Source organism: Lissotriton helveticus, chromosome 11, assembly GCF_964261635.1.
Source record: "Lissotriton helveticus chromosome 11, aLisHel1.1, whole genome shotgun sequence".
NCBI lineage: Eukaryota > Metazoa > Chordata > Amphibia > Caudata > Salamandridae > Lissotriton > Lissotriton helveticus.
In genome coordinates, this window is record NC_136072.1 from 208,336,920 (window position 1) to 208,460,667 (window position 123,748).

The following is a 123,748-nucleotide window of genomic DNA, read 5'->3' on the forward strand; positions in this document are numbered from 1 at the left end:
ATGGAGGCACATCAGAGGCCCTATCTCTGGAAAGAGGCACCAGACAAGGCTGCCCACTTTCGCAGGCACTGTTCCTACTGACCCTTGAACCCCTACTGACAATGATCGGAAACATCTCCAAGATTAAGGGGGTGGAGGTCCAAGGGAACACAGTCAAACTAGCAGCGTATGCCGATGACATACTCATGACAGAAAACCCTGAGCCCTCAATAGAGGCACTAATGAACACCATTGACGTGTATGCCAATGTAGCAGGGTACAAGCTTAACAGAAGCAAGTCCGAATGCAAACCACTCAACGTCCATACAACCATGGATGTGATAGGATCTTCCGGCCTACACTGGCAAAAAGGGGCCCTAAAATACCTAGGTATCTACTTTGACAGGGGCCTCAAGCCAACACTTGAGCATAACGAAAAATCTATACTAAAAAAAATAAAAGACAGGCTAGACACGTGGTCTCCCAAGTACGTCAGCTGGTGGGGCAGGGTGGAAACAATTAAAATAATGATAACCCCCATGGTCAACTACCTGCTGAGTATGTTGCCACTGATAGTCATGGAAGAATTTCATAAAAAACTGAACGCTTTGATAAACTCGTTCCTTTGGAGGGGTAAAAAAGCCAGGATCAGCCTCCAGAAACTTAGGCTCAGTAAGGATCTAGGGGGGGCTCAACGTCACAAACTTTAAGACGTTTCAGACAGCCTGCCTCGCCAGACAAGGCATATACTGGCTCACGCAAGAACAGGGATACACACCAGCTTGGCTGGAACTAGAAAAAGCGCTGCTAGGAGGCTTAAACCCGGCGGCCCTCCTCACAGCTAACAAACACCCGGAAGCTAACACAATCCTCAGGAACACCAAAAACGCCCTACTGCAAGTAGACAAAAGAACGGAAAAAGGCATAAAAAACACAAAACACGAATCCATTTGGTTCAACACAAAAATAAAATACAAGAACAGCATACTTATCATAACCTCCTGGATCCAGCAAGGTATCCACATCCCATCCCAACTGGAAGTACGAGGGGCTCCTGCCACCTTCTCTGGCCTACAAAAGGCGCACGACCTCCCAGACATAGAATGATACAACTTTCTCAAAATCAAGGCGGCAATCACTAAAGCAAGACTGAGCAAAGAGGTACCAACAATACACCAATATCTGACAAATCTCAACAAACTGGGGCACCAAACATCACACCTTTATAAATTACTAAGGGCAAAAACAACCAGCGTAAACAGGAAGGTCATACACTACTGGGAAACACTACACGCAGGGCGGTTTAGTGAAAGAGAAAAAACCCACCTCTGGACCTCGGCAAGTAGGAACAAGGTCACCTCCACACTAGCACAAACAAAATTCTGGCTCCTACACAGAGCGTACTGGACCCTGGCACGTCTAGCAGCGGTCGGGCTCATAGACAGCGACTTATGCTGGAACTGTCAGAAACAGAAAGGAGACCTAGAACACATGATTGTCCATTGCCCTAAAGTTAAAAATTTCTGGGGGAAAGTAATAGATTTAATCTACAATGTAACGGGTTACACTCCACAACTAGACCTTCTCAGCATAACAAACGCCTTCATGGCGCCGGAGATTCACTCTGCCAACGACAGAGCTCCTCACGGCAGCAACCAAGACAATCCTTTCCAACTGGAAGGACACAGGGAAGGCCACCTTCAAAGTATGGTTCAACTGGGTCACCTTCCTAAGGGGGGCAGATAACATAACGAAAAATCGAACACCACAAGTTGGACGCAGCAATGAGATGTGGCTCTCCCTGGACAAATATCTTGCCTCGCAAAAACCGCCATGAACGCATCACCTTCCCAAACACTATTACGGCTCCACTGTACTCCACACCTTCCCCCCCCCCCCCTCCCCTTGGCGTAACCTGTCTGCAAACTCTCTGCCATACAAACCTCAACCTACCGCACCTGTGTCCGTCCCTTCCCTCTCTTCTCCTTGTCTTTCCATCCTACTTACCTATAAACATGATCTCTTCCGACCATAGAGGGCAATGCTTATGACCGGTATGTAACGACAAGGACTCAAGCCGCCCATGTATAACCAACACACAGGTGCCTCAATAAGCCCGTATGTACCATTACCTATGCGTATGTCTACATCTAACCAGTGTTGTCTTCTTTCGGCTTACTCAGTACTGTTTTGTAAAATTCTTCTAATAAAATCTACTGAAATAAAAAAATAAAAAAGAGAAGTTCCCAGTTTCATTAAAAGGTATTGTCGGAGTGAGGGTTGGAAGGTAAACAAAAATGTTCAGATTGATATGGTTTATATTGAAGTCAGTATTGGTTGGAAGAAAACCATTTGGGAAATTAACTTTAGAGGTGGCCTGTTTAAAAAAAAAAATCAAAAAACATGAGACAATGGGGGAGGGGAGTAGCAGAACAGAAGTGATTTATATTCTGTAGCAGGAAACTCTTGAAACTATGTATTAAGTCAGTATCCTTTAGAATGACTTTTAGTCCTTGAATTTATGACGAGCAGTCATATTTGGGGGGGATATTCTTTCCAATTAAGGTTGTGGTGATGAACAAGAGTGGAGGTGGTATATAGATTATATATTTTTTTTGTCCGTCGATCATGTGTGAAGTGGGCACAGCTACACCAAGGTCAGGTAGAGGGAATGAGAAGAGGAAGAGAGGTCCGAAATAGAAGAGGGGGGCAATGAAATGGAACTGCGAGGCCTAGGGCGCAGGAGAGAGACTAGAATAGGGTTGATTATTAAGGAAAACACAGGAGGTGTTTGGCGGTGTAAGAAAAAAGGATGACCAGGTGAGAAGAGGAGGAGGTGGCAGCCAAAAGAAGATCGGCATGCGACAGTCCGAGATGAGGTTGAGAGAGGCAGAAATCTTCATTCCTTACCAGGGGGACTATTCAAATTATTGAAGGGAACACTAATGAGCAGCACCAGTGCAAGTCCAGAACATCTATGGACACCATGCCAGAGTCTACCAAGACCACAAGGTAAATGGAAACAATGTGGACTACCAAAGGAGGCATAAGCGCAACACCGGCAGCTTCCAAAACACAAAGTGATGCAAGAGTTTGTTGATGACATTGGGTGGCAAACTCATATTACAGGTTAAGAATATAAAAGGCTGACCTAGAAACAGGGCAGGTGCAAACCACAGGAAATCCCAGCTTCCCTTTAACCACAGGATATTTTAAGAATCAATCATTTTTTTCACTTGTGCTTTGTTCTACATAGCTAAGCCCCCCTCCCTACACTCATCACCCTTCTCTCTTATTCTTTGCGCCTGAGGCCGAGGACATTTCAGATGTAACTGCACCACTTCTACCACATTAAGAAGGGATTTCTGCTATACTAAAAAAAATTGACACTCCATCCGGATTCATATGGTTTTGTTATTTATACATTTCATGTTTAGTACTAATCTGCCTTCTGAGGATTGTGCCTCTATTTGGAGTGGAAATTTGCATTGCTCTCAATAATGCGCCAGTGACAAAAAACAAGTTTGATGGAGTTTATTAAAAAACTATATTGAATATGGCAACAGTCTTTAAATAGCACACGATTTACAATGTAATTTCTTTCAATATATGAATATTTTATGGTATTAAATAAGTACGCTGGATTTCAGGAGTAACTGTATCTGATACAGGGCAGACACAATAACGTTAAGGTGCATATCTCATGACCTCCTTAGGTCACACCAAGATCCCATTTCTTTTAAGGAGTGACTAAACAAAGAGGTCACAGTGGTATATTTTCATTGTAAACAGAGAGGCACTCAAACTTCTCTGCTACACTGATGCTCAGCACTAAGTGAGCTAAAAGTTTAGTAGCCTCATATGGATTTCACTCCATCTCAAATGACACCACTTCATCTTCTGTACCTGATCACTAGGTATTAAGTTGCTTAAGACTTGTAAACAAAACCAAAAACGGACTTGCTTATTTCTCTTTTAACACCCATGAGGACAAAGTGCAATAAGAAAGACAATAAAATACAAAGACAATTTCAGAGCCATACAGACATGTATATCTCACGAGCAACATGTAGAAATTGTCACGTTGATTCCAAGGTTACCGTTATCTGCAAAAAGATGTGCAATGGCAGTATCAAAAACTAGACAGTCGCTGTTCATAATTGCAGCAGCTACCCCATCATGAATGGAACGGGGCGTGGCCTCCCATGTCAGTCTGCGGCGACTGCCGTTAAGTTCAAGTCTGTAGGCGAAATTCTCAGCTTGTTTACGTGTGCCAATTAGTAGGACAACTGCAAAAAACTGCTGATGACCTTCATATTTCTCTTGTTTCTCCAACACTAGCATGAAATGATGATCAAAGCAAGACTGCATCATCACCCAGTCCACAGCACCTGGAAGGTTAATGTCCGTAGCAAGAAAGACAATATCTTCTCCCTGGAGGGTGGTGATGCTCTTGTGGGCATGCATGAGATGTGACATGACTGCTTCCAATGCCCCTTGCCATTTACAGGAAGCACCAGGGCAAGGACACGAGTAGGGACGGTATTCACACGTATCTTCATGGTCTGGTTTTTCTGTATGGTGAAGAGTTATGGAACATCCGGTTGAGGAAAACTAAGTAGAAAGGGACAGAATGACACAAGCATTAGACAAGATACAGTGACACATGAAATATACCTTTAGCCCTGTTCACACCCATCATCATTATTGCAACACAGTTGATGCAGGCAAATAGTTTGTGTAACACACAGGGGGATGCTAGCAGAAGCCTACACTATTCCTGAAATGGGATAAAAAGGCATGTGCAGGGGTAGACAATACATGTGCACATTATTTGGAGAAGGTATATTAATTGCTGCTCAAAGATCAGTATGTGAATACAATGTAATGCACTCAAAGCAAATAGAGACAAGGGATGCAATTAAATTGATCTCAAACCCTACCTGACAAAAATAACAACTTCTAGGATACACAATAAAGGTTCCTAGAAGGAAGAAGGAGAAGGTAAGGACAAAAGGGTCCTCACATAAAAGTTGTTCTGAATGAAAATGTTTGAATCAATCTGAACCACTGGTAACATCATTACTTTAAGGTTGACTGTGCCATTACATATTAAGACCAAGTGTTTGCAAATCAGTATTGCCTCCCCCTTCCCTCTTAAAAGAAACAGTCAAAGCCTGAATTGCGTAGAACAGGTCCTGTTTGAATTTGCATAAAAGTAGGATCATAAAAGAGTTCAACATGGTGGTCTCAGTCAGAGAAAACAAACACAAAATACTGGAATGCAACCAGAGGGAAAAAAACAAACCTGAAAACTGCAACTACATAACAGTTTCTCAACCGAATCCCTCGGTGCCCTCACACTCAACTAACCAACAAGAACATTCTGCATTTAGATTACAGCTATTTACTGGACCCAATTATCTTGGGACTTATTCTAAGGCCTTTTTTATCTTCTCAGTGAACCTTGCTCTGCAGTGCGGCATTAAAAGATTAACATGTGAACAAACAACAATTTTTATTTAGAGCAAGCCATATAATGGATGCAAAGAATCAAAAATACTGCCTTCAACTTGCTTTACTTCACCAGGATAATTACTTTTACTGTATAGAAGTTCTTAGCTGTACCTTGAGAAATGTCCATACTACTCACCAGAAGCAATTACTGCTAAGGAACGGAAAGCCTAATACCACCTCCACTACACTCAATTTACCTGCCCAATTGCTTGACCTTCATCAGCACTGATTAGAGGAATCTACAGTGGACTGTCCTACAAACCTACCTACACACACTGGCCAATCTTGGTAAATCTCAACATCAGTCTTCTTGCTGCTACAGTTGAGCAATTGGCAGCAGACCAAAATCAGATTTCTCAATCGTTCCCAATGAGAACAATAGTCATGTATGGTCATCAATGCAAGTTCACCCTAAAAAAACAGAAGTCACATCAATGACCTACCAGTAGTCCAGAAACCATACCTACTTTTCATTACTAAAACCTGGCTATACAGCGATGTGGCACCAGTTACATAAAAAGAAATCCCAGAATATATCCAACCCTCTTCACATATAGAACAAATGGGAATAATGGAGGAGGGTTAGCTGGGCTGCATAACAATACAATATCCACATCCTACATTAAAAGTTCACTGTGTCAGAACAAGAGAAAATGCTTTTTCGAAACTCAACATTAACTTTCTCAGCCACATTGCTCCTTCTATGTGGCCTTCCCCCACACAAATCTGCTACTGTAGGTAGATTCAATACAACCATTGCTAACAGGCCTTTGAAGAAGTTTTACCTAAACGTATTATTAGAAACACTCTGCTTCCTTCCAATCAGACCCTGAAAAGTCAGTAAAACTGTTCCACCAATGGCTAACTGGGACCTTCAAACTGGTGATCTTTCAAAACAAAATGGCTGTAACCTCATTAAAAGAAGGATAACATAGATATCATTTTGCACAAAAGAACATGGTGGAAGACATACAACCCCAATAAAAAAACCATGAGCTACATTCCCGGCCAGAGAGCTCTTAAAAATAGTCGAAATCTTTGACATGCCAGTAAAATAAAATGCTGAAAAAGCTACTAACCTAGAAACTTACTTCCACACAAAGCCAAGCAAAGACAGCATAACACTGCTTTCCCTGTCAAAGTGGATACAATGACCACCCAACCATATCTATGCCTATTCAACCTTCTGACTGAAAACCAAGGGTCTAATCAACAGCAAAAACATAGAAGGCTCATAGAAAGATCATCAACTCTTCCATATCAGCTGGTACATTTAAAGACATTCTTCATTAAATCAGTAATGAAGACCCATCAAACTCAAGACCAGTCTCAGTAGATGCCTACCTAGGTTCACTATCAAAAGGGTATCTTATACCCAGATCTATTCCTTAATAAACACCACAGACTACCATTTAAAAGACCGAAGGGTTTGAGTCCTGGAAGAGATATGGAATCAATAGTAATCTCCATAAAGGACAACCTCAAGAACTCTGTTGACTCTAATGACGTGGTTGCTAGACCCATTAACCCCCTAACTCAGTCAGCCACCAACTAGCATCCCAAAGACTTTAGGACTATGGCATCAGGACACAGTGCTAAAACGGTCTTAAGGATAGATTTTAGAATACCTCACTTTCTCCTTTTTAACTCTGTACCTATACCTGTCAAGTAGACATTTCACAGGGTTCAACAGTCACAGCACAGGGTTCAACAGTCGCAGCACAGCTTTTTCATTAACAACCTTCCGAAGTCATGGCCTCCATTTTCGGGGATCGTCAAATGGCTTTGGAATTGGACTGTAGAGAAGTATCTCTTACTTAACTCCTCAAAACAAACTGATATACCCTCGGGAAAATCCTGGCAACATCAACATCCTTTATCCTTATGGTCTCTAGAAATGAGACAGCCTTCACCTCTTTCAGGTTAAGCTAAAAAACAAAACCCTTGGTATGATCATAACCCCTCACCTAAATCACAAATTAACAAAGCTACAGGAGACTTGCTGTATATGGTAGAATACTTTAGCTTCTTTAATTTCCTCTGCCTAGGCTTTTCACATAAGATACTGGGTCACTGGCACTAGTAATATGCCATCTAGTCTATGAAAATAGGTTCTACATTGAAGTCTAGGGAAAGAAAATTGCAAGCTACAAAGAATGCAGTAGCCAGACACATAATTAATCTACAGATGGGATCACATTACGCATTTCCGCTCGCAGAGGTAAGAAAAAATCCTCTAAAGTGCTTTACATTGGACAATGGGTGATCCATGGTAGGGGCCAGCCTTCTTACCATACAAGCCATCTTCAGATGAAAGTTAGCTCCACAATGGATTATTCTAAAGAAAAAAAGCTTATTTTAAAAATGAGTTCTCAGTACATACAAAAAAGTCTCAGAACATACTCGCAAAGAGAATAAAGCCCATTAACAACTATCACAAATTAAAAACAGAAATAAAGGCTCGATTTTTCCCCCGCAACGGACTTTGAGACCACTAGGAGTGTCTTTTTATATATATGCTCCTCACGATTCTACCCTTACTTTCCTGTGTTTACAACCACTTATATAAGACTCACATCCATGCTGCCACTCCAAGTGTGTTTAAGGTCCAAGTTTATTAAGTTTGGTATTCATGCTGATTTGGCAAAACAAACTTTTCCTTTGAAAAATATATATATATATATATATAAGCGTACAGGTACATTTATTAAAAAAGTGGACAATAACCATAAAAAGACAAATACTCAACAGTAAAATAAAGAACTGACCATACATTAGGAGCGAATTGCAATTGGCCAATCTTGCTGCTAAATTAAACTTAAGAAAACAACTACATATCATGTTAATTCACTGCAATTAGCCCCCTAAAGAAATATTCAATTAATGAATACACTGTTAACACCAGAACTCCATATATTATTTAATCAGTAACACATTCTTTAATTATACTCCGGAATTAAGCTTCAGAAAACAATCACCTAACATGTTAGTTCAACTATTAGTGCGAGATCAGCAGTATAAAGTGCAAAAATAGTATACCTACCTGGGATAATGTAGGCCAATTCTAAATACATGAATATCCCCTACTACCCCTTGTATGCATATTGTAAGAAAACTGGCTTTTTGCAGCCCCCCATGCTTTTTGTCCCTATTCATACTACTAGCAGCCAGGTTTTCAACTGTGAGTGCACAGAGGCCTGCTAACTAGATCGCAATGCCAGTGTTCTTACCGTTACAAAGAATGTCGAGTTGGCTATCCCCAACAGGCAAGTGCAGACTTACTTATAAGATATGAATATGATAAGAATATGGCACAAATGGCATGTAAGGCAGAGTGTCCACCCAGGGCTTATCTTATCTATAAGTAAAATGAGATTAGGTATAACTGAACAACTATATATATATATATATATATATATATATATATATATATATTAATGCTCCTGGGTCCGCCACCAAATGAAGGAGCACTCAAGCAAGAGAGAAGGTTTGACCCGTAACCTTTATTGTTAGGTACAAACTGCACACGCAGGTGGGCGGGATATGCAGAAACTTCGAATCACCTGACGCGTTTCAATTGCTATCTTCCTCAGAGGCTTCCACCGAAGTTTGCGTGCCACACCCCCAACTGCTCTCTGATTGGGCATTCCACGCCCCTGAGCATTGTGGATGTTGAAGTCATTAAAGTCCATAGATGAATGCGCGGTCTTAACTGCTGCTCTGTATGAGCCCCTAGACTCTGGATGAGCCTCCACTAGCGCTGAAGTTTTAATCCAGCTCTGTTGCTCCACAACACTCCGACACCAGCGTTGAAGGTAAAACCTTTATTAGGTATGGGCAAAGTCTTGTTAGCTGCATCCATACAGCCCTTAATCACCATCTGCCTGACGCATTTCGAAATAAATCTTCTTCCTCAGAGGCGTGGCAAAGGAAGTGCATCACTCACAGTTCTCTTATCGATATTTTATGCCAACGAGACATGAGAAGCTGCAGACTGGGGTGCGGTGATGTCTTTTTACCCGCTTGAAACAAGGGCTGCTGGATGAGTGCATCCTTACCTGTGGGTACCTTGGAGCTTTCATTTACACGCGTCAGCCCAGCCGCGAAGATGTGCACCCCCCCACGCTGAAGAACCATGGGGGTCACGGGTCGGAAATTGCCGAGCCTGTTGTGAAGCAGCAGCCGAGGGATCTATGGACATCTGCATCCTGGGGCCCATCCAGGGCTGTGAAATGGCAGAATACGCACCCATACAGGGAAGAGACACGGACTATAAATCCCACAAGGCAGTGCGTTCCAACTCACACGAGTTTGCTCATCTGAGGGCGGTTAATTAGTGGGAGTGTCAAAGCGTCAGAAACTCAAGTCGAGCCTCTGAAGACGAGCGTAGGCTCAGAAACGGGTCAGGCTTTCAAACGAGACATGAGAAGCTGCAGACTGGGGTGCGGTGATGTCTTTACCCGCTTGAAACAAGGGCTGCTGGATGAGTGTAAACTTACCTGTGGGTACCTTGGAGCTTTCATTTCAACGCGGCAGCCCAGCCGCGAAGGTGTGCACCCCCCACACTGAAGAACCATAGGGGTCACGGGTCGGAAGTTGCCGAGCCTGTTGTGAAGCAGCAGCCGAGGGATCTATGGACATCTGCATCCCGGGGCCCATCCAGGGCTGTGAAATGGCAGAATACGCACCCATACAGGGAAGAGACACGGACTATAAATCCCACAAGGCAGTGCATTCCAACTCACACGAGTTCGCTCATCTGAGGGCGGTTAATTAGTGAGAGTGTCAAAGCGTCAGAAACTCAAGTTGAGCCTCTGAAGACGAGCGTAGGCTCAGAAACGCGTCAGGCTTTCAAACGAGACATGAGAAGCTGCAGACTGGGGTGCGGTGAGGTCTTTACCCGCTTGAAACAAGGGCTGCTGGATGAGTGCATCCTTACCTGTGGGTACCTTGGAGCTTTCATTTACACGCGGCAGCCCAGCCGCGAAGGTGTGCACCCCCCCACGCTGAAGAACCATGGGGGTCACGGATCGGAAGTTGCCGAGCCTGTTGTGAAGCAGCAGCCGAGGGATCTATGGACATCTGCATCCCGGGGCCAACCCAGGGCTGTGAAATGGCAGAATACGCACCCATACAGGGAAGAGACACGGACTATAAATCCCACAAGGCAGTGCGTTCCAACTCATACGAGTTCGCTCATCTGAGGGCGGTTAATTAGTGGGAGTGTCAAAGCGTCAGAAACTCAAGTCGAGCCTCTGAAGACGAGCGTAGGCTCAGAAACGCGTCAGGCTTTCAAACGAGACATGAGAAGCTGCAGACTGGGGTGCGGTGATGTCTTTACCCGCTTGAAACAAGGGCTGCTGGATGAGTGCATCCTTACCTGTGGGTACCTTGGAGATATATATATATATATATATATATATATATATATGTTTAGTGCTTATTTTTAGAATGTTGGCAACTTTTCCCTGCCTGTTCTAATGGTTGGTATAGGTTTTTTTTTTTGGAGTGGATGGGAATATAAACAACGGAAGGGTAGAGGTTGGGAAATAGTATGTGAATTATAATTTGAGTAAAGGATGGATATTAGGGGAGTATTAACAGATGCCGGATTTTAAGGGTACAATGGCGCTATAGCAATGGCTGAAGTATGGAATAGACAATTAAATAACATAGCACTTAGTGTCCTTTGTCTTACACGTGGTGCTTTGAAAAGGGTCACGAGTTATCCAAGCACTAATCGACCAATACAAAATAACATCTGTATAAAACAAGAGGCAGAAGTTAATAGAGCTACAAAGCCATAACAGTCACAGAAGGTGGTTATGCAAAAACTGAGTACCATAGCAAGCAGTGCACTTTCACCAATTCTTTACTCCCTTAGTACCATCATAAATAAGCGACCTAGTTTTTTTACCCAGACATACTTAATGTGCTATAACCTACTAGTAACTTGGTGCTTAAAGATGGCGTACCGTACACTTCGGCCACCTGCACAAGCCAGAGGACCAAGAGATACAGGAATAGTCTTTTTGGGCAGGATAATAAGATAATAAAATCAATAATTCTACTTATTTTTAAGTACACAAAACCGTAATCACAAAAAGCACTGGTAATAATGTTTTGGTACGTACTGAGTGCACAATAATAGTAATTCATATAAGAAGCATCTTACATGTTTCGTTCATCAAGGCTAAAGATTAGTAAGGTATAAAAGTCCCGCTATACTCGTTTTGTATAAAGCCTCATTGAGCATCTCATGGCAAAAAGCTGCCATTCATAAAGAATCAACAGTTGCTTCCAGACAGAAAGGAGAAGATAGCTTCTTCCATTAAGAAGTAGCAGTGGGAGGTAAGCAAGTGTACCAGAAGGTCTGTGGTTCTCGTCAAGCAATGTAGAAAGTTGAATTTGACGAGAACACCATCTCTGTGTTGTATCCAAATTAAAAGACACTTTGTGTCAATGGTCCAGACAATCGGAAGCACAACAAGCATTGGCAAAGCATGCTTTGTCTTTGCGTGATTTATTGGTTTTGTCAATTTTTTTTAGACATGTTGCACAGCAGTGCAAACTACTGTGCAACACTGCTTAAAGTAAAAATAAAAAATAAAAAAAACACTATAATGCAATCAACGCTGGCCTAGTCATAGCACTTTTTTCTGTTAAGCCATGTTTCACAGCAGCTCTTGCTCGACTGGAGGGAAACATTTTTTTAAAAAAAATTGACCACTCCGATAGCTCTTGCAAAGGCAAAATCTATTGGCTTTACCAATGCTGGTTTGTTTAAGGAGTGTGGATTTGACAGATTGTAAATTATGCAGAATTAATGTAGAGGAACATTAAATAGAAGTCACAATTTAGACGTAAAATAAGTAGCTGAACTCTACACATTTTTTGTGCATTTTCTTTACAATAAAAAACACTGCACAGTCATTTTGTGAGTTAGAACGCTTTGGTTTTCTGACAGCTACCAAATAGTGTTTTTTCTAATGTTTACCATAGCCGTGGGCAGAACCGCAAGCGGCTCGACTATATTTTGCTGCCATGGGGTTTAAAGTGCAAGCAAATAATTTATTTTCTTTAAAGTGTTCCTCTTTTTTGATGATAATGTAGCCTTTTAGGAGGTAGGGGTAAAACTGAAGAGGGTGGCGAAAGAAAACAGATGAGGGAGGTGGAAGAAAACGGACGAGGTTTGGGAGAAACGGACAAACAGCATGTGGTGGTGGGTAAACAGTCAGCAGGGAGGAGGGGGTAAAAAAGACCGCAGGGTTAGGGAAGAGACCGTTCAGTGCCATGCACTCTGTAAGAAAATATGGGCAAAAGAAGAAAAAAAAAAAAAAAGGAGTACCTAGAGCAACACACGGCTAGTAGAAGGACACTGGCAGCAAACAGGAAGCTGTGCTGGGTTGATGCTCCACAGCATGGACAGGCGCACAGAGAAGACTGCAGGAGGCGTGACCATTAAGAAGAATGAAGTCTAAGCCAATTAATGGTAAGCATCAGTAAGTAATGGGCAGGTTCTAAGCATGGTTTTAAGATTTTTTTAGATTTGGCTTGAAGACTGCTTTAACTGTCTTGTCAACCTCATGTTTTCCAAAACATATCATACAGAAAATACATACATATATAGTGTCTCTCGCTAAACACCCTTTCACCATTGCTCTGTTGATATATGACTCAAATTATACTACCTCCCACATCAACAAAAGGTATAGTTTAACAGACCGGCAAACCTATACATTTTTGAAAACTAGACACTCGGGGAATACAGGTTGGGGTGACTTGTGTGGCTCTCACTAAGTTCTGTTACCCAGAATTCTTTACAAACCTCAAACATTGTGGGGGGAAAAAACAAATTTCTCACATTTCTGTGATGGAAAGTTCTGGAGTCTGTGCAGATCCACAAACTTCCACCCTCCCAGCATTCCCCCAAAGTCAACTGCTAAAAATGGCACCTCATTTGCTTGGGCAGGCCTACTACCCGCAACAGGAAATGGCACAAAATGCAACGTGGACACCACATTTTTACAGTGATAACTGACCCTTTTTTTGCAAAGTGCCGAGCTGTAGGTTTTGAACATTAGCTCTGCCGGCACCTAGGGAAACCTGGGAAACCTAGCAAACCTCTACATTTTTGAAAACTACACACCCAAGGGTGTACAGGATGGGGTGACCTGTGTGGCACTCACCAGGTACTGTTACCCAGAATTCCTTGCAAACCTCAAACTTTGTAATAAACATTTAAAAAAAAAATTGTTTCCCCACATTTCTGTGATGGAAAGTTCTGGAATCTGCGTGGGCCCACAAACTTCCACCCCACACATTCTCTAAAGTCTCCCGATAAAAATGGTACCTCAATCGTGTGGGTGGGTAACCACAACAAGCAAGGGCCCAAAATGTATTGTGCAGACAACAAAATGACCTATCACAAAACGGCATAGTTTTGCAAAGGGGGGGGGGAGGGGGGGAGAGGACTCTGTATTTTTGTCCCTGGACTCAGCAGCCATCTAGGGACACCTACCAAACCCACACATTCTGAAAACTAGACACCCTGGGGAGTCCAGGGAGGTAAGGCTAGTGTGGATCCCCCTATGTTTTCCTAATTTGAATCCCGTGCAAACCTCAAATTTAGCCGGAAAAATAAATCTAAATTTCATCACGTTTGTGTAGGAAAGTTGTAGGATCACCAGGCTGATACAAATTTCCTACCACCTAGCATTCTCCCAGGTCTCCCGATAAAAATGGTACCTCACTTGTGTGGGTAGGCATCGTGGCTGCAACAGGAAATTGCCCAAATCGGTTTGGGGGGGGCTCCTGGTTTTTTGGCCCCGGGTTCGCGGCCATCTAGGGAAACCTAACAAACCCAAGCATTTTTGAAAACTAGATAACGCTGGGGAGTCCAGTGAGATAAGGCTTGCATGGATGCCACAACGTTTACCTACCCAGAATCCCCTGCAAACCTCAAATTTAACTGAAAAAGGCACTTTTTTCAAACATTTTTATGTGGGATCAATATGCCGGGACAAATATCCTACCACCTAGCATCCCCTTGGTCTCCAGAGTAAAATGATACCTCACTTGTGTGGCTGTCCAATGCAGAATCATCTAAAAATGTTTTTTTTGGTTTTTTTGTGTTTTTTTTAAATGAAGGGCTTAGAATTTGTGGTGCTATACTCTTAATCCATATGTTCATGGCCTTTCCCAATCACAGGCCTTTGGCCCACTCACACAAGTGAGGCATCATTTTTATCGGGAGATGAAGGGGAACACTTGGTGGTAGGACATTTTTGCAGGGTGGGTGGAAGGTTGTGGATCCACGCAGATACCAGAACTTTACATCATAGAAATGTGAGGAAATGTGTTTTTTTGACAAAGTTTGAGGTTTACAAGGAATTCTGGGTAACAGAACCTGTTGAGTGCAACTCAAGTCACCCCATCCTAGATTCTTCTGGGTGTCTAGTTTTCAAAAGTGTATAGGTTTGCTATGTTTCCCCTAGGTGCCGCCTGAGCTAGGGTTCAAAATCTACAGTTAGGCACTTTGCAAAAAAAGGGTCAGTTTTCACTGGACAAATGTGGCGTGTACACATTGTGTTTTGGGCTGTTTCCTATCATGGGCACTAGGCCTACACACACACACACACACACACACACACACACACACACACACACACACACACACACACACACAAGTGAGGTACCTTTTTTATCACGAGACTTAAAGAAACACAGATTTGTAGAGCAACTGTTATTACCTATAGTATTTTGATGCATCTCTGCCTTCCAAATGTTAGACAATGTGTAAAAAAGAAGTCACTTTGAAAAATTTCCTATAATTCACATGCTAGTATGGGTACTCACAATTTGAGATGTGCAAATAGCTACTGTTTCTAAACTCTATATTATCTTCCTATTTCAGAAATACATAGGTGTCTTTCATACCGATGTTTTACTATTTATAGTTTCCCAAATTAAATGCTATATACTCTGTACACAATAAAAAACCATTGCAAGTCGCTGCTCAGTTACTGGCTTTTGGTTCGTCTGGTTCTTGGCGAACCTACAAGTCCTATATATAACCACAACCTGAAGGGTCCAGTGAATGTAACGGTATATTGCTTTAAAAAATCTGTCGTACTTAGAAGATATTGGTAAAAATGTTGCCACAAATGGCTGTTTTCTTCAACTCATTTTCAATTTGTCCTACGTTTTAACTGTTGGTTTCCATTAAAAAAAAAACCTAGAAGGATCTACACAAACGACCCCTTGCTGAATTCAGAATTTGGTTTACTTTTCTGAAATGTATAGCTTTCCAGGATCCATTATTGCTTTCATACCCATTTCTACCATTAACAAGGAGGTTGAAAGCATGTAAATTAGCAAAAATAGACTATTTACCAGTAAAATGGCAAAGCTGTGTAAAAAATGTTGGTTTTCTGACAAAGGTCTGTCAGTCCATTAAAGCTGGGAAGATGGTGATTTCAGCATCATAAACTCTCCCATTTGCAAGGGGAAAAAACAGACAATTTCATCTGAAGCACTTCTTTCCAATTTCTTAAAAGAATGTAGCAGTATTTTAGCTAATTCCTGGGTCCCCTCCAGTGGAACCAACAAACCATGGGTACCTTTCTAACGGGCACACGAGGGACTCCATAGGTATAATGCCATGCTAGACCTGCGAGAACTAATATGTTTTCAACCACAGGCCTCTCCTCCCTCCTAATCCCGTGCTGCCTTATGACTCTTCACTAGGAGTCTTTTTATTGTTAGGATAACCACCACCGGGTTATACCTTTGTTGTTTTTTCTGCCTAGTGTCACGATTTGGTTACCTAGGCACAAAGGAATGACGGCACGGCAGGGTGTTAGTGTACCCTGACCACCCATTTCTTTGCTTTGGTCCTGAAGAATAACCGGTAACTCCCAATACGGTTTAAAACATGTAGACCCACCACATATAATCCAGATACACTTGGTCATAATTAAACCTATTACTGTATCTACACATAGATTTTAATATTGTCCAGTAGTCTTAAAGAATAAAGTTTTTTCCAAAATAAGTCATACCAGGACAATTTTTAACACACCCACTCTTTTCTCTACATTCATCACTCACATACCAGCTCCACTGTATTTCAGGTGTTGTAGCACACCATGATGGCACTCGGCCATCGAGGTGGCCCCGATGATGAAGCATGTCACCGACCAGGTCGGTGAGTGAGGGGTTACTAAAAAACAAAGAAGGACTCTCTTCTTTTTGAAACCGAATCATCCCACCGAAATCGCTCTGCTGAGCATTTTTTCTGGTGGTACTCCTTCTTTTTGTTAATTTAGATACCTTTCCAATCCCCATGATGTTGAATGAAAAGGACGCAAATTTGGTCTGGATATCTTATGTGGTCAAAAAGTTACAGGGGTCTAATCGCAAACTAACCCAAATAGCCCGCCTCACCCCTAGAAAAAGCTTCAAAATGCTGCCTTGCTTGCCCCGAGAGGGAGTTCACAAAAATAATCACAAAATCCCACCTGGAGTGTGCGAGACGTTCCGGTCACAAAAACATACAATCAAAATAAACTATTTCATAGTGTTGTACTTACCAGTGAATAAAAGTTGCAATAATTAGTAGGGTTTGATCACAAACACACAAAAAAAAAGAAATTTATTGAACTCTATACTTTGAACTCGTTATTATGAACTAACCTTGGAAAATATTAATTCCTATGGAAACTTAAGCACAACTGGTTAAAATAGTAAAGGTTTGTATGAAAATGTATGCCATAAAGGTACACCCTGGAGCTTATTGTAGGTAATTTGAAGCAGTTGCTTCTGACTGGAGTCTCTATTAATAAGTGAAACCGCAGCTTTATGAAAATATTTAAATGTTTTTGCATTTGGCTATGAAGGTACCACCTAGGAACAACTTGTGGAACCGCAGCTTCATGAAAGGATTGCAATGCATTCCCATTCCACTTAGGAGAGACACCTAGTGGCGACTAGTAGAACTGCGGGTGGGTGTAAGAATTTCAATGCTTTTCAATTTGACGTGAGAGACACCTAGTAACAACTTGTGGTACTGCAGCTTCACAAAAGAATATCAATGCATTTACATTTGATTTGAGGGACACTTCGTTACAACTCGTGGAAATGCAGCTTCAAGTAAAAATTTCACAAGCTTTTGCATTTGGCTTTCAGCGGCACATCTTCTAAAGACTTGTGGAACGGCAGCGTAAAGTTGTTCAATGCTTTTGCAGTTGACTTGTGATCAACACCTAGTAACGACTAGTGGCACTGCAGCTTTGTGTAAGAATTGTAATGCTTTTGCATATTATTTACTATGGACACCTAGTAATCACAAGTGGAACAGCAGTCTCATTTAAGAATTTCAATTCTTTTGCATCTGACTCGATAAAGACACCTAGTAATGACTAGTGGAACTGTAGATTCATGTAAAAAGTTTAATACTTTTCGCATTGGACGTGAGAGACACCTTAGAATGCCTTGCATAACAGCACCTTCATGAAAGAATATCAAAGTTTCATTAGAGTACCAAAAGTGGATTTGTACATTTTTATATGTTGAAGCATCTTTGTGAAGGATATTTTAAGCAGTTGCATCTTACTCAAGAACGACATTTAGTAACAACGCAAGTTATTGCAGCATTGCGACAGACTTGTTAAGCAGTTGCTTCGGACTTGAGGTACATCCAGTAAAGTTCTGAAGGGCTGCAGTCTTGTTAACTTCACACAGTTTCTTCTGCCTCAAAGGACATCTAGTAATTACATGAGGTAACTGTAGTTACATGAAATGGCAGAACAATTGGCTTAGCCAAGGCCAGGTTTCTTTTTTTATTTTTTTTTTTATTAATATCCGTACTGAAGGTGAACCCTAAAAACTGCCACAGCCAGTAAGTCACATCAATGGCCACAGGAACGAGTGAGCCTCAAAGTCTCAACGAAAACAACCATTACTGTAAAATATGCCCCTTCAACTAAGAGCAGTTCTTACTAACAGCCTTTTGTTCATGTTGAAAAATATGCATCTACCAAGGTTTAACATTGGTTTCTCACCTACAAAAATCGTAATCACAAAACAGGAATCATGTCTGCAACTAGCCTGGCGTCATGTTACAAAAGACGAGGGCAATAGTATCAATTCACAACACATCGCAAACAATCAAATCAAAGCTCTGTCAAAGTGGAAGGTTGTTGTTTTTCTTTCTGAAAAAAAATACCATTAGAAAGATCACTCTTTATGCAACTTGTCAAAGTGTACTCCTAAAAAAAAAAATACTTTAAAATATTTTTTTATTTGACTTTTAAGTAACAAAGTGGAAAAACGAGACATAGGACAAGGAAAGGGAAAACTTGCCTTAGGAGCAAAAACAGTATTAAAGTACATCGCAAGTAGGAAAAAATAAAAAAGCAGTACACAAAGGAGCAGTACAAATTAATGTAGCACAATCAAAGTATTGAAGAGACAATAGTGAGCAGGTTCAGTACGAGGAAAATTCCTCCAAGCCCACCATGGGCGCAGAAGGTGACACATCAATGTGAAGTGGTTGCCAAGATTTGTTGGTCAAAATCAGTTGCATAGCTAAACCTATGCATTTGCCACCCCAAGTGTGTGTAAGAGATGGGGGGTATAAAGAGCTGGGGGGCTATTGGGGGGTTCGGGAGGGTGCTGGTGTTTTCCACGACAGCCACCACCCCCAAAACTCATGTCTCATCCCCTTGCTACGCCACTGGTAAGAGTTGTGTTGCAGAGAGTCCACTTAATCACTCAGTTGCAAGTACTCAGTCAGTAGGCCCTAGATGTTTTTGGGTCATGCCCGGACCGGCATAAGGTACAAATAGTTAGTCAGCTGTTCCCGACAATATGCAGCATCTTGCAGCCAGTCTGACTGGTGGCACAGGACGCAGACCCCAATGGAATGTCACTCTACGCTTAGTCAAGAGGAACAACATAGCCATGAGTCTCTGCGCCTCAGAGGGGACATTTCTTACAGAACCTAGCAGTGAAAGCTGCGTCGCCCGCCAAGTAATCTGAGCCACATCTACCCAGTAGCAAGCTGCAGCGGACATTCCCAAGCCAAATGGAAAAACTGTGGCAGTTGTAGCAGCACACCAAAGACAGTGGGTATCCTCCAGTAGACCCAATCTATGGAGTTGGGTAGGAGTACTATACAATCTGTAGAGAAATTGAAAAGGGAGGAGGCGAAGCCTGTAATTAGGGGAGAGGGCCATGGATGGAGAGCAACAGGAATTCCAGTGGGCTTATGTAATGGGAGGTATAGTATCGGACTCCCTCACCACTCGAGCCCGAGGCAGGAGCATGGGATTCTGCTCCTGCAACATATTGTACAGTTGAGGAATAAGCTTCTTAGGGAAAAGGTTTGATATTATGTAGTTGAGAGCATGGCACGCAGGGGGGCAGGAAATGTGTTGTGCACGACGTGACAGGCAGCACAGAGCTGTTGGCAGAGGAGGAGGTCAAGCATAGAAGGTGGGGTGCATCCCCAGGCATGGTACTGAAATAAAATGGTCATCAGGATAGAGATAGCCCAGAGTCCCAAGCCCCAAGCAGCATGCCCTCAGGCATGTGCCCTCATCGGTCATCGCAGGAAGCGAGGGGGTGCTTAGCTACTGGAATTGTGGGTGCGTAATGACAAGGAAGACTAGCTCGCCTCAGCAGGCCGTGCCAAGCCCACCTAGTGCAGGCCACCATATCCATCTTGTCCCGGCATAATCTGTTTGTCTGATAGAGGGCAGTCACCAGGTGACAGAAAGCGACTGAGCTAGGGGCCAAGGGTAAATGTACCTTACTCCCAATGAATTACTAGTGGAAATGCAAAAAAACTGAGCCAGGGGCCAAGGGTAAATGTACCTTACTCCCAATGAATTACTAGTGGAAATGCAAAAAAACTGAGCCAGTGGCCAAGGGTAAATGTACCTTACTCCCAATGAATTACTAGTGGAAATGCAAAAAAAAAATAAAAAAAAAAAAAAAAAAAATCCCCACTTAAATTTAACTTCAAGGAAACATTAAATAAAATGTACTGCTGTTAAAAGGTTACCAACTTCTAATCCGCACAGCATGAGTAAATGTATGGGTTATCTCTAAAATGACTACACAAAATAAATACTCATGTTAGACCACTCATTTGTATAGATTTCAATTAAAAGTATTCCTTGCTAATGAGAAGCGAGTTGCAATTCTATTATGGGCTCGTAGGCAAGGATTACACTAAAACTAACTTTACTTCTGTATTGCCAGCAGCTTCATAGCATAGGTTTTCAAGCTACAGTAATCAGAAGTAGTCTAAACAAAATTACATGTCAAGCACCAATAAACTCCAAGGCACCCTACTAATTCTTGCAGCATTTCCGTTTCTCAGCGTCGACAGACTTCCACTAAAATCTACAAAGAACTCCACTTAATCCTCCGTTAATTCTGCAATGCCCAAAATCTAGAAAAATAAAAGTACATACCACATCAGATACAGCACTATCAATATGAACAACAGATTAACCAACATTTGAAGTTCTGAGAACGTCACAATATAACCAAATTAACAATCCATTTAAATTATTAAATGAAATATGAAATGAATTACCAGTATTTGTAAAACGCACAGCTACCTCTGAAGTGGTGTCCCGGCGCTGGGGGCCCTCGGGAAGATTAAGCGAGCTATTGCCCAGAGTCACATGGTGCTGGGCTGACCTGCCGCCGGCGAACGAACCGTGAGCCCGAGATTCCAGCGTCAGTCACCCTGGCTGCTGCGCCACACCTCTTCCACCAATCATAACCCAAATGAATGGAGGAGGACCAGCTTGTACTTAATAAAATTCTTAACACCAATATTCATAATAGAATGGACACTTTCAATGGTGTTACCAACAAAATGTACTTCCTGTTAGGACCAGAGGTCAGGAGTAAATTCTTAATCCTTGCACACCACTAAGCTTCATCCACCAGTGTATAAGTAACAGCTCTTCAGTGTTGACTCGCTCTAACAGCCTAAAAATATCCTTAAACAACCTCCCAGTGGGAAAACATTTAAGGCTGCGTCACCTCTTGGTGGGTGAAGCAGGCTGCTTGATGTGGAGCTCAACCATTTGGCCAAGGTAGAGGAGGAAAATGGTGCAAAAGGCTTCCTCAGAGATAAGTTATATGGCCTTGTGTGACACCTTCAAGGCACTGGAACATGCAAAGCTTTGGATGGTGTGAAACACACAACACGGATGTATGACGTTACAACGCATGCTTTTACATCGCATGCCTTTACAACGCGGTTTTTACATCGCATACCATTACAACGCATAGCGCTTTTGGGTGTTGGATAGTGAATAGTTTAATTTACTATTCCAACTACAGTCCCCGTGGACACTAGGGAAGGTTATTGGATAGTAAATTAACCTATTCCCTATCCTAGAGCGCCCCCCAGCGCAATGCGTTGTAATGGTTTGCGTTGTAATGACCGCGTTGTAATGGTAGTGCGTTGTAAAAGTTTCGTTGTAAGTGATGTTTCCCCACAACACTGAGTCCTCGCGGAGGGAGCACTTGACATTGAGCCAGTCGAAGATATTTCAAAATCGGACCCACACTGCGATTGGGATTCATGGTTTTGGCAGTCGGTTGGTCTAAATGAGAGACCTGCAGAGGTGGAGACAAGTAATATATATTACATCAGATTTATGGATTCCTAGATTCTGGGCCAGAGACGTTATTTGGGAATCTTATGCATTAATTTCGGACACTAGATGGGATTATCGGCATTCGGTTTGGAATTATCACTGACATCAAAGTCAATTGGTCCACTGTGACAATAGCCCTGAAGAAGTCGCATTAATTGTGACGAAACACGGGTTGGCTGAGAACAGAATTAATTGAGAAGAGGAACAATAAAGCAGTGGATACTAACCAAATACTGGAAGCGGCCTTGAACCTATTGATATTAGCTTGTGCTGGGGAATGTAATAAAGAGTTCAGTTGGTTCTTGCCACATTTTGGAGAGAGGTGTGGTGCGCTCTACCCTTGGGCACAGCTTATAAGTGTTTATGTTACATAATAATATTGTGAACTTCCCGTTATGGTGCCAATACCCTATTAAAGTCCACCCACAAGTGCAATACTTAAATAAGAAACCATCTGATCAATTCAATTTCCTTACATCCTACACCCAGGAGCAACAAATCAGACAGTGTGGCTAGCTTCACAGAGGTGAACTTTGAGAAAAGTGGCCACAGGGAGGCCAATTCTGGAGCAATGCCCTATCCAAGCCAACCAATGAAAAAAAGGGATTCCCTTGAACGTGACTAAATAAACTGAGCCAGAGGGTCAAAAACAAATACAGAATGCGCGTATGTAACAAGAATTCTTACAATTTATTGAGAATACAAGTATTAAAAAAAAGGAAGTGGACCAATGGGAATCCACTTGACATTATTAAAACAAATGGTAAAAGAATTATATAATCAACATTCAATTTTGGCCAGCATGATTGAAACACAAGGACAGAAACGACTGTAAGACATTAAAATTATACAATACAAGATGTATAATCAGACTCTGTTATTGACACCTGAGTTATGTACACCACAATAGAGTATATCAACAGAAATGTCGAAGTCAGGAATTATACTACGTGGTGCGTCGACGCGTTTCGGTGGTTTTTCCACAGTTTTGTCCACCTTTATCAAGACTACGTTTATATTCTGTCGTGGTATAGGGGTCAATGTAATTACCCTCGGGAGATGAACATACAATAAAGTTTGATAAGTACATGATAAAATACAATAGTCATCTACAACATGTTTGTCTATGTGACCTGTAAAAAGTGGTAAGATTACATGACAGTGCATCTCTGCAAATCTTTCAAGGAAAAAAACCAGTTAGGTATAGGTTTCTAATTGACAGTAATGGTGACTGAAATCGATATATTCCTAAGTTGACTACGAAAGAGATATACGTTCCCTGTTCCGCTTGTTACATTGCATCTTGAGATATGTTAAAAAGCCTGCAGTTCAAATACATGCAAAAATAGAGATATCCCTTGTTTTCTGGTATCTACGAATTAAGTAATCATAATAGTATCGATTGCTCGTTTCATGTATAGCTATACATTCCAGGGGAGCTGATTTACTTAGCAGAAAATAGCCAGGGTTTGTACAAAAAGTAGGGATATCAAGAAATGCGGCTAATTTTATAATTCCAACTGGATTAGTGGACGCATACCAGATTAAGTAACCAAGGACATTATATTGGTCCTATATTGTTGCATGGTATTGTAGATACTAAGTTGGAGATGATGATCATATTTTCTGTCTATTTTAGAAAAAGTATTTTATTTCTCTAGGGAACAAATAGATTTGGATTTCATTCATTTTTTGTGAGGTTTTTATAAAAGTTTCTGTTATTAGAATTTTTTTTTTCTTTACCTTATAATCCCGCTACGAGATTAATTTTATTGTTCCATATCTGTATATGAGTTGTTAAAAGTGCCTGGATAGATCTGGGTACCAATGAGGTGTATCTACAAATCAAAGCGATAAGGAATATAATTAAAACGGGGCCTCTACACTAACACCTTTCTGGCGTGATTAATAAAAGGCTGGACATACCTGATAATAAAAACTCATGGGCATGGAATGAGGACAATCCGAAATTATTGTGTCCAATAATGTATTAAAATTAATATCCTTTGTAGATTATGAGACCAAGCCAACTACACCATTCCACTAGCTAGTTTGGTATATCTATTGGTGCCAAGAGTTTTTCCATCATTCAGAGAAATCCTTCTGCCCATTGGTTTTAGACGTCTCTACCTTCACCAGGGGATATGTTCTCCTCTGGGATTCAGCATATTTAAAAATTGATTTGTGTGTGAGGCAGGTCTGGCAGAGACAGTTGGAATTTCCCAAGAATACGCCTGAGGAATTTGAAACAGAGATTGGGACTTCCATAGTAGAGCCACTTGAATTACATCTACAGTTAGCCTCTCTGTTTGGGTTGCCACTACTGCAGTCCTAACAAGAGAGAACGGGTAGTTTGTCCTCTCTGATCTATCCTTCAGGAACACAAAGAGAACAGTTTTCAAATGTAGACCCAAACTGGATTTTTTTTCCCCACAACCAGTCTTTGAAACTGACACTCAGAAACCCTAATCACCTAAGCCCCATTTTCCAGCCATCAGTTTGAAGAAGCAGTCCAACATCAAATTCCTGGAGTCAGTCAGGAAACCGGAATTTCAATTGGAAATGGTGCTCAAGATACCCTGAAGGTATTCTGTTTTCATTGATAGTTTGCATCACAGGTTGAAATACCAGAATTCTCAAACCAGGACCACCAGGAATTATGTATCCAACTGCTAACACACTGGAGAATGCAACACTGGAACACTGGACCCTGTCACACACTTATTTATGGGCAGCTTATCTATTGACAACTTATCGGATGCCGTGGAAGAATCACAGCTGGTGACCTCAAAACCAGAATGCAGGAAATCCTCTCAAAGGAGCACTGGCTTGGCAACTGGCTGCAGCACTATAAGAATCAAGGTCTTTTGAAATGTCAGTTTCTGTCAACAGGAATGCCTCCTTTTACACCAATTCACTAAATAGTCATTTTTTCCTGTGAGAACTTTGATTCATACCCAAATATACTTAATGGTATTTCATCAGTAGTTATCTACTCTGATTTGAACATTCCTCCATGAATTCCTTCCAGGCAGAGAATGCTTTGTACAGCAGATTACTTGTTTGCCCAATGCCAAGTGAAAATGTGACAGCACCAGGTGTATTAATCGGGCAATATTCTCAGGCAAGAAAAAGTAAGTGACTGCTGAAAAAAAAAATTATCTACCCCTTGAAAAAATGTTTTTCAATCCCTACAATAAAGCCATGTGCCAGCCCATAGGTGTAATGCAGGCCCCTGCAGCGTAGGTGGACTGCCAATCAAGCAGGATTTCTAAAGCATGGCTAATTACTAAGCATGGGCGTAAAATCCGTTACGCTCGCGGATTTTTCGTATTTTCGGAGAATCCGCAATCCGCGAACTCTCGCGGATGTGGCGAGAATACGCAAATCCGCGCGAAGCGGATTTTTTGTTTGTGTTCGCACTGCTCGCGGTCAATCTCGCACTCGCGAAAGTACAAAAATTACAAGGGGAGGGGTAAAGGAAGTGGCCCAGTCTCCAACTTCCTGTTCCTGTCCAGCAAGCTCCTCCCATAGGGGTGGGGTGAAGGAAGTGCCCCAGTCTCCAACTTCCTGTTCCTGTCCAGCAAGCTCCTCCATTTCCTGGCCACTTTGATTTCGATCTTGACTGGGAAGAATTACTTTTTGTGGTTGCTGCTGGATATTTGGATTTGAGGCCTTTTGGATTACTTTTGGATTCGAAATTTGATTTCACAAACAAGTAAGTTGATGTTGTTTGTTTGTGGTGATTTTTGTGTGTGTTGCTTTTTTTTCGACTTTTTTGGGAGGAAAATCTGCAAGTTCGCGAGCTGAGGATGTTTTTGCTTGTGTTCGCACTGCTCGTGTCCCGCGCAGCAACAATCTCGCACTCGCGAAATTGTAAAAATTACAATTCTGCACATGAATTGAAAACCACCAGGCTTAGTTATGGGTGCATGCATGATACAACTGTTTTGTTGAATTTTTTTTTAACATGATTCTGGCCAGGGCATGGATGGCATTGGATTGTGGTGATCTTTGTGTGTTTTACGACTTTTTGGGGTGGTGTTGGGGGCTTGCTATGTGGGTGGGGGCCATTTTATTGCCTGGTCCCGTGTGGGTGGGGGTCTAGGGGCCATTTTTAAGCCAGTTTGTGTGCTTTGTGCCATAGGCCTGCACCCAGTGTGCTCTGATGTCATCCATTATGCCCAGGGGGCCCAGAATCGGTCTGTTCGTGGATTTTGCTGGTTTTTCGCTACGTTCGCGCCGTGAAGCAACAATCTCGCACTCGCGAAATTGTAAAAATTGCAATTTTGCACCGGAAAACCACCAGCAGGCAGCATAAGCCTTCTGAAACTTGATGGATGGCATTGGATTGTGGTGATTTGATTAGTGTTGTGTTTTTTCACTTTTTGGAGTAGGGGTTGGGGGCTGGCTATGTTGGTGGTGGCCATTTTGAGGCATGGTCCTGGCCATGTGGATGGGGGGGTCAAGCGGCCATTTTGAAGGCAGGCAGTGAGCTTTGAGACATAGGCCTGCACCCATTGTGCCTTGCTTTCACCCATTGTGCCCAGGCGGAGTCAGGGGTACATGAAAGTACAACCCTCTCTGTGTGTGCTCTCTTGGATCAATGTTAAATTCCTGTTTCCCAAAAATTTAGCAAATCCTAATTTTGAAATTTCCATATTGTGTGGTGTGCACGTGTGTATTCATAAATGCCTACTTGCAAACTGTTTATTGAAGCGCTACATATGCAACATATATTTACTGATGTTCCTCTGTCTTCGTTTGCTTTTAGGTGCACAAAACTCCGCATCATCGTTGAGCATCAGTGCCAGCAAGAAGTCCTGCTGCGGCCTGTTGTTCCGACATCTGAAGAAGATGGCTCCAAAAAGAGGTGCCCGTAGGTCCTCTTGCAAGAAAGATGTCTCTACTAAGGAGAAGAAGAAGCAAGTGGCACCACTTACCAAGGAGACTGGTGGCTCAACCAATACATTTTTTGGGGAAAAACAACAAAAAAAACAAATGCCCACCATGAGTGCTGCACAGGTAGCCTGTTTAGTTGTTGAATCACCAACGACCAGTGATGTTGGTTCATCGCAAGAAAGTAGCAGCACACCATCAACACAGGTTGTAACTCATCTCACAAGTACTATTCAACAACCAAAGCCGCAACAACAACTGCATGGGCTACTAGTACAAGCAGAAGTACATGCGCAAGGAGCTGTCCGAGAAGGAGCTGTCCGAGAAGGAGCTGGCCGTGAAGGAGCTGGCTGTGAAGGAGCTGGCCGTGAAGGAGCTGGCCGAGAAGGAGCTGGCCGAGAAGGAGCTGGCCGAGAAGGAGAAGGAGAAGGCCGAGAAGGAGAAGGCCGAGAAGGAGAAGGCCGAGAAGGAGAAGGCCGAGAAGGAGAAGACCGAGAAGGAGAGGTCCATGGAGACTTGCAAGTAGAGGTCAGTGAAGATGCCCATGTAGCGGCGCATGGAGCGGTGCAAGTGCCCACAATGGTTGTTCTTCCAGAAGTAGGGGCACAGGAGGAAATTGACTTTGGAGCCGGGGTATCATGTCAGGAAGACGAAGCCACTCCTCCTGATGATTCATTTTCTCCCAGCTCCCCAGCAAGGAAAAGATCAAGGAGGGTGTGTAGAAGTTCCTCTTCAAGCCCCGCTCCATCAGATGATGATCTGGATCTAGATTGGCAACCATCTCTGACGTCTGAGAGGGAGGCACACCATGAGCTGCGAAAGGTATCAAATGTTAAAAGGAAGGGCCCCGGAAAGCTCATACTTATGGATCCGAACATCGGACTTGATGAAGTGGTGCATTCTGATGTTGTTGAACAGGATGACAGCAATGACCTAGTCATCACACATGTCAGTCCAGCCACACCGGCCATGCAGCAGACAGACATTTATACCCTATCCCGACGTCATGCTGAGCGTGACCCTGGCGACGTGCCACTGGTAGCACCACCAACGCAGTCAAGTAGTACAACAAGTTCAACAAAACCTACAGCTCCCATATTTTCTCCCCAGAGGGGGACTCCATCCAGCTCGACTCCCTCAAGTAAGGTTGCTGCAATAATTGCACAACCCAGTAGATGTCTGCAAGGCTCATCCACCACTGCTTCATCTGGCATTGGCAGCAGTATCACCTCGTGCGGCAAAACCAGAAGTTTCCTGTCCCCAGTTTGGAACTTTTTTAGTGTCCATGAAAAGTATGATAACATAGCCGTTTGTTGCATTTGTAAGACTAGCGTTAGCCGTGGTAAGACTGGTACCAACTATGGAACCGGAGGCCAGATAGGTCATCTTGAAAGAAAGCACGCTGTCGAATGGTTTCCGCACCTAGCAAACGTCAAGGGAAAGCGATCCCAAAGGGCAAGTGGCCAAAATATACCCATACTAGGTGTTTCATCTGAAGATGACGGGGAGGTAGAAGAAGCGTCAGACATGTGTCCGGTTGCACCCAGTACCCCTGGCAGCACCACACCCTCCGGAACACATAGAAGGCACACTGAGAGTCTGGGAGACACACCAATGCGGAAAATGTCAACACTGATCAGAAGTGGGTCGAAGAAGGCATCAGCATCATCCCGTAAATTTGTCCAGCGCACCATTTCAGCCATGTTCTCCTCAGATGTGCAATTTCAACGCAACCACCCAACTGTACGCCTGTATAACACTAAGCTGGCTAAAATGCTAGCGGTGGACTTTCTCCCTTTTTCGTTTGTCGAAGGTGTGGGTTTCCTTGAACTCGTGGCAACACTGGCCCCTAAATGGAAGGTTCCTAGCCGGTTCTATTTTGCCAGGGTTGCTGTTCCAGCACTACATAAAGAGGTGCTTGAGTTGGTGGGGGAAGCTTTGCAGAAGAGTGCTGTTCACACTATACACCTGACAACAGACATGTGGACCAGTTGCCAAGCCCTTGATTACATGTGCATCACTGCACACTGGGTCTCTTTTTCGGGGTTTATAAAAACAGATAAATGCAGGTGGTGACTTGGTCGAGATTTTTAAGGGTGCTCATAAACATGCAACATTAGCCATGTTTGGCATGGAGAAAAGTCATACTGCAGTCAACATTTTGGCTGACTTCAACAAAAAGGTCTCGCAATGGCTGCCCCCAAGAAATTGCAAGGTTGGTTATGTTTCTACAGATAATGGCAGCAATGTAGTTAGGGCCATGGAGGACGGTTTCTATTTCAGAGTGCCGTGTTTGGCGCACTGTATCAACCTTGTTATGCAAAAAATTTTGAAAAAAGAACTTGCAGTCGACAAAACACTGACCATCTGCAGAAGAATATGCACACATTTCAACCATTCTTTTAAGGCCCGGAAGGAGCTGAGGCGCAAGCAAAATGAACGTAGAATGCCAGTGAAAGCACTTATCCAGGAGATGGCAACACGTTGGAACTCAACCTTCTACATGCTTGAGCGTCTGCCTGAGCTGTTTCCAGTAGTCAATGAGTATTTCTACAACCTGGGTGGTGATACAACAGAACTGATGCTAGCGGTGGAGCAATGGCAGCTAGTTAAAAGCCTGACAGACATGCTTCGTCCTTTTGAGGTCTTCACGCGTGACGTCAGCAGGGAGGACTGTTCTTTGAGCAAAGCTATCCCATTGTTGCTGAAGCTCGAGCACTAAGTCAAGGTGGTGTCTTCACAATTAAAGGACGTTGGAAAGAACGAAGCACATGAGTTGGCGCAGAGATTATTACAACGCCTAGTTAGCAATGAACGGCTTGTAAAAATCAAGAAACAACAGCACTACATTTGTGCTACTATTCTGGATCCACGTTACAAAAAGCCATTGTTTGGCAAAGTAATAATTCCTTTTGAAACATCGGATGTTACAGAGTACAAAGGTTGGCTAGCTCAGTCAGCCATTCGTTTTGAAAGAGAGCAGAAGGAAACTGTAGGAGAAGACAGTACTACTAGTGAATCAGCAGGCCATCAGGCGTCCCAAAAAAGCACTTCTGCATCTGTGCCTGTGGCAGAAGTGAGTGTCTTTTCCTCTGAGCCGTTAACCACACCAGCAACCGTATCATCTGCACCAGGCCCAGGCGATATGTCTGAAGCGGGTTGGCTAACTCAGCTAGGGTTTCCTTGTCCTAGAAAGGACACAGAAGTGCAAAGTACAGGAATCCGGGAGGACATTCTTTCAATGGTGCAGGCCTATCTGGATGACTCAACAGAGGTCAATATTACTGAGGACCCATTGGCGTATTGGCATGGGAAAAGAAAAATATGACGAGAACTCACCAACCTGGCTATCAATTACTTGTCTTGCCCACTCGCAAGCGTGTCCTCAGAACGTGTTTTTAGTTCTGCTGGTGGCATTGTGACTTCCAAAAGGTCCCGCCTCTTGCCCGCAAATGTGGAGCGGCTCACCTTGATAAAGATGAACCAGCACTTCATACCACCAGATTACAGAGTACGAGAATCCACGCAGGAAGAAGAGGACACCGACCTACCTGAGGAAAGTTCTCCTCAGTTACTAGAAGTAACCCCGACTGATGATTTAGCAGAGTATGAGGACGAGTTCTGCTTCCCTGACAGCGAGTTCTGAAAACGAGTCAATCATTCATTAATTGTAAATGTAGTCCTCCTTATTCACTTTTATTCCTGTGTGTCTGTCTTTCTTTAGCAAGTGCTTCATCACATTCCCAACAAAACTGTAATCAACCAATAAAACAACAAGCCCATCAACAGAACTGTCTTGATTTTGATGCCGCAGCATTCCTCAGGTTCACAACAGTTAGTTGACAAGAACTCAGTCCTGGTCGTCTATCCTGAGTCCTCCTCCTCCAGACTCACCCTATCCATTACCCATAATGCTGATGCCTGGATTCTGCACAATGAAGAAACTTACGTTGACGAGTCCCCTAACGCCTTAGGACACTGAGTTCCAGGTGGAGCCAGCCCTCAAACACAAATTACAGGTAAGATAAGAGTTTGGATGGGAGGTAGTATAATGGAGTATTCGAGAGGCGAGAGAGTGACAGTGGTACTAGCAGTAAAGTCCTAGGGCTCTTGAATTAACAAACTCTGTGACAGGCATTTACTTCGGAAAACATTTGGCCTATTACACGTGAACCAACACGATGACAGTGTTCAGTAAAACGAACTTACTGCAAAACCACCACCCACCAGGCTCAAAAGTAGTAAAAAAACAGGTATGCTCAGATAAAGTTTGAAAAAGTATATTTATATCCCTAACAAAATAATCTCCCGCAAGACCCTCCCTAACCCCAAATAAATAGTCCATCATAAGTCCCCAAAAAACCCAACTCCCAATTCCCACCCCCCAAAAGTCTCTAAAAAAGGGGCAAGGGACACTCTACGGATGCAGGTTGTTCACTTTGGCCTCCAGGGCATCATGCCTTAGGGCCAGGGCATCGTACTCCTCCCGGAGCATGCCGTGATCTAAGCGGAGGCCCTCCATCACCTTTTTGTACTCCTCCCATTTCTTGACCTCCGCCTCCAGGTTGGACACTCTGCGGAGTGCACGGCGCAAGCGAGCCTTTACAGTACTGTGAGGAGGTGCAGCCTTTGCTGCTCGGCGGTGGCGTCTTCCAGCACGGCTCTGGTTGGCTGGAGCACTGCGCTTACCGGCAGAACGTGGGGTCACGGAGGAGGATGCAGAAGATATAACATTTGATGCACTTGAGTGCGTGTCGTCCCCCTCCATTTCCACCAGCCGGCGATATTGCGCAACAGTGGCATCCAGCCTCCGTTGCCGGGCCAGTACAGCCAGCATACTCCTGCTCGGTTTTGCAGTTTTAGTATTACCAACTATATGAAGAAAGAAAGACATAATCTGTAACGAATGCTCTTTAAAAATATGATTAACACAAAATGATTCAGCAGGAAGTTGTGTCACAGTACAACTAGCAACTAGCCAGCGCAGTACAAATCTATTCAGGCCAGTATCATGGGCGTCTGCATGGAGGGGCAAGGTGGGGCGCTTATGGTTTGGTGCTCTTTCATATGAAAGAGATCTGGCAGAAGTGAGTGACTTTTCCTCTGAGCCGTTAACCACACCAGCAACCGTATCATCTGCACCAGGCCCAGGCGATATGTCTGTTTCCCTCTCTCTCTCGCTCTCTCTGTCTCCCTCTTTCTGTTTCCCTGTGTCTCCCTCTACCTCGCTGTCTCTCTCTCTCTGTCTCCCTTCCTCACCCTCCCTCTGGCTCCCTCCCTCTCTCTCTCTCTCCTTCTGTCTTCCTCTCTCTCTGCCTCTATCTGTCTGTCGGTCCCAGCCTGCTGTAATTACCATATTGTAATTTGTCACTGGGCCAGCACTGGATACACATCATATGCTATCTAAGAGTCAGATAGTACCATGATCCAGCTTACCTGTACTCGCCACCACCACTGCCTGCTTCCTCACAGTCTGATTGTCCGCTGGCGCCGCATCCTCCACAGAGTACTCCTCAGACTCGGAGTCGATCACGATCACGTCCGAGCTGGCCCCGCCACCAGATGTTCCACCTAAAAAATATATTTAAGATTGTTAGATTACACCACTCACTAGTATTTGGTTTAGGAAGGAAGAAATTTGAAAACAGAAAAAATAATTGACTGTCTACTCTAGTCTAAAGTAAAAATGTCCCTCCTTCCAGGGAAGGCTGTTGTCTTGCTGCTTTTTTTTGTCACAATTGATGAATGCTTGCTTAATTTTAACACACACCATTTTTCTCTGAACAGACAGACGCTGGACTTCTACGGACAAGAGCAACATCAACTAAAACAGGTGAAAGCTCGGCTCGACCACAAGAAATGTGTTCCATTACTCATCAACTCAGCACCAAGCACTTTTCCTTTTCCAGCTAACTTTATTTTAATATATGTGTTTACTTTTAATAAAGCTTTTAAACTTGAATAGACTCTGTGGTTTTTGGTCCTCCAGACTAGAGTGACTGAGCGAAAGGTTTTGTAATTTTTGCAAGGAGGAGTCCATGCCGCGGACACTACCAGGTTTATACAGTGTGCCAAACACACCACTCTGAAATATTATGACTCTGGTCTTTGGTGTCCATAGTTTGGTTTGTGGAGAATTGTCCCTGCAACAGTAGTATTATTGATTTTGCTCCTATCTAAACACTGTTTCGAAAAAATTAAATTAGGAACGCTTGGACAACAATAGGTCCTCTATATTTAAATGAAAACTTACTGGGGCCAGCAAAAGAGCACTCGCCGCCCTGGCCTGCATCCTCCTCCTCCTTTGGAGCCACTGCATCCACTGTTTCTGTCCGCTTGCCCCTGGGCGGACCTGACGTACAACATGAAAGAAAGAACAGAAAAAATTGATGATTGCTGCGTGTCGATGTCCTTGTCAACCAAATCAAACATTTAGAAAGAACAAGAACCAACTATTTCAGCCAAAAAGAGGGCTACAAAGGAAGGACTGCACCTGAGCCTCTACTCTAGGGGCAGATTTACAAGCCCCATGCAGCTCTTTTGCTCCGTTCTTGCGTCACTTTTGTGACGCAGTGCCACAACAAGAGAGGCGCCATGGTGTGGCGTATATTAACAACGTGACGCATATGGGAGATGCATCCCATTCTAAAGCCCTGCGCCATAAGGGAGCGTTCCAGCGCAAGGGAGGGCGTTCCTGCGCAGGAACGCATGCTAAAAGTGGCTATGGGGAATATATAAAATTTCAATCAGTCATTTAGGACAATGATGCGTCACTGAAACCCTGCGCCTGCATGAAGCAGACTTACGGCTTGACGCAGCATTTCTGGAGCTGCGCCATCGTTGGTAGGGTAGGCAGATGCGTGACGCATCTCGTGACGAAAGAGGGGTGCATCTCTAGAGTCGCGTCGCAGGCTATATATGTTTATGCAACTATAGCAATGCTCAGGGCTGCCCAATACTCAACATACCGCATCAGTCCTTACGCCTGCTTCAAGCAAGCAGGCATAAAGAATTGACGTAGCAGCGTCGCGGAAGTGCCTGCGTTAAATCTTGTAGATTTCACGCAGGCACTTTTGCGAGGCACACATCTGCCTGACCGCCACCCCCCCCCTCTCCCCCCGCGTGGGAACGCTCCCATTGTGGCGCAGGCCCAGGTCTTAACGTGGCGCATCTCCCTAGATGCATCACGTACATGACTCGCAGGGATGCGCCACGTTTACGTCGCTGTGCGTCAGGTAAGGCAGCGTAAACGTGGCGCAAGGGGCTTGTAAATCTGCCCCTTTGTGTCTAGCATTACGCAGTTCTGTAAAGTACACTCATACATTACTCAGCCCAAATAAATGAACACAAAATAGAAAACAAATAAGCAGTGGCACCGCCACAGAGAAGGAGAGCAGTGCACCTGAAATGCACAGAAGATTTTGAAATATTAATTTACCTCTCCTATCAATGTAATCAGCAGCATTATTGCTCTTTGTAAAAAAGTTAAAGCAAACATTTGCAATATTATATAACACACAGAGCAGGAGAAAAAACAGAGTAGTGACGAGTGATGAAACAATTGCTACTACTACTCACCAAGCCCGGGGACCTCCACTCCCAGCAGGTCGAGCAGGTCGTGCTCCCGGTCCAGGATATCGGTCCAGCGGTGGGTCACCTGATTATAGGTGCGCTGGACACCCGTGATGTTAAAAAGGGCCCGGCCCACCTGCCCCCACCGCTTCCGTCGCTCCTGGCTGTTGGTGTAACCGGCAGCGATCCTGCCGCCTGCCGCGATGGTCCTGGGGAGACGGCGCTGCACATAATAAACCAGTGAGCCCACCTCCTCAGGACTGAAGATCTCCCGGGGCACCACCATTTCCACCCTCAAGCGGCCACACGGGAGCCGGGCACGGACTGCGGCGCCCGTCTTGGGCAGCTTGACTGCTGTCTTCACCATGTTCTGGGCAGGTAAGGAGACAAAATGAAAAAGAATAAGAGTAGAAAAGAAGGAAATAAAAGTTTAAAAAAGTAGTTGAAAAGTAAACAAAAGTAGACTAAAACACAAAAATATAGACCTAGAAAACAAGAGGGATAGAAAAAAAGTTTAATAGATCAAAAAAAAAATAAAACAAGCAAAGGATGGCAGAGATATACAGAGGATAGAAACACCATGCCCAGACACATAGGAATGAATGAAAAACAAGATGGCCGCCCGAACACTTGCGTGTAAGTAAGTTCGCACGCGATTTCTCTCGCAAACTCGTGCAAACTTGTATTTGCAAGGCGCTCATCGCGCGAGATTACACATAGCGGGCGGAAACGGAAATACGTCACGCAAACAAAATGGCGGCGCCCATACTCAACCTTGGGGTAACTCGCACGAGTTCGCGGCTTCCACGGTCGATTTCGCACGACGCCGCGCCTCGCGAATAGGGCGAAATTACCGAAAAACGAGTTTTGCAAAAGCAAAACCAACGAGCAGGTGCAAAAGTTCGAGCTCATCATTTGTAACCATTTACCTGTAGTGCTTCCTGAAGGGGCCCTCCAGAATCCGGTTGCCAACTATTGTGTGACCCTGCTCTGACAGTCACAGAATAGTTACAAGTATGCCATTGCATCCTGTTAAAAAACATTTACATTGCAACAAAAAGGAAAGGGAGCAGACAAGCAGGTGCCAGCCTTCATTAATGTCAGTTGGGGCAGGGCAGGTGTTGTTGTTTGCAAAACTTAAAGCACTTAGCAGGTGTGCTTTGCTTTGCCTCAATAATGTACACTCACTGGTCAATCAGAGGGTGTTGTGATGACACAGAGGGTGGCATGGGTGTGCCAGCCAGAGGGTGGCATGGGTGAACCAGAGTGCCAGTGTTGACAGAGGATGGCAGTGCTTTGCTTTGCCCCAATAATGTACAGAGGGTGCTGTGATGACACAGAGGGTAACATGGGTGAGCCAGAGGGTGGCATGGGTGACCAAAGAGAGTGCCAGTGGTGACAGAGGGTGGCAGTGATGAAGAAAGCCTTGCAAACAGGCTGGGCACGTAGAAACAACAAGTTCGCAAAACTGGCGACCCGACAAGTAAGTTCGCAATTTGCGAAATTGTACAAAACCCTCGCGAACTTGCAGAAACCCGTGCGAACACACCCCCCCCCCAAAAAAATCCGCAAATCCGCGAGAATTCGCGGAATTTACGGATTTCCGCAATCCGCAAATACGCAAATCCGCGGATTGCGAATCCGCAAAATCCGCCCATGCTTACTAATTACCTTGAGGGTCTCCAGGAGCTGGGAACAGTGCTGCAGGGGAGAATTCAGTTGAACAGCACGGTCTGGAGTCCTTATCTGAATTACGGCAGAAAGGATACGGCCCAGAGGTGGAATAGGAGGTAATGCAAGCACTTCCCCGTGAGGTAGGAGCATCCTCCAAGGTTACTGCGGCAGATGTGAGCGAGGAAGTGGCAGGCAGAGAGCAGATGTCTGGAGGGAAGGTGGAAGTTCTGGCAGTGTTGATGTATGCTGGTCCTTGGTTGTGTAGGGATTTGAGGGCGTGGCTCAGCATCTTGAGCTGGCTCTCTTCTGAATGGGGTGTCAGAGGCACTTCTTGAGGAGGTGGGAATGTGGGTCTACTTTGAGAGGTCTAGGATGAGTTTTGCCGCAGAGTTCTGCATGGTCTGCAGTCTCTTGAGTGGGCGATTCCTAGGTTTAGTGGGTTGCCGTAGTCCATTAGGCTAGTGACAAAGGCTTGGGTGAAGGTCTGTCTGGTGTCGATAAGGAGCCACTTGAAGATCTTACGGAGCATGCAAAGGGTTTGGAAGCAGGTGGATGAGACTACATTGATCAGTCTTTTCATTGTGAGCTTACTGTCCAGAATGATGGTAAGATTGTAGGTGTGGTCTGTTTGAGTGGGCGAGGGTCCTAGTTTGGGAGGCCACCATGCATTGTTCCACAGGGAGGTGCTGTTTGCAGAGGTCAATACGTCTGTATGGTCTAAGTTCAGTTTTAGGCACTTTTCTGTCATCCAGTCTGCAACGCTCATCATGCACCTGTGGAAGTTGGTCATCATGGTGGGAGGGTCTTCTGATACAGAGAGGTTGAACTGGGTGTCATCGGCGTAAGATATGATGTTTAATCCATGAGCTCTGGCAATGTTGGACAAGGGAGTCATGTAGGTGTTGAACAGAGTAGGGCTGGCGGAAGCCGCGGGTGGTGTTCTTGGGGAATATATGATGTTACATCGTGGTGTTCACACAGCGATACCTTTACAACGCAGGCATTACAAGGCAAGTCGTTACAACGACTTGCGCTGGAGGGCGCTGGACTTATGAATAGTATGATTTACTATTCCAACTCCAGCCTACGTTACAGTAGGGAAGGTGTTGGGAAGGTGTTGGAATAGTAAATCATACTATTCCTTAGAGCGCCATTGTGAGAAGTTGGCCTGGTATAAGATGTCCACAGTTCTGTGGGCACCTTGTATTAGTCCAAACAATCCCTTATGGTGGTGGTTGTAAGTCAACCTTATAGACAAGCTACCCTAGGGGTAGCATGGACTAAGCAGCCTTAAAGGCTTAACTCCAAAGGACATGTGAAGCCAGCTGTTTTACCATATGCAATCCTGTAATATCAAATGAAAGGACACCACACAAGTTATATATTATCAAACTATATGTATTTATTCTTAGAATAATCCCCACTACTCTTTATGAGCAATGAAGCACAAGCGTTTAAATAAAAGCACAGTTAAACAAGTTGCACGTTTTGGATGAGGCCGGTGGCCACTCAAACCATATATCAAAAAAGTGGTATAATAATCACGAATCGATCTGGGGTAAGGCCTAGGGCCTTGTGAATCGCTGGGACTACACTGGACTAACAGCAGTTAGGACGGGAGTAGCCTGCGGGATTTGGGTGCAGTGCGGGAAGCACGGCTTGCACCAATGCAAAGTCAATGGTGCGTAAAAGTTACAAAGTTATTGCAAAAGGAGTCTTCCGACTGGACTAGGACTACCAAAACTTTAGACTTAGGCACTAGAGGTGTGTACCAGTGTGGGAACACCGGCGTTAGTAAGTTACCTCACCCACAGGACGCGGGTGCACAGGTGCCAACCTGTGTTGGGTTTCGTCACGCAGTTCGATGGTGCCTGAGGATGAAGATGCTGCAGGCGTCCAGAAGAGAAGTGTCCGGTGCGATCCAAGGGTGGATCGAAGTTGAAGGGTACCTGAAAGCAGAGGGGACAGAGTCTGGGTCACTAGCCAGTGACCAGGAAGGAACCAGGCAATGTCGGGCGCAGTCAGGTCGATGTCGGGTGCCTTGTCTCCGCTGCCACGTGGACTCTGGGGCACCGAGGATGTCCTGGAGTGAATCACAAGCTGTCCCACAAAGGCTCTCGCTGTTGGCGGTGTCGGCTTCACGATCGGAGTCAACAAGCCTTGGCAAAGGCAACCCACGCAGGGTTCGAAGAAGGCTCAACACTCGGACCAGCAAGGTCTGAGCGGGTGCTCCTTTTCAGGGGAGCTGGTGCCAATTTGGAGCAACCAGATCAGCTGTGTAAATTTGTAGGTTCGTCGGTTCTGGGGCCACTAGCCAAGGGGCAAGCGACCGGACCAACGCGTCGAGCAGGAAAGTGCAAAAGGGCCCCACGCAGCACTCGTCAAGTGTGGAGGGGTGAGCTTCGGCACACAAGCTGCTCGGGGCTGGAGCTCCTCAGACTCCAATGCACAGCTTCAAGGGAGCCTTGGGTGGTGCACGGTCAGCGCTTTGTTGTTTATTCAAGTTGGCCGCTCCCACGCTTCAGGTCGCGTCCACGGGTCCCAGCTCTGCATGGACTGTGGATCGGGCTGTTGGAAGGCAGGAAAGCTGGCTCTTGTCGATCTCTGTTGCTCGAGTTCCAGCGGGAACTGCAACAAAGCAAACGTTGAGGTGCTGGATGGTGCCTGTTTGCACAGGGTGGTCACTCCTTGACCACAAGGGAGATTCTTCAGTCTTCCACGTCGAGTGGGATGTCGAAGGGTCCAGAGTTTCGTTTCATAAGTTTCAGTCAGGATAATCTGATGTGCATTGGCACTGCTCCCACCTATATTCCAAATCTGGGGTCTGGATTACCTGCTAGGTCCCTCCTATGGGTGGGACCCAGGAAGGGGGTGGTTACACCCCTTTCCTTTGTCCAGTTTGCCGCCAAGACTGGGGCTGGAGTGCCCCAGAACCGGTTTGACTGGAATCTGCCCAGTGACACCTTGTGTGCCCCAGGCAGTGTCTAGTTTCTTTCAACCCTCCCTGCTACAATCCACTATCTCCTGTCTGGGGTGGTGTAACACCTCCCTGTGACAGGAGATCCTTTGATCAAGCCTCCTCTGCCGAGTTTCGGTCAGCAGCAGGAGGCCAGACTCGTGTCTGTAGCAGCAGCATCCATTTTGTGATGCTGGGGCTCTGGTTAGGATTAACCGCATTTGCAGTAAGTAACATGTCTTCTCCCTCTAGAAGGGTGGAATGCTACCCCCGTCGCCAGAATTGGCGAGGGGGTAGTATTCCAAAATGTATGACACCAAACACGACATGTTTTGATAAAGCCAAACCAAAGTTAGCATTAACCGCGAGGATTATAATGCACTTAAGAGTATATGGTATGGCAGTATCACTGGAACAGCAGTAAGGAAATGGTTCCGAATGCTGAAGACAGGCTCAGCTCATGCTAGAGCACCATCTCACATAAAACCAAGAACTCTGCCTCCAGGATTGTCAAGGCCTGCCATAGGAGTGACTTATAGGTATATATGTGTCCAGATATAGGATTAGACATAGGTATACTATATCTAAGCAAGGGGTGATTACACCACCTTGCCCCAGCTGTGTGAACAGCCAGTTGTGTCAATTTAAGTACCAGCTAGGGGTGGCAAAAGATATGCTGCAGCCCCTGGTAGGCCTTGGATGCACCTATGCCCATGGCACCTATAGTGCACTGTATAGGGGCTGACAAGGTGTCCAGTACCAACTTGGTTATGTACCTATAGTACATGGAGTCCATTTAAAGAGAGAGCAGATAGTTGGCTTGGGATCCTGCTAATTAGGGTCCCAGGCTAAGTCGAAAACCAGCTAAACACAAGGCAAAAAATCAGGGGTACCCATAGTCCGGTATCCACCTTCCTACATAGCCCCCCCAAACGAAAGGAGATAAGGCTATCCTTGACCAGGTAAGCCTATATTGCCTAAGTGGCCATATAAGGAAGTACCTGCACTAGCATGGTTACCCCCTGTCTCATGGTCCACTAAGCAATCCCTCACCCTAGGGGTATCAGAGGGTCTCCACCATAGGGAATAACTACCTTTGGTGTGTTTTGGCAAAGTAAAAGGCTGGTGTTGAGATGGAGTACTGAAGTGAGGCTCCACTAAATCAGGGCTCAGCTTCCTCCAATCCTCTTCCACCATGTGTGCCTTTCTTTCCTTGACTGAGTTGCACTGTGCTCTCAGGGTCAACCTCTGGCTGCCTACAGCTGGAGGCTGGGTCCCTTCTGTTGGCTTACTGGAGGGACAGGTCAGGTTTGGGGCCCTTAGGTCCCAGGTTTGGCTGTGCCCAACAGTTTCCATCTGTGGGAGGCCCCTAACTAGTGGTAAGGGGTATCCCTCAGGAATTTTTAACTTTTTCACCTTGCTAGGGCTGCTAGCTTTGGTGCCCCTAATCTGCTGATGGGGGTGCTTCATTTGACAGGGGGCCCTTTGGGGCTTCCTGACCTCCTTGACCTCTGTAGCCCTGGGCTGACTGAGGCAGGGTAGAGAGGGGCAGGTTACCTGCTCTAGACTGGGTCCCACCTTGGAAGGGTCCACTGACATCAGGGGCTCTGTAAGGCTAGGTCTGACTACCTCTGGGGCAGTTCCTTCACAAGGGGTAAGATCAGTTCCCCGAGGAGGCTGATCCTTACCTAATGTCTGGTGGGAGAGAGATTTCTCCTCCTCCTCCATGCTCTCTGTTTGTGTGGAGTGATCCATAGTTTCAGGCTTCACAACACATGAATCAGTTTGAGTTTGGGCTGTGGCCATCACAGCCCCAACAACCTTTTCAGGAAGGGACTCAGTTTGGGTATGGGCTGTTATAACAGCTTTGCTAACCCTTTCAGGAAGGGATTCTGCTGAATATGGGGCTGAGTCTTGCACAGCCCTACCAACCTTTTCAGGAAGGACATCTTGGATTGGGGCTGTAGCCATTACAGCCCCACTAACCTTTCCATGGAGATTTACCATTTTAGAATGGGTTTCTTGTTCCACCTCAGCCCAGGCTGAGATTTTTAAATCATTCCCAAGTAGACAACCTACAGGCAAGTTTGATGACACTACCACTCTCTTTGGGCCAGTGACACCTCCCCAGCTGAGATTTACTACTGCCATGGGATGATTTTTCTGAACTCCATCAATGTTTGTCACCTGATATGTGGCACCAGGTAAAAGTTGCCTTGAGGGGACTAGATTCTCAGTCACCATGGTGATACTAGCCCCTGTGTCTCTGTAGACCTCAACTTTTTGACCATTGATGATGGGCTCCTGTCTATACTTGCTCAAAGTGTTTGGGCAATCAGTGAAGTTGGCAAACCCCATGCCATTCTCATAGACAAGAGTATCTGGTCTAGGGGACCTGGTTAGGCCAGAATCCACCTGAGCTCCAAAAGTAAACCCACCCACATTTTTGGGGGTGCTCCCACCGCCTTGGGGATTACTGCTGACAGTAACAGGAGGTGTTGGAGCTTTACTTGGAGGTATGTTTTCCTTATTGTTATTCCTGGGACAACTGCTATCAGTTTTCCAGTGGCCAGGCCGCTTACAGTCCTGGCAGTAAGGTTTCTTCTTGGTAGGAGTTGTTTTGGGACCCACCCCCATCCTTGGAGTTTTGGGGCCCTGTGGGAGACTTGTCTTTAGATTTATCCCCACCCTTCTCTTGAGCCTTGGAAGTATCCTTCTGGTCATTACCCTGATTCTTAGGCCTAATCCTGGTTCTGACCCATTTGTCTGCCCTCTTACCCAATTCTTGTGGAGAGGTCAGATCTGAGTCCACCAGGTGCTGGTGTAAAAGCTGGTTCTGACAATTACTTAGGATCTGCTCCCTCATAATCAAATTATACAATCCTGTATAGTCATGTACTTTGCTGCCATGTAGCCAACCTTCCAGAGCCTTAGTAGCACAATCTACAAAATCAGTCCAGTCCCGAGTCTGTGCTTTTTGGGTGTCTCTGAACAACAACCTGTATTGTTCAGTGGTTAATCCAAACCCATCAATAAGAGCACTCTTCAGGACAGTGTAATTTTTAGCATCCTCAGCTCTAACAGTGAGGAGCTTATCTTTCCCTTTCTCAGAAAAAGGAGAGCCACAAGATTGCTGCCCACTGATCATGGGGGACCTGCTGTACCATGCAGGCCCTCTCCAGAGCAGTTATCCATTTATGGATGTCATCCCCATCTCTGTAGGGGGGCACAATCTTACTCAGGTTTCTAGTATCATAGGACCTGTCTTTATCCTTTGGGATATTGCTGCCACCAGTGGGTATTTCCCCACTTAACCTCTGCTCTCTTGCAAGAGCAAGTCTAGATTTGGCCAGGGCTAATTCCTCTCTCTCTCTCTATCTGGAGATTCACTGCTCTCATCCTGGCTTTATGCTCTCTTCTTTGAGGGGAAGTCATTCCTCTCCGTTATTCTCTTGAGGCACTAGAAATGTGAGAATCCCTGGAAGGGCTTCTATCTCTCCTGGGAGAATCCTGTTATGTACTCTGGGGAGGTGCTGGCCCTCTCCATTTCCATGTAGGTCCAAGTTGGCTTGGCTAAGCCTCCCAACTGGTACCTGGGTATCCCCTTGACCATGATCTGACTCTTCACCTTCTGATTCAGGGTCTACCTCCTCATTTTCTACTTCTGGGGAGGTGTTCTCAGTGTCTGGGGGATTCACTCCTGTTCCTGATCCTGAGGGAACTACCTTAGCTCTCTCTAAGTCATCCTTTTCCAAGATGGCTATCATGATAGGAATAGTAGGGTTGTGACCCTTTCTCAGCTTCCTTGCAGTGCACAAGGCACTCAAGTCTTTGTAGCTGAATTTGTCATAGCTGGAGGTTGCCTGTGGAAGGTCAACCTTCACAGGTAGAGACCCTGTAGGTTCACCTGTGCCAGACATGACTCTAGTGTGGTGTAAGTAATGCACCTACCTACACTTAGTGTTTTCCTACTGTCCCTTACTAGTGAGTTGTAGTCAGGGTGTGCTAAGCCCTTCTACCTACAATCACTAAGTTCAGTAGAACTTAAATATGCTAAGCTTTTATTTATATGTACCTATGGTACTTAATGTGATCTTTCAATTTGATAAAAAGATTGCAAAGGTAAAACAACAGCAAGCTCAAATCCGTACCGCTGCTCACCAATGTGATGCTTGGGCTCTCGCTGTTGGCGGTGTCGGCTTCACGATCGGAGTCAACAAGCCTTGGCAAAGGCAACCCACGCAGGATTCGAAGAAGGCTCAACACTCGGACCAGCAAGGTCTGAGCGGGTGCTCCTTTTCAGGGGAGCTGGTGCCAATCTGGAGCAACCAGATCAGCTGTGTAAATTTGTAGGTTCGTCGGTTCTGGGGCCACTAGCCAAGGGGCAAGCGACCGGACCAACGCGTCGAGCAGGAAAGTGCAAAAGGGCCCCACGCAGCACTCGTCAAGTGTGGAGGGGTGAGCTGCGGCGCACAAGCTGCTCGAGGCTGGAGCTTCTCAGACTCCAATGCACAGCTTCGAGGGAGCCTCGGGTGCTGCACGGTCAGCGCTTCGTTGTTTATTCAAGATGGCCGCTCCCACGCTTCAGGTCGCCTCCACGGGTCCCAGCTCTGCATGGACTGTGGATCGGGCTATTGGAAGGCAGGAAAGCTGGCTCTTGTCGATCTCTGTCGCTCAAGTTCCGGCAGGAACTGCAACAAAGCAAACGTCGAGGTGCTGGATGGTGCCTGTTTGCACAGGGTGGTCACTCCTTGACCACAAGGGAGATTCTTCAGTCTTCCACGTCGAGTGGGATGTCGAAGGGTCCAGAGTTTCATTTCATAAGTTTCAGTCAGAATAATCTGATGTGCACTGGCACTGCTCCCACCTATATTCCAAATCTGGGGGCTGGATTACCTGCTAGGTCCCTCCTATGGGTGGGACCCAGGAAGGGGGTGGTTACACCCCTTTCCTTTGTCCAGTTTGCCGCCAAGACTGGGGCTGGAGTGCCCCAGAACCGGTTTGACTGGAATCTGCCCAGTGACACCTTGTGTGCCCCAGGCAGTGTCTAGTTTCTTTCAACCCTCCCTGCTACAATCCACTATCTCCTGTCTGGGGTGGTGTAACACCTCCCTGTGACAGGAGATCCTTTGATCAAGCCTCCTCTGCCGAGTTTCGGTCAGCAGCAGGAGGCCAGACTCGTGTCTGTAGCAGCAGCATCCATTTTGTGATGCTGGGGCTCTGGTTAGGATTAACCGCATTTGCAGTAAGTAACATGTCTTCTCCCTCTAGAAGGGTGGAATGCTACCCCCGTCGCCAGAATTGGCGAGGGGGTAGTATTCCAAAATGTATGACACCAAACACGACATGTTTTGATAAAGCCAAACCAAAGTTAGCATTAACCGCGAGGATTATAATGCACTTAAAAGTATATGGTATGGCAGTATCACTGGAACAGCAGTAAGGAAATGGTTCCGAACGCTGCAGACAGGCTCAGCTCATGCTAGAGCACCATCTCACATAAAACCAAGCACTCTGCCTCCAGGATTGTTAAGGCCTGCCATAGGAGTGACTTATAGGTATATATGTGTCCAGATATAGGATTAGACATAGGTATACTATATCTAAGCAAGGGGTGATTACACCACCTTGCCCCAGCTGTGTGAACAGCCAGTTGTGTCGATTTAAGTACCAGCCAGGGGTGGCAAAAGATATGCTGCAGCCCCTGGTAGGCCTTGGATGCACCTATGCCCATGGCACCTATAGTGCACTGTATAGGGGCTGACTAGGTGTCCAGTACCGAATTGATTATGTACCTATAGTACATGGAGTCCATTTAAAGAGAGAGCAGATAGCCTGGGACCCTGATTAGCAGGATCCCAGGCCAACTATGTCGAAAATCAGCAAAACACAAGGCAAAATAATCAGGGGTAACCATAGTCAGGTATCCACCTTCCTACAGCCATCCAGCACAAGTCATTGTAATGACTTGCGTTGTAATGCCCACGTTGTAAAGGTATAGGGGGTGAACATCGAGATGTAACCGATGTTTTCCTTTCTTGAGTTCTGAAGAGAAGGGAGGAAGGTGGATTCACTGGGTTCTTCCGGTGAGTAAGGAGTCAATCCATTTGAGGTCATCTCCCTGTATTCCAATGTGATGTAGCCTTTTGATCAGGGTGTGGTGTGATACGGTCTCAAAGGCCGCCAAATTTCCCAGGTCAAGGAGGGATTTGATGTAGTCTGTGGTTGCGATCAGGGTGTTTCGGCAGTGTGGTTTGTGCGGAATCCGGATTGAGAGAGCACCAGAAGGTTGTTGTTCTACAGATTTTCTGTGAATTGGCAGATGATTGCCTTTGAGGACATTGGCGGGAAAGGGCAGCATAGATGGGGCGGTAGTTCTTGAGTTGGTTTGGGTCGGGGCGGCAGATGGTTTCTTGTGTTGGGGCTTGCCTTTTGAGTGTTTCCATTCTTTGGGGAAGATACCGGTGGTGATGGAGGTGCTGCAGATGGTGGTGAGCTCGTTGCAGATAGTCTTGCTCCTGAGATTGCAGTTATGGTGGGGACAGGTGTCTGTGGGTGCTCCTGAGTGGACTGAATTCATGATGGATGTGGTGTCTTTTGTGGTGAGCTGGTTCCAGGTGGTGAGGTTTTTAGTTCATGGGGGCGAGAAGCCTGTGTGTATCGAAGGGTTGGGGTGCATAGTTTCTGTAGATGGTAAAGATCTAGTCTTGGAAGACATCTGCCAGGGTGTTGCAGAGTTCCTGGGAAAGAGTGATTAAATTCAGTCCCCAAGGGGTTAGAGAATTCCAATGAGGTTGAGGTCTTTGCTGTGTTTGGAGCTTGCTTCGATGGGATTGGTGAGGGCGCTCCCAGTAGTCTCTTTTAGACGCTGATGGTATCGATTGAGGTATGTCTTCAATGTGAATCGGTCCATTGTTACGGTGTGTTGGCGGGGGGGGGCGTGGAGGTGTTGAGGGCATTGTTCCATTGGCTCTCTGAGACTTTGTTCCAGCTGCGGTGTGAAGTGCTGGTTAGCTTGGGGTGGTGCAGGGGATCCAGAGATGGTGAAGCGGATGATGGCGTGGTCTGTCCAAGTAAGTTTGTAGACATGGCTTTAGTGGACTAGTGTGCACTGCAATGTGTGTGAGTTGGTGGCCGGTTGGGTGAGGCAGATGTGAGCAGTGCAATGAATTTAGGGATTGCATCTCAGAAACTGAGGCAAGGACTGTAGGCGACTGTGCCTCGGATGGTTTTTCTGTCATTGGTTAGGAGTTGGTAATTGAGGTGTTCCATGATCGGGGTGACGTGGTCTGCAGTGGATGGCTTCCTTGTGGATGACGGCGATTTCACTTGTTTGTTGATGCGGTCTTGGTGTGCTATTTTCAAGCAGTCAAGCATCGCTGAGGTGGTCGGGCATGTATGTGGAGTGGAGTCAGGTCTCGGTAACGAAGAGGACGTCAGGGGTGAGGGAGGTAATTGTGTCCCATAGTTAAGCGGCATGCTTCCAGAGAGATTGTGCGTTGAGCAGGAGGTTGTCTGGGGTGGTCAGGGTAGGCATGGTTGAGGTTGCGGAGTGTGCTGTGCCCGAGTGTTGCAGGAGAAGAGGCAATGCTAGCAGCTGAAAGGTCCTACCATGGTTTGGTGGGAGGTGCAGCTGCAGTTGTTGTGGGGCTCAGGGTCCAGGGCTTGGAGCTCAGCGGTGGTTTAGCTAAGGGTGGTGGGAGGGCCAGGATTCCAAACGCTGGATGCGGACAGGCTTGCCTTTGACGCGCTGGCGGCACCCCCGCTATGGCCTCGATAAGTAGGTCCTGGGAGGAGGGAAAGGCACTGGGAGGTGGTGGGCAGGGAATGCCCCAGTCACCCTTTAGGGGGCGCCACGCCATCAGGGGGCTCCCGTTCCCCTAAAGACCAATGAATATTTGTGTTGGCCAGATTCTATAGTAGTCTGTTTAGATCTAGGTTCTGAAACTACCTACTACCTATACTAAATTACGGATTGATTGTTCTGGTCTAGCCTTGGTGTGTCGTACTGTCGAGGAGCTCATGTGCAGGCAGTGAGGTTTGTCAGGGATAGCGAACCAGAGTAGAGTGAGAGTGAGCACAGGACTGGTTATGGTGGCTGCTGGGCAGCAGCGGTACTCGGACAGGCTGGAACAGTTCAAAATCGAGCCTTAGATTAGAGAATGGAGACAGTGAACAGCACCGCAGCGTACACCCACTGTTTACTGAACTTTTCTAGCGAGGCCCGGGAGGGTCAGGAAGATGGAGAGCAGTGCCCACTCCGCACACAACTCTCATCTGTCCCCCACAGTGTACTTCTCTCACCGCCCTCTGACCACCACAACCTTCCCGGCCAGTCCAACCTCAGCATCAAGCAACTACTGTGGTACAAAGTGGGGGCACGGCACTGCAAGCCGCCTCCTGCACAACCCTGGGTGGGGGGTCACAAAGAAGAGCTCTAGGTAGCTCTGGCTGTCAGTTACTCAGAAGGCAGCCAGCATTAGGCTAGTGCGGCTCGTGTTCCCTGTACTACCGACTCTCTCCCCCCCCCCCCCCCCAACTATTTCCTTTACCCTGAGAAACTGGTCATCCTACATGGGACATAAAGACTAAAAGGACACAAATGTACATACAAAGGACATGAAAGGATACTAAAGGACCACAAAGCCCAGTTAAGTCTGGAGGTTGAGGACACAGAGTAACAAACCCACAGCCACTCAAGGATACAGGAGGCTTACTGAGTCTGCATGTGCTCATGCTCCCTCCCTAAGTGGCATCAAGGAAGGGGTGAGGCAGCGCACCTTTACACTAGGAAAGGGCAGTGGAAGGTACCAAGGAGACACCCAGCACAACCTGCTTCTTCGTCTTGTATCTTGCTACCAGCCTCCAGCTTCCTCACATAGCCCATACTGGTAGTCTGATTAAGAGGGCACTTAAATCTGGCACTGGGCTATTGAGCTACTGATCTACAGAGATCCGAAGAAAAATCATATACTACTTGGACCACTTTGTGTAGACATGGAAAGTCATGCGGGCCCGGGGTGGTTCAGAAGAAGCGGATGAGTTAGATAGACTATCTTGAGCTCCCAGTTGTATCAGACCATATATTTGATTCAACACCAACTACACCTGCAACTTGCAAGAGGCCTTCAGATTGACCCAACAGCGCTTACAACTGTAACCAGCTTCTCAGGATCTAGCGCTACCCTCTCCCTGTCAAAAATTCCTTCTAAAGTTAATTTTCTAAAAAAAAAAATTTAAACAAAAAAACAAAAAAAAACAGGGGCAACCATTTTCTCCAGCAATTCAAGTCTTAAGGGCATACCCGCCCATCCCCCATCCACCTACAGGGACCGTATGTAAGGGTGTCCCAACACAGCATCCTCTTGGCTGGAAGCAACACCAGGAACAAGCAAGCCTCCTGGATCCCCTGAGCTCCCCACAGAGGCCCTCCAAAAGGAAGGGGTATTCTTGCTTCCCACGCCAGGGAGTGGGGGGGGGGGTGGGGGAGAGCCTGCACCTTATGCCCCCCCCCCCCCCTCCCAAGACCCTGGTGTCAAGCTGGTATAGTACAACACAAGATTACAGGACGAACAGCAGCCAGTGATGCTGCCCTAAATCAAAAGGTGGAGGGCAATTATCCCAGACCTAGTTAAACTAGTCATTGGGTGGGGAAGACCTGGCCCACTTATCACTAAGAAGAAGAAGAGAAGATGCGGGTGGCCCCTGGACACAAAGTATGCTCCACTCAATTGACAACAGATCAAATAAGGGGGGGTATGGGCGGGAGTCATTTTCCCAGATGTTCCGATCACCCAAGGAAGTAAAAAAAAAAAAGAAAAAATACAACATAAATAAAATGGAGGACAAAAATATATCACAGGCAAACTCACTGAATCGATCAATTGTCATTGAAAGAGACTCACAAAACCTTGCAAAAGATCTATCTTAACTCCACTCAAAAGAATGGGAGATCATGTTGTCATCTTTTGGAAATGAAGCCCCTAAAAATTCAAGCCCCACAGGAATCCCCAAAGAGGAAGCCACAGGATATCAAGAGTTGCTCTGGGCCACCGTTCTTGGCATCTTGCAGAGGACGGTGGAGGCAATGTCCTTCCAAGCCTATAAAATGAACATACAGATCAGCCTCCTAAACACCTAGGCCTTGTACGTATCCAGTATTGACAAAAAGATCCCAAATCTAAACAACCCGATAAAACGGGCTCATGCGGCCATGGAGTACTCGCCAGACATGAAACTACTCTATGGTCCTTAGTAAAGTAAGCACACTTCAAGAGGTGATGACAAAGTAAAGGGGAGAACTGAAAGAAGCAATTAATGGAATAACCTCAAAAGTATAAAAGGTGGGGCCCAAGAAGATGGGGGGGAAACTGAAAAGGGATATCTGGCCTGTCAAAGAGACGGCACAAAAGTTAAACCGTAGCGGAGGCCAACCACCTGCAGCAATAGATAGCAACGCTGAAGGCAATTGTTCGTGCACTTTCCCATAAGCCAGCATTTTTAGGGACAAACCTGCCTCTTAAGCTGGACTCGCAGGGCACACTACACAGAAGGTGAACCCAAAAGTAAACTATCAAAAAGGAGGAAGGAAGGGTCGCAATAAAAATCTAATCCTGAATCACATGGTGCCCTACCCTTGGTTTCAAACAAGGAAATCTTCAACTCTCACTACCTCGCCCAAGGATTAACATCAGCCCTGCTGCCTGGAAGTGGTGCCTGAAGGTGTAGTCCAAACCTCAATCTACTCCCTTGACTCAAAAGAGTAACATCATGTGATCTTGTAAAGTGAGCACCCCACAAGACGTTGTCAACCTAGCCACAAGAGAGAACAGAGATCCTCCTACAACTCCTGGAATGATAGTTAAGCAAGACCAACCAAACTCAGTCTCGAGCACTTTGACGGGGGCCCAAGTTTCTTGTTGAATAACCTGCAAGCCAACTGGAACGGGACTACTAAGCAACAAAATCCTATACTGCGGAAAGCGATCAAGCAAGTTCCCTCCTCAATGCCACTGGCTCAGTTACGATGAGCCAAAAGGCGTCCCATACACCCCCTCAAATGCCCCCATAATGGCTAGCCTGAGCTCGGACTCAAATTTTCATGAAGGGGGCCTATTTCCATCTTCTAACAATCATCCCATCAATAAAAGAGGGACAACTGTCTTCTGGGAGCAGCCTACGATTGGCTTACTCCATCTGCCCTTACTGAAACTAATCCCATACCCTTCGCCTATTCGACCAGGGACATTAGAATACCTGCTAGAGTACACGATGGCTGCCTAGACGCTATGCAATCTCAAATTGAGACTATCTGCACATTATTTTATCTGGAATACAAGTCTAAAGGTCCATTTGATATTTTAAATTGTGGTAACCTACTTAAACTAATCTGAGACATGGGCACGCTCGAAGGTGTTACATCACAAGAGATTGTATCTACTGAATTTAATCGCTCCTGGGCCTGGCTAGAACAACAAATCAACCAAGGTAACAAAGAGATCCAAGGAGCTAGCCATGAATGTTCTGGGATACACTGATACCTTTGAACTGCGGGGTGGGGGGAAATCATAATCACCTCTCCTAAGGAATCCGAATACCCATACATTTTCGAATGTCTGTTGAATTAGTTCACAACAACAGCTCAGCCCAGACTTGTCCACTCTGACCTCAGAGGCGCACTAGGCAAAACTCCGGCACCTTTAACTGAGCACATGAATGGTGGCCACGAAAAACAAATTGCTAGCCCTGAAGGGGCAGAAAACTGGGAATGACTGTCTGGAAGCCTCAACTTAATCCGACTGCTATGCTGACATTGTAGCAATTTAACTGGACCCGCTGATCGGCCGTTCAAGATATGCTCTTGGAACATCAATGGACTGGCAAATAAAATGGGTGACCGAGACATTCTATTATATCTACGTTCCTTTGAAATTGTCTTATTACAAGAGACTTGGTCTCAGAAGGCTAATCACCTGGAGGGGTACAGAAATCACTTCATTCTTGCTATGACGCAACGGAAGTATGGCCGCAGCAGTGGTGGTCTAGCCATATATGTATCCACTACAAGTGCTATTGATTCCTGGGAACAAGACAGCGACACGTCAGGGGTACAAATAGTAAGCCTCTCTCTCAAAACGACTAACAGCCAGCTAAATAGAATAACCATGATAAATGTTTACATATGTCCTAATTCAAGGGCAGCTCTCTCCATGCAGCTGATCGAGATTATCCTAAACCTTAGATCAGAGAAAGCCAGTATGAACATCATGACATATGAAGCGATTCTAATATGTGGCTAATGACTGAACTGCCCTCAAATGAGATAACAGAGGCACAAGACGGTGATTGGGCAATTCCATCTGAGGATCCCCCCCAGGTGGCACAAAGAGGATAAGAGAGGATGGGGACTACAAGGAAACCTGTAACATCTTGGCCTACGAGATTTAAATGGCAGATTACTTCTTGATAAACCACCCTGCCTCTCCTAATTAACAAGGACTAGGGCTTCCTTAATGGACTACCCATTGGTCAGCTTTCCCTTAATGAAAACATTACTTAGTTTGTCTTTGGCGATAAAACGGACCGTGACCACCGCCCTCAAGATCGAACCCTCAACATCAGGCTAGACATGCATGATGTTGCAGCAGATCTAGGATTTGAATGTCACACAATCAACCTCAACGCATTAGACGTACCACTAATTTGCTCTCAAATCTGGTCTCTGAAGCCAAACTACTACTGGCCAACACAAGCGAGAGGGAGTCTTAGTTTCTTGCAGGGCAAGGTTCACTAAAAAATTGCCAGGCCAGCACGCAAAGCCGGTACTGGGAAAACAATGAACTTTAAGACACAAATCTTGCATTCCACACAAGGAGGGGGGAAGCAACTGCCTAATAAGGAGCTCCAAAAAAAGGACCAACTAGTTGTGGAGAAGCCTCAAAAGGTCGCCAATGGACCCAAAAATAATATGTAATTTGAGGGAGCTATAAAACACCTAAATGCAGTGAAAAAGAAAAATCAAAAGGCATATGGAATTCGTTCTTGACAAAACTATTGTATGACCCCGGGTCAAACAACTCCGAAAATGTATGGCATACTGTAAATGGACTGGGTGGCACGCTTCCAAATGTGGCTTCCTCCAACATCTCAGAGTCAAAATGGTATCACTTTCTGCATGACCACTTTAACAGTCAGTTACAACCCGATTCGTTCCTTACTCAGGGGAAAGGTTTGGAGGCTAGCAAACCCCCGGAATACTCTTCAGAGAGCTGTGACCATGTTACTCACTGATGTTTCATCACTGACGCTCTAGTCCAGAAACAAATTGCCAGAGGCCACAGAGATGGGGAACCCGGCCTAGTCTGTATACCACCAGCTATTTACAAGGAGGACCCTATATTCTGGGCTGCTCAACTAGCTGCACTTTTCTTGACTATATTGCAGCAGAACCGTATTCCCACCTCATGGCGTGGTTCGATACTTGTTCCCATCTTATTTGGGGTGACAAAAGAATCCCTGGGAATTATCGCTTGATAGCTTTAATCGACAAAGCTAAAAACGTTTCTGGTCTGCTGTTAGATGCACTACAAATATGGGCTGAGACAAACAAAATCACTCCGCCAAACCAGACTGGGTTCACGAAGCATACAGGAGCATCCATGAACCTCGTTGCACTCTCCCTTCTGTTTGATCAAGCAGAATTAACTGGTCTGCCTGGGTTTTATTACCTATAAATTTGCATTCAGCATGGTTGACAGCGGGGGGGGGGGGGCTATGGCAGAAACTCGCTCACCTTAACATCCCGGGCAGCCTGCTCAGGGCCCTGCAATTGCTAGAACATGAAACATGGGTCAGAATACAAATTGGAGATGGATCACGCCTGTCTAGGCAAATAACCACCTCTTAAGGCCTTAAGCAAGGCTTGCACCCAGATTATTTAACCTGTTTTTGTCTAACCTGACCCTGGCTCTTTCTCTACGTAAACATGGCTGGATGAGGTTGCAGACCTATCAACACCCCAAACCACAGTGTTACCTAAACAAACTATACAATGAATGGACAAAGGCACAGTTCATGAAACTAAGGATAGGGGTAATCACAATCCCAATTTATTACCCAGTCAGGAAAAGGGGGGGGGGACCCGGCAATGTGTCTGCTCTGCAAACAACAAAAAGAGGACATAACACAGTTACTGTGCTTGTTCCCCATTCTTCTGATGGATAGAAGGGAGCCGCTACGAAGAGGGGGGGGGGTTGCCATGGTCACACGATCCTAAAGGGAAGCAGTGATAGGAGGTTTCAACCCATCCAATACTGTTATAAACTGTGCTCTGGTTAAATTTATGAATGGTTTTTCAAAAAAGGTTGAGGGGTTGAGGCCTTGGATCATGCAGCTGAAGGGCTTGGGGGGTGATTAGGCTGTTAACGTGCCTGGTACTGTGCCCCTGAATGCCCTTTTCTCTGAAGTGACTTTTCTCTGAAACAGTTTTTAAAAGGTGCAAGCTGATACCATCTGATCAGGGCGCCTAGATGTCTAGACAGTGCTACGCAAAGAAATGATGGACGGAATGCTGAATTAATCATACATTCACCCCCAGTCACGAGATCTGGGTTAAATTCATCGTTCTTTTGCTCACCATGCCACCCCAGTTTAGACCCAGACATATGCAAATCAGTATTGACCCTGTGCCTCATGGGAAAAGTCTAGACCAAACTGCCAAGCCAGGTCTTCCCTGGACCAGAAACAAGCATCCTGAGACCGGTTTCTGGGTATTACCCTTCATCAGCCAGGCTAGCTTGAATCCAGTGGCACAGTAAACAAGGGACCCACGTCTGGGCATACCATCCCACTTAGGGTGACAAGTGCAACACAAACCAATGATGGATGGAATGCTGAATAAATCATATATTCACCCCAGTCAAGAGATCTGTGTAAAATCCATTGAAACCCTGAAACCGGTCCTAGGATGCTTGTTTCTAGTCCAGGGAGGACCTGGCCCGGCAAATCGGGCTGGACTGTTCCCATTGGGCGCAGGCTCAAGACTGATTTGCATATGACTGGATCCAAACTGGAAGGGCATGATGAGCAACAAAAAAAAATATGGATTTAGGCCCAGACTCTGTACTGGGGTGAATGTATGACATTGGTCTGCATTCTGTCCATCAATTGTTCTATATGCAGAGGTCTAGACAGAGCACAAACCCGAGTTGCATTGATAAAGGCTACTTTTACATTATTTCAGTCATAGCACCTTACTCATACCCGCTTTTAATGTTTACAGCTCAAGGCTATTTTTAAGCCTTCCAGCCAAATTTACTGCACTTTATTACGGATTCTGCCTGCTCAGTTGCTAAGGTGCTAACTGTCCGGCTTTTAAGCCTGTATTTTACAATGCATTACCTTTTTTTAAATATGTAACTTTAGAGATGCTATTTTTTTTTTTTTACTTGTAACACATTGCAAGTTTTTTTTTTTAATCTAGCAATAAAGTCTACTTACTCAGTAATGAATATTTGTTAGACATGGGAGAATTGGGAGACCCTCATCACATTCTGCAGGGAGAGCAGCTTCAATTTGCGTTCTGTCATTTGCAGGAGGCTTGGTCGCTCATCTCTTAATCCGCAGTTTCCCCCTTTCAAAGGGCAGACTGCGTGTATTGGGCTCTGGAAGTGGGGAGTACACTTCCCATAGGGGGCAGCACTTTTTTTTTTTACTAAGATCAGGGACGGTAAACACACATTACAACGCATTTTTTACAACGCACTACCATTACAACGGAACTTTTACAACGCAAATACCATTACCACGCATTTATTTACAACGCATGTTTTTACAACGCAGGTACTTTTACAACGCATACCATTACAACGTAAGTATTGGTAAGTATATAATTATATTTAAAATGTTATATGTTAGGTTTTTTTAAAGGGGTATTTTTAGGGTTTAGGGTCAGTTTTGGGTTTTTGGGTAAAGGGGTATTTTTAGGGTTTAGGGTCAGTTTTGGGTTTTTGGGTAAAGGGGTATTTTTAGGGTTCAGGGTCAGTTTTAGGTTTTTGGGTAAAGGGGTATTTTTAGGGTTCAGGGTCAGTTATGGGTTTTTGGGTAATGGGGTATTTTTAGGGTTCAGGGTCAGTTTTGGGTTTTTGGGTAAAGGGGTATTTTTAGGGTTCAGGGTCAGTTTTCAGTTTTTGGGTAAAGGGGTATTTTTAGGGTTCAGGGTCAGTTTTCAGTTTTTGGGTAAAGGGGTATTTTTAGGGTTCAGGGTCAGTTTTCAGTTTTTTGGTAAAGGGGTATTTTTAGGGTTCAGGGTCAGTTTTCAGTTTTTGGGTAAAGGGGTATTTTTAGGGTTCAGGGTCAGTTTTCAGTTTTTGGGTAAAGGGGTATTTTTAGGGTTTAGGGTCAGTTTTCACTTTTTGGGTAAAGGGGTATTTTTAGGGTTTAGGGTCAGTTTTGGGTTTTTGGGTAAAGGGGTATTTTTAGGGTTTAGGGTCAGTTTTGGGTTTTTGGGTAAAGGGGTATTTTTAGGGTTCAGGGTCAGTTTTGGGTTTTTGGGTAAAGGGGTATTTTTAGGGTTCAGGGTCAGTTATGGGTTTTTGGATAAAGGGGTACAGGGTAAAAATAAAATAAAATTAAATTTAAATTAAATTAATTAAATGAAATTAAATTAAATATAATTACATTACATTATATTAATTTTAAATAATATACAATTAAAAAAAATATATATACTTACCAATACTTACGTTGTAATGGTATGCGTTGTAAAGGTACCTGCGTTGTAAAAAAATGCGTTGTAAATACATGCGTGGTAATAGTATTGGCGTTGTAAAAGTCCCGTTGTAACGGTATGCGTTGTAAAAACATGCGTTTTAACGTCATATATCCTCAGGGACACAGAACGAGAAAGCCAGACCACTTCCCATGGGTGCTGCTGGCTGACATGCCCATCAGGGGTCCTGGTCGTCCTTAGCATCTCCCTTAATCTGTTGGGGCAGATCTACTTGAAGTAAAGAGGACAGCGGGATTCTTGTGGGAAAGCCGAATCAGAAGCAGAATTTAAAGCTGAACTGGCACTGGGGCATTTAGGACAAGATTTACCAATATAAATGGGCTGAAATATATTTCTATTTAAACTAGAGACTATCAAAGTATGGCTGAAGTGTTTCAGATTTTTTGACAGCGTTTTAAAACCTCTGATCAAGAAACATTTTTTTAGAAACCATTTTATTGAGTGGCTGCGATCAATGTTGCGCTTATTCTCTTGTTTGAGAGATAACAACCAGTGAGAGTGGCAGTAAAACAGAATAATCTGATTAAATGTGACAATTTTTCCCTGACTTATTTAGTTTCTGCAATGGAGCTAAAAAAACATCCCACCATGGAGTTAAATTGCATTACTGCTATCATGATGTGTACGGTTATAGAATTACCTGGCAATTAAATGTTTAGGCCCCAGGAGAATCAGACTGGTCATTTACGCATATAGGCTGCTTGGGTCCTTCGCCTCTATTAGAGTGTGGATGGTTACCTGACTTTTAGAGAAGCTCCGCATAAGTGTCCCCTGATGAGGGCTCAGCAAAGATGGGACCAAACTATCACTGAAACACCTTTCTTAGGGGAGAGGGCAAGAGAAATTAGAGGGAAACCGTACTAAAAGTGAATCGAAGAAAGGAACACTTTAGCCTGACAGGGTACCAGCCTCCTACCTCAGGATGAACATCACTATAACACAGAAAAAAACAGTACTCTCCATAACCTACACAAACACCTCAATTTCAATAAAGAATTGGTCATAAGATTACTCATGAAGTCTCCAATCTGTCCTGTCCGACGGCTGGGGCCCCCAATCAGGTTCCTGCACTTTTGAAGAGGTTAACATTGCATCTGGACGAAGAACAAAATGCCCTATAGTGAAAGAGTCAGGACTGAGATCAAATAAACCCTTGCTCACCTGCCTCCTGTGCCAGGAAAGCAAATGAAAGCATTCTAAAAAAAAAAAAAAATAGGACTCTTTCTGGAAGAAGCCCGACGAATCAGAAGGAAAAATACAATCTGAAAGAATCGGACCGTGGATGGCAACTTAAGGAATCCCCCTTACACCCAAGGCAACAAAATAAACCCATCTCTACCCTCCCTTGGCCCCTTTCCCTCCCAAATATTCCATCGTTGTTCTCACAGCTCATTGCCCGTTAATGGAATATTATGCAACTTGCATTAACTTTTCTTAGTTTCTAACCTCGCCACAAAGTCTCCTAACTATTTCCCCTTCCAAAGTCTACCACCAATCTCCTTAAGAAAGCCTTTCTGTCTAATAAAACCTAAGTAACTTGTGTTATTTTACATCTCACCTGCATGTATTTATGTTTTTTTTATTTAATTCACAAAAGTAATTAGGCTGAAAATGTGAGACATGGGGGTGGGGGGAGGGAGGGGGGGGCACAGCTTGTGGCCATAATGTAAAAATCGTACTGAAAACATGTTTGTGACATGCTGAAATAAATGTAATTCAAACTGTAGACCGGATTGACATTTTTCACTGTGGCACATGCCACTCAAAATATGCAGCTGATGTTTACCAAGTCCTTAATCAGGGTTGCTAGGCTACCAGAAACGTGCGTAAGAAGCAGATACTGCATCTAGTCAGGTGACGATGTCCTTCGTGGAGTGCTAGCTTAGTTAATTATTTACAAGGATATTCAAGTGCTTTCTAAGTAGCAAAGTGCTTACCTTACATCCAGAATAGCACTATACTGTAGACAATGGATTAAAAACACTCAAAGGCTAGAGCACTGTGACCAGATAGCAAGGTAGGCAGTACGGTAAGCACCTGGGATACTAGGTTTTGCGTATGCATGAATAATTTGGTTTATATAAAAAAATGCTGCAGATATTAGAAGAGAAAAGATGAGAAAACTCAGTCTGAGAGAAAGAGTGATAATGACCAGAGCATAATCAGCAATGAGAGTAACGTCAACGCAGTGAAGAGACAGTGTAAACTATGGTTCCAGCCGAGCACATAGGAAATCAGCCAATCCAAAGGCAGATGAAACGGAATGGGGATTTTGAAGCAGGTTGGCAATCGCAAGGTTGTTTTTAGGCCCAAAATGGTTCCTTGGGATTCCATTTTGCATGGGTGAGCAAACTCTTATTTTTCACTCAAGGGTTTGTGCACTTACAGTAAAGTATTTAAAACCACTTTAAAAGGTTGAGACTGCCTGTTCAGTGGAAGACTACTATGGTCTTGGAACTTCCTTTTTTCCGCTTGTTCAAGAATATCACGGGGCTCCCACTTTCTGCGATTGGTAGTCTTGTGGATGACATCTCCAGCCAAGTAACTGAAAAATGGGAGGACAGCCTCCATCTACAATGTGAACTCTGCAACAGAAACACACACACCAATGATCTACATGTGACCAAGGCACAAAAGTAATGTTCATTTAAAACATGGATGGAGGTTTGGGCGATGGGCAGACGCAATGTATGCCCTGCAATAAGGCATGGTGTTTTGAGCATGTTGGTCCCCAAGGACTTCTATTGGACTGCTCTCATTCAGCTTTCCAAAGTGGCCAGTAGGAAAGGGTATTACCCAAATACATATTCAAACTCTAGCCAGGTCCCTTGCAAGATATTCGTGGTGTTTCATCCAGCAGCCGTGACAAAGGTAAACATTGGAGTCCAGTGAGCTGGCTGTTCCGTCTGGGGGGGATAGAGACTGTCCATTTGGACTGCACCAAGGAAACATGGCTGGTCGTGTCTGTCTGGCAGCGTGACTGCCACCTTAAGCCTAGGGGGGCAAGAGAAGGCATTCAAGCCTGTGATGGTGTGTGTAGATCGGCAGTGAAAGTACGCAGCTGGGAAACATGGCGGCCTTTGTGTAAACAGCACAATAGTTGAAGCCCTCCCATTGGCTAAGGATCCACTAATGGATTATATAAACCAAACAAATGCTCTGTACTATATTCCTAGCAGGTGAACGTATTGAGAAAGGCAATGATGCTGAAACGCATCTACTGATGCTATTAAATGGATTTAAATCCTCGAGAGAGTTCCGTACCTTTTTCTGCAGTTGTTGTGTAAAAGGCGAGACTCTACCCTCACCAACACAGATGCACCCGCCCAGAGTTCAGTGGCTGAGGGTGGAAATTAGCGATACAAAAGGGGATGATGGATGGAGCGTTTGAGCAAATCAAACACTCACCCCCAGTCAACTGATCTGGGTTTAATCCATCACCATTCTTTAACCCACTTAGACACCCCATTTCAGACATGGGTATATGCAAATCAGTCTGACCCTGTGCCTCATGGGAACAGTCCAGCCCGAACTGCCAAGCCATGTCTTCCATGGACCGGAAACAAGCATCCTGGGACCGGTTTCGGATTTATAATCATCAGCCAGGCTATCTTGAATCCAGTGGCCAAGTGAGCAAGGGACTCACGTCTGAGCATACCCTGCCACACTTAGGGCGAACAAAGCGATGCAAAAGGGGATGATGGACTGGGGTGGCAGAGTGGGGTAAAGAACGGTGATGGATCAAACCCAGATCTTTTGACTGGGTGTGAGTGTTTGATTGGTTCTGATGCTCCGTCCATCACCACCCCCTTTTGTACCGCTGAGGGTGGAAATTATATATATATTTTTTTTTTAGCTCCATACCAACAATGGTTTTGAGATGAGAAAATAAATAAGTAAATACATTTTAAGAAACCAGTCACACTTGTACGGTCTTAATCAAGAGTACGCTTGACATAAACACCACCCAATAAATAAACAAGGGTGAAAATATACTGACTTTCCAGTGTGTGAGACCAATTGAAACGAAACAATGACAACAGACAATTACATAATGGAAAGTAATTAAATGACAGATCAGTGTACCCTCGCTCTACCTCCATTTTGTTGTTACGCTATAGTTCTGTTACTTTTAAGAATGCTGCTGTACATGTGACAAGTATTTATTGTCATGTGTACCAGCAGTTATTTTCTTGTTCAACTGCTGTTCATCATATATTGTATCTCTACTGCGTTTTGTTTACAAAAAAAAAGTGAGCATAAAAAAAAGACAATTATATTTCTACTACCACATTTCCTAAAGAAAACCTTATTTCAAAAATGATGATTTGCAATGCTCGATTACAGCTGAATTTCAATTACTTAAAATCCATGCCAAATAGAGACTCCACATGACTGAATACTCAGTTATGGCTAGGTGCTGTTCATCAGAGCAATAGAGGGCCAAGAAAGTTTCTAATATAGTTCTTATGCTCTAAAGGCGACCACCACATCAGCCTTCAATCACCAAGTCAATATGAGCAGAGGTAATATCTTGAAAGTGACGGGGAAAATGCAGGCTTTAGGAAATGGGAATGATAGTGCCTGACCAAGAGGTAGAAGAAATATTAATGTGACTCAAGCTATCAGCAGAGAACCTGCAACAAATCAATAGCCTGGTGCTTCAAGAACAGTCAGCCCAGATGTTGTTTGAAGGAATGACTACAATAGCTTAAAAAGACTCCAAGCACAGAAATGATCAAATAAGGATTATGTTCTATACTATAATACAGAATCAGGAATGAACAGCTCAGACCACAAGCTTGTAATCAAGCTCTGACAATGGCTTACATTCTAGATGCGACTGACGAATTGAAGAAAAAGAAGTTCAAACAAGTTTGTTCGTAATTAACACCTTCACTTCAAAGCCCCAGTGTATTCTCCAGGACAGCGTTCCCACCACTGCGTACAGTTCTCCTTCGGCAAAACCACCACTCAAAACCCCGGAAGCTCTGACCACCTACAAGAACACCATGACAGAATACAAAATCCTCGCCAACTCTAGAAACTCGAAGGAACTTTTCAGCATAATCCAGGAATTCACCAAACCCCCCAGCAAAGCCTCAGACATCACACCTCTGCAACAAACGTGAATCCTACTTCCATCTCAAGATCAAGTCCCTCTATGACAGTTTCAACGAACAGACTCCAGACACCGGAACCACCACTACCCCCATCAGCGGCAGCAAGCCTACCATCTCTGCCTGGACCCCCGGTCACCACCGAAGAAACTGCCAAGACCATGAAGAGCATTCACTCCGGAGCCCCCATGGACCCTTGACCGCCGCACATCTTCCATAGAGCCGCCGCCACCATAGCACCCGAGCATTGATGCACCATCAACACCACCTTCGAAACTGGCACAGTCCCAAACAACTGGAAATGCGCAGAAGTCAAGCACCTCCTCAAGAAACCCTCCGCATATCCGACAGACCTCAAAAACTACACACCCATCTTTCTCCTCCCCTTTGCGGCTAAAGTCACCGAGAAGATCTCAAATATGCAGCTCACAAACTTCATCGAAGCAAACTCCATCCTAGAAGCTTACCAATCTAGATTCCACAGCACCAAGACTGCCCTCCTCACTGCCACGGATGACATCCGCACTCTCCCCTCTTCTCACTCTCTTCAATTCTTCAGTCGCGTCTAGAATGTAAGCCATTGTCAGAGCTAGGTTACAAGCTTTTGGTCTGAGCTCTTCATTCCTGATTCTGTATTATAATATAGAACACAATTCTTATTTGATCGTTTCTGTGCATGGAGTCTTTTTAAGCTATGTAGTCATTCCTCTCTCTAGTCAACCTATTAGACCTCTCTGCAGCCTTCGGCACAGTCTCCCACCAAACTCTCATTGCCAGAATCCACGACACCGGCATACAGGGAACCGCCCTCGACTGGATCTGCTAATTTCTCACTGGCCAAACCCAAAGAATCAGACTTCTGCTCCCCCCTCCACTCCCATTTCACCCCCCCGCTCCGCTCTCCTCCCTCCTGCTCCCCTCTAAGATGGGGGTAGTGCCACGGCACCCGTTTCCCAAAACACAACGCCTCACTGTTCCCCAACACCCAGTGAAGCACTCATACGAAGTCGACAACATCGTTACAGTCTACGGCCCAATCCTTGCCCTAACCAATGGTTCCTGGATTTTGAGTGCTAAGACTGTAGAGACTGAACCCACCGAACTATGTAGATTTGCTGGACTTTCTGAATCCTTCATTTTCAAGAACCAAGTTGGACAGGGATATAATGGTTAGCAGTCTTGTGTTTTCTATTCCGCTGGCCGGAACTTACACCCACGTCATTCGCAGGCCACACCTGGCTTGCGGGGGTTCAATAAATGGGAAGGGCCCGCTCGGGGCTTCCTTCCGGACCAGCCACCTGTGTGTGTATTTCAAGTGATTAGCTGGTCGTCCCAAATAAATGAAAGACCTCACCTCGATTACTCACCAGGCGGGAAAGCACATCTATGACCGCCTCCCTCCCTGCACAGAATATGTAGTGTGTAACTTGTTTCTTACCGAAAGAGCTTACCTAGTCAGTGTTAAGAGCCCCAACACCATCATTTCACATCCCAACCACTTCTGGGCCTGTTCCAGGAGACACCCTGACAAGCAGGACAATTGGCACCGCACGCAACCATGCATAGTCAGCCACATGGGCTACAAGTTTCCACATAATTATAGTGTAAGCAGGTGTAAGCATAGTTTACAGCTCTATCACACACACCTAGGTCCCTCTGCGCTCGTAAATGTATTCAAGCCGTAACTTTCAGGGAGAGTGCAGTGTGACATGATACGCGGACCACTACTCTCGTGCCTAACAAGCCATGTGAGACATCTCTCTCTGAAAATGAAGCGTCTGAAGGCATTTGTGGCTCTCATATTTTTGTGACTTTTGTAAACACACTCGGCCACTTGCCCTTTTTCTCTCTGGGGGAAAGGACTGACCCAGGACTTTGTGGGATGGTCATTGTGCCTTCCTTATTTTCTCACCATGTGATTGGTCAGTGTAGACATAGCTGCCTCAACTGAGCTACTTGTTAAGTATTTATTAACTTTTGTTCTAGCTTTATGTAATATCTGAGCAATTGTTCGATTGATAATGTACTTAGTCCATCAATGCATATTCCCGCCTGTTTTGTCCTAAAATTTCTATTCAAATCTCTTGAAATCAAAAATAGAAAGAAAATCAGAATAGTCAATTACAAAAAGACTATGGGGTTGAAGTGGCAGGGTCAGCAGAGCTACCGCCCATGAGGCGCACAAACTACCCATACAGCCATAGACTTATAACCAATTCAAGAAAGCTTAAGTTCAATCATTCTTTATGTGGGTTGAGAAAACTTGTGTTAGTTTGTAGTTGGATGTCTTCCTTTCTATGTATCATTCAAGCATTCCCTCCGTGTCCATCTTCATTTGAAAATGTGTCATAGGTTTGTTTTGAGGGTATGTTATTCTTATGTCTGTCATAGTGGATATGTGAAAGAAGGGTGGTATAGAGCGGTGTGCTTGGAGGGATGTCTATTATTTAGGAACAGTTGCTTTGGAAGTGGTCCCACCAGGGGCTCGAGATTTTCCCACGTTTGTGGAAGGAGGCATCTTCTAGCTTTACTAACCTTTTCTAGGCATGAACAATTATCGACGTCACATTTCCATTCTTGCACCGACTGCCTATCTTTAGAACTCCACCACCATGTGATATCTCTTTTCACTCTCAGGCATCAAATTTGTGTGTGGCTAAAATGTGATCCCTGCGTTTTTTCACTTCACCCTTAGGAGTGTTCGATCGATGTGCATCACACAGCTGCAAAGAGTGAGTGTTACACCAGTTTCTAGTAGTGTTTGACAATTGAGAAGTATAAAGGCGCCAATAGTGATGTGACATGCTCTACAGTTTGGGGTGTTCGGAAGCCCTTGTGACATACTCTTAGGGGTTTAATCAATGCTTTGGAAATAATGAAATTAGATGGGGAGGGGCAAATGGCCAGGGCTCAATTTGCCATCAATTGTGAATTTGTCCCTTTCCCAAATGCAACAAAGAGCTGCCATAGAGCTTGTGGGCACAGACTACTAATGAAAAGTTAGATCATAGATATAGCTCCCTTAACAAGGGATTACAAGATTAATTTGGCTTCCATGGGGTTAAACACTAGGATTTCCATAATTAGTATTTTTTACTGGGCTTGATCATTTTATACAGCTAGTTCCGGCCCAGAATCAAGAGAGTAGGGGTGGATAAATTGTACAGTTCTTGATTTGATTTATACATGGGTGTGGGGGGGGGCAGAGCCAGGTGGGGTTATATTTAGATTGCAGCTTTATTAAGGAGCTGACAATATAAAAATTCCTAAATACCTGAAGCAGTCATTTTGAACCTGGAATAGGGTGTTTTCACTTTAGTTCCTTCAATGGGACCAGGATGGACTCGTCCCAATTGACCGTCAGCCCCTCCTCTCCCTTACAAATCTATAATTGTCATTCACTAGTCGTTTGTGTGTATGTGGGGGGAGGTGCTTGGTATATTGAGGAAAGAGCAGCACATCATCAGCATAGAGTGAAATTTGATCTTCTGCTGACTCCTCCCACTGCAAGTGTGTCCTCTCTCATCCAGAGGGTCAATCAACAGAGTGAACAGGAAGCATGAAAGGGGGGCAGCCTTGCCTTGATTCTGTTTCAATTGAGAATGGGTGTAAAGATAAAGGGCCCTCTGGTACTAATGGGAAGTTCCTCTATAGGCAGGGAGATAATACTTAGCGTAAATTCCTAGGGAAACTTCAGAAAGTCACAATAAACCAATGCAATTCTAGTACCAGGAGAGACAGAGACAAATATATATTGAAAAGTACAAAAGTAGTTATTTATTGATAAGGATATATTCCTTATTTGATCATTAAAACTAGAACAAACCACATATACACCACATCCATCTCATCAATATTTTCATTCAGATAATTAAAATACGCTTGGAGGATGATTCCATAGGGATATATATTTCTTATTTTCTCCCCAAGCTCAATAGCCCTTCACTTGACAGATTTTTTATTTGAACTGCTGTGGGATTCCGACAGGATTCCAAAACGATATAGTGCAGGCTGTATGGCGCGCGTGTTGAAGGATGCAACACGCGCAGAGTGAAGAGTCCAGATAAATCCATTGGGAATGGGTCCTGTATTGTTCAGTTTATTCTGGCCCATGGCGGGTGCAGAGAGTTTTGTCATATCTGCGACCCAAAGGTGATTTTGCGCAAACTCGGAATAGGAACTCCTAGCTTATGGAGTCAAATGTTTTTTTTTTCTTTTCTATTAGGACCAGTACATGTGATCCAGTGAGTCCATCGCTGTTAGCCAGTGCCAGTTGCAGGTGCCTAATACCATGCCCTGGAATAAAGCCATTTTGGTCCATGTGTAATAAAGAGGTAATTGTTTCCACGAACTAGAATAGCAATATTGCAAGGATTTGGACTCTTTACTAATAAGGGACATGGGTTGTAGTAAGAACAGAACTCTGGGGGTTTCGCCAGTTTCGGGATAATAACTATCATGGCCTCACATACATCTTCTGGTAGTTGAATTCTCCGAGTAGCTTCATTAAACAGGGAAATTAAGAAGGGGCGTGTTAGGGAAACAAATCTTTTGAAGAATTTCAACGGTAAGAAATTGGGACAAAACTTTTTGCGGTTGCTTGTGTTAACTCACAATGGAAATGTCGACTGGCAGGTGGTGTTGAACTGTCCCTTTTAAGGCACGGTAATACCTTCTATGTTTTGGCCCGGTCTATAAATGGCACAGTGGGAGAGATGGCCCTTATGTTCTGGTTGGCGTAAGGAAAGAGGGGGTGTGGGAGAAATGGTGTGCAGTGTTTGTTTGGCCTACTGTGCTATTCTTATCCCTAATGTCACTGCATTTATTCCTTGCATCAGTTTTGAGTTGGTCTTTTAAAAAATAAAAAATAAAAAAATAAAAATAAAACCACACACACACACACACACACAGGGAAGAAGTCAGGCTACAGAAACTCACCTTCGCTCCTCGGCCAACATTCAGCACAAAATGTACCCCCAAACTCGCCATCAAATGATCCCTTATAGAAGGCACACAATGTTCATCTCTAGACTTATTCAACAGAAAGTTAATTACCCTCCACAGGGCTTGGTCGCCCCACTCACTGCTGCCGCTCCTGCCTACCTTTGCCGCCTCCTGCCTGCAGATTCCTTCGCTCGCTGCCCGCTGCTCCTGGGAATTTCCCGCTGCTCCTGGGAATTTCCCACCGCTGCCTCCCTGCGGCCCCGCCCCCCTGTGATTCCATTCGCCGCCCCGCTCCCGCCACCCAGCTGCTCCTCCCTCCCGGCTCCTTACTTATGACGCCCCCAGAGCGACCGCGCAGAGGAAGCGCCGAAGGTGCGCCAAAGGTAAGCCCGTCTGCGTCCGTCCGCGCCTGCCCAGCGCCAGGACCCCTGGCCCTCCCCGCCGAGGCAAGACGACCCGACTGACCTACGACGCCGCCACTCTCAACGCACTCAATGCCGGCCGGACCCACGCCTGCTGCCGAGCCACCCCGAGACGCACCCACGGACCCTTCACCTGCAAGTTCACCTGCCTCCGAACCTGCCCCGCACCCGCCAAGACAAACACCAGCAGCAACCACCTCAAGTGCATCCTGATCAACACCCGCTCCGTCCACAGACACGCCGTGGAACTCTGGAACCTCCTCGACGCTACATCACCGGACGTCGCCTTCCTCACGGAAACCTGGATGAACGCCTCCTCTGCACATGACATCGCCATCGCCATCCCGGACGGGTACAAGATCATCAGGAGGGACCGCATCAACCAGACCGGAGGTGGCATCGCCATCGTCCACAGGAACACCATCCGCATCACGACCGATGCCAACAACTCTTTCGCCGCAGCCGAACATCTCCACTTCCAGATTCACACCGACCCTAAGAGGCACCCTCGTCTACAGACCCCCGGGACCACGCACACAATTCAGCGAAGACATCACAGACTTCATCGGCCCGCACGCCCTCCCCTCCACTGACTACATCCTCCTCGGGGACTTCAACTTCCACCTGGAAAACAACAAGGACCGCAACACCACCGCCCTGCTGGAAAACCTCGCCAACCTCGGACTCAAGCAACTGGCCAACACCCCCACCCACTACGCCGGCCACACGCTTGATCCCGTCTTCTCTTCCAGCAAGTACATCACCTTCAGCCACGCCACCGGACTCCACTGGCCGACCACAGCTGCGTCCACTTCAGCTTCAAAAGATCCACGACCCACCACCACCCGCAACAGGTACCTCACAGGAATTGGAGCAAGATCACCGCAGACCAGCTCACCACCTCCCTCAGCCAGAGCCCACCCGCCAACACAACGGACCCGAACGAAGCAGCCCGCAACTTCCCACAGTGGCTGACCGCCTGGGCCGACGACCTCGCGCCACTAAAGAACCCTCCCAGCAGACCCAGAAGCAAGAAGGCATCCTGGTTCACCGACGACCTCAAGGACTCCAAGAAGACCTGCCGCACCCTCGAGAAAGCCTGGCTCCTCGACAACATGACCGCCCTCAAACACGCTACCCGCAAGCACCACCAGCTCATCCGCACCACCAAGAAGAAATCCCTGAAGGAACGACTGGACAACCACACCCACGACAGCAAAGAGCTCTTCACTATCGTCAAGGAGTTCTCCAACCCCAGCACCGGCACCAACGACATCACTCCGTCACAAGACCTCTGCGACTCCCTCGCCTCGTTCTTCCACCGCAAGATCGCCGACATCCACAACAGCTTCGGCGCCCCACCCACGCACCCAACCGTCGAACCAATGCCCCCCACCACCACCCTTTGCACCTGCACCACGGTGACCACCGAAGACACAGCCCGCACGATGAACACCATCCACTCCGGATCACCGACCGACCCCTGCCCACACCACGTCTTCAACAAGGCCGACTCCACCATCGCACCCCAACTCCGGAACATCATCAACGCCTCCTTCAACACCGCCACCTTCCCGGAGAGCTGGAAGCACGCCGAGATCAGCGCCCTCCTGAAGAAACCTACAGCGGACCCCACCGATCTCAAAAACTTCCGCCCCATCTCGCTCCTCCCTTTTCCTGCTAAAGTCATCGAGAAGATCGTCAACAGACAGCTGACCGCCTTCCTCGAGACGAACGGATCCCTCGACCCCTCGCAGTCCGGCTTCAGAGCCAACCACAGCACCGAGACCGCCCTCATCGCAGCCACCGACGACATCCGGACCCTGCTCGACAAGGGGGAAACAGTGGCCCTCATCCTTCTGGACCTCTCCGCTGCGTTCGACACGGTCTGCCACCGCACCCTAGTCCAGCGCCTCAGCAACATCGGTATCCAAGAGAAGGCACTGGAGTGGATCATCTCGTTCCTCGCCGGAAGAACACAAAGAGTCCGCCTCCCCCCGTTTCGCTCCGAGGCCACCGAAGTCATCTGCGGCGTCCCGCAAGGATCTTCACTCAGCCCCACCCTCTTCAACATCTACATGAAACCTCTCGCAGCCATCGCACGCCAGCACACCCTCAACATCATCTCTTACGCCGACGACACCCAGCTGATCCTCTCCCTCACCAGAGACCCCGACACCGCCAGAACCTACCTACACGAAGGGATGAAAGACTTCGCCGAGTGGATGAAGGACAGCCGCCTGAAACTGAACTCGGACAAGACGGAAGTCATCATCCTGGGATCTTCGCCCTCCGCCTGGGACGACTCCTGGTGGCCCCCAGCCCTGGGCACCGCACCCAAGCCAACCGACCACGCACGCAACCTGGGCTTCATCCTGGACCCCTCCCTCTCGATGACCAGACAAGTCAATGCCGTCTCCTCATCGTGCTTCAACACCCTGCGTATGCTTCGCAAGATCTTCCGCTGGATCCCGACCGAGACCAGGAAGACTGTCACCCAGGCACTCGTCACCAGCCGACTGGACTACGGAAACGCCCTCTACGCCGGAACCACAGCCAAGCTACAGAAAAGACTCCAGCGCATCCAGAACGCCTCCGCCCGACTCATCCTGGATGTCCCCCGACGCAGCCACATCTCCAGCCACCTGAGGAACCTGCACTGGCTCCCCGTCGACAAGAGGATCACGTTCCGGCTCCTCACCCACAAGTCTCTCCACGACCTGGGCCCCAAGTACCTCAACGACCGCCTGACCTTCTACACGCCCACCCGCCAGCTACGGTCCACCAGCCTCGCCCTCGCAGCCGTACCACGCATCCGAAGAGCCACCGCCGGAGGAAGATCCTTCTCTTACCTGGCTGCCAAGACTTGGAACTCCCTCCCCATCCACCTTCGGCTGACCCAGGACCATCTCGCCTTCAGGAAACAACTCAAGACCTGGCTGTTCGAGCAGTAGCATACCCCTCCCCCCAAGCGCCTTGAGACCCTCCCGGGTGAGTTGTGCGCTATACAAATGGCATGATTGATTGATTGATTGATTGATTCGCTAGGCAAAACCAGATTTCATCTGAACAGATCAAGATTAGTTGAGTATTCTGATGAACATGTTAATTCCAAATATGGATGCCAGAACACCGTGGCTTTTACGCTTCCCAAAACATATTTAATATCACAGCACTCAGACTGTGATCTTCCTTGACTGGTTGCACCCTTGCCACCACTGCTCACTTCTAGCGCTCCTGCCTTGATTTCTCAATTCCCTTTTTCATCGATCTTGAAATTATAAACAATGCACCTTCAATCTCAGAGGCAAACTGCAAGACTAGTTCAACCATACAGCACCTGCAGGCTTCCAATTTTTTTTCGATGACGCATACATTTGGGCTTTTACAGAGGTTCTTAAGGTATGAAAACCTGCACAAAACTAGCTTGATTAATGGTGACAGATTCCAAACGTGTGTTTCCCGAATCAGTACACCACTCACCACATGGGAGACATGCCAAGACCAACTTTGGAACTATGGGTATGCTCTAGTGCAAGGAGTCCAGGCTAAAGGAAGGAAGCGGCCATCTATCTACCTGGTCACAAAAAAGGTTAAAGCATAATGAAACAGATTCCAAAGTGTCAGCATAACCAAAAGAATGATTTATTGTTCTGTCTTATAACTAGTCTACTGCTTGCATGCAACTCGTTTTTCTCACTGCCATTTCAAACCTCCACCGAACCAATTTCCTCTGAAAGAAAAATTAAAACTCCAGAAGCCAAAAGTCAATTAAATTGATAGAAACTAAGTGAATCAGAAAAAATAAAAAATAAAAGGAAGGAGGTTTGTCTACCTTTGGTCCATGGAACCGAATGTATGCTAGACTTTCACGAAGACCATGAACTATGTAAAATGAATGTCATTTCTACCTATGATATGTAAATGTATCCTATGTGGATATTCGGAAAATCTGGCATGGATGCAGCCCTCGCGGCTCTACCATGGCAACCATGTGTTTAATGATTGTATTGTGACTTTTCAAAACTCTTCATAAGTGAAAAAACACATGCTAATTCTAAAGGTTCTAACAGAACTAAAGCACTAACTGCGCCGCTTCTTTACTGTAATGTTCTTAAGAGTCAATGCATAAATCAGATGCATTTCGCTACAATTTAAAGAAGCAGTAAAGAGAAAACAAACATTTTCAAACGTAATCATCTTTTATCAAACAATGTCCTATTACTTTAATCCTACTATCTGTATTAACAGAATGCCCCAGGGAATTCTGTCACGGGCCAGCTATTAATTTATCTTCCGATATCAGTTTTGCTGACAGAAAGGTCTCTACTTATTACGTTGAAAACATCTCTGCTCTCACTTCGGGCATTAGTATTCCGCTGGCAGAAGCACTCTACCCCCAAAACGCATTCTAGAAAATAATGTCACTGCACATTGGGGTCCCAACTTAGGTCGGTCCTTGAGTGTGTGTTAGTAGTAACTGTACGTATTACCAATTTCAAATAATGAAAAAAACCACTTTATGTTGCCAAGTCCATAAAGTCTGTTTTGCGGTACAGGACATTCACAATAGAGTCCGAAAATGGTATACCTAAATGTTATAGGGAACATTAGTGGGCGGCCCTTTTTATACGACGTTTCATTATCCCTTGTATTTTCCAGTTCGTTTCCTCGCCAATAATACATAGTCCAGCTAACAGTATTTGACACCTGAATGAGAAACCAGACTAGTCCATAGTTTCTGACAGAAAATAGGAGACCAGCACAAACATCACAACAAGCAAACATATAGCGAGGGCTATGCAGAAATCTCACAGATGAGCATGGGAATACACAAACCCCTTACAACTAAGTAGGTTATACAAATAGACGAGTCATTCTGAATGTCTTCTGTATATAGAACACGTGTAAAACTATAATAGGAAACACCACTAGGAACGAAAAAGTCAAGGAATAAATGACAACTCTATATTATTACTAAAAAAAGCCCTTGTGGATGTCTCTCCATAAAACAATTCACATCCCAAAATGTATTGGCTCAGTGCAGATAGTATCAGAAATATGCTGTAATGGAAACATCGATGTCCTTGAATCTGCAACGTCAGACTCTTGCAAATGGACTCGAAACTTTGCATGCGACAAAATAGCTACCAGTGCACAAGTTCAGGCCTTACAAAAAAAGTGACTCAGCCAAAAATGCCAAAGGGCTCTAACTGCGCCCATTAATGCTAGGTATTTATACAGTGCACTTATACAAAGAGGTCTCTTGGTGCACAAAACAAAATAGGTGAGATCCCGGACAAAAAAGAAAAGTAGTCGAAAAGAGAAGTATTCATTTTCTTCCTGAAAATCATGTGAGGTGAAATAAAACGTCAGCTTATTCCAAAGCCTAGGAGCAAGAACTGAAAAGGATTTTTAGACAAATTAATATTTATTAAATCGAGGAATAACAAGTCAATTATAAAGCCAACAAATTGCGGCACCCATCTCTGATACTGACACTTATAATTTGAGATGCTAGCTCATTTCTTTATTGAAATAAAGATATATTATAAAAAGGACTTATTAACATCTAACGTCACTCGTTGCCCCTGTAATGTCAAACTCCACCAGAATGGTGCTACTATCTGCTCGGGAGATTTTAAATTAGAACCTGGAGGTTGAAGTTATATGCACCTCTACAATAGTAGTTGGGATGTATACTGCCCCATATAAAACGCTGGGTGTGCTCAGGGCTGGACCTGACATTTTGTCACTGTGGCATTTCCCTGGTAGACTTCATGTTTGGGGACGCCATGATCTAACCATGACCATATCTAACCAAGGGCCTTCAGCACTGTGGGCCTAGCTAGATCACTTTTGCAATGGATGATTTCAGTTACCAGTCCAGCTCTGGGTGCGTAAATGGAAAGTTGGATGATAGTTATCAGGGTAAACTGAATACATGCAAGGGAGTGCACAAAATATCACTATTGCATGGAAGTGGCTTCCCATCAATTTTTCTTTTGACTCGATGAAGCGTCCCCGAGTAGATCACATAGCACAAGTTAGTTGGACCATTATACGGAGTGTATGGCATTAGCAAATAAAGTACCCCACATACCTTTGTGTTAGTAAGGCAGTCTGTCCCTTCCTAAGTGGTGCAAACCGTGCACATACAAGCACAGCGTGTGAAAAAATGCCCAAGAGTAACAGCATTTATAAGGAAGTCTGAAAAGAATAAATGGAACACTGTAATACTTTCAAGCCGTGCCACAGTACACCAGGGCAATACGTTTCTCCACAGGAGAATATCATGTATGTGCAAATAAAGAACTAGTGTGCCAGTTAAAATAAACTGGACGTTTAGCACCTTAACAATTGGGTCACGGAAGTCACATGCAGTGTACCCCACTTTGTAAATGCAGTCGCAAAATAACATGCCAAGAGGAATTGCATCAGTTAACAATTATCTGCCTTGATGTGAAGTAAAACTGTATGCAAACTATGAGGCAATCAAAATGCAGGGTAGCGGCAGCCCATCCAGCCAACCTTTAAGATCGCTGCTCAGCAGGGAATACTAGAATGTTCAAATGGAGAGTTTAGTCCTGCTTGCCCCCATACTTCTCTGCAGCTCTTGGGATCACTTGTTTGACGTTCGCCTGAACTTACTCTTTCGCTCTATCGACCACACTGCTGTCCTCATCATTAGTTTACTGAGTTCCCCTCACCCCTTCCCCTGATGCAGCTGCGGTCCCATTTCTGCTTACATTCGCTTGATCCCTCCGATGTCCATCTCACTCTACCCACCCATCTTGTCCACCCTCTTGCCTCACCTTGCAGGGGAAGTAGACAGATGTGGCCACCTTCTCCATAGCCAGGTTGCGGATGTTGCCGGCAAGGGGCCCCCTGCAGGCGGGGCAGCAGGTCAGTTTCAGGCGACATGGGTTGCAAAGCAGGTGCCCCGCCTGGCACTGCAGGATTGGAGGCAGCACATATTCAAAGCACACCGGGCATTCAAATAGTGAGATGAGCTGGTGGTGAGATAGCGGAGAAGCAGGGGCACCGGGAGGGAGCGGGGAAGCGATGGTGGCAGCGCCCGGCAGCAACGAGGGCGGCTGTGGCTTGCCGCAGACTTTGCTGGCAGCGACCCCGGCGGAAGACGGGCGGCTCATCGCGCTCCCGGTACACCATGGGTGTGATGAGGCTCAAGCGCGAGCCGGGCACCCGTACAGGTGACCGCGATCACCAAGCAGCGGCTGGCGCGTGCAGGCATCTCAGACACTAGACCGGGATGCGCTGAAAGCCTATATGGGCGTGGCCGCGGCCATGTCAGGTGTGGATATTACTGTTCATTGTCCTATGAACGCAAAAGGCGTGCACAATGGGCGTAGCTGCGGCCATAGCAGGTATGGCTATACTAAACAATATCCAATGGAAGCGGGAGGCGTGATACAACTCCGCCTATGCTTGTTTCGTCTCCAGGGAAACGATTACTGAAAGCGGGATCATTTGCTTAAAATCTCTCGCACCCTTTAAATAAGTATATGAGGAGCGATGATGAGCCGACCGTACTCTGGATGTCGTCATAGTTACAGTTTGTTCCACAGTGTCCATCCAGTTCACTGACAGATAACCGGAGCTATGAGAAGTATGAACATCCTTGCGGTCGGTTTATTCACTCAAGGAGTAGCTAGCTCCAGACCACATTATAGCCTTAGGTGTTTTTTCACTTCCACTGCCGATCCCTTGGTTTTTTGTTGTTTGGATATTGGGGCACTTCGGCGAAGACCTTCTTAACTTTTTGTTCACAAAACGTGTCCTTTGTGACTCTTAGAGTATATCCATGTGTATCCCTTCCTTATGTATATAGAGATAACTCTAATCACGAGTATATGCGGTTGACCTTGGTACTACCTACCATTCCTATGTGACTCTTAGAGTATATCCAATCATATCCCTTCCCTATGTATATAGAGATAACTCTAAGCTCTAGTATATGCATTAGACCTTTGTACTATTTACCATTCCTATGTGACTCTTACAGTATATCCATTTGTATCTCCTCCTTATGTGACTTTACATCTTGTACATTTGCAATTTTTTTCTGTTTGTATCCTTTATGTAACGCATGTAATCTAAAGTCCTTATGTTTCTCAACTGGTTCTTATGTAAAGCGCTCTGACACCTTCGGGTAAAGTTCGCGCTATATAAAATCGCACAAATAAATAAATAAATAAAGATAGATTTGCGTCCTTTTTTTCAAACATCACAAAAATAGCCAAAATGTAGCTATATATGTATATACTTTTTTATTTTGTAGAAAACGTGCTCTGCAAGTTGGCACATTTATTTCTTAAAATTACATCAATGAAAGGTTTGCTGCGCTTGAATCACAATCTTCTCAGCTTTCAACAAGAGTAAGAGTTGTACCAATTTTTTTCATAGCTTCTGCCTTTTTTTTCTAAGAGGTAGTCATTTTTCCCCTATTATTTTGGTTTCAACCTACTTGAAACTTGTTGTGGAAACAGGTGTGAAACCTATGGGTGACCCCAGAAAGCTATACATTACCGAAAGATAGACAACATTCTGAATTCATCAAGAGATAATTTGTGGGATGACCGACGTCCCTGAAGGGGACCCTCAAGAGGGCGGCCCCTTTAGTGCCACAGGATCAGCGGCGGTGCGTCCATTGGGGCGTAGGGGCGTAGCCCCACTAGCCCATGGACCCGCGGCTGCGAGGAAATTATAATTTGTGTCATTTAATTTTATTCGAATCACACGAACGCCGTTGGGAATGGAATCCGGGCAGCACCCGGCGTATCCGGGCGTATCCGGGCGTATCCGGGAGTCGGGGGAGTGCTCTGCTGTGCAGCTTGAGTTGAGTGACAGTCCACATCACTCAGCTGCAGCAGCAGAGGTGTTAAGAGGCTCTAGCGCGCAAGTAAAGCTTGGGGCTGAAACTAGCCCAAGCATGCGCATTGTAGTTCTCCTGATAGCGAGTGGCCAGGGGGGTGCTGGGTTTAACCAGGCGACAGCCCCCGGTGATAGAAAGGGCGACAGGGCGAGCACTCAGTGTGCCCCCCTAGCCAATCCTGGCGCTGGATGCAGCACCAGGATTGGCCGGTCACCGGCGCAGCAGAGCAGGGCAATCCATTATTGGATGCTGCGCGTGGGTGGCTCAGCCGCACTGATAATGGCCAATCACTGTGTCTGACTTCATTGAGTCATGCAGTGATTGGCCATTACGCGGTGCGCGTCGCTGCTGACATTGATCCTGTTGTTCTCTATACTCTGTCTGACTCTCGCCTCGTGTGGTGTGTGCATCAGCCAGCCTGTGCTCTCCAGTAGCGACCCTTCGTCATCACAGTGAAGTGACCACTACTTCAACTTCAGTAGTTCAGCACTAGTGTCTGAGTCTCTTTTTTTAGTGAGTATATTGTATTCTGATTGATATAGAATATAAGTAGACTAAGTTGTTGTTTGTTGTTCTTCTATCTAATATAATCTGGAGTCGAGAACGACGTCGCTGCCACGCTGGGCCTTGTGCTGCAGCCAGAGAGGCCTAGGGCAGGGCTAGGCTGTTTGTCTTGAGGAGCAGAGCCGAGCCGAGTAGTGATAGAATGTGACAACGTGATATTGAGGGGGGCGTGTGAGGAAGAAGGGCTGAGAGCGGCGATGGGGAGAGAAATGGTGACAGAAAGAATGGAAATGAATGGAGGGTAAAGTATGGTAGAGAGAGGACTGAGCGGAGACACGGCAGAGGTGAGGGGGAATGAACAGAGGGAGGACGTGAAGGAGGGTGGAACATTGTCCTGACCTAAGTTGGTAAAACAGAAATGATCACATTTGGTAAAGAAGATACAAGACGACGAGGCAGGATCGGGAATGGATGAAGTAAAGCGGGTGGGGGCTGGCGGGAGGAATCATGATCCTGGTGGTGTATTGGGGGGGGCTGGAGCTTGGCAGGAAGCTGGAGGGGGGGGAGTGAAGGAGAATGAGGCGGGAAACATCATTTTATGGAGGGAGGCGGGCAAGAGGCTATTAATTGGGGGGCTGGCAGAAGGAAGCATAACACGGAAGAAGTATGGCAGGGAGTGGAGAGCGGGAGCATGTTAAGAGGTAGGGTCGGGACTCTCGGCAGGAGGCTGTTACCAGTTACCGACCGTATAAGCCTCAGACAGTTAAAAAGTCACCCCTCTGTCCACTCTGCTGCACTGAGAGGTGTGTGTGAGTGCCCTCAAACTGAAGAAAACCTCACAGTGTGAGGTTTTCTTCAGTTTGAGGGCAAGTAACGTGTTGTTTTAGTGTAAATGTTGCTGCCGTGCTGTGAATAGGTTTCCTGAAAAGCAACGTTACGTGCGTGCGTTACACATTTAGGAACTGTCTCGACTCTCGCATAGACCGATTGAAAGACATTTTGAGCAGGTGAAAGTTCGAGTCAGCCGGCCCCATGTCAGGCAGAGCTGAACACGAGTGTCTCTGCCCAGCCTCACCTGCCTTTCAAAGGCATGTTGTTGTTGTATTATTAAGCGCCAGCGTGGCCACTGATGTGCCAACAAGTATGAACCAACCAAGGTACTTCTGAACGGGAGGGGGAGGGGGACTACTATGTCTGAGACTGTCCATTTTTGGGGGGGGAAGCTCACGTTGAATTCTTGTTCTTTACACGGAGGCTGACTGGGCGCTGCTGCATACGAGGGTGCACTCTAGGCACTACTGAGCCATGTGAAAAATACACTGGGCAGTGCACTGCCTGAGGGGGGCGGAGGGTACAGCGGCTTTATAATGTTTTACCTGTCGCCTTTCAGGAAACTGTGCTTTTGTAGTCTTTTGACAAGCTACTTAGCATATTTGGTAAGAATGCCTAATTTGTTAACAACTTAGTGTAAGAACACATTCGGTATTTTGTAAGGAACGTACATAAATGATAAATGATGTTTGCTTAGCGCGGACATAGCCACATGGCCGATGGAGCATCTCGCCTGCTACTAGAGGACTGGAAACAGCAGTACAACCCCAGTTCATGAAAATAGATGATATAAGTGGATTGATTATTTTTTGGCACGCCCTGAAATTGTGAGTTTTTAGTTCTTTCCAGAAGACTTGTTTTGAGCATCACAGACAGCCTTGGACTGTGGAAGTGCTGTCTTCAAATTTGGATATGTAGTGTGAAATGTGTGACATGTTGTCCTTCCACTGTGATGGTGCGGCCCTAGTCTGACATGATCCTTTCTACTTTCATAATCCTATGACGTCTTAAACAGCAGGTGGGCATGCAGCTTTAGACTAACACAATGACAGCTGTGTACCAATCATCACTGGACATACCCTTCCGTTGCGTTTGGAGGAGGTCCTCTGTGCAGTGCACACTTTGCATACCAGGCACCTGCAGTGGCAGAGCGTGGGCCCGATTATGTTTTGAGAGCTTCACATGTGACAATGCACACATGACCTTTCGTACTTTCCAAAGAGCACCAAGCTGGTCTTTTTAAGACCTCTTTGCTATGGATTTTTTTAACATGGGGTCTAGGCACACCCTGGAGAAGCCTTGTGGTTTGTGGTCTGGGGGTTAGGCTGAATTTGTATGTCTGGTTTGTTATAACATCTGAGAAACGTGCAAAGTTCCGGCAAGTATAGATGGTAAAGTTGCTGTGCTCTACTGCTGCATCTAGCTTTTAAGTCCGCATGAAACAGTTGTCTACAACAACACCATGGGGAGTGTGTGTGTGTGTGTGTGTGTGTGTGTGTGTGTGTATATTATAAAATGTGTGTGTGTTTAGAATGAGATCTCAACGGGCAGCACAAAAGCTGAGATTTCCATGAAAGTCTTATAGTCTGAATTCAGCACCTGAGCATAATAGGACGGAATGTATGAAGCTCTGTGGTTATACTGAATAAGCAGCTACCTATGTTGTGCCATCTATTAATGTAATAACTGCACTTTCACAATTGCTTTATTAACCTTCCTGCTTTCTCAAACTTGCTTGAAAATGCACGATTTTTCTTCTTTTTTTTCAAATTTTTCTTGGGGGGGGTAACCCCCCCAAAGCCCCCTTTTGGGTTCGGGCTCGCTCGCTGCGCTCGCTCGCTACGGTGCTGGATGCAAATCACTTTGCGCCCCACCACTTTTAAATGTCACCCCTGCACAGGATGGCACACTGGACAGCTTAGTGCCTAAAGACCCCTTTGGGGTCCCACTCGTCACTTCCGACCGAGGTGGGGTAAGGGGAGAGATATAAGTTTCTCACCCACCCACCTAGCGGCCTCTTTGTCCTTCACCACTGACGCCTTTTGGACGTGTCCTGGGAGCTGCTGATCTTTGATTGCACGGTGAGTGCATATCTCCTGCCCGGTTCCTCCCTTTATGGGGGGGTGTATCAGGGCTGGGTGGCCTGCATGGATGCGGGTCGCCTTGGAGGGGGGTTTCGGCAGCTCCCTTTTGGACATGAGCATCTCCACTGGGCTGCCCCGGCCCTGAGTGGGATGGAGATAGACTGGGGGTGGGGGGGCTGCTGTGCACTGTGCACTGTGCACCCCGCTTTCTTTCGCCCGTCCCGGGTGGAAGACTTAGAGGTGCTCCCGCCTGCAAGCCTGTCGGGCCTCAGCCTACGTGGGCAGTGGCTAGGGCTGGAGTGGGACAGTTGCAGGGGGAGGGAGGTATCGGGCGCCGTGAGGCATACTCCCCGCCAAGGGGTCGTGCAACCACGTGGTGAGTCAATACCACCCCTCCCCCACCCAGCCTCTCCATCGGGGTTAGTGTCCAGAGCAAGGTGGCCGGGCCACGGCTCGCCTGGGAAGGGATGTTGGGCAATAATGGCGTACACGGGCAAGCACCGCCGGTGCTGCCAGCTCCTGGCCATGGTGGGTGCTGGGGGGGGGGGCAACTTAGAGCAGGCACCTCCGTTCACCCGTTCAGGGTAGTGGCATTAGAGGCGCTCCCCTCCCTCGCTCCGGGGGGGGGGTAGGGCAGCTGGCACGGCTGCAGGGGGCCTCCGCCCCCGTGGGTATTCGGGGCCTAGGTCTGAGTGGGCTGCTTGATGAGGCTGGGAGAGGCAGAGCAAGTCAGGCTCACTCTCCTCCAGTGTGTTCTGGCCCACCTTGTGCCCTGCACTCCTCCCGGTGGTGCAGTCAGTATTGGGCTCAAGCGGGCTCGATCCTGCGGGGGAGGGGAAAAAAACAGCAAGGGCAGCAACGCTCCACCTCCTCCTGGGTCCGTTTGGGGCAGCCGGCGGACCGGGCCCTTGTGACTGATGTTGACTGTGGGACCAGTAGGTGTCGTGAGGTGCCCCCCGCTGCTTTCTCCTCGGCGGGGCAGTTTCCATCCCCCAGTGGGGGGGGGCAACAAACTCCATGAGGGTCCCCAACTAACACCGGCCTGTGGGAGTAGATATCCGGTGGGGGGGGGGGGGGGGCAGTAGCGTTCGCTGCGTTGCCCGCTACGTGCTCCTCCTGGGGCCCGATATCGCGTGGGGGAGTCCCGCTCCTGGTTTACACAGTGCCATGGGGAAGTGTATTGTATGGAAAGATGGGGCCAAGTGTGCCCAGTTGGTTTCGGAGTCATGAATTCCAGAGCAGAACCTTTGCGGCTCAGCTCACTGAGCCACAATATACTGCTAGTAATCGGGTATGGGCGCACAAGCCCGTAGGGCACCAAGGGGAATATTTTCGGATGCGTAGAAGACAAGGATGCCCCCTTGGTGTGTGGTCTGGGAGAAGGCCTTACACTGCTCCAGTGTGCTCTCGAACACCCACCCCATCTCTCTGCCCTTCGCTCACGCCTCTCAGCTTTTCCTCTCGCTGCCGTCAAACTCTCCACAGATCATCTCTGGAAGCCCTTCCGAATATAAAAGATAATAATGTAAACAGCCATGAATTGCAGTCCCTGCATGAACTGTTGGCTGAACGGACGCTCCAGTCCGTGCTGAAACCACGTGCTGGGTGCTGCTTGGCAGGATGTCTCTATTCTTAGTTCATCAAATGAGCTTATGCCACACTTTTCTCCATTCAGCCCCCCATTTGTTTGATTGTTTCCGGTAACCCAACACCTGAGTTTTCTTACTCGCGGCAGCACTCGCCCTCTGACACCTTCTCCACAAATTAGCCCCCAGGTCATCACATGGTTCTGGGAGGGCAGCCTCGCACCTCGGCAATAGGTGCATTGTTGCAGTGCCTATGTCGGCGGAATCGGAGAGGCACACCTTGCAGCATAAATTACTGTGCCTCTGCCAAACCACAGCATATAATCCCCAATATTATGGCAAACCCTAATCAATGGGTTCCTGCCCGACGGCATATAGTCACGCTCACGTGCCTGCAGGCAGAATCAGTGTTTTGCAGGGCGATCTCAGGGCCCGTAGTGGCAATTGATTTACCCTCCTGGTGCCGCCGGTAGGGGTTAAGGGCCAGCGGCCAGGTTTTGCACGGGTCCTGTAGGGGGTGCAGTGCTGTCTCCTAGCGATGGCGACGGGAAGTGCTTCTGCTCACGGGCAATGAGCAGCAGTGCTGCCTACCAGCAACCGTTGCCCATGTAGAGTGCTCCAATATATGCGGTTAGGTCTAAATACCGGTCCCTAGCTGTCTGGTGAAGGAGCAGTGTTGGTGTTTCCGCGGTGAGTCTGGGAGAATTTGCACATTGCAGGAATGTTGCAAGGGGTGTATCCCCTCGTAACTGGTGAATAGGGCTGCTCATGGTCATAAAGGTGTAACATGACCAGAAGCCAATATTTATTGTTGTTAAGTTAATCACCTCTGCTTTGTGCTGCGCTGTAGTGGACACTCACCGCTTGTGCTGCAAGCAAGATGTCTGCTATTTGGCATATGGGGCATCCAGGAAGAGTGGTATCCTCCGTGGAGCAGGAACACTTGCACGTGTGCGTCCTAGGCCTTGTGCAGGATTGGATTGTAGTGTAGTTCCTATCTTCCCAATAGGCTCTGCGCATTGGAATAATACCTACAGCAGTAAAGGCCTAGGCCAGACGTTAACTAGGTCTACTACTGTCGATACTAGACTTAAGTTTTGGGTTTGCCAGCGTAGCTCAGAGTTCGCTAGAAACTTTCTCGAATGTTCAGGAAAGAATTAACTCCCCTGATTAGACAAGAAGGGATTTAGTTTCTGACAACCATAGAACATGACAACTTTGCTCTCCCCTAATCAAGAGTGTATCTCCAGAGTCGTGTGAGCACAAGGCAATTATTTTACTCAGTCAGTACGTGCATTCTTAGTCTCATCAGATTGTAGAGAAAAGGAAGAGACGGGCGTGTTCAATAAAAAGGTGTTATTTATTGATCAGTCTCTTTTCTCGTACAAGAGAAATGGATCGATATTATTGCAATACTTATAGTTAAGTAAAGTGCATACATTAAAAGCAATAGTATAAAGTAATACTGTAAAAACATTGATATGGTTTCTGAGCCATATGATGTTTAAAATGATTAAAATATATTTACATACACATATACATTTGACTAAACGTACTCAACTGGTGTTTCTAAATACGCCTACCCCGTGTACCTGACCTAAGTCTAATGCGTGGGCGGGAATAGAAAGTTACAGTTTAAGTTAAGTTTGTCTTTGCCAAGTGAATAACTAAAGAATTCTCTGTGAGGGGTTATTCAGTTCTGTATCTGGAAGTTAGGATGAATGAGGAATGGTATCTCTTTCTCTGCTCTCGATATTCCAGGCTGCCTGCGAGGGCTGCCCAGAAACGCCGGTGCTGGATTCTCGGCAGGAGAAAGCAGCGCGTCTCTCAGCGCGTCAGGAAGGCGGGGCTGCTGCCAGCGGGGTCGGCTCTGCTTCTGGGCTTCGGCAAGTATGGCTGCTCCGTCTCGTCACCACGCGTGTGTTTGCATAGGGCAAGATCGGCAATATTTATACCTTAAAGGTGCCGAGATTGACGTAAGGATGGACATAGATACGTCAATAAAGATGTCATACGACTTGCTCGTTAGCACATTCTTTTACTGAAGTTCTCTGTGAAATCAAAACAATGGCCGCACGGATTTTCCAGGTTGTCATAGGTTTGATTTGTTATGAGAACGTCGTATGCCTTATCAGGGGCTGGAGGAATGTCGCTTGTCTAATTAGATCTCAAGCGTTATGACCTAATCAGATAACACGTTCCTGTGCCGTAGTGTGACTGCGTCAGATAACGGTATCTGCATCATGGGGGCTTTTCTTGCCTCATGGGCTGACTGTTAGTTAACTTGATAGTTAGTTTAACCAGAATAGGGTCAGGAATAGGGGGATCGATTCAGAACCTATAGGAATACATGACACCCACTCCACGCTAACTATGGCCATATTTACTAATCTATGCATAGTATAACATAGTACAACATACTTATAGAGTATAGTGTATACCTCACCACCCCAAAATACATAAATGCATTTTGAAATTTTCAAATATACTGAAAAATTGCAGTCATATATATTGTATGCACTTAAGCTATGAATTAAACGCTAAAGTAAACACGCATTTGTAGACATTATTGCTTATTTGGTATATGAGAAATACACATGAAATGGCTCTTAATATGGCTATACAGAAAGAAAGTTCGAGACCAATTCATCACATAATAAAATATTTGTGAACATACCATCGGGCAACTAAAGTTTATAAAGTATCTAAAAATAGAAATCTTAGTTCTCTAGGAATAGTTTCTTACTTTAAGCAGAAGATAAGTGTCCCGAAAATTTTGTAAAAAATAATTTGGGGCTGCTAAAAAATTGCTGTCCGTGAACTGGTGGGAAAAATTGTTCATGTGACTTTATTTTTAAAGTTGAAGGCCGAATTCAGGGAACGCCGTGTGCGAGCTTGCTCAAAAGTCTCTATTTCTGTTCTGGAGAGAACATCATATCATTAAGGCTTTCGAAAAAACTGTCAACAGCTTCATGGGAAAGTTCCACTAAGTCGGAAATAGGTGTAACCATGCATTCGTGCGCATGATTGTCTCCATTGACATTCTGATTCGCATTGCTGACAGAAGGTCGTACCTGATCAATGCTGCTTTCATCTTGAACTTCGCTACTCTTCAATCGTAGTGGTGAAGATTCCACGAATGCCGTCATCAGGATTGGCAGCCTTTGAGGGCAGCACAAAGCGTGAACCTTGGTAGGAACCAACAATGTATCTGCATCCACTGGCGCATCCGATTGTTGCGTCAGACAGGTGTCTAACACGCATTCTTCTCCGCATAGCAGACATCTCAATACAGGTAAAACACATCTTTGCCACATTGGTCGAAATGATAGAAACCAAGTCATGTTCAGGTCTCTAAGCCGGGAGAGTCCCAGGATTTTTGATATCTGGTCCCGGTATCCAATGGCTAGGATTGTTTCTTCCATTGTCGCGAGAGTTTGATCTGTGACATGGGTTGCCATAACGAAAAATAAGGACTAAAAATAGGATTCCTGCAATTAGTCCCAGGATCAGGGGAAGTCCGCCAAAAATCGAATGGACGAAATCTGGAAAAATACCCAGTATGGCTTTGAATGGTGTTAATGCCATCGAAAATACTGTCTTAAATACCTTTGAGACCCCAGTGGTATCAGAAATATTTAAGATTTCGCTCAGGATTTCCGCGAAATGTACGGGGGAATTAGTTGATAATAATGTATGTATCTCTGCAGTCGTCCTTGCGACTTTGTAGATCATACGTTTCTTTTGATGACGAGAGCCTTGTAGGCGTCTGAAGAAGCACTGTTTTCATTCTGCTTAAAGTATCTATTCGAATAGAAGTAATTTTCAAATTGGGCCATGCCCTTGCCTCCCTGTCTGGAAAGGAGCTGGGGAACAAAGAACGTCCACAGCACTTGACCTTCGCAGTCGTAGTGACTAGATAAGGAGTCCCGGGCATAAGACTACAACATTTGCGGTCTACAATAAGAATGTAACTCCCATTATAGAGTCTTTGAAAGAATGGTTCTATTTCAGTTGCAGGTGCGCCTTGCTGGTGACATGAAAGGTTGTATGAATTCCCTTCACAGGCTCCATGCAAACTAATTCCGTTACACAGAAGCGTGCCGCTTAGTGACATGGCACAATTGTTGCCACTAAGAAACACTTTCTGTCCTTTATTACTGACACATGCATGTGAATAGGGCAGGTTCCAAGTTGTTTTAAGGTACCCCTTCCCCAATTTCTCGTACATGCCAGCCTGTATATATTTTTGGCAGTATTGAAACCTGAAGGTTGAGATTGGAATATTTATGATTCCGTGGATTATCCATTCACTGACAGGTCGTTCTGACATTGTCATTGGTAATCTTTCTAGTTTTTCAATGCTCAAGATTGTATAATCAGCACCCTTTTGCGCCATACCGATTTGTCTATCAGTAAGGTTAAAGATTTGGAATAGTGACGTTGTGTTGATTAAACGCCAAGGCACATAGCCTGAACGCAGATTTTGTAACGTCCAGCCAAGCTGTACAATAGAACGCAATTGTGACTGACCATGTTGTAATAACAGTAAGTCTTGCGATAATATATCGATTACTGAAGACACAATGCTGTCCAATGAAAAAATTCTGGAGGACAGAGTCATTAACCCATTGTCCACTACAGAAAGTGATTTTTCCAAATTAATACGGTCAATTTCCCGTATTCTCTCTGCTGTTTCAATTTGATTAACCTTCCAGGCCTCATTGTATGCTGCATATACAGAGGCTGCTATGAAACGCTTTTGACGCTGTTTGCGTGGTCCCATTATGAAATCACGCAAGTCAGCACCATCAGTAAGTAAAGTTAGGTGTTGCTTAATTTCAGGCAGTGTGGAAGTTTGTAGCCACTGAAGGCATAATTTGCCCACACTGTAGGTTGTTATTATCCCTGGGTGATGTCTTTGGGGATATCTAGGGTCTGGCCTGGTCATTTTGAACCCCTGTGTTTTATTCAGGAATCTGTCTTGACAGTTATTTGTATCTGTGGGCCAGATCAACCATTGTTTCCAATCAGGATGTGTTCTGTTTTGGTTTAATATATGGTTTACGTCTATCTCTTTATCCGTATCAGAGCTATTGCTAAACATTGTTGGCTTTGGAATAGACGGTTTATTTAAATCTTTGATTTTGGCTAGGCCAAGACAGGTGGTTTGTTGAACAGTGTCATTTAAAAATATCATTTGTTCTGGGATCATGCAAGCTCTAAACAAAGCTTCTAAACCCTGTACTTGCCATTCTTTTGTACCCCAAACACTTTTCAAATCAACATTTTTGTCCCAATAATCAAATCCAAAAGTATTCATTTCTTCGAAGAATGAATCTGAATATATCAACTTTGTGTTGGTTATCATGGTTTTCATCCCTGTCTTGTTTGACAATTTAAAATAAAATGTTTCAGCATTACTTGTGTTAAAACCTGAAAAATATGAATATTTGTCGTAAACGGTTCTTGAGCTCCCTTTTGGAGGTGTTGCACAATGTTCCCATTGATTATAATTTAAAACATTTCTAGGTTGTGCAGATTTATGTAAAAAATGGTTACCATAGTGGTTATAGCAATACATACTATCATAATTTGTAGAACCTTGCAAATAATCATGTTTTGTAAATTTAGCAGACATTACTAAGTCAGACATCATGTTATTAATGCTTTCGAAGTCCCAATCATCAGCAAATGAGTTTGGTTTTGCAAAGTGACTCAAGGAGATCTTGATTTGGTGTGGATATTTCAGGATCTCGACCGGACCATAAATTTCATAGTCAGTGTTGTCCCAGGCTACCCCACCAGGTATAGGATTGGCTGTGAAGTTGGCTGAAGAAAGTTCTCTTTTCTCGACGTGTGAAGATGTGTGTGGTTTGAGGACCAAGTTGATGTTCTGACTTGCTGTGTCCATTTTAGCATATTTTCCCTCAATGAAGCGTCCCAAAGTTAATGCCATGATGAGCCAAAGTATGAGGATAAATGCACCAAAACCCACCCAAAATTCAATCCATGGAGAAATCAGATATGTTTCTTTCAGTTGGTTCAAAAGTTCCTTAGCTTTGTCTTTAAAGGATTTTGATGATGGCTGTGTCTTTGATTCACTGAGGCTTTCAGAGGAATCATCGAAGTTGATGAAGTAGCCGGATGCAGTTCTGTCAATTGTTCCAATTGGTTCAGGATTTTTGTTTCTTGCATTTTCACTTGGTACTTCATTGTAGATTGGTGTGTCTCTGCTAAATGTTTTTATTTGGGTTTTCAGAGGTCTGAGTTCTATTGCATCGTTGCATAGTCCTTGTTGTTCTTCTGTAGGCGTTTCGAATGTGATGAGCCTCTTTGTTAGGACCTCTGTACTGGTAGCAAACCTTGGTGTTCTGCTACTTATTGGGAGTCCACTTGGCCTACTGTTTGTTATCGGCCACATGTTGTGGTTTTACCAGGTCGATGGATACAACTCGGTTCTCCTTTTTACCAGCAAGTGGCGGTAGTACAACTGATCTTGTCCCGTTGACAGACAAGACAGGAACTGCTTTTCTGTAAGAAGGCCCAAATTCCTTCTTTACCGCGATCTTCTCCCTGACTAGATCCCCGACTTTTGGAATCCAGACAGGTCTTGCTGGGACAGGTGGTGATTCTTCAGTGGTTGTTGGCTGTTGTTTCAACTGTATGTTGCTCAGGTCTATTCTTGTTTTGTTTAAGTCCTGCAAAATAGCCAAACGGTCTTTGACATCAAAGCTTTTTTCTTTAACCACTGAAGTCTGACTGTCGAGGTCAGAGATAATCATTCTAGTTCCGAATAATAATTCGTACGGACTGAATCCCTTCAGAGAATTTCTTGGCAAGTTATTTAGACTACGTTGGACACTTATTAGATGTTTGACCCACCCAGCTCCCGAACCTAATATCCTTTCCATTATAGATTGCTTTCTGCCTTGGTTTTTTCTTTACACCATCCCGTACCCTCAGGAAGGAAGTGAGAAGATTCCCGCTGGACTGTGCTCATTCGGCCATGTTTCCCCCCAGGCTGGTGGGCTTGAGTGAAAACAGTGGTCGAACGTAGCATGCTCTTAGCGTATATGCCATTTAGACTCGCAAATCTTTGTATAACAGTCCGGACGTCAGCCGAGTGCTGGTGATCTACATTATAAGTGGAAACTAGCCTGTATATGTTAATCGCAAGCCCTGCTTTTTATTGGTCATATTATCTGCCTTGATACGACGAGGTATTAAACTGTTTCTCTCCCCACTGCGATCTCTGTTGCAGTTTGGGCAGTTTTTTACAAACATGGTGTAATGCAGGCTCATGCCTGGCCACCAGTACCGTGATTGTAATTCTTCCAGAGAATCTTTCAGTTTGAGGTGTCTGAGACCCTCGTCCATATGTGCGTCTGCGATTAACAAGCTTCTCCTGTCCATGTTTGGAATCACTCTATCCCCCACTCCAGGGATTCGAGCAAAAGGGACGGAGTTTGCATCGATTATGTATGTATAATTGAGTGGATAGTTGATCGGTAACGCTGAGCAGTCGCCTTTTGATGACGTTTTCACCGCCAGCACTGTTTCACCGTCAATGTATTTTAATGTACGCTTTTTTCGAACTACGGTAGCCGATTTAGTGGCTGCCGCTGTGGCTGTTTCAGCCAATGAATTCCCTACAACGTGAACGCCATCACGCTGATGACTCAGTGAGTGTGTCACGTGAGTCCTTGGTAGTTCTTTTTGTAAAAGAGCTATTTGTTCCCAGAGCAATTTCTGCTTTATTGGTGCATCTGTGTCATCTTTGTAATCGTTCTGAATCCATGTCTGCAAATCCTTGTTATATGATTTGACGCAGTAATATGAATCTGACACTATAAGTGTCGGGAATTCGCGATCCGCATTATCTAGCGCCATCTTCAATGCTATTATTTCAGTTTGTAGTTCTGAATTAGTTTCTACTGAGTGTGATTTTGTTAATAGAGGTCTTAGTTTACCTCCGCGCCACACTTCTTTTGTAATCTCACATGTGGGGTTGTATGCATGTTCTCCCCAAACGGAGGGTTGAGCATGTCCGTCTGTATAGATTACACAGGCGTAATGTCGTAGAGGCAGAATGTCGATTGGCAGAGGATACGTCTTTTCATATTTTAGATTTTTTAATTCTTCTAGTTCTGGATCAAAGTAGTAGTATACTTTGTCCGTTGTGATTGAATTCACCCATTGTATCCATTCCGGATTCAATGTTGTTGTTGGTAAATTACACGGTGTTGTTAGTGCCTCAAAGGCTGATTCTGCTGTTCTGACTGTGATATGTCTACCGTCAGCTATGTCTTTTTCTCTAGCTATTGCGGTTTGAACTGCACGAATGATTTTTTCTGTATTACTGAATTTCTGTTCAGCTTCTGTGTACAAGTGTGATTTGAATGCAATTGGTACCTTTTCTCCCTCATTAGAGGTCAGGTATGTGAATCCGCATCTCCCTGGGATGACTCGGATCACAAGATTGCGTGTGTTATCACGTGTTTCTAATTTTGTTTTAATTAGCATGTCTGTTTGTAAGGATCTCAAAATTTCTGTGTGTGTTTGAGTCCAATTGGATCTTTTAAAGTCTGGTTTAATTAGATCATAAAGGGGTTTGACCCTTTCTGCGTAATTTGCAATGTATGTTCTTCCGAAATTTAGGAAGCCTAGAATTGACTGTAGGTTTTTTAGTGTTTTAGGAGCTTGGATTACGGCACATTTCTCTAGGAAATTGTCTGCCAGGCTTTTACCTTCACTTGATAACTCATATCCTAAGAATAGGACTGTCAGATGGGCAATTCTGGATTTTTTAAAGTTGAATTTGTAACCCTCTGCTGCGAACCCAAGTATTATGGTGTTCACTCTTTGTCAGGATCAGCACTCTGCAGGATTCATTCGCAGCAATAAGCTCCACCTCCGGACCTCCCAAACACCCTGACTGAAATGCACAGGGTGTTCGGGTGATACGGTGAGGGAAAAACCCCGTAAACGGGGAAAACCCAAGGAAGGAAAGGAGGGGGCAGCAGGGAAAGGAAGCTGTAAAACAAAAGAACAGGTTAGCACATTTCCTTATGACTACTCTCATTAAAGTCTCGCTAGAAGAACTAATCACCTGCATCAAACATGAATCATTCTCCGCTCGACGGCCTTCATCCCTTTCCTCCAATCCCTATGCAACACAAGGAACACAGTTAACATATACAGGATGAGCACACCAGGTACATCAGCTATTAATGGTATGTTAATTCCACACACCCTCTGAGTGGTAACACTCTTCCTCAATATTTTTCAAAAGCCAAGAAAGATCTGCACGATAATCAGTTCCTGCTATCCAGCAGATCAAGTTATGCAAGCCACAATGGGTTATACTGCAGAGGCCTGTTTCCACAAAGTGCGATATCAATTACTGCATTGAAATCCTTGCTTGGAACATGTGACCTCCCTTTAGGCAAACCCAACCAAACACGGTGAAGTGTAGCACACTGCCACTGCTTTCCGCTTTGGGAATTGTAATCCGAAATACGAGGAATAAACACACCTCAGGAATTCATGACGGCAATGAGGAGAAATCTCCCCCCTTCATTCCGCCACTTGACGCACCATACTCAAGAAAGAAACAAAGAACGTAAAAGAGACACGCCGTTTCCACAGACGTTGTGACAGCACCAGCTCTAAGAGTTGCAGAGCCTATCTGAGGTAAAAGTTTGACTCACTTACGAATTGAGAGAGCCAGCAAACAAAGGAACAAAATCAAGAACGAATACCTAGCCAGGAAAAGTCTTCCGCGCTGACACGCAAACGCAGACCTCGCTCCTGGGACGAAGCACCGGAACGGAGAGCAGCCGCTCCCGCTGGGGAATCCAGAATCACTAGCTCCGAGCAAGCCGCTCGGCAACGCTATATCGCGAGGGCAGCAAAGGATCATGGGAATTGTAGTTCTTGGCCCGCAATCCCTGGGAAATGCAGTTCGCAATGCAGGCGCGAAGGCTAGGACCTGACACTCTTTTCAAGTGAGTATCCAAGTCATCGTCTGTTAAGTAAATGTCATCGACATAAGATAATGCTTCATCATCATATAGTTGCAGTAATTCTGTTACTCTCGCTGAGAATACCCCCGGGCTGTTCTTGTACCCCTGGGCTAACCGACAGAATTGCTTTTGAGTGCCATTTACTGAGAATGCAGTTAAATATCTGCTCTCTGGTGCTATGTTTTGACAAAAGAATCCATTGGAGATGTCCAAGGTTGTTTTGTATTTTTTGCGCACTATGTTATTCATTAGTGCAGCACTGTGTGAGTTTTGCACTGCAAAGGTTTTGCAACAAGTGTTAAGGTGTCGGTAATCCAAAACTAGACGATATGAATTGTCTGGTTTGGAGACCGGAAACAAAGGATTGTTCATTTGTGAGGTGCAAGTTTCAATCACCCCCTGGTATTCTAGTTGATCTAGTATTTCATTTACCTGTTTTTTAGCTTCTTGCTTAATTGGGTACTGCCTTTGTGCAGTAGGTTGTGATTTTAACTGGATTTTGTGAGGAGGAGAATCCTCATCCCATCCTACATGATTTTTATATAAAGCAGGTGCTAAGGCCACTGCCCACTTTCTAGCAAGTGTGTATTTTTTATGAATCGGGATTTGATTCGAGAAGGCAGGCATAATTACTTCTTCGCCATGAGGGCACTCCCTGACAAACTCTGGTGGCCAGTCTTTTTCAGCTAGAAGGATGTCATAACCCTTGGAGAGGTTATCCCAAAATAGTCCCCTTATTTTCCTAGTCTTATCTCCCTCTATACGTAATGTTATCTCGTATATCTTGTGGGGTTTGCTTACTCTGGTGTCTGCAGTTTCCACTTGAAGATATTCATTCGTGTCCACTGTCTCCAGATGATTCATAAGGACTTTGCGAGCTATGCTCACTTCTGCTGCGCTGTCTAGCATTGTCTGAGCCCACTCTCCGTTTTTCAGTTGTGTCCTCAGTATTCTCGGCATTGTTAACTACCTTGATACTGGCTACCTTCTTTTTTGGAAATTGTAATTTCTTTTTTTGTTGAGCAGGTTCCTTGTCTTTGGACTTGGCGTGCTCTTCTCTTTGTTCTGATCGTCCTCTTCTTTCCGATTTCTGCGAGGAAGTCTGAAAAGATTGAGAGGGACGTGTATCAATGTCTTGATATCTATCAGGTTTTTTAATATTATCCCTATTTCTAAGGTTATATCTTTTCCCAGAGGGGTCACTCTGGGGTGACCTGTGTCTCTGGTTCGGAGATTTCTCCCTTCGCCTAGGAGACCTTCCTCGGGACTGGAATTTCTTTTCTTTTGGATTGGATTGTTTGTTTCCATCCCAGTTCTTTTTTGGTGAATTATTATTAAAAAATATTTTTTCTGGACTTTCAGTCAGTTGCGGTTTTACTGGTATTCCACCTAAACTATCTCTACCTAGTTCTTCATAGGATTTTTCTATGATTCTGGGAATTTCAGCTGGTTGGTCCGCTATATCTGTCTCTTTTAACCTCTGGCGGATCGCCACGTTTGCTGCTTCACCTTTTATATTGGCTAATAATATAGCCGAGACCTGCTTGAAGTCTTTCAGTAATTTCATACCAAGAGTTAAAGCTGGTTCTGGACCGTATTCATCTTGAATTTGTTTTAGCACATCTGGTATTACCGAAATGGATGGAACACCGTGCGTTTTTGTGTAGATTGAAGCAAAGACTGTACCCCAAGTGTCACAGTCCTCTATGTGTGGTGCGATTCCCATTGGGAGACATATAGTCAGAATCCTGTGTTTTTCTAGCGGGGTGGTGTCAGGAAACACCGCCTCTATTTGGGTGATTTTCTGTGCCAACCAGAATGGTATCTGTTCCCGTTTAGCCGGAACTTTACCTAGGCAGGATTGGATGTTCTGTGGTGTGATTTTATTTGTGTTCCCCTGGTGAGGGGTCAGCTGTGCAAGTTTAATCGCTGGCTGAATTGTTGAAGTCCGCATTACATACTGGACTAATTGTCTATGAATTTTTAGTAATTGTTTTAGCTGTATTAACAGCTCTCCTGTAGACATTCCTTCGATGTCTGGGTGTGGTGTGTATCCGGCTAAGACCGGCCACGTTGCTCCTGGTCTACCTAAAGGACCGAGCCTGGTGATGTGATTATTATGTATTAGGGCGCCATCAAATAAGAGCAAATGCTCTTGGAATTTGAGTGGTACTTCCACCTCCTCGAAAGGAGTGTAAATGTCGGGTGGAACCTCTATTTTGTAATAGTGGAAGTACTTTGTTACAGCATTTGCTGCTGGAAAATGTATCCATGTATAGTATACCTCTGTCTGCCGATATTCGTGTGCCTCAATTACGAATATGACTGTGCCACCTCTAGGTGTCAGTCCATTTTCTATAAGTTTTAAGGTTATAGATTTCCTTTTGGCGACCGGGATGAGTATTATATCCCCGTCCGCATCTAGTGCTGCAGTATCAGCTGCTACTATTTCAGCTGCTAATCTAACTGCCTCTCTTTCTTCATCACTGTCTCCCATTTTACCGACAGGATGGTATTATGTTTGTTTGCAGATCAGGTTTCTTATGGAACAAAGATTAGATGCACAATATTTTGGAACTGTTTATCCTTCAACGTTGACTAAACCAAGAACCTTACATAGGAGTTCCCTCCTGCGAGGTTTTGGAGGATATTACCTTTCACCCACTCCAGACGTCTTTGGAGTATTTGGGAAAAGGGGTCTGAGTGAGAAAGCACGACTGAGTTACTCTAAATGTCTTACGTTAGTTTTATCGCCCTTTCCAAACGCGTTGGGCGCCATGTAGTGTAGTTCCTATCTTCCCAATAGGCTCTGCGCATTGGAATAATACCTACAGCAGTAAAGGCCTAGGCCAGACGTTAACTAGGTCTACTACTGTCGATACTAGACGTAAGTTTTGGGTTTGCCAGCGTAGCTCAGAGTTCGCTAGAAACTTTCTCGAATGTTCAGGAAAGAATTAACTCCCCTGATTAGACAAGAAGGGATTTAGTTTCTGACAACCATAGAACATGACAACTTTGCTCTCCCCTAATCAAGAGTGTATCTCCTGAGTCGTGTGAGCACAAGGCAATTATTTTACTCAGTCAGTACGTGCATTCTTAGTCTCATCAGATTGTAGAGAAAAGGAAGAGACGGGCGTGTTCAATAAAAAGGTGTTATTTATTGATCAGTCTCTTTTCTCGTACAAGAGAAATGGATCGATATTATTGCAATACTTATAGTTAAGTAAAGTGCATACATTAAAAGCAATAGTATAAAGTAATACTGTAAAAACATTGATATGGTTTCTGAGCCATATGATGTTTAAAATGATTAAAATATATTTACATACACATATACATTTGACTAAACGTACTCAACTGGTGTTTCTAAATACGCCTACCCCGTGTACCTGACCTAAGTCTAATGCGTGGGCGGGAATAGAAAGTTACAGTTTAAGTTAAGTTTGTCTTTGCCAAGTGAATAACTAAAGAATTCTCTGTGAGGGGTTATTCAGTTCTGTACCTGGAAGTTAGGATGAATGAGGAATGGTATCTCTTTCTCTGCTCTCGATATTCCAGGCTGCCTGCGAGGGCTGCCCAGAAACGCCGGTGCTGGATTCTCGGCAGGAGAAAGCAGCGCGTCTCTCAGCGCGTCAGGAAGGCGGGGCTGCTGCCAGCGGGGTCTGCTCTGCTTCTGGGCTTCGGCAAGTATGGCTGCTCCGTCTCGTCACCACGCGTGTGTTTGCATAGGGCAAGATCGGCAATATTTATACCTTAAAGGTGCCGAGATTGACGTAAGGATGGACATAGATACGTCAATAAAGATGTCATACGACTTGCTCGTTAGCACATTCTTTTACTGAAGTTCTCTGTGAAATCAAAACAATGGCCGCACGGATTTTCCAGGTTGTCATAGGTTTGATTTGTTATGAGAACGTCGTATGCCTTATCAGGGGCTGGAGGAATGTCGCTTGTCTAATTAGATCTCAAGCGTTATGACCTAATCAGATAACACGTTCCTGTGCCGTAGTGTGACTGCGTCAGATAACGGTATCTGCATCATGGGGGCTTTTCTTGCCTCATGGGCTGACTGTTAGTTAACTTGATAGTTAGTTTAACCAGAATAGGGTCAGGAATAGGGGGATCGATTCAGAACCTATAGGAATACATGACAGGATCCCCGCCGGCCCACGCAGCCGTTCATCCTCCAGAGGTCGGAAAATGGGTACCTTGAAACTGGGTGACAATAACCATCCATAGGTGTATGTCTGTTATAAACTATGTGCTGGTGCCTATAGAACTGCAATTTGTAAAGCTCACGTTATGTCTAGGTCTGCACGCAGTCCAGGAATTTTAAAGACTTCCGCGTATTTTGGGGTTGAGATGTTATACGGAGGGATGGGTTCTTGTAAGACATCTTCCTGTTCTACCCACCCCCCTTGCCAGTTCCTCCGTGGCTTGCTATTCTTTCGACCACACAGAGAATTACCAGCAAAAGGTCAATAAGGAGCTCGAGTAGGTGCACCCTAGTGCCTGCATGAGGACAAGTCAGGAGGGAGATTGTATAAGTGGGTGTGACACACAGCAAGGGTCAAGGGCCTCATAGTCTTTTGAATGTTGCTCTGTGACACAGACCCATTTACCTTGACCCCTACCCACGACGGTTCGATGGGTCTTGGCTAAAAAAATCCTTACTGTGGGCCGCTGTGGTTTTATTCACCACCAGTCCCTCCCTGCTGACTGTCTCGCTCTCGCCGGTTCTTTTGTCACAGTTTTTCTCTTTCTCTTACGCAGGCTTCAAAGCGTATGGTAAAATAAAATCTGAGCCCATGAGCGTCAAAGGAAGGTTTTTCTTGTAAGGGTCACGAGAAAGGGCGCACAGCTAAGTATTGACGCAAAGTTATTCGGTGTGTCAAACGAGCGTGGTGAGGTGCAAAACAGGTTGTTGGGATGAGCCTTGTAACCCCTCGAAATAGTGTCCGCAAGGGCTGACGCTATATAAAAATGAAAGAAAAAAACCTATGCACACTCTAATCGTAAAACAATGTTGTCATGATGGACATAGATAGAGAAAACTGAGACAAAGCGTTGTATTCATCAACAAAACACAGATTTCTTGTAGTCAATTAATGGAGGGCTAAAAACTGTCTTGGCCACAGACCGGTTTTAGGTGCATTTGTGAGGAGTGTCGGTTACACTGCTTAGGTTAACAGCAGCTGTGGTGTGGTATGTTAAGCGGCCTTCTTGCTCGGGGAGCACATTTTGCCTGCTGGGACGTTTTCCTCATGGTTGGGTTCATAGTGTGATCAGAAATACAATTTTCATCTGCTGCTACAACCTGGCAAGCCTACCCTAGATCAAAATGGGACCTCACATATGAGAAATGGGGGAGTGTCAGATTACATGCAGTAATAATAATGAGCTGCTGCTTTGCCACAATGTTTAAAGCACATCAATATCTCTTAGGAATTTCATATATACACACATATCAAAGACTATTGGCAGTAAGGCACCATTGTGTCAAGATGTTGTTTGCTCCATGGAGTTGTCCAAAATCAAGTGCGTCTCATTCGCGTAGATGTTCATGCAAAGGTTTCCACAGAGTTAGTTCATTAGAACATTTGCCTAATGTTCCATATAGTGAGTGTGGGCTGTGTAACATATCCACTGAAGTCAAAACAACTTAGGGCGACGTGGGTTGTGAGGATATTTCTGGGTTAGCATTCTTTGCTTACATGATCATGAAGGGTCTGCACCTGGTGTCTGTTAGCTGTAATGGGGGGGCAGTCTTCCCACGCACTACATGCATCAACATCAGTGGTAAGGCAGCTCCTCAGCCAGGTCAATGTAGCTAGGCAATGCCGTGCAATGCAGGGTTGCAGCGGGTGACCTTCTCTTCCCACAGTAATTGGCCGTATGGTTTCCGGTCCTCAGCACCGTCACTTATTTGTCAACACCGGCGCTGGTGACAGCTCGCCACTACTTGGCGCTGTCTCTTTGTTTTAGAGCTGACCTTAACAACGGACAATTATTATTTCAACAGACTGTAAATATATTGCCTGCTGCCTAGGCTATCCTTTTAGCACTGGGGGCCTGCAATAGCCTGAATGGTCACACGTGCACAATTGTTTGGGTAGTAGTTGGCATGTTACTAGGATTGGCAGCATGTCCTCCAACCACATTTTTTTATCGCCTTCATCATCGTTTAATTATGCTCGTGAGAAAGTGTCACTCAAGGCGGTGAATTATCTCACTACACAGAATTTATGAAACTGCCACACATAGCAATACAATACTTTGGCTGCTATGATCATTGTGTTTTGATTCCATATCCCCTGCCATCCACTTTGAACCAGATCCACTAATGATCGTGGTCATCGCCCTCTTGTACTGGCAAGGGGTTGTGGGACCCCCCCACCAACTCTCTGGGTTGAGCTTGTGCCAGTGTGGCAGAGGCGAAGGGCAATTTGTTTGGAGTTGCTGGGTGTGAGGGGCGTTTGAGCACCAATTTTGGGGTTCGATGCATACGGATGTCCGGATTACGGAAGGCAGGGGCAGGGTATGGGCCAGTCTCGGGCAATGGGTCCCCCCGAGGGCAAAGGGGTACAGCACAGAGCTGGGTCATTTACGTCGTAACACTGTAAAACTGACCCCCCCTCTTTGCTCACCGGTGATACCGGTGGGAGGCCTGTAGCTCGCAACACACTTTGCCCCTGCCACTGATAACTAAAAACAAAACTTCGAGCACTCACGCTCCCGCATGTGGACAGTGGCAGGACGAGTGTGGAATGTGCACTGTTGGGACTGTGTTGTTTGTCCTTTCTAATTTTCAATTGCACTTATGAACGAATGAGGCCCCATCCACTGAGGGAAGGGTAGATGCACAGATAAGTGTAGCGTACTTGAAAATCCCTTGAAGGTACTACTTACTTGGCTCAGTCTGATCATTTCCGAATGGTGGAAATTTGATATTCGTACTCGATAGCCACAGTTGTTGCTTAATTACCTTATGCAAATACCAAACAGCGACAAAGCCAATAGTCCTGGATAGCCACAGCTCCTGGGTGACAGGATGAGTAACCACATGTAACAAGAGAGTGAGCACCCAACGACATCCCGAGATCACGCACAGCACAACAGCAATTTACGGGCAATACTCACTGGTATTGTACGGGATTGAGCCTGTGTTTGATCCACAGTCACAGGTTCAGAGCTCGGCAGGCACAGTCAGGTATTATGCTCCTGTGGTCGATAAATGAATATCAGTAAGTTGGGTTTTGATACACACCTGTAAGCTGGTTTTGGATGAAAGTTTATGGCAAATGCTTTGTGGGTATGGGTCCATATTGTCCAGGCAAGATGCCAGGTAAAGGTGCCAATCCAAGGCAATGGAAGCCCCACCGTGCGGGCCTGAAGCACTAGGACAAGGGGTGGCTTTATTAAGTAGTTTGGCGTGCATTTGGCACATTTGATAATAGAGCAGGACACCTATTGTTTACTTTAGGAAACGGGGATCTAATGACCAAGTTTTGTCTTTCCTTGCCGTCGTTTACCAGCCCAAGGGGGGGGGGGATTAGTACAATTCTACACTTCCCCCGGTATGTTTGCCATGTGGCCGTTCAGAGTGAGGGTTTCCATACTCCGTTTAGATGACAGTGGATTGTTGGAGGGGTCCCCAGGCCCGGGGATATCATACCACACCACTATCACAAGTTGATTGAAGGCCACCATTCCTTTAGGATCCCTCACTTAATTCGTACTCTGTCAAAATAGTGGACAAAGTTACACCCGAGATGCCAGACAACAAATCCATATGGGGGCCTTCATGGTCTTAGGCAAGTAACCAGAAGCATCAAAGCCAGTAGTACTAGCTTACAGGTATATGTATTTGTGGATCCATCTGGACAATGGCCACCAGCTCAACTGTGCATCATTCTCCCTCAAGAGAGGAGGCATTCTTTGAAGCCCTCATCCATCGAAGGCATGTATTTAATTTTAATGACACTTCTTGATCTGATAAAGTAGCACGGATAGGGGGCAGAGTAATCTGACAGCGGTTGTGGCTTGACATTGACACAAAAATCATAGCAGGGCACACAGGGGAAGATGCACGATAGACATACAGTCACACAAACCAGAGGGACGCCATTCATTTGTTCGACAATTCAACAACAGAATTGCCTGTGCAAATGTCTGGTCGATGCATCAGAGTAGGTGCACTCTGTATACAAGGGCATGCTACCAGTTGCTCATGTGAGACAAAAACACCCACCCTTTACCCAGTGAGCCAGGCATTTGCGGAAGTTGCCATCTAACTAATTGGTTGCGGTGCAATAAGCTGGGGTAACATTGGGTCATAGCATAATTTGGCTACAGTGATTAAAGAATGATTGTTTTGGCGTTCCCACTGCTCAAGCAAGGGCAGGTATTGGTACATGTTGTTCCCCCTCCTATACGTCAGGTACACGAGGACACCCGTGCTTAATGTCACTTATCCCATGGCAGGATAGTCACCAAGGGAGGGGACAGGTCAGTGGAATGCCTTGCCAGGACAGTGATACCCACTCACACTATCTAGATCCTCTAGGGAGGATAACTGTTGGAAACACAGACTGGGGTGTGCTGGGCCCCAAAACCCCTCACCAAAGATGCGGGGGTATCATGCTGTCAGGTGTTTTTGAGGGATGGGCAAGGGCATTAAAGGGCTTTAGTTTGTGACAAGGCATTTGCAGGTATGCAGAAGGGTCCCAGCTGATCCACCAAAGGGACTGCAGCGAAACATGTGACACAGAACCTTGTAGTCCGACACCATTACTGGTGTAAGTATCAAGGGTCACAGGTGGATAGCAGGGACTGGGCATCTGTGACCGGTTGAAGGTTCAGCAAACAGGGTGGGGTCAGTAAGTTGTCAGTCCACGAAAGGGTGCAGTGTCTAATAACAGGCACCATACACATATTCCCTCAAACCTGTTTTGACACCATTACTATGTTCGGCAGGGAGCAATCTAAACGAACGGTAAAATTGTCTGGTCGGTGGGGCGAAGTAATGCCACCTAGAAGAAGACCATGAAGACCACAATCTGCAAATTGGCAACCAGTTGGGGACAGGTGAACTTTTGTGGTCTGTAATCACCTCCCAGCTTCCGTGGCATGGAGCTCAGTTGGGGGAGGCGATGGAGCCTGCGCGCAGGAGGGTCATCTGTGCTATGGGTAAATTCACTGAGCAGAGGGGATTAGGCTTCATTAGACATGGGTTGCTTCACGCCAAATCCGCAGGGTGTCTCAAGGACAATGGGGTACATCTGTCCAGAATAGGCATGGACGTGTTCTTTCTGGGTCTCGGAGAGGCCCTAGAAATAGCAGGATGTAAGTAGGAATGCCTGCCATGGTGGGGGGCCCTGGCTGCGATGGTCGCCACACCCAGAGCTGTGGCGGAGTTACAGGGCGATCCAGAGGCAGAAAGGTACTCAGGGGTACCCTCTTCAGGAGCACAAAGGTTGCTGAGGCCTAATATCCCCAGGAAGTCTTCGCGGTGGACCCTGAGGTGAGACGGCGCCCCGTCTGTCCTACGGGCGGTTGTAAACCTGTACAACCGGGGGTCACTTGAACGTTCTGCCCCTCGTAGGGGGGGGCGTGAGTAAGGGGTGGACCGACTGTTCACCGGAAGTGGGAGGGGCTATCCCCTCACCACGACCGCTAAGGCCATGATGCAAGTTGGCCCATCAAGTGCTAGGCCACGAGGATGTAGTGGCAGAAGCCATTGATACCCCATCCATCGCCTCCAGGTGAATCAGGAATCCTTAGAGTGCATGGGAGGAAGGAAGGGCCAGCAGGTAGCTGTTCCCCATCCTTTCATTCTCCCCTGGCGCAAGCTCCCTGGCCCTTCATCCATCACTTCCTCTTTAACCCTCCTTCTGAGCGCGGACTGCAGGGTCCTTGCACTGCAGGCTGGAGGAGCGTGGAGAGTGGATGGAGAGAAGCCGGACTGGTGCGGGGGGGGGGAAGGAGGGGGTGTGCAAGCCACAGCCTTCCAAGCTTCAGTATCCTTTCATCACACAGAGGTGCCAGCCGTGGCTAGCACTGGAAGCACTTGACGACTTGGCCAGCCTATCAAAAAGTGGCACAATGGACAGATGAAACTAAGGGTCCTTCATGCATGTCGAAGTCCTGCTCCCTCCCCACCAGGTGAAGTGAGTGCAATTCTTCTGATGTGTTCCTGATGCTCCCAAAAGTTGAGTCCTGTTAACCACTGGATGGCATCTGTTGGCCAACCTCAAGGCTTTACCAAAGCCCCCCTCTGAACCCAAACTAAGTTACAAATTGGCACTTTAAAAAGTTCATTTTTATTCATCTCGTAGTACCTCACCTTGTGCATCTCATATTTACTCACATGATATTTTGATTCATCTCATGATAAGTTTATTCATCTTGTGATATGTTTATTCATCTTGTGATATGGCCCTCATGATATTGACCCCCAAAGGTTAACAGCTTAGTCGGCCCTGCCGGGATTCGGAGGTGGAAGAATTTACTGGGATGAGGGGAGGAAGGGAGGAAGGGAGGAAGGGAGGAAGGGAGCTCTGCATGTGGACTGCATCCTTGAAGCTTAGAAAGGCTGGTGTGCACTTGCTGTGTGAGCTGGATCGACAGTCCCTTGGAAAATGGACATTCACCATAAACATCTGGGAGGCTGCCAGCAAAACAATCAATAGGTGTACACTCATTTCCAGGAGTAACGTTCAACTGATATTTTTTATTTGTCAAAAATAGTGCACCCTTCACCTTGAAATAAATTAAGTTCTTTAGATAAAAGGTAGGTGCTGGTATTTGAGTTTATAACCATCATGCACTGGAGTAGTGCTTAGCGCTGTACGCTATCTCTCCAAAGTGACAATATAAATACAATAATTTTGGCCCGGTACATGTAAGGGTAGAGCTTCGGTGCAGCGAAAACCAGAGAGGGGCAGCATGCATGCTCTGCCCCACGACCTCTGCCCGCTATGTCTTGGGAATAGGCCCCTCAGTCACATGGCACTTTGGAAAATCCCACAGGCCATAACTTCGACATCCCGAATTCCTGCAAGCCCTCTGCCCATAGGGACAGCAGACTGGGTGGTGTTATGAGGGGTCCCTTTATCCATGTGTGCTAAACTTGGTGGCGAAGGGTGAGAGCCTCAGCTAAAATGAAGCGCAGAATGGTCTGTATCCCAATCTGGCACCAGCCAATCAAAACGCAGCTCACTATAAGCATCCTTCAGAATGCCCATCTCTGCTCCTCTTCAGCCTGTAAAGTTTGGAATGGACAAAATAAAATAAAGACAGGGGGCTGGAGATGAGAATGCACGACTAGTTACATGAGAGTACAGAACTATTATCTGCTTGCAAGACTCCCAATTTGCTTTCAAGAATGGCACACTTTGTGGATAGCTCATACTGCAGTGTATACAAATATCTCCATTTCATGAATACTTCTTATTGGACGGTATTAAACTCGCTCATCGCAATTAAGCAAACTCAGTTTGTTTACAAGCAGGTCACAACAATATTGCAGCATGGTGCCCAGCAACTGGAAACACCCTGACACAAGCAAAAGACATCATCCTTTTGTTACTTTCTTCCCTAAGTCCCATTTTCTGAAATTCCTACAGTTAACCTCTTGGGAGCGTAAAGTACACCGATGCCTGGAAAGTATGGCACTTTCTATTAAAAGCTGCACTTGCCTTAAAATAATGCAGTATTCTTCATCAAAAATGCATAAGAGGGGTGCAGTCTTATTTAAACCATTCCAACCTTCTCTTCAAGAGTATGGCACTCTCCTATCACCAGCGCAGCACTTTCTTAAAGCTGCTTTCCTTAGAAAACTGCTGTATTTCCCAACGAAGCAAAAGAACAGACAGGGAGGTGAGCAGCATAAGAGACACTTTGTTTTACTTTTATTGACGGCTGGGCCCCACCATGATGCCCGCCCCTCCCTGGCTGATTCCAATCCAAATTATCTGATTACCACCTTGCCACCCACTGAGACTCAGTCCGACGGTCCTCGCCACCACCCACGGAAACTGTCCCTCCTGCTACTAGGCTCAGCCTCAGGCGCAGCGCAGACTCTGACGCACCTGACCTGAGGGCTGGGGCTGGCTGATCGGGCCTGGCCTGCAGCTTTAGAGTTAGGCACGAGCAGGACGGGCAGGCAGCAGAAGGCAGGGGCAGGGCAAGGTTAGCTAGGCAGGGGCCGGGGGGCTAATACATTAATTTAAGTCATGGCCGCCGGTGACTGACTTCGGACAGTCATGCGTAGGAGCGTGGCTGGGTCTTTTTGGGAGTTGGGATGCCACACCTCAGTCTCATGCCGTCATGCGCACTTTTAATTGCGCGCTCTCAATGCGCCTGTCAGGACAAATTCAAATTAGGGCATTTGTCATCAGACCTGCCCCACCCTGAAGAACGCACACATGCATCGCGGAAGCACCTGCCCACTGCGCGCACCCACACACCCACCATATAATATAAAGAGCCTCACAGAGAGGCCCCGGCCGGGGCCGCGCACCATTTATTAAGAGCCTCAGGGGCCCCGACCTGGGACCACGGGGCGCCTTTTTAGCAGTTGTTGTTGCGCACCATTTAATGGTTATTAGCTTCTGAGGCCCGGCGGCCTGTGTTACGCCCTTGGCATAGCCAGAGGTGATAAATAAAGGGGGCATTATACTGGTGTGACTGAGTAATTTATCAGCTCCTTATTAAGGCTGCACTGCGAACCACCCGTGAAGCGCAGTGCCACACTGGCGACGAGGGTGGTGCTGAGCCCCTCCCTGCCTCACCTGCTAAACCTCAACGAGACTGCACGGCGCGGACCTGTCTTCAGCTTAGGAGGCGCTGCGCAGCAGGTGCGCTGTACCAAAGTGCCCCAAATAGAGACGGCGACTACCCAGCCTCAGCGCTCACCTGCTGCTGCTCAGCCCTGCTCCACAGATGGCCTCACTGACAGCGGAAAAACTAGGCACCCACCTGCGCAGGAGCATACCAGCTGTTGCAGCTCCTCCCCTGCCCACAGAAGGTCTCATACTACGGCGTGAGTGGCCGCACCTCTCCCAGAAGGAGCTGAGATCAAGGTAGAGAACACAAGGAGCCAGTAATCAGCCAAATGGTCAGCTAAATTGGCGCATACAGGGAAAAAAAGCACAACACCCCCAATACAGCAAAGGCCAATGAGCTGTGGGGACGCAAAACACCAGGTAAAGAGAGAAAAAAAAGGAATACAGAGAGGAAGGGTGAACAAGAGCACAGCAGCACGAACCAGCTCCCTGCCACAGTGCAACCCGGAATACGGTACTCTCTCCCCATGACAGCCCTCAAGACACCCCCTCCACTTTCTGCACCGGCACCACGTAGCAGCAATGGCAGATGAAGCAGCCAATGCGGGTCCTCAGCAGGCACAAGCCCAGCAGAACCTCCTGCGCAGCCTACTGCCACACTGGCCACGCAATATACGCAAGTCAGCACACTTCCACCGTTCAGTGAACTCGCCCACCCAGCCACCACCTCCCCTCAATAGAAGGTGTGAATTGGGCTGCTAGACAACTGCTTTGTTGTGGCCAGAGTGACAGACAGCACATTAAAGAGATCACTGCTGCCTCATTTCACATGTAAGGAGATCTACAAACGTTTCGCACACCTAGCAAACACGGGAGCGGCCAATGAATACAACGCTGCGGTTAGAGCCCTCGATGCACACTTTGACCTGCAGCTCAACCCGGAATATGAGTGCTTCAAACTCCGCCAAGCCCGCCAAAGAGAAGGGGAGTCTATGGACGCTTTCTATGCACGCGTGCAAGGACTAGCCAGCACGTGGACGGCCGAGGACCTGCCTAAGGAAGTGAGAGCACAAGTTATACAAGGCTGCAGAAACAAGACCCTAAGGAGCCTCATCCTCCGCCAGCCTGAAATCCCACTGGAAGGCATCCGCGTCCTGGCACGGTCACATGACCTGGCGGACGTCAGACCAACAGAAATGGACATTGCCATCACCCAACAGCTGGAAAGGCCCATCACGATGAAGACAGAACACACCAATGCAATCCGAACACCCGGAAGAGGCAACCGAACGAGACAACCAGTGAATGCACCACCCGGATCCTGATGTGGATACAGTGGGCGAGAATAGCATCCCCTGGAGGAGTGCCCAGCCCAAGGACGGACCTGCTCCAAGTGCAGCACCCTCAATCACTTTTCCACCATGTGTAGAGGAGGGCCTAGAAGCAGAGGCGCACAAGGAAGACGACCACCATCCAAGTTCGTGCAGCACCTGTCACTAAAAGATCCGGAAACCCCAAAGACATCTAAAGCATGGCAGCGCCAGTGCTATTACCTGGAAGACTCATCCCCCAAAGATGAAGAGGAAGATTTCCTCATATCTTTCCGAAGTGACCTAAAGCGACGAAGACTCCCGCAACCGACATGAGTAATCAAAGTGGCAGGATCCAGTATCAAGGCCCGGATTGACACCTGCGCATCAGTCAATATAATGGGCATTCAGCAATACAAGCGGCTTCACATGTGCCCTTAGCTGTCCCCAACCAACGTCAAAATATTCACGTATGGACAAAGACTGCTACCCCTAAAAGGCAAGATGACTGTCCAGTTGAGAGCTGAAGACCAAGATATCACAACCACATTCCATGTGATCTTCAGAGAGGCCTACACCCTGGTGGTGAGCCATACCACAGAAGATCTAGGCCTGGTCACCTTCGCTTATGCCGTCAAAGCGCTTCAAACAGATGAGATACTAGACCTGTTTCCCCACCTCTTTACTGGAATCAGATGCCTGAAGGGACCCTCAGTCAAACTCCACATTGACAAATCGGTCAAACCAGTGGCACTCCGGCACCGACGAAAACCGTTCCGTCTGAGGCCCTTCGTCGAACAGGAGCTGCACAACCTTGAACGACAAGGTGTAATAGAGAATTTCACGGGCCAAAACCATGGGTCTCGCCCATGGTGATCGTGGAAAAACCAAACAACTGGGCAAAATATGCTGTGCATAGACATACGCTGACCCATCCAAGCGAACAAAAGACAGACAGAAAACGCCCAGGATGGACGACATAATAGCTGACCTTAACTGCTCAAGCTGGTGCTCCAAGCTGGACCTCAACGCTGGATATCACCAACTAGAGGCTAGAGGACAAGAACTGTTACATAACAATCAGGCACATGCACCAACCTTTTTTGCGAGTGCAAACGGCGCGATTTGCAAAAACCGGCCGTTTGCGCCCGCAAAAAGGGCTTCTGCGATGCATCAAACTGTCGGGCTCTCGCAATTTAAGAAATCGCAATTTATTGCGATTTCTAAAATTGAAATTGCATTTAAGGAATCGCAAATTGCGATTCCTTAAATGCTATGCATGATGAAATCACAAATAGCGATTTCACTAATAGGGGCCGCAAATTACCATGAATTTGAACTTGATGGTAATTTGCAAAAACTTTGAAAAATGCACTACAGTGCATTTTTCAAAGTTGTAGGTTACACACACACATTCCCTTGGGACATGTGTGTGCGCAACATGTGTGCACAGATCAATTTCAAGGGTGCAACAGGGTTTCCTTTTGACGCCCTTGCACCCTTGAAATTGCATGTGCAATTTGCGAGTACCTATTGGGTACTCGCAAATTGTGCATCCAATTTCCCATTTAATCCTATGGGAATAGGAATCCAGTGACCCATAGGAATAAATGGGAAGGCATTCCTTAATTGCGAGTCGCAATTAAGGAATGTTTGGGATTTGCTAATTTTATAGCGATTCCTGCATAGGCTTTTGCAAATCTTTAATTGCGATTCATTATTAATCGCAATTGAGGAATCGCAAAAGCCTACATTGATGTGTGTGCCCCAAAGTTCTCAACACACATAGGATTGCACCGATACAAATGGCTGAACTTTGGTATCTCATCAGCAGCCAAGGTTTTTCAAGATGCGGTCCGAGAAACCCTATCTGGTTTGCAAGGGGTGTTAAAAGTCAGTGATAACATCCAGATCCACTCATCATCCATTGAAGAGCATCACAAACACCTTAGAGCAGCTCTGAAACTATTGTCTGACCATGGGGTCACCCTCCACAAGGAGAAATGTTAATTTTTTCAAAACTCCATTGAGTTCTGTGGCTATGTGTTTAACCAGGAGGGAGCTCAAGTAGACCCACGCAAGTCCCACGCTATCCAGCAAGCGCAGGCACCAACCACAGTATACAAAGTACGTAGATTCCTAGGAATGGTCACCTATTGCGGATGATTCATCCACAAATTAGCTACAGTGGCTGAACCCCTCTGAACCCTAAACCAAAAAGGACGCTAAGTGGAAATGGGGGCCAGAAGAAGAAGACACATTCCTGAATGTCAAGGAAGTACTGCTCAGTAAAACTACCATGGCGTACTAAGAAGCAACATGAAATATAGAACTACTGGTGGATGCTAGTCAGATGGGCCTTGGAGCAGTGATCACTCAAGAGGTGGAGCCAAGAAAATGGGCACCGTTCGCATTTGCTAGCAAAGCCCTCACACCTACGTAACCACAATATTCTCAGATTGAGAGAGAGGCACTGGAAATCAACTGGGCATGCAGCCATTTCCATCTCTACATCAGTGGGCACCCCTTTCGTGTAGTCATCAACCACCAGCCGCTCATCCCGCTATTCCGAGGCACAGCTCCACACCCTCTACCGCAAATAGAATGTTGGGCGATCCAGCTGCAACACTACCAGATGGAGCTGGTCTTACCAGCCAGGATTGAAGAACCCAGTGGATTACCTCTCCAGGCATCCACCAAGTCCAAGAGAGGAAGATGTTGATAACACCATCTAAACTGAAGAGTATGTGAATATGGTATCACTGGGAGCATGCCTTCACACCCTCACTATAGAGGAGATCAGAACGGCTACCAAAAGCGATCCAGTCTTACCGAAAGTCGTGGAATCCCTATACCGAGGCTCATGGTACAACTTCCTGTGAGCTGCCAACAACTGGTGTGGCACAGATAAGGAATGACTGGGGAAAATATGGAGGTTGTGCGATGACCTGAGTGCTACGGCAGATGGCCTGGTATTACGAGGGTCTCGCATCGTAATCCCCGAGTGTTTGCAAGAATAGGTAACAATCCTTGCCCACGGAGGTCATCAAGGAACCGTCTGAATGAAGGCTCTTATGAGGAAAAAGATCTGGTTCCCAGGATTAGATGCCACGTAGATGACTTAGTGCGACGCTGCTACTCCTGCCAGATTACGGGCAGTCAAGAACCCCCAGCACCAATCATCAAAGAGGAACCCTCCTCGACTCCCTGGTCCCAGATAAGCCTTCACTGTGGGAGTTTCCCAGACGGGCGAGTTACCACTGTTATGATCGACGGGTAGTTCAAGTATCCAGTAGTTGAAGTCATAGAGATGACAGCTTACACAAACATCGCCCCAGTATTGGAAAGGACTGTTGCCTTGTTAAGACTACCCCAACAGATAAAGCCAGACAATGGGCCGTCCTTCCAAGGAGGGGACTTCAAGAACCTACTCACATTCCTTGGCATACGACATCGCCATATCACCCCGCAGTGGCCCCAGGCCAATGGTGAAGTGGAACGCTTCATGCGCACGTTTAACAAAGTGTTGTGTATAGCGTGACTGAAGGTACCAATTCTGAGGCAACTCTGCATCGGTTCCTAGGACAATACAGAAGAACCCTGCATTGCACCACGCAGTGCTCCCCTTGGTCCTTGATGCTCACTGGACATAGGCGGTTATACCATCCCAGTGTCCAGGCAGTAGACCCCACCTCCATATAAAACCGGCCATCACTCAAGCCCTACGTGCCTAGATCAACGATCGTGTCAGCAAGAAGCGACATGCCAAGCCCTTTCGACTCATACCAGGGAACCAGGTGCTCCTATGAAACCGCCGAACTGGAGGGAAGTTCAGGACACCCTTCAAACCGGGAACTGGGACAGTCTCATGAGTGAACTTGACTGCCATCACCACCAAAGGTGGAGAAGAAATGTCCACCAGAAATGTGTAATGGTTCCAGAGGGTAGACCAGCCAAATCAAGAAATCACTGCATTGGATAGAACGGGAGATGACTGGAATGGCCAAACCTCACAGCCAAGCCCTGAACGCCCCCCCGGTTAGCTCGAGTCAAAAAACCAGGGCGAAAGCGGTCACTCCAATCATCAGTGCCATGACCTGAGGCCGAACCCACAGTGAAATCAGATACTAAAAGATTTTGTTTGTTGAACTTTTTTCTAGGCGTAGTTTCATGCCAAGTGGGGAAGGGATGTAATGACCCTAGCACCACGAGAGTGGTGCCTGGGGTGACCCAGAAGCCCATTGCACCTTGTAAATCCTCTGGCCAGGCGTGGCTAGAGGTGATAAATAAAGGGGGTGGAGACCGCTTGGGGTCTTCCGCCCAGAACTGGTGTGACCGAGTAATTTATCAGCTCCTTATGAAGGCCGCGCTGCAAACCACCTGTGAAGAGCAGCGCCACACTGACCATGCTGTAATTCATATGTAAAACCTAATGGATGAACAATGAGTATGAAGGAAACCTATGCATTTTTGAAACATGCATTCTTTTCGTATACTTGTCTACATTTGGAAGCCAAAAAGACAGAGTGATCTAATAGGTAATAACAAATGTTCTACTATTCTATGTTCCCACACATCTTTTGATAAAAATAGTTCCCCACTTGTGTAGCTGTGCCTAGTGCCTGCGAACAAAATAGCCCAAATGCGACCTGGAGACATTGCATACCACCCAGCAAGAGCAAAGCATTTTTTACAATGTGAGTATTTGCAGAATTTGTGCCTTTTTCTTTCTTTAAATGTATAAAATAAAATGTCTTGCTTGGAACGTTGCAGGGCTTAACAGTAAAAACAAAAGACGTCTCGTGTCGGAAGAACTGAGGTTGTACAACCCTCATCTTATACTTCTAACTGAAACACACATAGCCGGCAAGGACAAAAAACTACTCTCCCAACTAGGTTCTGATATTATTTGCTGTTCTACTTTTGGAGCTTCAATTAGAGGGGTGGCAATTCTTAAAGATAAACGTTTCAACGTAGAAACTTTACGAATCATTTATGATAAAGGCATGGGCGGATTTAGTGAATCTGACGTACGCAAACTTGCGTATTTACGGATTCGCAATCCGCAAAATCCGCGAACTCTCGCGAATTTGCGGATTTTTGTGTTTTTTGTGTTTGCAAGGGTTCGCGAGGATTTGTGTACCAGTTCGCAATTGCGAACTTACTTGTCGGCTCGCAACGGCCGCAACTATGTTGTTTCTACGTCTGGTTCATCATCACAGGTTCACAGCACCCTCTGTTTCACCACTGCCACTCTCTGGTACACCCATGCCACCCTCTGGTACATCCTCACTGCCACCCTCTGGTTGGTTTATCACTGTAAATTATGGGGGTGAAAAAAAGCAAGCACACCTGCCCTGCTTCAACTGCCATGAATTAATTTGGGGTTGATTAATGTGTCAGTGATTTTGAAACTTCCAGTCTGGCTGGCACCTGCTTCCTTCCTTATCTGTAATTTGCTTTCTGTTGCAGTGCAATTTTTTTTTCACAGGACCTTTATGGCCTACTTGTAGCTATTCTATGAGCCTGCTGTTTGGGTCAGAGCAGGGTCATAGAATAGTTGCAAATAGGCAACTGAACTCTGGAGGGGCCCCTCAGGAAGCACTAGAGTGAATGGTTACTAATGTTAAGATTGAACTTTTGCACCTGCTGATTGCTTTCAGTTCTGCAAAAATCGGTTTTCTGCAATTTCGCGCGATTTGCGGGGCGCGAATCCGTGCGAGATCGATTTCGGAAGCCGCGAATTCGTGCGAATACACGATTTGTGTTTTTTGCGGCGTGTATGTTTGCGTGATTTTGTGCGTGTTCGCAAGGCGCTTGTAGCGCTACGTTTGCGAAGTTACCCTAGCGGTCGTACATGGGCGCGGCCATCTTGTTTGCGTGACGTAATTCCGTTTCCGGCCGCTATGTGTAATCTCGCAAAGTGTGCGGCTCGCTAGTACAACTTCGCGCGTGATCGCGAGGAAAATCTTGCGCGAACTTACCCACGCGGTCGTGAACGGGCGCGGCCATCTTGTTTCTCATACATTGCTATGGTTCTGGGCATGCTCTCTGTATCCTTTCTTAATCTCTGCCATCCTTTGCTTTTTTGAAGTTTTTTTTAATCTATTTTACTTATTATCTATCCCTCTATTTTTCTAGCTCTATATTTTTGTGTTTTCTGCTACTTTTTGTTAATTTTGAACTACTTTTTTAAATGCTTTTCTTTTCTTCTTCCCTGTTCTATTTCTTCTTTCTTATTTTGCTTCCTTTCTGCCCAGACCATGGCAAAGGGAGCCGGGAAGAAGCCCGCAAAGGGGAAGGGTCCCGCACCCCGTGCCCGGCTCCCGTGCGGGTATTTGAGGGGGGAGACAGTGATAGCTCGGGAGATTTTTAGTGCGGAGGAGGTGGCCGCACTAATATTTCACGTCCAGCGCCCCCTCCCCAAGACCATCATGGGAGGCGGCAAGATCGCAACCGGCTACGGCATCCGGGAGCGCCGGAAGCGGTGGGAGAAGGTGTGCCGGGCCATGTTTAAACTCTCTGGGGTCCGGCGCACTTATAACCAGGCCACCCACCGCTGGACGGATGTCATGGACCGGGAACGCGACTTGCTGGACGTGCTTGGCGTAGAGATTCCCGGGCTTGGTGAGTAGTAGTAGCTATTTCTAGCTATTTCATCACTACTCTGTTTTATCCGGCTCTGTTATTTGCAAATGTTTGTTTTTTACCAAGAGCAATAATGCTGCCGAGTACCTTGTAGGTAAATTATATTTCAAAGTCTTCTATGCATTTCAGGTGCACTGCTCTCCTTCTCAGTAGCCTTGCTACTATGCTTATTTGTTTTGTATTTTGTGTTCATTTCATTGGCCTGAGAAATTATGTATGAGTGTAGTGTAAAGAACTGCGTAATGCTAGACACTAAGGGTCATATTTTCAATTACCGGCGCATCCCTGCAAAGTAGCAGGAATGCGCCAGTAATTGTGCGCCATGCCACCATCACCCATGGGCCCAAAATGTCACAGAAGCCTTACGCATCTGTGCCGTAAAGGCGGCGCATTGCTGGAGTTGCGTGCCAACGATGGCGCAGCTCCAGCAATGCTCTGGGGTGCCCTATCTCCCCAATGCTGCATCAAGCCGTACGTCGGCTTCAAGCAGGCGCAGGGTTTGAGTCACGCATCATTGTCCTAAAAGTGACTGATTGACATCTTGTAGATTTCCCTCAGCCACTTTTAGGATTCGTTCCTGCGCAGGAACGCCCTCCCTTGCGCCATAACGCCCCCTGATGGCGCAGGGCTTTACAACGTGATGCATCTCCCACATGCGTCACTTTGTTAATATACCTGGCACCATGGCGCCTCTTTTGTTCTGCCGCTGCGTCACAATAGTCACGCAACAATGGAGCAAAAGAGCCGCAAGGGGCTTCAAAATCAGCCCCTACAGACTCAAGTCCAGTCCTTCCTTTAGACACATGGCTATAAGAAGAAATAGTGGTGGTGGTCGGTGGATTTATAGTTTGAGTATTCACTGATCTGCAAGCACGATGGACTTTGTCTGTCACTTCGCGTGCTGCGGACTGCTGCCTGCCAGGCCAAGGTAAACCTTTTTAGTAGTCTGTTTAGTGAGTTACATAGGAACTTTCAAAGTCAACGGTCCGCAAATCAAGCAATACTAATAACGTAGTATACCACATGAGATCGGTCAATATATCCCGTGGAATAGTTGTCTATCTATTTGCTATTTCGCCAAAATATTTTGTATTGTTATTTTGAAATGTTTGATTTGGTTGACAAATATCATCCATGTTTTCTGGTCTTTCTTTCTTTCATGTTGTACATCAGCTCCCCCCAGGGGCAAGAGGACACAGGAGGAGGAGGAGGGTGCTGTTCAGGATGCAGGCCAGGATCGGGCAGGCGAGGGCTCCTTTGCTGGCCCCAGTAAGTTTTAATTTTAATATAGAGTACCTATTTTTTCCTAGCGTTCCTCATTCGATTTTTTCTAAATCATCTTTGATCTTCTTGTAGACTGGATCTAAATTCTTATCCTACCTCGACTATGACTCCCTGTGGTATTACTAGATTATTCTTATTAGTCTGTCTGTGTAGCTAACTAAGATTGCACATTTGGCAATTCCATTGGACTCCCATTCTAGTCAGCAATAGCTCTATGCACTGAGTGCAGTCCTCTGGGATTGTCCATAATGTCTTTTCCAGTCTTCGAAATGTTTATGCTTTGACAATTGCCAACAATAAAAAGGTGAATGACCACCAAGAAAGAATAGGATACTACTTTACTTTTGGTTTGGATACTAGGACAATCCATTCTACTACTGTTGCAGGGACAAATCTGCACAAACAGAACTATGGACACAAAATAATGCAATATATTATTACATTGTATTTAGTTTTTTTCACATTTCTTTATTCCTCCTAGACCAAATATTATATAGTAGTGAGTGGTGTATTCTAACATTCTTAAATGTACTTTGTAGGTGGAACATCTGGTGGCGGGGCCAGCGCGGAGGTGGTGTTGTTGGACGAGGACTCTGGGGAGGAGGCGGTGCAAGTGCCGGACGTTCCTGTGAGGGTTCACACGGTGGTGGCGGGAAGAGGTAAGCTATATATTCCTTACTTATTGAGATTGAAGACTGCATAGTGTGCTTTCTGCACGGGTGTATTATAAATCAACCAGGTAGTAGCCTCCTCTAAATGTACTTCGACTTAGCTGTGAAGTTTTTGGCGAGAAGAATCCCAATAAGATCTGAGATGAACTTGATGGATGGGATGAACGAAAAGCGAAAGAAGGGTGTAAGTAAGTGTGGAAGGACGAGAAATTTAATGATGGCTGGCAAAGAAGAATGATATGTGTTTGCTTGGTCCCCGAGGTGGCTGGGAAGGAAAGAAAATGGTATGGTGCATGGCTGGGTGAATGATGAAGCAAGGATGGGTGGAAGGAGAACAGCCTGGGTGGGTGAAACAGAAACTGTATGTGTGCATATACTTTGAATGGATGGATGCCTGGATCATGGTATTATCTGACTCTTAGATAGCATATGTGTATCTAGAGAGAGTAGATGGTCACTGGATGAACTAAGTGTTACCTTGAAGAGCATGTAACACCGCACCCGCACGTCCGTTCCAGTGTAGGAAAGGCAAGGAAAAGAAGTTGTAATTTTGTCCAAATACTACCATGAATAGTAGCAGTAGTTTGTATTGCAACTGCAAGCACAGCATATATCCGGTTCTTACGGTGGACACTCCCTACCTCTCTTAATAACTTTAGTTTAGTAGTAGTACGTCATTCATGTGTGGGTGTATCACTGTTCACTCAATAATAAGCAAAGCACCTAAAGTCATCCCATATGTCATCAAATACATCCTATGTGAAGTGATAGATAATCAAATTATTTAGCTTCTTCATTTTCCTTTTCTAGTACTCATTTGCACTGTAGGGTGAAAGCTAAATTAATTAAGCAGTAGCCCTTGTAACAGAGTATTCTCAGTGCCACCCGTAATAGAAAAGGAAGAGCTTCACCACCTGCATGTACTAGACCGGTACAGTAACGCAAATCTGTGTCACTCATCATGGTGTGCGTCTGTTTTTCTTGGGTGCAAGTTCACTGCGCTGGCATTATGCCGGCTTGCATAAGATAACGTACCAATTTTCCTAAACAAGAGAGAAGAAGAAGAATAAGACTGGTGGACTGTCATAGTCGACTGTAATGGAAGTCCATAGTGCTCGTAGAATTAGTTCCTTAAACTCCCACTAATGTTAGAGCAAGGATGAAGAAGTGGGAGGTTAGATAGATACTGTCCTCAATAGTTATGTACTGTGCTTTTAATTTGCTACTTGTGCTGTGACACAACTTTGTGCTCAATCACTTTGTGTTATTAATCTTAAGGAGCATTGGTTACAGACTATGTCTTTCTTTCTTCATATAGTTGCTCCTTCCAAATCAACTAGACCATCACGGCGGGAGCAGGCTCGCCATCACGGAGGGAGCAGGCTCGAGTGGCCCGGCAACGGAGGCTGGATGCCACTGTCGCCGAATATCGGCGGCTGGTGGCCCTGGAGGAGGAGGACACGCAGTCAACCGGTACGACAACAACAACATCTACTGGGACAGCTGCATCCTCCTCCGTGCCCCCACGGGCTGCCAGCCAGCGCAGTGCTCCAGCGGTACGGAGCCGGGCTACCAAAGCCAACCGCCGAGCAGCAAAGACACCAGCTGCCCCCCACAGGAGTTGCAAGGCACGCCAGCGCCGCTTATCCCTAAGAGTGTCCTACCTGGAGCAGGAGGTCCATACCTACAAGAACTTGGTGGAGGGCCTCCGCTTCGACCATGCCACCCTCCGCAAGGAGTATGATGCCCTGGCCGCTAAAGTCAACAGCACCCTCCCGTAGTGTAGTGTCCCTTGCCCCTTTTTTAAAGACTTTTGGGGGGTGGGAATTGGGAGTTGGGTTGTGGGACTTTTGAAGGACAATCGTTGGGGTTAGGGAGGGTCTTGCGGGAGATTATTTTGTTAGGGCTACTAAAATATACTTTTTGAAACTTTATCTGACCATACCTGTTTTTTACTGCTTTTGAGTCTGGTGGGTGGGGGTTTAACAGTAAGTTTGTTTTCCTGAGGAGTCCTAGGACTTTAGTAGTACTACCGTCAATCTCTCGTCTATTCCTAATACTCCATTATACTACCTCCCACCAAACGCTTATCTTACCTGTAATTTGTGTTTGAAAGTAGGGCTAGTCCCAGGGCTGGCTCCACAGGAAATGGCGATTAAGGTTGGCAATCCTGGGCGGATGAAATGTCCTCATTGCGGTGGTACTAGTGGTGTGACACAGTGGCAGTTGCATGCATATAGAAAAAAAGAAAATGAAACCTGGTTTGTCCTTACTATAGCATTACAAGGGTACGATAGAGAATATAGGAGGTGACAGTTCACTAGAACAGTGCCACACAGAGCCTAACAAATGGTAAAGTAGAAAGTATAACTAGTACTTGTGTTGAATTTCTTTGACATTGGCTACTACTACAAGAAATAGTACTGAAGCTAGCTGAGTAAGTCTAGAATATATCCTTGGATTCCTTCACCAGCCTGTTGATATGACCTTATCCCCCCCAGCAAGTGTGTGGAATTATTGATGTCATTTAGTCACACATCAAGCAAAACCACACAGCCCGGGGGGAGACGGTTAGGGTTTGGAAAATGGATGGGAATGGGGGTTTCTTTTTGGGTAGGTTTTGTTGAGAGAAAAAAAAAAGCACAGCATTGACAAACAAGAATTGAAGATAAAGAAATCTTTGGGTACATGGCTAAATCTTTTGAACACTAAGTGCCTCTCATAGAGTAAGTGATCCCCCCTTTCCCACCATGGATTTTCTTCAAGTCGCTTGCAACGAAAATTACACATTCCCACGAGTGCTCTAAAACCCCAGAACTCAGTTGCAAAAACCAAGAACACCCCGAAACACATGCAATCCTGCTGCTAGTGCTAACCCTAACGAACCCTAAGTTACAAAAAGTACCAAAACCTTTTTCATCATGGATGTTGTTAAAAGCAGTTTTATCCGGTATTAGACCTTCCCAGCAATGGCCCCAGAGCCGTCAACCCAGGCGAAAACAAGTAGAAGACCCCCAAACTGCCAAAAAGCAAAAGTACAAAAATGTGGACTTTGTCACTTTTGTGAAAATTTGCCAAATCACTCCGCGCGCGCTCTGCAGCTAGGCCCTAACTCCCCTCTGCCTCCATGGATTTCCTTCAAACCTCTTGCTATCTAAACTAGCCATACCCAGTAGTGCTCCCAGGCCCCGAAACCCACCCACAAACACCAGGAAGCCCCCCAAACAGACCCCTGAAAACGCTACATTGAGCAAAAAGTCAGAAGAGGCAAAACCTTTTTTCCTCATGAATGTTGTTTAAACCAGTTTTATCCGGTATTAGACCTTCCCAGCAATTGCCCCAGAGCCGTCAACCCAGGCGAAAACAAGTAGAAGACCCCCAAACTGCCAAAAAGCAAAAGTACAAAAATGTGGACTTTGTCACTTTTGTGAAAATTTGCCAAATCACTCCGCGCGCGCTCTGCAGCTAGGCCCTAACTCCCCTCTGCCTTCATGGATTTCCTTCAAACCTCTTGCCATCTAAACTATCCATACCCAGTAGTGCTCCCAGGCCCCGAAACCCACCCACAAACACCAGGAAGCCCCCCAAACAGACCCCTGAAAACGCTACATTGAGCAAAAAGTCAGAAAAGGCAAAACCTTTTTTCCTCATGAATGTTGTTTAAACCAGTTTTATCCGGTATTAGACCTTCCCAGCAATGGCCCAAGAGCCGTCAACCCAGGCGAAAACAAGTAGAAGACCCCCAAACTGCCAAAAAGCAAAAGTACAAAAATGTGGACTTTGTCACTTTTCTGAAAATTTGCCAAATCACTCCGCGCGCGCTCAGCAGCTAGGCCTTAACTCCCCTCTGCCTCCATGGATTTCCTTCAAACCTCTTGCTATCTAAACTATCCATACCCAGTAGTTCTCCCAGGCCCCGAAACCCACCCACAAACACCAGGAAGCCCCCCAAACAGACCCCTGAAAACGCTACATTGAGCAAAAAGTCAGAAAAGGCAAAACCTTTTTTCCTCATGAATGTTGTTTAAACCAGTTTTATCCGGTATTGGACCTTCCCAGCAATGGCCCCAGAGCCGTCAACCCAGGCGAAAACAAGTAGAAGACCCCCAAACTGCCAAAAAGCAAAAGTACAAAAATGTGGACTTTGTCACTTTTGTGAAAATTTGCCAAATCACTCCGCACGCGCTCTGCAGCTAGGCCCTAACTCCCCTCTGCCTCCATGGATTTCCTTCAAACCTCTTGCTATCTAAACTAGCCATACCCAGTAGTGCTCCCAGGCCCCGAAACCCACCCACAAACACCAGGAAGCCCCCCAAACAGACCCCTGAAAACGCTACATTGAGCAAAAAGTCAGAAAAGGCAAAACCTTTTTTCCTCATGAATGTTGTTTAAACCAGTTTTATCCGGTATTAGACCTTCCCAGCAATGGCCCAAGAGCCGTCAACCCAGGTGAAAACAAGTAGAAGACCCCCAAACTGCCAAAAAGCAAAAGTACAAAAATGTGGACTTTGTCACTTTTGTGAAAATTTGCCAAATCACTCCGCGCGCGCTCAGCAGCTAGGCCCTAACTCCCCTCTGCCTCCATGGATTTCCTTCAAACCTCTTGCTATCTAAACTATCCATACCCAGTAGTGCTCCCAGGCCCCGAAACCCACCCACAAACACCAGGAAGCCCCCCAAACAGACCCCTGAAAGCGCTACATTGAGCAAAAAGTCAGAAAAGGCAAAAACTTTTTCCCTCATGAATGTTGTTTAAACCAGTTTTATCCGGTATTAGACCTTCCCGGCAATGGCCCCAGAGCCGTCAACCCAGGCGAAAACAAGTAGAAGACCCCCAAACTGCCAAAAAGCAAAAGTACAGGTGATTAAAGTTTTAATTATATTAACTTGTGCAAAACAAAGAAAGACAGAAACACAGGAATAAAAGTCAATAAGTACGAAAAAGAAAATGTCTGAATTCATTGGCTCATTTTCAGGCCTCGGTGTCAGGGAAGAAGAGTTCATCCTCATACTCTGCGAAATCATCAGGCAGGAGTAGGTCAGTGTCACCTAACACAGAAGAAATTCCCTCATCTAAGTTGCTGTCCTCCTCGTCGACTTCCAACGTGCGATCTGGTACTTTGAAATCTGGTGGTATGAGGTGCTCATTCATCTTGATCATTGTCAATATCTCCACATTTTTGGGCGAGAGGCGGGTCCGTTTGCAAGTTACAATGCCACCAGCAGCACTGAAAACACGTTCAGAAGACACGCTTGCGAGTGGGCAAGACAAGTAATGTATAGCCAGGCGGGAGATCTCTGGCCACAATTCTTTTTTCCCATGCCAATACGCCAATGGGTCAGCATTAACATAGACCTCTGTTGAGTCATTCAGATAGTCCTGCACCATTGACTCAAAGTTCTCCACGTTTCTTCCACTTTGCTGAATCTTCGCTCGGACCTTTTCAGAACCATAACCAATCTCAGCTAGCCAATCCTCTTCATCACCCGATATTTCTGTTGTGTCTGGTGCAGATGATGCGGTTGCCGGTGTCTTTAACGGCTGAGAGGTCACTTCTGCCACAGCCACAGGTGCAGAAGTGGAGTCTTCTGACTGGGGAAGGCCTGCTGATGCTGATGTACGGCCTTTTCCTTCAATTTGCTTCCGTTCTCTTTCAAACCTGATGGCTGACCAGGCTACCCAACGTTTGTACTTTGTAGCATCTTCATCACTAAAAGGAAATAATGCAGAGTCTGCCAGCGCCTTTTTGTAGCGTGGATGCAGAATAGTAGCACAAATGTAATGCTGTTCTGAGTGAATCTTTTGAAGACGTTCATCGCCACGTAGACGCTCTAATAATTTCTCCGCCAAAAGAAAAGCTTGTTGCTTTTCTTCATCGTTTTGAAACTTTGAAGACACCACCTTCAGTTTGTGCTCCAGCATGCGCAACAATGGGATAGCTTTTCCCAAATTACAGTCCTCCCTGCTGACTGCACGCGTGAAGAACTCAAAAGGACGAAGCATGTCTGTCAGGCTTTTAACTAGCTCCCATTGCGCCGCATTTAACCTCAGGTCCTCCTTCACAGCTGTACCCATTGTTAAGAAATACTGATCGAGTACCGTAAACTGCTCATACAGACGCTCAAGCATGTAGAACGTTGAGTTCCAACGTGTTGGCACCTCCTGGATGAGTGCTTTCACTGGCATTCGACGTTCATGTAGCAGGCTCCTCAGATGCTTCCGGGCCTTAAAAGAATGGCTGAAATGGTTGCACATTTTTCGGCAGGTGACCACTAACTGGCATGCTGGACTTTCTTTCTCCAAGAATTTTTTAACAACCAGGTTTATACAGTGCGCCAAACACGGCACTCTGAAATAGTCACCCAGTTCCATGGCCTTAACTACATTGGCTATTTGAGAAGTAACAGCCTAGGCAATTGAACACAATAAATCTCCACAAGATCGAAAGATATGTAGCGATGGACTACAGCTGCTTAAAAAACATGTTTTTATTAGTTAATTAACACAAGTAAAAATGAGGGTTCATTATATCACATTAAAATAACAATAAAAAAGTTCCATAAGGTACAATTGAAAAACACAAATTAACACTTTATGAACATTAAAAATTATATTAGATGGGTGGCATGAAAGTTCGATCTCTACGCGCGTTTCGGCGGCCAGCGCCTTCTTCCTGGAGCAGCCACACAATATCTAAAGGTGAAGATATATACAGTTATATCGATTCTTACTCATAAAACATGTAACTAACTGTTATGTATTTTATTTAACAAAAATGAAATTAAAGAAACAATTTAGGCAGCAGCTGTAGATAAATAGAAGTGACATTAAGAATTGCATTTATCTTATCATATTTTATTGTCATTTCCTTATGAGAATTGGATTTATTTATTTCAATGCGAAGGGAGAATCGAATTTTTCTTTGGGAATGATGTCAAAAATAGGTACCAATAATGGGCAGGTGTCTGTTAATTTATCAAAAGAGTTTCCCAGTTCCAATTATTTGGCCCTGCTTTGATGTACGATATATACTGTAATTGCCACAAGAGATTAGGGGACTTGGATAAAGAGGTAACATTGGCATAGTCTAGTTATAATATTTCAATCTGGCACAACAAAAGCCATTCGTCTTTTAGCATTGATCTGATACTTACTAAATGGTAATATTAGCAGAAGGTTAGCAGAAGATAGTTGATCATCAAGGACAATCCTTACCAGGCACCTACCTACGCTAAAGGGTTCCGGTTGGCGGGCATAGATTCTTATTAACCTATACAATCAGGTAACAACAGTGACAACTGGTACTATTGATTAAAGAAATGGACAGCTATCCCTGTACACTAATAAGTACTTATGTTACTGTACCTATTTTTATCCTTAGTCGTATCATAACCGACATCGAAAGGATTCCAAAAAGAAGGAATCTGAATATCTATTTTTAAAACAACTATCTTCTGCTAACCTTCTGCTAATATTACCATTTAGTAAGTATCAGATCAATGCTAAAAGACGAATGGCTTTTGTTGTGCCAGATTGAAATATTATAACTTTATTTATAAAGACTCTTGGCCTAGACTATGCCAATGTTACCTCTTTATCCAAGTCCCCTAATCTCTTGTGGCAATTACAGTATATATCGTACATCAAAGCAGGGCCAAATAATTGGAACTGGGAAACTCTTTTGATAAATTAACAGACACCTGCCCATTATTGGTACCTATTTTTGACATCATTCCCAAAGAAAAATTCGATTCTCCCTTCGCATTGAAATAAATAAATCCAATTCTCATAAGGAAATGACAATAAAATATGATAAGATAAATGCAATTCTTAATGTCACTTCTATTTATCTACAGCTGCTGCCTAAATTGTTTCTTTAATTTCATTTTTGTTAAATAAAATACATAACAGTTAGTTACATGTTTTATGAGTAAGAATCGATATAACTGTATATATCTTCACCTTTAGATATTGTGTGGCTGCTCCAGGAAGAAGGCGCTGGCCGCCGAAACGCGCGTAGAGATCGAACTTTCATGCCACCCATCTAATATAATTTTTAATGTTCATAAAGTGTTAATTTGTGTTTTTCAATTGTACCTTATGGAACTTTTTTATTGTTATTTTAATGTGATATAATGAACCCTCATTTTTACTTGTGTTAATTAACTAATAAAAACATGTTTTTTAAGCAGCTGTAGTCCATCGCTACATATCTTTCGATCTTGTGGAGATTTATTGTGTTCAATTGCCTAGGCTGTTACTTCTCAAATAGCTCCTTTTCCCTGACCTAGGAATTACGAATTCGTCTATTCAGGGGGTCCTTGTTACATACGCAATTCTTAACTACATTGGCGCCATTATCCGTGGAAACATAACCAATGCCGCGTTTTTTGGGAGACAGCCAGTGAAAGACCTTTGTGTTGAACTCATTCAAAATGTTTTCTGCTGTATGACGTTTCTCCAAGCCAAACATGGCTAGTGTTGCATGTTTCCGAGCAGCTTTAAAAACTTGGTCCAGGTCAGCACCTGCGTTTAGCTTTGCTTTAACCCCTGAAAAAGAGACCCAGTGTGCAGTGATGCACATGTAATCAGTGCCTGCGCCACTGGTCCACATGTCTATTGTGAGATGTATAGTGTGAACAGCACTCTTCTGCAAAGCTGCCCCAATCACCTCCAGCACATCTTCATGTAGTGCTGGAACCGCAACTCGGGCAAAATAGTACCGGCTAGGAACCTTCCATTTAGGGCAGAGCGCTGCCACTAATTCGAGAAAACCAACCCCTTCTACAAAAGAAAAAGGTAGAAGATCCAGCGCTAGCATTTTAGCCAGCTTAGTGTTATACAGACGCACCATTGGGTGGTTGCGGTCATATGGCGCGTCTGAAAACAACATTGTTTTAATGTTGCCCTGGACCATTTTACGGGATGATGATAATGACTTCTTCGACCCAGTTACGCTCGCTGATGAACTTTTTCGCATTGGTGTCTCACTCTGTCCCACACTCTTAGTGTGGCTCCCAGGGGTACTGGGTGTAAGTGAAGTGTGTGACACTTCTTCTTCCTCGTCATCATCAGATGGAACATCCACGTTTTCTCGACTTGCAATTCGGGCTTCCTTGATCTGCTTTAGGTGCTCCAACCATTGGACAGTGTGCTGTCTCTTAAGATGACCTCTCTGGCCTCCAGTCCCATAGTTGGTACCAAGCTTACCACGACTAACTGCAAGCTTACAAATGCTACAAATGGCTATGTTTTCCCTTTTTGTGGAAACACTAAAGAAGTCCCAAACTGCGGACTTGAAATGTCTGTGGGGGCCGGAGGAGGCGATACTGGTGGTGGCCGTGCTGCTAATGCCAGATGAAGTGGATGATGTGTATTGCTGAACTTTACTATGTTGTGCACTTTCACCACCACTAATTGAGGTCGAGGTGGATGGAGGTCCCTTTTGGCGAGTAAGAAATATGGAAGCGGCATGTTGTGGTGTACTAGTTAACATCAATGATTCTGGTGTTCCCATTGCCTCCTCGTCGACTTCATCATCACGCTCAGCAGCTTGTCGGGCTAGGGTCAAAATGTCTGTTTGCTGCATGCCCGCTGGGGCTTCAGTGACGTTAGTGATGATGACTGCGTCGTCGTCGTGAGAGTCTTCAGCATCAGGAGTATCCGCCACTTCTTGTTGAGCGTCATCACACTCCATAACTTTGAGAGTTTCGACGACCTTCCTTTTACGCTTTGCTACCTTTGTCAGATCATGGTGTGCCTCCTCAACCTCACTCTCAGACGGCAGTGGTGCTGGTTCCCAAGTAAGATCCATATCATCAGAAGGAGGTGGGCTTGAAGAAGATGTAGACACCAACACCCTTGATCTTTTCCTTGCTCGGGATGTGGACGACAATGAATGATCATCAGGAGGAGTGGCTTCCTCGAATGATACCTCGGCTTGATTGTTGATTTCCAGATGTGCCCCTACTTCTGGAGGAACAACTATTGTGGCCACTTGTTGTGCCCCTCCATGCACCTCTGCTTGCTCCTCTCCTTGCGCCGCCTCCTCTCCTTCCACATGTACTTGGGCTTGTACTACTTGCACATGTGATTGTTGTTGCGGCTGTGGTTGTTCAACACTCGTCAGATGAGTTACAACAACCTATGTTGATTCTTGAGGGACATTGCTGCTACTTTCTTGCGATGAGCCAACATCACTGGTCGATGGTGATTGAACAACTATACTGGCTGCCTCTGAAGCACTCAAGGGCTTGGACCTAAGTTGGCGTGGTGGTGGCGGCACTGAGCCCAATGGAGCGGAGGTGCTGCTCCCAGCTTGGTCCCCAGCAGACCCCGCTGCTGCAGCAGGCGTACTTTTTTTTTTCCCCAAAAAATGTGGCGGTCGTCATCACACCAGTCTCCTTGGCAAGTGGCGCCACTTGCTTCTTCTGCTCCTTACTGGCAACTTTCTTGCTAGAGGAGCTACGGGCAACTTTTTTTGGGGCCATCTTCTTCAGATGTAACTCTGAACAGCAGGCCGCAGTTGCACAAGTTGCAGAGTTGTCTGTGGCC

At 45.8% G+C, this 123,748-nt stretch overlaps 1 protein-coding gene across 1 annotated transcript; it reads right to left on the bottom strand.

Annotated features, from left to right (window-relative positions):
• Nucleotides 1-3,498: 3,498 nt before the first annotated feature.
• Nucleotides 3,499-73,862, bottom strand: SIAH2 (siah E3 ubiquitin protein ligase 2). The gene is made up of 2 exons (XM_078666092.1): nt 73,379-73,862; nt 3,499-4,593 (listed from the first exon to the last, which is right to left on the bottom strand). The coding sequence occupies exons 1-2, from the start codon at nt 73,715-73,717 to the stop codon at nt 4,036-4,038; spliced, it is 897 nt and encodes a 298-aa protein (XP_078522218.1). The 5' UTR covers nt 73,718-73,862; the 3' UTR covers nt 3,499-4,035.
• Nucleotides 73,863-123,748: the final 49,886 nt, after the last annotated feature.

Excerpts from the sequence above, each read along its gene's own strand:
- SIAH2 (XM_078666092.1), bottom strand. The coding sequence starts at position 73,717 with ATGAGCCGCCCGTCTTCCGCCGGGGTCGCTGCCAGCAAAGTCTGCGGC. Across the intron at positions 4,594-73,378 it reads CTGTCTACTTCCCCTGCAAG|TTTTCCTCAACCGGATGTTC; the intron begins GTGAGGCAAGAG and ends CTTTCTACTTAG.